General features: G+C 40.9%; 1 protein-coding gene and 1 long non-coding RNA gene across 2 annotated transcripts; both read left to right on the top strand.

Moving 5' to 3' along the window:
- The first annotated feature begins 42,426 nt into the window (after positions 1-42,426).
- LOC135989561 (uncharacterized) lies at positions 42,427-53,312 on the top strand. The gene is made up of 3 exons (XR_010606323.1): positions 42,427-42,644; positions 51,231-51,395; positions 52,302-53,312. It is a non-coding gene; the product is annotated as an uncharacterized LOC135989561 (long non-coding RNA).
- A 1,845-nt stretch (positions 53,313-55,157) lies between these two features.
- On the top strand, positions 55,158-143,832 carry HSD17B12 (hydroxysteroid 17-beta dehydrogenase 12). The gene is given in 12 exon segments (XM_065636952.1): positions 55,158-55,425; positions 55,428-55,601; positions 87,234-87,280; positions 91,650-91,725; positions 108,730-108,840; positions 112,299-112,363; positions 113,354-113,398; positions 124,088-124,122; positions 129,620-129,701; positions 134,610-134,675; positions 141,640-141,789; positions 142,003-143,832. Coding segments are annotated over 12 exon segments (1,224 nt in total). The 3' UTR covers positions 142,108-143,832.
- Positions 143,833-144,179: the final 347 nt, after the last annotated feature.

The following is a 144,179-nucleotide window of genomic DNA, read 5'->3' as shown; positions in this document are numbered from 1 at the left end:
CAAGACAGTTCCTATTTGTCTTCTTTCAATATGCCCTCCCTTTTATTTTTTATTTTTAGTTTCCTATTTTCTCCTTATTTCTGTTTCATTGTTCCTCCTTCTCCTTTGTCCCGACTCAGGCATCATGGACTGCCTTTCTGTTTTCCTTGCATTGTGTCTCCCAGATTTTCACCCACCTCTCTGGATCCCTGTCCCTGGAAAAGGCCCTCACCTGATTCTTCTGCTATACTGCTCCTCCCGCCTTGTTCCCTGTGATGCACAAGATGAGTTCTCCTGGTGAACACAGGAGGCAAAAATGGTGAGGCGGGGCAGAAGGCAGGGGAGTGAGCCTGGGTCTGAGCAGCCTGTTTAGCAGATGTGATCGCTAGCTGGGTTGGCAACTGTCTTCTGACAGTTGAACGAACACAAAGTTCATCAGGGAGCAGAGCAAGCAGACGTCAGGGCCTGTCAATGTAAGTGTGAGAAATCTCCCCCTCAGCTGCTAAGGTTGGTGTTAAGGTTCCTCACCTTAATTGCTTCGTAGGTAAATGAGAGTGGTGAGTGTTGCTGTGCCTGTTGCACAGGGCTGACGTGGACTTTGCAGGCAGCGTGGCTAGATTAGAAATGGATTACCCATCTGCAGTACGTTGCAGACGACGATGGAAATTGCCAGGCATAGAGGGGAGCATGTGCTCCCTGCTTTATATTATAAGTTGAGGCAAGCAAGGGTGGGAAGGAAGAAGCTACTACACAAAACCAGGATTTGTTAACATGTATTCCACATTTTTATAGAGTTTGTAAATAATTGTGTGTGTTTGTGTGTTCGAATGCATGCATTTTTGTCACACAGTTGTAGCAAAAGGCCAACCTAACTGAACCAAACAAGAAAACTAGGAACAAGAAAAAAAATCCCAACATTACGATACTGGTTTGTACGCTGAACTGTTCTAGTCCATATACTGGCAGGTCACCCGCACCTTTGTCTCTAGGCTATATTAAGAGTTTGAAGTACTTGGGTATATTGTAACATAAAATAACAGGGTGCTAAGTGACTAAGCTGAAACATTTCGTAGCTCTGCTTTAGCAGGCTTGCAGTGTAAGGGATGTTAGGTTGAAGTGTGGCCCTAAAAGTCATCTTGAAGGACCTGTGGCAATGACTTCTTAAAGCCCCTTTTTTTTTTTTAATGTATGTTTTTGAGAAGGAACAGAAAAAACAATTATCTTTTGGTTTTAAATTAAATTAAAAGACTTTATGTCTAATGTCAAAAAGCCAAATGCAACTGATTTGTGTTAGTACCTAACAGCAACGAGGTAAAATGTTTAGGATAGGAAGATATATAATTGATTTTTTTTTTTTTTTTTTTACATGCCAAACTGAATGAAATACAAAAATAAAGAGCCTATAAAATGGGAAATCAGCATTGCCCTTTCCCCCCTTTTTTTTTACTTTCTCCAAGTGTTTTCTGATTTTGCTCTTTGAAATAAAATTAGTATCAGAAATCATGACATTTTTTGCATAATAATTTTGAATTTATGGAACAGTTTTAGCTTATAACAATTATACAAGGTGCATTTTTTACTACTTTAGTTTGCTTACCTGATATTTGTGAATATACAAGTCTCTGTATGTATGTGCAGACTATTTTATGGGTGCATGGATGGATGCGTATGTGCACATGTGAACATACCTGTAAATACATGTGCATGCAGATCCGTAGTAGAAATAAAAAAGGCAAAATGTGATCCTTTTCTTGATATGTATAAGTTTTACAAAAATTTAAAGATAGTTTACTGATTCACAGGTTTTACTTTACATTAAGAAAATTATGGTTCATTTCATAAATATTTACTAACTTTTTTAAGGCTTATTGAGTATTAATTATGCTGAAGTACAGGGCAGACTATTTTATTATATCACAGTTTATGGAGTCAAGGACATTTTTTAAAAAAAACCCTGTTTATTAACCTATGATTGCTTCTATTTCTGCAACTTCCATTCAGTTTTTAAACCCCAATTTTAACTACGTAGTCAGGAAAATTTTTTGCGGCAGTCCGTATTCCCCATCAGTCTGTTGTTATCCAAAGCTTTGTTTGTTATTTGCAAACCCAGCAGCTATTTCTTGAGGAAAGTAACTACATTGTGATCCAGCAAGGGCTTTCCTCTTCCAAGCAGCCTCTAACAGGCCTTAGCCTGACCACAACAGGGCTCCTCACAGCAGTAAGCGCTGCTCAGAGAAGCAGATGCTTGCAGGGAAAGGCCTTTTGTCTTGCACTCCTGCATCTGAGATTTTTTCCCTTCCTTTTCACAATGGGTAAAAATACCTTGATCGTATTGAAAATCAAGCTCTTGCTGAATTTTGCTTTACTTTTAGTTGTCCAGTCCCAGAAGTGGGATGAAGACCTCACAGCCTGCCCTGAAGGATCCTGGTTTCTGTGAATTTCTATTTGTTGTTATTCTGAACAGTTTCTATAGGATGTAGTTCTGGCACCGTGTGACTGATTCTGTGTTCATATGCTTAGTAAACCCAATAGCAATAGATATTCTGGCTTTATTAATTCACTGTCCCATGCTACATCTACTCCAGGACAGTGGGACTATTCGAAGCCTGAGAGGAATATTTGGTTTTCCAGGTGCTCCCTGCTTTGGTTGTCAAAAGATGAGTGGGGGTATTTTTTTTTTCAATGCTAACAATTATTGCCTGGCAACTGAATTAAAACCTTCCAAACTTGTATCACACAAACCATTGGTACCTTATTAGCTTGCTTGCTTGTTTCCTTCTCTGATTATTCATAGTCAAACTAGGCCTTTCTCAATTTAAAAATATATGTATAATGCAGCTATAAAACTGAGAATGGAGATCCCGCAGTTTAGCACTTAGTAAACAGATTGTGACCAAGTACTTCCATGACAATAGGTATACAGATTCCCAAATGAACATGAGTGCTGAAACCCTTGTAACCTGCTATACTATATCTTTTTGCATAAGACCTTAACTTACTCTTCTGTATGGTTCATGAGATTATGGAGTCAGGTCTGTTCCTACAGGGAGGCCATTAACAAAACTCCTTTAGACTTGTATACAAAAAGTACTGGTTCAAGAGTAATAATTTTTTTATTCTGAAGTTATTTGACCTCTTCTTTGGAGGCATATTCATCCCTTTGATTTATTTTGTTCAGATGATATATGTTTATATACAGTAGAAACATGACGATTTAGCTATTTTATTTGCCACCCAAATTTAAGCAGATATTACATTCATGAAGAGCAGTCTTAGAAAACAGTCAGGAAAATCAGATGAGATTGAAATGGAAGAAAACATTGTTCTGTATAAAATAACATTAATTGCATTTCATCTGTATTTTTTCTTTTTGGATTAATTTGCATGTTCTGATCTACAAAAAACCACAGTCCATCCATGTCCCCCCCAACCAAACAGGTTACACCTATTAAACACTACTGAACTCACTGGAACGACATAAGCATGCCCTCCTCGGATTCTCCACACTCCATATGTGAAATTTTAGCTAATAGTGTCACAATTAAATAATGGTCATTGCTTTTCACTCGTATTAAACTAAATTAGTCTCTTGATTCATTCCTGTTAAAGGAATTTCTTGTACAAATTTGAAGTAGTATAGTAGGACGTTTGATGTGGGGGACTATATATATGTGCACATATGTAGGCATATGTGCATTGAAAAGCAGGAAAAGTACAGTAAATGAAAATAATACATAGAATCAAATGCATCTTTCCTCAGTTCATTTATTTATAAGGCATTTGGGTAGGTTAATAGAATTTTAAGTTGTTCATGGAACTGCAGTATAGTTCTCCTATATAGCGAAACAGTTACGCTGGATAGGGATTTCATAAATTTTTTGCTGTTCAGTAGTTGTCTTGAAAAGGTGTTTGGACGTAGTTGTCTATAAGGTACATCCTGCTCACGTAGTTTAACCGAATCTGATCGAAACCCCACTGAAATGAAGGGCTAATTTTTCACTGAATAGAAATTGTATCAGTCCCTTCAGTAGCCTTGTTTATTTGAGGGAAACAGCTGTCATGATTTCTGTGTGTATGTGTGCACATGTAGCCATGTATATTTTATTCATCTGTCTGTCCATATACAAAACCAATATGTTTTATGTAGTTTTTACTGTGGCTTTGTGCATATATTAGGTAGACACATGTGCATGAGGTTGTACATGAGGAGAATTGTGTGTCAGTGGTCTCCTCTTTATGTACAAGTATATATTTTTTTATATCTAGGAGAACAGGCATCATCTAGACTTCAATGGGAAAAACAGCAGATTAATTTTTGCTGCTTTTTTCCATTTTAATTTGTCCTTGAAGGTCAAAATTATTTTGGTGATCATTTCATGTCACAATTTTTATTTGGAAACAGACTGTAATGTCTCTGGCACAGGGACTGAGAAGTCATGAACACGTATCTGAAGTATTGAACACAGCAAAGGAATTTTTTTTTTTTACCCTGTAGTGATAAAGCAACTGTGGGCCAAATCCTGCTTACTGTATTATACAAATTCTCCTAACGAAGTCCACTTAATTAATTACAGAGCTAAAAACACTGGTTGCTTTCCTAGGTGGACTTTTGTGTCTGTATCACAGACATTGCATCAAATAGTTGTTCCTTGATTTAAAATGGTTTTCTTTATTGCCTTGCCTTTTCTTGCCACTAGACTAACCTCAGACAAGCCAGTTTGAAATTTTAAGACTTTTTTTTTTTGTACCTTTATGGATAGTCCCCAAACGTATACAGCACTTATTTCTATATCAGCTTTAAGAATAAGTGTACATAGACTCTAACAGTTATGAGATATTACTTTCTGGTATCCAAAAGGTAGCTGCAGTTATGTCTAATGGAGTTTCAGGAAAAGATGTCAAGGAAGAAACCAGCCAACTTGTTCCCTGTCATTTCTAGCAGCCCTGAACAGTTTGGAATTTGAATGCCAGAAATTCAGTGGAGCAAATGGAATGTATCAGATCTAAGGGATTTTCTGAAAGGTGCAGCTCGTGCTGGTGGAGCAGGATGAAATGTTCCTGTTTGGTCATCCAGGCGTTAGCCTCGGGTGAAACCCACCTGTGCAGCCAGTCCCTCACCCTTGTGGGCCAGCAGATGTGTGAGGCTGCGGCAGCGTGTCCCAGGGGTGGGTGGCCGGATTGGGGACAGGTCCACTGCTCGGTGCACAAGCCCTGCGGTAGCTGCGGCACCAGGTTGTGCTCTGCGGGTCTGCCCGCTGCCCTGCCACAACGTCAGCTTGGCCTCTTAGAGCATCTGGGGCAAAATAAAAATGGAGTAGAATTGGGCCTGACCTTTAGTCTCACATAGTTTTTAACTTTAGTGGTATTTAGTCTTGTAAACCGGTAGGTGTGTAACGTGTGTGAAGTCCCTTGGAGCTGTGGTGGCCGATACCAGCCAGCGGAGCCAGCAACCTGCCCCAGTGCCTGCGGTGCCAAGGCTCGAGCTACTCCCTGGATTGACGAGGAGCAAAAATGAAGCAAACTGAATGCCAAAAATGTAAGAAAGAAACTTAAACATCAAAAAGATACCAAAAATACTTGGGGGCTCTTTTTGAATTTAGTTCTGGATGCATGATGAATGCAGACTTGGCTTCTTATTTTTAGGAATATTTGTAATAGCTTTGGTTTATTTATTCTAAAGTTAGGCTGTGTTGTAATGGAGACCTCAAGGCTGTTTTAAAGTAGTTGCTTAAGAAGCACATTTGCCTAGTAGAAGTAAGCCTTAATGAAAGTTTTACTTTGTATGCACTTATTCATGGGTCCAGTATGTAAATGAATGTTTTGTAGGAGGGGGGAAAAAAAAAGAAAGATAATTGTGTCTATTAGGCATGATACAGATTCCAAGCCCGTATGTGTAAAGGCCAAATGCTGCTAACTTTCCATACATTATTTACTCTAGTCTTGTTTCCAGTAAATGAAAATATCTTTCTGAGTGGCCAGAGCAGAAACTGGCATTAAAAATTAGCCATGAGTGTTATTCCTTTGTAACCTTTGGAAAAAAAAAAAAATCCAAATTTATAATGAATCAGAGAACAAAAAAAAAAAAAAGAAAATTTTACTCTGTCGTTCTTGTTATAGCTAGTTGGGGGTTATTGATGTAAAGTGCATAATGACTGCTACAGGTAATAAACTAATTGCATGGTTAGATAACAGTCAAATCCATATTGCTCTGTCCCATGAATGCAGTCCTATTGCACGTAAGCAGGATCTAGCCCACTGGCTTCATAAGGGCAATTCAGATGCATAAAGTAAGCAGGTTTTGGCTCAGTCATATGCAAACAAAAGTCTTCTGCACGTTTACAACCAACAAAGCAGGTTTAGGATGATCTTTTTTTAATGTGAATGTAACCCAAAGTAGGAAGGAAAAATAATTCCATTGAGGTAGTAGTGGAAGCGAAATGTTAAACAAGCTTGGATCAAAAAAAAAATGTCAGAGCAGCATACTGCCATTTTATCACTCTGTCTTCTGTTCATATAAATGTTATTAAATAAATATGAACAGTAAGAATAAGTGTTAATCCTTCTTTCGTATTTACTCCATAATGACAGTCATATTTTCCTTCCTTTTTTTTTTTTAATTTTGACATTGAAAATACAGAAGTTTTTTGTTGTTGAGAACAAAGGCTGGAGATTGTTTTTTTTTTCTCCATTTAAACTACTGATTAACAATTTATTTACTTGTCACTAATTGTTGACCATTCCAGTCACTGCTTTTTATTTGATATGTTACTTGATTTTTCTTTCTGGGCAATATATGAAGCAGGTTTTAATTTCTGTATTATTCTAATCCTCTGTTTCTACGTATATTACTAATATTTTCCTTAGAAATGCCTTGTCTCAAATGAGAATTTCCTCTCTGCAACTTTACATTTATATTTGAAAACACTAAATACTCTATCTTGAAATTTTCTTATTTTGAGTAGTCACTGTTTGGGATAGTCTTTTGTGCAAGCTTGGGAATTCGGGTTTGAGGCTATGAACACTTCTGTACGTATGAGTAAGTCTAATTTTGTGAGTAGTCTAAGCCAGCAGGGCTCCTCAAACAAGTACGTGTTTGTAGGTTTGGGACCTGCAGGTATTTGGATGGAGGAAAAGACAGGGAAGGGCTACAGATACTCAGTTTTACTTTTAATTATGTATGCCTGCTGGGATCATCAAGAAATATGACAGTAGAATTCATGAAATTGGCTGGATTGTTTGGGACATGTAACACGTAAATGAAACTATTTGCTTAATTTGGTGCCATAAGATAAAGTTAACTCAAATAGCTGATATCTTAATCAAATCTAATAATTATGATTGTTGAAACCTTTGGTCCTGATTTAGTTAAATTTACAGGTAACATTCTGATACCTAGAAATCCTCCCATTCAATGATACCTCTTTGAAAAATTTGCAAAAACCAGGAATCAGTTTCTAGAATTGGGGCAGGGGGGTGGTGTCAAAAGCCTTATTAAAGATGTTATTAGATTAACAGCTTCTTATTTTATATATATATATGTCGTTGCTGTGTTTTTTCACTAAGAATTTTGCTTTGGTTACTTAGGCTTTTTTCCCCCTTCACCCCATCCCTTCCAAACTGCAGCTACAAATTAAAAACCAGCTAAGAAAAAGCTACATGCCTGGTTCTTGATACTGCTCCTACCGAATTTAATGGGATCAGTTTTAGAGATGAGGGGCATGGTGTAAAAGCAGAAGGACAGAGGTGCGTAAAAAAAGTATTTCACAACTCGGAGAATATTTACAACATGGTCAGAAGCTTGTGCAATGAGAGAAAAGGGATCTGAGAACATAGTCAATGGTAAATTAGGAGGTCAGAAAAATCAATGTTTTAGAAACCATGTTTGCAAGTGCAACAAATGTATCTATCTGAGAAATGGCAATTAAGTTTTTAAAGAATATTGTTTTTACAGTAGTGAAAATTAAGGAAAACCATGAGGGTCAAATTCTGCCCTTAGATATGTCCATATATTGCCTGTTGACATTGAGAGGGAAGATTTTAACATTTCACATCTGACTTGGAACCAAAACAAAAAGACTATTTTCAGATGATTCTGGAGTGACTTCCAGATCAGAGGATCCCAAATTGATCTGCCAATGTATAGAAATACGATTTTATCTGGCAGGGATAGTGGACTCTTTGTGGTCAAACACCATAGCCATTCAACTGTACACAGCAATGACAAATGGCAATTTTGGCTTTTACAGGAAAGAGGGAATTTGCTCATATGTAGAACTTCATACTGCAGATGACTGTCTCTGCTGAAAGGAGTGACAGCAATACTGGCCATTGTTCCCTCTTCCCTCTGCTTCGTAATGGCTTGGCTTCTCGGTCCTGTAAATGACCAGCCCAAATGGATTGCTAGGGCCTGTGATTTGAATAGAGCATTAATAAGCAGGACTCCCAGGTCCTCCTCCAGGCTCCACCAGCTTTTCAGTATAACCCTGGACAGACATCTGTTTTTCAAACGGTATGTAGTATTTACATGAAACAAGTTTTAGCAAAATGGAGGCTTCAACAAGCAGACACAGTTTTGGGTAGACTGATCCAAGGTAGCCGGTTACTGAATTGTGGAGATTGGCATACACAAGTTTATTCTACTTTGTTCACTTCTCTTATGAGTGTAGCTTGATGATTGTATCTGAATGGCCTGGTTGCTGATAATTTCTGAAGGTTCCTGTCTGGAATGGTCATTTGCTACCTCTCTGTTGTTAAAAATTAGAAGAAAGAAGGCAGCCTGCTCTTTCAGGAGGCTGTGTACAAAGATAGGTAGAAAGGTTTTGGTGGGTCTTCCCCAAAACACATGGACCAGAAATTAACTGTCCTTTTTTTTTTTTTTTATCTGGCAGACGTCAGCAATGTCAACACCTAGTTTTTCTCAGCTGTCTTTAGAGGATGCAGCTAAACTGCCTATGATGCTTCTTGGCCCTTTGTTGAAGAAGGTGGTCATCAAATCTTTGATTCCCATTTGTCTGGCAAAACATTTTATTTATGTGGCTATTGACATCTACAACAGTCTTTAAAAAAGATCTGAATTAACAATTCCGGTCTCCTTGCTGTCAGTCAGGATCAGCTTCATGAAGACCAGCAATGGGGATGTCCCTGTTAACTTTCACCAGGAAAAATAGGGGAAGGAACATTGCCTGAGTGTCTTACACACTGTAGCACCACAACTGACACAGCTGATTTCCTAGGGTTGTTTCATGCTTTGCTGCCAGTTTTGATGGATGTATCTCATGCAGTTGGGCCATTCATAACTGCCCTGTCCTGAGTGGATTTTCCAGTGCCTAATAAGGCACGTGCTCGCAGTGCAGCCGCTCCCTCCAACCTGGGAAACATAGAGGTCTCTGTAGTCTTGGTGGTCACCTGCTTCCACAAAACTTGTAGGAACTTAATTATCATTGAGACCTGTATCTGAGTGGTAGGTCTGACTGCAAACTAGCAATGTATTCAACAGTTAATGAACACCCTGATGGGCACTTTCTGTCTGTCTTTTACACGCACACGTACGCACACGTACACATGCACACACATAGCATGATCACAAGCCTTGTTGCCATAGGAAACCAGGCTAAAAACAAGCAAGGTCAGAAGGCATGAGCTCATTGTTTTTGCTTTCCGGCTCCTTTTTAAAACTGCTAGTGCAGGCTTTTTTATTTATTAGATCAGATGTGTTCTTGGATGCTAGGTAATGGAAATCATACTTGGTGCATGCCAGGCTCTGTTCTGCATGACACTGTGTTGTCCGTTGTGGAGTTTGTCTGGTTGCCATCTTTGTCAGGCCTTAGCTCATTGCCTAGTCATTCTCTACTTGATTCAGTAGTCATAAGTCGTGCTTTGGCTTGCACGTTTCCTTCCTGACCCGCTGCTTATTTTGAGAATATCTCCCATAATGACTTTGATCTCACTGCAGGGTCTTGCCCACCTTGAAAAAAGTAGCAGCATCACAGGAGCAAGGGATATTCTCGAATGGGTTTCAGTGGGCTGTGGTGTTTACACAAAAGTCCAAAGCAGGGTCACCAGTGGTTATGTATTAGGGAAATGTCTAGTCTGGTTACAACTAACTCAAGCAATATCATCTTTGCTTTAGCATAAATATGTATAGTGCATTATGGCTAAACCTTTATAATACAGAGGTGCTTATGCTGCCTAGCATTTGTGGGTGTGAGCCACATTCCTCCTGTGACCAAACTGATGGGCAGCCACCCCTCCAAACTGATGTCTTGGTGACAGGTGGAGAAGCAGTCTCTGCTGTCAGTCTGAGCAGCTGTTCTAAGTGCCACCAGCTGGCAAACCCTCCTTTTCCTCACTGCACACCGTGTTTTCTACCTTTGAGAGTGTTGTTGGTTGCAGAACTAACCCTGGGCAGCAGATCAAATGGATACCAGAGGTCCCTTATCTGCAGACAATGCTTACTTTTCTGATCTTTTATATGTAGGTGGGTACTTTTAACTTCTTGCAAGGGTGGGGTGACTGTCACCAAAGGAATGTAAGGTGAAAACAGAGGCATGGAGCTGCAGAATTTGAAGAACTTCTCTCTATAGGGGACATGGAAGCCATACTTTTGGTAGCTGTTCATGTATAACCCTTCTTTCTTTGCCTACCCCAGTACAGCAGCAGAAATATCTGCTCGTTAGACCAATGTGGACATTTAGACCAGATCCACTTGTGGACACTTATTTGCCTTTTCAGCATGAATTGTTTCATTCTTTTCCACCCTCCTCTTCTAGCAGATACAATTACAAGGTGCAAACTATAAGGAGTGGAATTTAATCTGTGTATGGATGTGTAAAACAGTTTAATTAGTGATAAAACACAGTACATATCTCACTACCTCAGGTTAGCATTAAGTTAAGGTGCCTACAAATAGACACAGTTATTTGGACATATACATATCATGTAAGAATAAATCCAACTTCTTGTTTTCCTTATGACTGTTTTAGAATTTCAGAAGCTGTAGACCTACTTGGTTATGACTGCCTGTCCATGTGGCCATGGTAGACTTGTTCTCTGCTTGTGATTTTCCACACTTTTATCCGTACTTGCTCTTATAGAAGTTCTGTTCTTTGGGTAAAATCGGAGAAATTTCATCCTTGGAAAATATTTCCTCTTGTCCTGTCTGGATGGCCTTTCACTTCTGTGGATGGGAATTATATCTTAACTGTACATATTGTTTATTAGTGATTCCTTTGCCTTCTAACTCCCTACTTGCATTGGCTGGCCTTTTGACCTAGTGACAGTTAGTAAATCTCAGTAGCACATAGGTCACCCAGATCCTATCTGCATTTCTACCTTTTCTCTCCCTGCATTTGTCAGTGCTACAGAGACAGAGTACCCGGAGTCACTCAGCAGTGGCCTCGATCCACCTCAGTTTTGTTGGGCCTTCTGGGGACAAAAGCTCTTCTCGGCAGCAAGGGAAGTGTGGGGAGTGGGAAGTGTGCTAGAGTAATGGTGGGAAATTGTAAAACTTGGAGCACTTCTGGCCACCTGCGAGGGCATGAAAAACCTGTTTTCTGAAACTCTCCTTTTACCACCCTGTCCCCAGCTTCCCTAGAACCATACCACTGTCTTTACTGGTCGTGCACGTGTGGTTTGGGCTGTTTCTGGTGCCAAGCCATTAAACAGTTGTAGTCTGGGAGCTGTGCTGATGTTCTGGTTCATGTTATTGTATCAGCAGAGAAAGGAACAACTAGAATGCAGTTGTTTTCAAGAGCCGTTTAGGAGATTAAAGTTGCCACAGAGTGTGCACCTGTCTTCCTGTATGTCTCAAGTCCTAGGCATGTAGCTTTAAAATCCTTAAAGAAAAGGGCAGGTCACTAAGAGATACCTCAGAGCTGGCACCATGTATTTTGAAGACTCCCATCACTGTCTGTGCCCATGCTAGTAAATTAAACATATCCTGGACCATTCTCTGGCCTTGAGGTCAACTGGCACAAAAGAGCCAGTATCCATACGATTAAGCTTTCTTGAACTCCAGGACAGGACGACCCTATGCAAAATTCCTGTTGAGAGCAGTCCCTGGCTCGTGGTAATTCCCAGCTCACACCCAGGAGCCATTTGAGAAAGTGCTGCTTGGGCCCTGCTGCAGCCAGGCCAAGGGCTCTCTAGAAGCTGGAGCAGAGGTGCCAGCGGTGGCGTCCCTGGCACCATTTAAGTTTCAGAGGAGGTGCAGCCAGCTGGCTTGCGGGTGACTGAGCCTTTGCCACAGCAACAGGATGGAAGGGTTGATCATTTTCAAAGGGCTGCAATTCCTTCTCATTGCCGATCCCTTTGTCTTCTCCCTCAAACCTGAGATTTTATTCTGATTAATGCTGGAATGGCTGACTATTTTCAGCTGTTTAATAGTTTGCTGTTGTGATTGTATTTGATTGTGTTTGAATTTCTATCTCCCCAAGGATAGGGAAAGGGATTCTATAAATATTATTTGATTTAATTATTAAATGTCAGCTTCTTTTGTAATGTAGTAGCGGGGTGAGGATGTGCACTGGGAGAATGACTGGTAGGGACAGAGAGGCATTTCTGGTTTTATTCCTGTGCCACCTTCACCATAGTCCCTATGCTGCTATTGCCAGAAACTAATGCCACTGCAAAGGACATTGTCTATTATAAAAACCTTTGCTAAAGTCCCAAGATATCGAAGGCAGATAATAAATCACTTAATACCTTCTGAGGCATTTTTTTGTAACTCATAGTTTGCTGCCATGATCCATAGAAACCCCATAGTACGGATCCTGCTGAAAGGCTGCACTTGGTCAACACGTTTTTCTTCATTTGGTCATTCACATTCTTTTGATCCCTTGTAGCTTCTTCAGCAGAAGAAGATCATTATTATTTTGTGTCAGTATAATCTTACAAGGCACATCTTTCCAAAATGTCCTCTGTAGCCTGATGTAAGCCCTAGTTGAATTTGGCCAGGCCTGTCAATAGAACTTCTGCACACTGAGTCAGACCATTTGTCGGCAGTGGTCTAGGAGGCGTACTGTTAGCCAGGGAGAAGTGATTTCCTTTTGCTGATTGTTTGGTTAACTGAGAAGACTTTACATTTCTTGTTAATAATCTTTTACAAATCTACAGGTAAAAACATAAATTAAAATATTTTGATCAGATGCTGATATGTCTTGGGTCAAATTCACGGTAGTCTGGTAAGATTGTGCTTACATTCTCAAACCGATGTATCTATTCCTAGAGCTGTATTGGATAAGTAAATAAAACGTCTTTGGCATTTTTGCTGTTCTGGGGCATTCCATTAGACTGATAGTTGGGTGAAATATTCTCTGGGCCAAATGCTGTTTGCTTAACTCATGGCAGCTAGTCTTATTTCGAGGAGTTAGGAAGGCTTTTGTTGTTGGGAAACTCTTCAGAAAACGGCACTATATTTTTACTGAGGATTGTCCACTAATGTAGTTGCCACTGTATGCTTAAATCAATGGGAAACCTGTGGGGAAGTCAGAAGATATGACACTGACTTTGCAACAGTTTAGCATTTATAAGGAAGACCTTGGAGAGGGAGCATGCACAGGGCTGATGGAACCAACGTCCAATACACTTCAAATGGCATTAAGTAATATCTGGCTATTTCTTACCCTGTGATGTATATTTGGACTTTCTGTGGCTAGGAGAAGTCATGCATATACAGTGCTGGAATTATTGTGTTCTAAATGAAGAATTTTAGAGTAGTTTTAACAAATGTTCCATTCATCTGTAAAATCTGGGAATGTATTCTGTCAATGGAGGTTAGTACATAAAGACTGATGACTGTTGAAAAAAAATTGTGAACTTTTGTTTGAATATAACTATTTGTTTTGATGGTAATTGAGGCAATTCCTTCACTTTCCACAAACATTCATTAGAGTGATATTCTGTAGAAAAACTGTCACATGCAATGATGCATTTCTGTATCCATGTGAATGCCTGAACTGGAAGTCTGTGTGCAGCTCTTAGGGAAGTCTTTGATGGGTTGTAAATTTACCAACTAAGGGTAAAAAAATGATGTCAGGTGATTTGGGTGACCAACAATCCCTTATAAATACTAATCTATGAGTGGTGAATTCCTAAAATAAACAAAACAGTCATTTTAGTGAATAGCTTGTGAGCAGTCTCATAGGCAGAAATATGTTGGCAGTTACTCATTCGATAATTTGTGAAAAATATGTCTGCTCATTGACATTTTGGAAAAAAAAAAAAGATAAATCTCATAAATGCATTGTGGGAAATATCTTGCCAGCTAACAACACAAAAAACCATGATTCCACTTAGAAATATTTAACCTTCTGAACTTCCGATCTTCCTTATCGTAAGAGGTGTGTCCAGGTGTACAGACCCCACCAGTTCCTGAACAGCAGAAATGTAACCCCAGAGTTGTGACACAATTTGAAAAAAACCCTAACCTATGTGAGTGGCTTGGTCTCAGTCTGAAATTTGCACCTGGCTGGTTTTCTTAAACAAAATTTCAAATTCTTGTACTTGGACATATAAAAAAATGGGTTGCAATTTGAGCTTTGAAACAAAATTCCCTTCTAAAGGCTGTTATGTCTGTGCATTAGGGATCCTAGTATGTATCTGAAAAAGCAGTTATTGGCAGTTATTAATTTAAACACCTCTGCTGACTACATCAGGTGTGGAAGTAGATCCAGAAGCGTTTATAGCTCATGATCTGTGGTCTGCTGCAGCTAAAACAGATCTGAAGGCCCATTCCTGCATCATTCCCTTCTTGTGGGCCATCGAGAATATCAGTTCTCCTATGCTGCTCCTCTGTGATGTGCTTTGGAGGTTCAAAGGTGGTTGATTTTCTGTGGCCCCTTCTTCCTTTTATGTCTTTGCTGAAACTCCCAGCAAGGAAGGTCATTTTCAAGGGTATATTTTTGTGACATGGACATGGGACATGAATTGAGACTGACAGATTCATTTCATGCAGGGTATGTTAATATTTCTCACAACTTGTAGTCCGTATGTGCCTGCACTGATTTTAGATTGGTAGCTTAGCTGGCATAGCTACGCTCAATTTTTTTTTTTTTTTTTCAAGGTTATTTGTACCATTTCAGCCCCAGGTCAGTAGTGACTGGATAACAGATCCCATCATGTATAGACATGGAGCCTTTCATACCTTTCTTTTCTGTTTTTTGAATATAGTTTGCTGACACAGTTGTTTATGTTTTACGTTTTTGTAATTAAAATCCAGTTCCTAAAGCACTCACATTACTAAAATAATTTCATACTGTACTAAAATTTCTTCTGGTTCTCAAGTATGCAATGACTACCATAACACAGTAAACCAATATTCCTCCATTGTGATTTGATGGTACATCAGCATTAAAATAACTTTGTATTGTCTGCCCATCTATCAAAATATTCCAAAAGCAATTTATGATGTTAACAAATTTTCTTTTTATATTTTATACAGTTAAAAAGTACGGAGAATTTTGAAACCCTTCGCATTCAAGGCCCGTTAAATGAAAATACAACAAAAACCACATTCCGCAATAGGTACCTCACAAGTAATTTGTTTGTCTGTCAGTTGCATCTGTTGTGCCATGGAAATAATAGTTAAAAGGGGAAAATGAATTAAGTTGCTTCTAATTTTAGATTTTGTTTAGAAATAAAACTGAAGATGGGTAGAGATATCTCATTGAACTTTTTCCTGAAATACACAGTGTTTTTGATTATGTTTTTAGATTTCAGCTTTCCTCTGAATGATTTGCTATCTAAAACCAAAACAGGGCTTTCCTAGTACACAGTAATTAAAAAATGAAAGCTAACAAGTACTAGAAAACGAATCTTGTTCAGTGTAGGTTGGCGACCTGTACTGCAATGCGGAACGCAGATGACGGTCTGAAAGTCAGAGAGACTGAAAAGAGTGACCAAATTTATTGCAAAATGTTTACTGAAATTGCTAAGGAGTCTGTGTTTTGAGGCAGCCATGTGCCTTTAAGCCTGTAATGATTCAACTTCTTTTTCTTAAGCATTCAGTGATGAGACTGAATTAAGCCTTCCTGGCAACTCTGGTAACATTGATGTCGCTGGCCTAGAATACCCAACTTTCTGTCCCAGCCTTTCCCCTGTACCGCATGCATTAGTGCACCCAGCCCTGTTATCAAGTGTCCACCTTGTTCTGGCCCCATTCTTCTCTCAGTCAAAGGGAATTACAGTATAGGTTTTTGTGAGCACAGGGGCTGGCCCTCTTTCTCAGGATTTCTTTTCCTGAAGAAAACAATAACCTTGCACAATGCCTGATTGGTTTGGGGGGGTTGTTTATGGTAACTACTTGAGTTCAATGGTGTTTTTCTATTTTCTCTTATTGTTGCTAATTTGAATTTATTTTAAAAAGGGGAATTAAATTACCCAGACAGGAAGATGTTGATGCAAATTTCCTAACTGCTAAGATAATAAGATTGAAATTAGGAGCATGTACATATCTTCAAGAAGCATCCAAAATACATAACTACAATTTAGGGACCTTAGAAAGATTTCGGTTTTAACAGAAATGTGATTCCTTGACTTGCTTAGTTCAAGTCTGTTTTTTAAATGCCGTGGCCAAGACTGAATAGCTCTTTGCTTCCTCAGTGATTCAGCAGGATTGTGTTGAACCCTTCTTGAGAACAACATCCTGCAACAGACTTCTCCCCATTTTCTCCAGGTGATCTCAAAGACTCCCTAAACCAGGCACTGCGAGACCTATGCTTTACAGTCCGTTCCATCATATGTCGTCTTTATAATCTTACCTGGAAACTTTGTGGGAGAGTTCAAACAGCAAAACTTATGCTATGAAAGAGTTGTTACATGTATCACCACACACGCAAATGTGTGCAATTACTTTGCAGCTCAAGAAGCCAAAAGCCAATCTTTGAGTTGAGTACTTTTTAACCAATCGGATGCTAAAGAAATATAGCATTTCTATTATTTATTTGTCCTTTTGTGTACAGCTCACAGGGCATACTCAACCCAAATGATCTCACAGTGCTTTAGAAATGACATATGTACAGGAATTCCTTCCACACTGAAATGCCCAGGCTTAGAGGGTGGGCTGCAGCCAAGAAAATAATCAGCTTATAGCACACTGCATAATGTGTGTGAACTGCACAATGTGTGTAAGGATAATTCTGGCCAAGGGCATATCAGACAGCACATCTCACCAGTGCATTCTGCTGGAAAAGACTGATGTTTAAAAGCCATATTAAAAATAAAGAAAAAACCAACAACATTGTTCACTGATAGTCAATATGATGCATTAAGATTTTCATTACATATATGTACATATATTTTAATATACATAGACACAACCGAAGTGTTGATTTGTCATTGGCATCCCTAAAACTTGTTTGTTTTCACAACTAATTTCCTTTAAGCGCCAGGTTTTTATAACTGATGACAGAGGGAACTAGAAGAAACTTGACTTCCACATTTGAGAGGACAGTATACATCTATATTAACTAATGACACTGACTTATGGCTCAAAATATCAGCCCATACACGGACTGTCTAGTGTAAACTGTGAGCTAGACAGTGAAATGTGTGTGTGCATTTATTTTTGAAACACTACAGCATCTACTGCCTGGTTTTTGTCACTTATACAGTGCTGCCAGCTTGGGGATCCCCAAACATTTCAGAAGATTGAGGAATAATCCCATTTAAATGAAAAAAAGAAGGAAGAAAAACCTCCAACAAAAACCTAAAGCTTCTTTTTTCCCCATTTAATGAGTGAGAGATCATCAGTTACATGATGTGGCTTTAACAGTAACAACTGGTGAGCCATGAGTTAATACCTACTGACAAAACCGAGTGCTGTAGCTACACCTGGCACGATCTTTCTCTGGCTGGGCTTGTCGTTTGGATTGCTTTTGGGGTAGAGGCAGATAGTTGTTGTTGAATCCAGCCATACCACAGTGGGACTAAATGTGGTTGTCCCACAGCACCCATGGCAGTTTTAGTGTTGGCTAGTAATTACAAGAAGGACAGCAATGCTCATAACCACTCCAGTGGTACCAGAGTCTTCTATTGCAAAGTCTTTTCATAGGAGACCTTCAATAACTGCTCCAGTGTCTCAGGGAGAAAAATACACTGACTGCTACTGTGACCTTCCTACCAGTGTGAGGAGAAAGAGCATTGTTAACCTTCATATTCACCGTAATACTTGTCTTCTAGATAATTTAACGTAGCTGCTCTAAGGTGCTTCCCTTGCTTTCTCTTCTTTTGTTCTCCCGATCTCCACACTGACTCCCAGGATGACTTTCTTCTCAAAATGATTACTACACAAACTCTCAGTTCATTTTAGTATTCAGGTACCGTCTTTTTCTGCAGATTCCTCAGGACAGATTTCTTCTGCAGTCCCTTTCAGAGGACATCTACTAGTGAAATGTCAATGATAACAGGTTGAAAAGGATGATAAATTAAAATGGTAAGGAATATGTGGAACCAAACAGGAACCACTGTCTGTCTTCTGCAGAAACCCGTTGTGTTACTCGAGCATCCCCACTCTGTTTGTCCTTTTTCTGCATGCTCCCTAAGGTGTGTTTTGGATTAGTCTAATTTAGAACATTAGATTCTCAGCAAAATATATTTTATATTTTTGCCTGTACTGGGATATGTGTGTGTATGGCACCATATCATTAACAGCAGGAAAAGTATCAGCACAGTTCCTTTAGATCAGATTTGTATGTACTAACCAAGGGATTCATTATTTCTGTTCCTCCATGCTTTGATCTTCAAGTCAGACCATTCATGACAAGGCTGCAGGTAGAAAGCCATACTTTGGAATAAAACTTGAAGAAGTAAAGTGGAGGTAAAAGATCTTTATAATGTAATCCAAGCAGCTATTATTTCATATAATAGCTGATATTTTTTCTTCTCTCATCCCACTTACTGCTGAAAGATACAAGCAGCTCATAAAGAGAAAGAGTTTGATGGGGAAAAATGGCTGAATTTTTTTTCCTGAAAAATAGGGCCTGTATGTAAGTTGTGGTATGTACACACGAAAGTGTACCTGCATTTATTGTGATAGGTGTCTTTGAAACATTATGTGTACACAGTCTCTCTATGCAAGAAAAAAAAAAGATGGTTCAAGCTCAAAGAAAATTCCAGACTGATTTAGGCAGGCAGACAGACAGTAATATGAGAAAGTGTACACAAGATGCAAATGCCTACAAAATGTGTATGCTGTCCAATTGTAACCATGCATGTGTTCTTTCCATGTGTGTCTGCGCATGTGCACTTAGCTTTTTTAATATTTGTATGTGTTTGCCACATTACGTATTTTTGTATTTATTTTTCTATGTGTCTGTCTGGACATACATACAATCAATTTTAAAGGTTCTTCCAAGTCAGTATGAAGCATAAATATATCCGTTTAGCTGTATCTGTCAATGCTGTAATGAAAGGATGTGCATACTTGAGTTCATAATACATGTACTAGTCAGGACTTATGCTCGTCCATAATATTCGTATGTACACGATCATGTAGACATGGTTAACCTGGATATGCCTGATTTGGAGAGCCAGTGTATCTCTGTGCTATAGTGTGTGTGCAAGGAAAGTGTGTTTGTGCTAGTTTGCAGATATTTAACATATTCTTAGTGTACAGAAGGGTGACCACTGAACGCTTATGAAAACATCAGGGTCAGTAATAATTGCTAATGTTAAAGATATTTTAATTTATCAAGTCAATAATGTCCGTATTCTTGCACAAAACTGACTCTTATTTTCTCTCATCCACCACACACAAACAATCAGAATTACAACTGTGAGAGAAGTGGCCTTTGTTTTTTAAGGGAATGCAGAAGATGACCAAGATTGGTTTTGATGATAGTGGGGTTTTGGGTGGGTGTTTTTGGTTTGTTTTTTTTTTTTAGTTTTTGCCTCATGCTTAGAAATACAAATCTTTAGATTTCTGATTAGAGCTTTGGAAATAGCATCCCTAGTAATTTTTTTTACAGGCTATTTGTAGCTGTCTGGTGAGCCAAACTGAGTATCCATCAGTTTTTCTGTCTAGTTAATTTGTTAAGTGAAGATCCTGAAGATCTTCTTGGGAGCATTTTGTACAGTTTGTAGTTTGGAATTTTTTTTTTATAGTAACAGAAAAAAAAAAAAATGTATTTCAGTCTCTAGGTCTCTAGCACCTTAAATAAAGACCTGATTTTTCACTGCTTCATCTAATAGTTCAGCCTCATGCAAAGTGAGTGCAAAACAGGTGTAGATGCTTTGTTTTGCACTTTTCTTATCTGAGTCTTGAACCATGATTCCCTAATATGACACAGAGTCCCAGCATGGTGGAACAGGTCCACTTTGCTTATGCAGAACTGAGTATCCAAGGGGCAAGACAGCAGAAAATTAGGGCATAGGGGCCTATCCTAACTCCCCTGAAGCACATGGGAGCTGGATTAAGCCTAAATCTCTAATTACATAGGGGTAATAGTCTGTCAGAGCTCCCACTGAAGCATAAGAGAGTTGGATCAAGTCCAAGACTCTAATTGCATTTTTCCTTGCCATTTTTGTTCATATATTTTGTTTACTCTGGCTCGTCATTACATTATTTTGTAATTATGATGATGGGATTAGTGGCCATTAAATATCTGATTTCTGAATGGTATGACTTGTTCCCAGTCACTGCTGTCATTGATGTATGTCGGAAAGGTTTGTATGTTCTGGTGGGTATGGCAAGAGATAGATGAATTCTTCTAATGATGGAAATTGTTCAAGGCTTATACATTTCCTACCAGCACTTCAAAGAGTCATACTACTTTTCTGTGTACTGAAAACAGTATAGCACAAGGCCACACCAGGATTTTTTCCTTCCCTTTTTTTCATTCTAGTGTTCATACCAATACCTTTGAATTTCTACTGTGAGGACTGTTTTTTCTAAGTAATTTGATAAGAACAGAGCATTACTGACTATGTGATAGACAGCTATTTTTTGGAGAAAGTTTCTGTGACACCTGTTGTTTTGGAGCACCCCAATACATTTGTTCAGTTTGTTCGATAGCAGATTTTGTCCTGCTCTTCTGAGATTAACTCTGCAGTATTATCAACATGTTATCTACAGTACAGACGTTGGAGGGTTTTTCCCATCTGGAATCACATCCCCAAACATCACAGTTCTGGAGTGAGAGTTCCAACACATACCAGGCAAGAAGCGTGCTCACTCCTCCAGCGGTGCACTGACTGCGCCGTCCTGGCAGTGTTAGAATGACGGGGCCGTACAGAGCCCCTGGTACGCGATGGGAATTCTCACTGACGACAGCAGAAACTGCATGCATCGATCTAGGCAGGACTCCAGGTAGATGACATCAGCGTGGCTTGGAAAACATCAAAGTAGGAAATATATGCTGGAGCAAGGGGCATTTCTGCAGTCATTTGTCACAACATGATTCTACTTAGTTGCCCGTTGATAATGTCCTGGGACAGATGGGCACTGCTTTATTTTGGAGATTTTATTGATTTGTCCTAATTTGTACTTCCAATTCGTGACCCTAAAATATAAGCTCAACATTAGGGAAGGGCTTTACTGAACAAAGGTGTAGAGTTCTGAACAGCTTTTGTACATGAGCAGTGGAAACAGGTAAGCGAATTAGCTATGGCCTTTGACTAATTAATGAAAGGGGTTATGTCGGAAGGTTGTCCAAAATAGGAGGGCTTTACTTACCAACATAGGAGATCCCATCCACTGTAAATTCCACTGTATGTATCTGGGGAGTTGCGGAGATAATTACACTGTGAAGGACGTGGTGAATCATTGGTATATCCATTTCTGGGACAGAAAGACTTCGACTAATTTGGAGGTGGTGTTTGTTTGGGGTTTTTTTCCCAATTAATATATTTTTTGGCTACAGCAGAGGTAAAGAAACTTTGAACCAAATAGTAGAAGACATGTCTGTCAATTAAACTATCCAGGAGATGTATTGGTAAGCGACCTTCAGTTACAGAGATATAAAGTCTAAGTAACCTCAGTCACTTCACTGGAGTCACTCAAGACTTAAACTGACAGAAAAGAGGAAGGGATGTCTTCCTCATTGCATCCCTTTCATCCCCGTTAGAATAACACAGCCTCAACATGTATCTCCTTACTGCAGCAGAAAATAGGGTTTTCTTTCAAACCAAACAGTATTATGGTGTTTAGCTCATTTGACATAGTCTCTGTCAAAGAACATTTTTTCTTTTTGAACTTAGAAGCCTGGTTTGCAATGTTTCCAATATGTGCATTAAAATCCATAGGGCCACATCACATTGTAGTCCTAGCATGCCATTGTTAATATAAAGAGGGACATTTGCTTAAGAACAAACAGGGTGAAATAGTTCATGATGGACAACAAAATATTTAAAGATAGATCCGTCTAGCTTAAAACTGATTTGTTTCTTACATTCCTAATGAAGATTACTTTAAAATGTTGACATGATTTTTAAAAAATAGTGTCACAAAGCCATTTTAGCACTTGGTGCTTGCTGCCCTGGGCTGCATAGAGCCTGGGCAGTGGAGGAGGCAGAGCAGTGAGCTGCCCCGTCCAGTTTCACCATTCGACAGGACCGAAGCGCACTGACAAACTTCTACTACAGGCTGTGAAATGCAAGTGAACTTGTAACAATTGCTCTCTTTAGCAGTTCAGTGTGCAACTGGTAACAAAGGTAAGGAAGCTGTTCAAAACATATACCTTCACTAAAACACCTTAACATTGCTTTTGGAAGAAAGCACTAGAAAAATACCTGTCAAATCCATTTTAAAAGACAGGTTCTGTTTTGCCATGAGAGAGAAAACCAGGTGGGAAACTAGATGGGGAGGCAGTTTTGTCAGTGGGAACTGACAGAAAGGTTAGCAGGTCTTCTCTGTTTAATGACAAGGTTACCCCTCTCTGCCCCAGTTACCGACAGATGCAAAGGGTGATACACCTCCAAACAGTGAAATTAGTGGAGTTTTGGGTGGCTTCAGAGAGGCTGGCTCTGGCAGAATTCTGATAGAAAGGGGAAAAGTGCAGGTTCTGTAACACAACTTTTGTAAATAAATATCTAAATTATGTGTAATTTGGCAGCTAAGCATTTCCTTAAACAGTAACATCAAGATGCAGGCTAAACAGTAAATAATATGAATAAATTGTGTTAGTAAAAAACTTTTCTTTCCTAACATAAAAAAGGAGAAAAATATTGTACATGCAAAATGTTTTCTGCTTTTTTGAAGGATATGAAGAAAACTCTTTGAGCTAAGTTTAAGAAAAATATTTCTGAATGTAGTAAAGGTAAAAAAAAATACTGTACAAGATTTTGCATACATCTCTGGTTCATTCTAACCAGGAAAAACACTGCTTCTTGTACAGAGTGCAGACAGCAGGCACTCTGCAGGGTTGGACCGGGGCTCTGTGTAAGGTGGCAGGTTGGCCTTCAGCACAGAGGATGATGCCACAGAGTTAGGGGGTAACTTTTTAAACAGGTTGTTACCCACATTTCAGCCCCCAAGATCTGAAAATCAAGTTACGTCTTGCTGCCTCTCGTAATGTTTGTTGCAGATCTCTGTGCTCCTGTGGTAAGAGGTCACGATGCTTTACCAGGCAGACTGAAGTCCTCTGTATCTCATACGGGTAGTTTGGCAGCGTTAGGGTGATACAAGTGCGTGCAATGGACCTGAATCCTTACTGGCACACGTGAGAGCAACTACAAAAATCATTGCAGCTGCAGATGTTCCCATCAGTTACTTTGACTTTAGTTTGTCAGCAGAATGTGGATGGAGATCTTTACTCTTAAATTGTTTGGAAGTTTTCTGCCACGGATCAGTGCCGTGTTCCACATAACTTTAGTTTGTAATAGATTGCATTTGTACGTAGGGACTGAATGCATGTGCTAGGGATGAGCAGTTTTTTGTAGTCACTTTGCTGCAGGTTTATGGCATGTGTCTTCCAGAAAAGAGTTAACAGTCCTGGGGGCTGATCACAGCGCAGTTGCTGCCCTCAGTGGACTTCAGCAGATCAGACCCCAAGAGGCTTTTGTGATCACATCCCAAGAGGATGTTGCAGAAGTGATGCACTGGGGGTTCAGTTGTGTTTTTTAAAAACTAGTTAGTAACTGTTGGCTTTAGGGGGAAAAGTGTGTTAAAAAGGATATTTGCTGCTTAATGCAGAATGTTTTAAATTTTCCGAAGATAGTTTTTACTCCCCTTTTATGGTGTGGTCCTCTGGGTTAGGCTGCTTTCATGGTAGGCTGGGGATGCAAAAGCACAGCAAAGCCGACATACCTGAGAATATGCTCTCAGTGGGAGAGCTCCACGAAAGAGCCATAACACGGGCAACAGACCAAACTTTGACAGTTAGATTCCAGTTAAGTTATAGACCTTTTAAAAACTAAAATCTGGGATTAATTTGTTTGGTTAACCCTTTGGAAGTGGGGACTTCTTTTAAAAGGGAGGGTAGTTTGTCCAGGGAAGCACTAATGCATCATGATCTACCGTGAAAGAGCTAATAAAGGGTAAAATTGGCAACTCCATGGGTCATAATGCCCGTGGAGCAGGTACTCATTTAAAGCAGAATAACTATTTTCATACCTTGTAATAGTTACATTCCATGTATAAAGCACCTTTTCTAGTTTAAATAATTGTCTTTATTAATGATCAATAGGCTTAGAACTTAAACTCGCTTTATTTGCAATTACAGAAATATTCAAAATCACCTGAATAGCACTAATTTCTATTTATTAGTAATGCATTTCTTTATTTTTTAGAAGTTAAAAATAGGACAACTTAGGAATTACATTTTAAATAAGTTTCACATCTAGTTTAAATAAAAGTTTGTTATGCATATAGACTGAAATTTTAGATGTCCTGTTTTAATTTAGTGAGACGGTTTTTGGCTCAAAGAAGGGTAATTCTGAACGGAAATGTTATCAAAGCTTTATTTTGGGCAACAGCTTTACAAAATTACACAAGGTGTAGTCTGCTATGCCTTGTGTACTTTCAAACTCTTTCTCTGCTGAAAGTGCTCCCGATTTCCTCGGATCAGGCCCATAACTGTCTTTGTCACCTCAAATGGAGCCATCAGGGTGTCTCTCCATAACAAAAACCTTGTTAACCCTTCCCTGCCCAGCACCTTCTCAAAGACTTGCTTTAATTCCAGAAATTCAAAGAACTAGAAGTGGAAAGTTTTGCTCCTTGGTTTGGTTAGTCTTTACCAGACAATCCTGATTTAACTCCTTTTTTTTTTTTGAGAAAGAAGAGTTTTCACCAATTCTACTTTTCCCCTCCTGATTCAATACTTTCCATATTTGCTGGGGAAATTTCTTGCCATTTTGCTTCTTTTTTGGGGGGGAGAGAGGAAGCCTGTGGCTTACCAGCATATAGACCAGAGGCATCAGGGTCACAGGTAACTTAGATGGAATGATTAATTTTTCTCAGCTATATACTAGCAAGAGCGTGCACCACGCAGGCCTGATCCTGACTAAGCTTCTGTGCCTCCCGTTGCCTTCGCTGTTTGACACCGGCAGGTTTGTGGATTGGAAGCCGACTTTCAGCCCCGCTTTGGGTCCTGAGCCTGCAGGGGACCTGAGTGTGGGGACCAGGCAGGGCTGGGGGTTCACAAGTGTCCTGCCCTGTCCCCGCACCATCCGCTCCTCCTTGCCTTCAGAGTCATTGTCACACTAGGCTAAACTGCACTGCTTACTGAAGGAGTTTATAAATCCTGGGGGCATAATCTAAACAATGATTTCCAAAATTATTTTGTCCTGCTAAAATAGCTTCTATAAACATCAGAACTAAAGATGCTTCCTGCTCTTTCCTTAAAAAGTAAGGAATCTCTGCTGGCTATTTGGAGGCTAAATCCTACAACCTCGAGTGAATATTCATGCATATTCATGAAAATAATCTCAATGAACTCAATAGGAACATTGCTGTGGATCAGGATTATTCCTGGGAGTGCAGGTTAGCATCATACGGCCCCGGTAGAGCATCCAGTTGCTAATGTTGCAGTGCTTCCTCTCATAGTACCTGGCTTTTAGAGCTAAGTTTTGGAAGCAGTAAATCAAAAGTTAAAGCTTTTAACCGCGTGTCTCCAAATGCAGTATACATCAAACAACATTAAGTATTTCAAATGAATTGTAAAACAAGTAATCAAAAAAGGCCTTTAGCTGTAGCTTTGTCTGGATTTCTTTTCTCGGACATTTGGGGTCTGTTATAATCAGTTCTACAAAAATTAAAATCTCCAGGACAAGCAGCTTGACTCTTTAACTAAATAAACAAAATGTTGCAAAGTGCTAGAGATTTTGAAGGAAATAAATTGATGATTGGATTTGTAACAATAATTTGCAAATTTAACTGGGAAAACAGCTTTTTCTTCCAGATGAGGGAGAACCAGAAGTAGCCAGAACATTCAGAAAAGGTAACTATATAAGCTTTCAAAGCTGCTTTGATAACATACTGTCTACCACAAACATTATTTTCACATAATCATAAAAAAACATATTTTCAATATTAAGAGAAATTTCATACAGGTCTTTTGACCTCCATAGTTAACTTAGGCAAAATACCTACTGTCTTTAAATGTACTGCCTGAAATTACTTTTGTCTGCTGAAAAAAATAGAAGGGTTTACAATTTATATAGTCTTTGTTTTATATATTACATATCATGAAAGATTGACGTACAGAGGCAGGTTCTCTTAATTGTCTAGAATTCAGACTGGAAGGAAATGAAAAATTAGAATAAATTAAAATTTAGGGAAATACTGTAGGACTACAGCCATCAGCCAGATAATTTCCGTGAGCAGCTTTTTTTTTAAGCAAATATTTATACTAAATGGCATCCAGTTGAAAAATCATTTTCAGGGAAGATATTTTCTTATATTATATTCTGGGAAGTTAGACTCATAATAGCCAAAGTGCTACGCAGTATGCAGCTAAATATAAAACAAAGTAAGCTCAGTTATCTAATATAGATATAAATACAAGTATTTGTGAAATCTATTTGGAGCAAGGGTGGGGTGTTTTGTACCTTAATATACAGAGGAAAAAAATGAAGTGGGAATATTGTATACTTTAGCCAAAATATCAGTTCAATATTTTTTCCTTTTGCTGGATTTATTTTCTAACAGTAATAAAAAATATTTAAATTATCAAATATGTCCAAAAAATAAGCATACCTAATTGTTACCAAATTTATCTGGTAAAATTTAGGAGACAATTCGATTTTAAATTCCTGAGGACTGATCCTGCTCTCTGGAAATCAGTGGTAGAATTCCATTTGGCTTCAAAGGGAGCTGAATTTCTTGTCAGCTTTTTAAATGTGTTTTATTAATTCTTCAGTTTTTTGCTAAAGCATAAAACTTCACTGTTTCTTTAAAATCAAAATAATAATAAAAAATTAGATTAAAATCTAAGCAAACAGGAGTAGCAAATACTGTAAAAAATGCTTTTAGGTGGTTGCTATTATTAGCCTATCAGCTGATAATTTGATTAAAAGTAGGTTTTCAGTGGTTTGTAGGACTTAGATGTTTAACATTCCCCATTTAAGTCATATAGGATCTGAAACAAATAAAGCCCTGCACTTGTAGAATAAAGGCAGAAATATGTTTTGGCAATTAGAACAATCAGATCTAGCTGTTGAATCTAAAACTTAGTTATTTAAGTATTGGCATTTTAATGTTAGCAGTACAAAATAAAGCAGAGAGACCTTTTCATCAAGAAAGAACTTCTTTTCATAAAATATAGAAATTTTGTCTTTCAGACATTTAAAAAAAAATTTGGTTTTGTGAGTTTAAATTCATAGTTTAGTAAATACATTGTTTAAATAGCAGGCAGAGACAACCTTCAAAGAGGGGTAATTGGTAGTATTAAAACTTACAGTTTGTACAAAGAGAAAATACTTTGATAAGGGCAAACAATAAAAAGAAGTCAGTTTGGGGTTCAGTACTATCCTGTGGATTACAGACTAAAATATTAGAATCAATTTATTTCTATTAAAAAGTTATGCTTTTTCCTCTTTTGCAAAAATTGCCATTGACTTTTTCTACAGGGAAGAAAAAAAACCCCTCGATCATAATTCACAAATTCTTCTTCTCCTGAAGATTTTTTTTTTTTTTACTTTGAAATTACTAATAGGAAATTATTTGAACAGTTTTTTAAAGTTCATTTACGTAAGAAGCTTTTTGAAAGTTATAATATTATCTTACTTAGAACTGACTGCAGCTAGAATACAGCCCTTTTAAAAACTGAATACTATACATAATAATAAAAAAATGTGGATGTAGATACAGTTACAATTATTAGGAACATTAATTTGCATTTTTGAATCTTAGTGGGGGCTCGTTCTTTCTTAAAGCTTTTAAGCAGTTAGCAATGAAAATAAATTGAGATTTAAAAAATCTGTTTCAAATCTTCCTTAAAAACTTTAAAAATGTTTCTAAGCCTTTAAACGTGGTTTGATATACTTTTGCCTATTATGTATAGGTTATTTATAAATCTTCTTACGATAAAAGATTTCTATTTATAGATAGTTCATATCTCATTAAACCGACTGAGCAGACAGGGTTACATCATACTTGTTTGTAAGTTTAACTGAGACTTATTTAATAGAACAATGAGCTATATAAATAGTCTACATGAAGTTTTATCCAAATAAAAGTATTTGTAATAATTAATATACGTCAACAGTCTCATAATGATTATGTGTCTGGAAGCTCTCTTTTCAGTTTCTACTTAATATTCTTGGAGTTTTTTCCTTTTATGGCTTCCAGAATAATAAACATGATATTCCTGTTATTTTTGAAATTTATAATAAAGAATAAATACTCATTTTGTTTTGATATTGAAAGAAATTACTGACAGAAGGAGATATACAGCAATTTTGCACAAGTAACTTTAGGCAATTGAAGTCCTTGAAGTAAGGAAAGGAATTTAAAGGAACAAAAGCAAACAAAAAAACCCCCCATATTAAAATAAAAATGTTTTTAAATGTCTGCTGCAATTTTTTAAGAGGGGAAGACAGTTTTCTCACTTTGGTAATGTGTTCAAATTCAAAGAATGCCATTAAAACTCATAATGAGAGTTCTACCACAGAGCTTAGCTTTTCAGAAGACTGGTCAGCTCCTTAAATTTAATTGAAACTACATTAAAAAAAATGATGTTTTCATGTATTAAGTAAATGTAAATGTTTACCTTGGAAAAGAATAACTGCATATATCTGATCGATGGAGACATGAACATCACAAAAGTGATTTTTCCAAGGAAAATAATTATTTTCACATAACTTTTAAATCAATGGGCATCTGGTTTTGGTCATATTGATGCTATAATCAGTACAATAAGCTAGATTTTACAAATTAAATAGAAGGTAGGTACAGTATGATCTGAAGTGGGAACAAGCTCAGAGCCAGATCAATGTAGTGGCAGCACATAAATATAAATGTTAGGAACAAAGTCCAACTTCTTTGACTACAGTTTCCACTGAAACACTACCTTCAATTTGAGTTTGCTAATTGTATGTGCTTCAGTTAAATCATGTGCTTTTAAAAGATGTATTAATAAGCTTAAATATGATTAAGTTATTAAGTATTTCATTCATTTGAAAGTGAGCTATGTGAGCCATAGTGTAAGCCCAATATGGACAGCAGAATTGATGTGTTAGTAATATGCTTCATTCTTTATTTATTAATGAGCAGTTTTAGAGGTGAATTGTAAATTCTCCAGAACAAATTCACAAACGCATACTTCTATAGCTTATTTTTTTTTTTAAATGTTTTGTTCTCCTGTCGCACAAATTATGTGTTCTTGCTCCCCAGAAATAATGCCAAAGTTGCTAAAAGGGTCAAATATATTGCCAGTTTAAGTCCCAAAAAAAGTTTTCCAAAATTTCAATATTTCACATTAAAATAAGGGAGATGTGGAAGATTATTTAATGTAATCCATTAATTTAAAAATTCCCAGTGATGAAGATTCAGCTATAGATTATTATTATTACAGTAAACCATTATTATGTAATTTGATATTAATTTCTTCTGTAGGACACCATAAATATAAGACGAAGTCTTGCAGTCAAAAGTCCTACTGATGATCGCATAAGATTAGGCAAGGCAGATACTGCAGGATTTGTAATGCAATATCCTCATTTGTGGCTGTAATCTTATAACCAGAGGAATATTTGTATTAGGGGTTCAGATTTTAATACTTTTTTCTACTACAGCTATCTAGATTTGTAGTCTATTTACTAATACTAGTACTTTTGCCACAGTTTTCATTGTTAATGTGTTTCAAACAAAGAAGTCCCAATTGCTTGGTCTCTGGTCTAAAAATCCATCCTGTCAGGATGAGAATTAATTAATATAGCTTTCAATAAGTTTTCCCTTTTTCTTCCTGGTTAATTTGGGAGAGGGGAAAAATAGGACTCAGATTAGTATAGTTTCCCAACTCACATAAAATCCTGTGTTTCCGTAACACAGATCCGTGGGGTAATAATGACATGCTGCTACAAATATGCATTTTTTAACCTAAAATAGACCATTAAATAAATTTATTTCACTGAAAAAAAAAATCCATTTAATTGGCCGCAGCGTTTATCAGAGGTTGCAAATTGTGGTTTTAGTTATTAACTCTTAGTTTTAATGGTCATTATACTTACGGTATAGAATGTTATTTAAGCAACCAAGCCTCATGCTTTTAAGATTTAAAGCAACTATTAAAATCATCTTCACCATTGTTTTGTTATAATAATGCAGCAAATTGTATTTCATGATGTAGGGATATAAGATGAGGTGGCACTATGTGCACAAGGACATCTAATGGGAACTGAAAGGAAAGCAGTCAGAATACAAGGATATCTGGATTTAAGTGCGTTAACGCCAAACTTCTTTGTAAACCGCTGAACTGAAGATATAAAATTTAAATTCATCTAAAATCATAGGTGTGCAGATGAGAAATTATATGGACTGTCTGCTGCACATAAATACAGCCAACAGCTTGTCAGTGGCCCTGGGGCTGATGCAGCAGCAGTGACTTCTGTGGGGCAGCCCGACGGAGCGTGGACGTGGGGTTTGGAGCTGGGACGGACTGGAGGTCCGGACCGAGCTGGGGACGGGCCGGTCACCCTCAGCGCCGCCGCCTCTGCCATGGGCACCCGGCCACGTCCTGGAGGCCTGACTGCATTTGCTCGGTCCTCCAGAAATTTTGGGTAAAAATCATTTGGCTACATTCTAGTGCACTGTGCAGTTGGTTTTAATCGGGTTGTATTTAGCAGAGTAATTCTATGTATGGGATTATATATTTACGGGTTGGACTTTGTGGTTAGTCTGTCTGCTTGCTTAAATGAAACTGAAGCTTTAGGAATAGAGAGCTACTATTTTTTGCCCCCCCCAATATTGTTATGTAGAACGAACTCCATATAAAATAGGTGATATGTCACCTGGCTGCTGGTGCATTTATTCCTTACCCATGTGAGATGGAAAGTAACATGAAGCTAGAAGGTATTAATGGCTGACTTAAACTGTTTAACAACTGGTAAAAAGCAGGTGGATGCTGACATGTTCACTTGCCATCTGTGGGGGCTCCACATGTGCCTCATTTTCCAAATTTAATTAAAATTAAGAATTTTTCCTGTATATGAAGGTCATTCTCTGGAATTCCAGAGTCCACTAGTTGCACACAGATGGGCAATGCTAGTGCAGGATGGGTCATATTCTTCAACCGCATGGTATGTAAGTGGTATATACACTCTGAACGTTCAGAAGGCGAAAAAAAATCTTTGCTAGATTGTGTCAGTTAACAGTATTCTCCCTGTGTTTAGTTTATTTGAGAAGAGTGACAGAGTGAAGTTTGAATTAATCTGCTTGAACCTTCTCTTTTGTTTGACTTCATACTCCGGCAGCTAGCTGGGTCCCTTTGCAAAACACAGTAAGACCAGCTTCAGTACCATTATTGTGAGAGATACAAAACCTGAGCAGAAATACCTTACCTTAACCTATGTGAAGTGGCCACTTCATACTGCTTTGATCAGGACTAAGTACTTGGGTTCACAACCACTGTTTACAGACATACCTGTAATTAATTGACAATGTGTGGATAAATTTCAGGCCCCAATTTTTTTCTTCGGCGTCCTTGACCGATTCCTGATTATTTTAACTATGTTTGGGCAGCTGGAGAAGACTAGGTTGCTGTCAGCCATGACTGAAAGTCCTGCGGTATTTAGACAAATAATGTAAACCTTTTTATGAAATGTTCAACCATTAATGTTGAGGGGCTGCAAAATCATATAGGACAGTAAGAATTGTCCATGGGAAGGACTGACAGAGCCTCATTTTTCATTCTTATCTGTAGGCTCGTTAGTGTAATAGAGCTCGTTTATAGAGCTTTTTTTTTTTGGTGGGAAAAGACTGAAATCACGCCCAGAATATTTCTGAAACCAGAACACTTAATTTTATTTTCATGGAAGCCTACTGTTTTTTGTTTCATTCCATTTAAATTGTTATGTCGTGCTCAGCACTGCACTATTGGAAAGCCCCTCACTTGTTCAGTGCTAACAAGTGTGCTTTGCTATTTGCGAATGGCAAGACTTGGTGTCCAGGAAAGGGATGGCTGTACCATATGTCCAAGTTTAGGTGGACACAGGTTGGTTTACAACCCATGAATATGCATTCTTGAGGACTAGATAGAGTGTGTTTTCAAATGGTCATCCTGAGGATAAAAATCGATGTGCTGGTCATCCTCTGTTAGTCTGGCTTCTGACCTTCATTATGATGCAAAGCAAAAATTTCTAGCAACCTTTTTTGACCAGGAGATGTTATTTATTATGCTAGCTTGTTAAGAAAGCAGGAGAAATAAGGGGTATTTTATCTTTTGCAAGCAGTTTAATTTAATATGGTGAGTAGAATATATGCCATTTGCCTAGGTGCCCTGGAATGTCAAATAACATGTAGAAATAAGTAAAATATACCATTATCAGATTGGTTGTAGGAGAAATGGCATCCCATCTTCCCCAGGCTACAGTTGGGGAAGGACCTTGAGAGCGTACAAAACTGGTGTAAGCACAAAAAAATAGAAGGGCTGTTTGGCAATAAGTTGTTTTCATAGCTGAAGCCCTTCAAAAAGGCAGAGGGAAACGGAGCAAGCTCATCAGCTGTCTTCTTACGAGCCAAAATAAATGACAGGTGCCAAGGTCACGATACATTTTGAGACAGTCAAAGTCTGCAGGATTTTTAGACATGCTGAGCACTTCTTCCAGCTGAGACGAGTGGTGTGTAGTTCCTTCCCATTCTCCACTAATAACTCATTGAGAAGGACTAATGCTTTTGGACTATGAGGATCATGTCCTGCTTTTTAATTGTAGAAGGATACTGAATATATGGCAAAGAGGTAGCCACTAAAGGAAATGCTGTTAATTGATCAAGTCTGATAAATCTTTATCAGTCAGCCCATCACTAGGAAAAGTTTTGTGTTTCTTTATTTTAATCTCATAGGGATCAAGTGCTCGGTACCTGTGCTGCGGTTCCTTTTCCCGTTAGCAGGCAGTATATGTATTTCCTTTTTTGCCATCTACTATATGCAGTGTCATTGCGTTCATTAGGGTGGTATTTATCAAACTTTCTGAATCTGTGACTTCCTTTTCGATTCACCTCTCTCCTTGTCATTGTCTTAAATTCTTCCTTTTTTCAACAATAGGGACTAAGATTCTGTAATTGCTGCCTGAAAACTTTCTCACTTCTTCAGGGCGACTGGACTTGCTGCCAGAAAGCCAAGGTAGTCAACAGCCTGGTGGCTACCCTGGTTACTTGCAGGAACTTCTCAGTCCCCTGCTGTCAAAAACTGAGCTACTGCTGACACACTTTGGTTTTTCTAACACTGTGATTATCATTATGTCCTTTTGCAACCCATAGTTTGAGAAACGCTTCTTTAGCAGAGGTGAATGTCCCGTCTAGTGATGAATTCCCTACCAGCACTGTTTTAGAAAGTGACAGAAACCAGGGTTGTTGAACCTGGATGCAGTGAAGGTCTGTTGATGTTGACAAAGGACCTACAAAATTCCGTGATAGTCCATATGATCATGTGAGTTACAGCCATCTTTCTCTCAAATTATTCTTGGTAAGGGATATGGGCAATAGAAAGAGGGTTCGGTCTTGGTATATTTGTTTTAAAATTAAGGAAAAAATGGAAGTTGTTTTCTTCTTATGTTGTGTGTATATTGTTTTAGGTCGCTTCATCAGATGGTCTTTAGTTACAAGTTGGAAAAGATTGTACTGGAAATCTACAGGGTTGCATTACATTGGTTGTTTAAAATAGGGCCAGATGACATATCTAATACCTGTGTTGTCATATTGACTGTATCTCTGTCAACCCTATTGGGCAAACAGTGAGATGCTGTTGGCTCACAGGCACGAGTGGGGGGTCCTTAAGGTGACTGGGATGCTTTCCGTGGATCCCAGCAGCTGGCCGGGCTATTGCACTGCTCATCTTGGTCTCTCCTGTGTGAATGCCCCATTGAGCTAGAACCAGGGCACTGCTTAACAGATCAGGAAAAAGTAAAGACAGCAAAAGTCGGGTGAATTTGAGACTGAAGTAAAGTGAAAAGGAGGTGAAAAGTCAGCGATCCCAGGCTGTACTCTCTACACCTATCACAGACGCTCGTTGACCTGTTCACATCTCTGTTCCTCTGTTTAACCTACCTCTCATGACAGTTACCCTCCACTACAATTATTATTAATAATATGACTATTAATAGCACCAGGGGTTATGCCCGATGCCTTCCAAAACAAATACATTAATGAGTATTTGTTAATAGTTGCTCCGCTCCTTGTTCGCAGCTGGGTAAAGGAGAGAGGAGCAGGCTGGCCCTGCAATAACCTCTTGTACTGCAGCAGGACCTGGCAGGAGGGGGCTGCAGGCCATTGGGAACCCCAAGTGGGGACTGCAGAGCCCTTTAGGACTGCTGGTGTGGCTCGGCAAGGCACCTCCATGGGAGTTCCCTTCTTTGCACTTGGGGAATTAGTATAACATTGTCTTTGAAAGGACACCAGCCCTCTTTCCGTTGTCTTTCCCAGGGAACTGCCTTCTGCCCCTATGCCACACTCATTTCAAAGGGTTTAGTCAAGATAATACTTGCTGCGAGGCCTTAATATCCTTAAAATCGGAAGACAAAAGATAAGTAGTAATCTCACAGCTAAAATTATCTGGTTAGTGTAAGTAACACAAAAATGTATAGTAAATATTCATATAAAAGCCAGGTAAAATACAGGGCAGAATATTTCAGAAAGAAGGAACTTCTACAAGTGCATCAAGAGCAGGTAACATTTAAGAGTACGACTAAGTTACAAAACACATCCTTTAAAGTAACCATTTTGAAACAGGCCATTGTATTTGCCTGTAATTATTTATCTCACTTGATACACCAATATTAATTGATGGATATTTACTGATATCACAAGTGTCCACTTAAGTTAAGCTTCATCATATCTTAAAGAAATTGATACAATTCAGGGTCTTTGCCCTAAAAGCTAATGCGGTGAAAACTAGCAGTAGCAAAGTCTTTCTCCCAGGACACTTTATCACTGGGAGAGATGCAGCCCCGGGTGAAAGGCTGATGCAACACCCGTGCGATAGCTAACTCCCACCAAAACACCATATCAACAGCTCCGTTGCAAATTAGGAAATTGGGGACGAACAAGGCTTAGATGTTGCATTTAGGAAAGAGTGAATTCGGGCATTTATGAGGACTGTGGCTACACTGGGACATACAGGTAGCGTGTTGTGAGTCTGCAGAAGTTGGTGTTGTGATCATGCTTTGTGGTAGACAGTGTTCGCTGTGACCCGGGCGATTGTAGCGGTCTGTCTTTGTATGGCACTGAAGCACGGCAAGGCACGGTTGGCCTAGGCAAGTGAATGACCCCACTGAACTCAGGGAGTGTGTTTATACACTTAAATTAAGTGTGTGTAAGTCTCGTGCATAATTGGCCTTGGAAACACAGATGTCTTCTGGGGAAGGGGGAGGAGAGGTGGAGGTGGAGAAAGAAGGCAGAGGGAAATTCTTTGAGAGACCGGTTACTCCTGTGTAGTGGCACTCGGGAAAAGAGAGGATGGGAACACGTGCTACATGGTGCTGTGGAAGCTGCTCGTGTCTAGATGTGTGGCGCGATAAGTCAAATATATTGTACCACAGTCTACTCGGGTAGAAAAGTGTATGTCTGTGAAGCAGATGGGTACGTGATCACAATGCAATTCCCCATTTTTTATTCACATTTCATATGGTGAAATAAAGCAGTAGGGTAAATAAAACTGAGATATAAGTATTCTCACAGGAGTTGCATATGTAGGTTTTTAAGATTTAACTTTTGGCATGTGAATAGGACAATAATTTCTGTAAACAGCTAGTGACAGTGTTCGTATGTGCTTGTGGGACACACAATTTCTAGGAAAGAAGTTGAAAAAGTGAATGTTGCTATAAACCCTTAAGTCTTTCCATTAAGTCTCAATGTCTCAGAAACCCTTATGTCTACAAAGACACAAATTGCAGTGCTTTTGTAGCTAGAGGAAGATTTCATTGTATGAATATGTGCCTACCCGCACATGCATGTGAGTTCATGGCTGCATTTTGGACTCTGTGCCACAGGGAGGGGAAAGTAATAGAGAAAGGAACATGCAGGTTTTGAAAATATAAGCCTTTTTTTTTTTTTTTTCCTGCTGTTGAGAGTTCTAGTTTCTGAAAGCATTGTGGTTTATCCTGGAAAAAATGAAGTTTACACAAGTATATGCTTTGGAAACTTTGATTAAACAAGGTCTTGGTGCAAGACAGAAACAGTTCTGTATCGGCTGGAGTGTTTCATAGAGCTGGCGCTTGGCAGGAGGAGGAGAAATACTTATTTGCAGTTGGTAACAGGGAGATACAGGGTTTCCCCCCCACGCAAGCCAAAGTGGATAGATGCCCTCTAATTTCCTATGGGCTGTGCCAAGAAGGGTATTTATCACTGATTTAAAAGCATACAGAAAAATAAATGCAAGAGCTGTTTTTTCCCTTGAGTTTGCACAGAAAAAATAATTCAAGGCAAGCACTGTATGTTATAAGCAATATATTGGTCTGCATATGGCATTTCTTTTGTTGTAGATTACTAACCCAGAGGCCTGATCCTGCTGTCAGTGAAGTTAATGGCATGTTTCCTATTGATTTCAGGGAAAGGAGCAGACCACAACCTAATATGAGACAGGTGAAAGCTGCTCCTTTAGAAGGATGCTGCCCATTACGTTGAGGCCCTCAAATTATTTTTTCTAAGTGTCCTGGGAAAGGGAAGGCCATGAATTGTTCATATGATAAGTGTAATGAGGATTGTTTAAAAATGTAAATGTCTTTAACATTGCTGAACCGAAAATATAAAAGATTCTGCCAGTGCATGAAAGTGAAACTGGCTGAGAACAAAAGTGAAACCAACAGGCGACTTTCACTCCCCAGGCTGAGTGAAATACAGAAAAGTAAATCCTAAACAGGTGATGCTGGACAGTAAAATTGAATTTTTAAATTCTCTTTACTTTTATTACTGTAGAAAAGTGTTGCTAGTGATCTAGCTAAAGATTTCCCCTAAGATAAGTGTTTCCTTTTGACGGTATCTCTTAAAAAAGTCAGAATCAGTTAAAAATGCCTGGTTTTTTTCTTTACGATGTTAAGGGGCATCTCTACAGGTTACCCCCTTTTCCTTTTTCATGCGTTGCTTTAGAGGCTTGCAAGTCATTTACACTTAGTGTGCTGAGAGGAGCATGTACTAGAGCAGGACAGGGCTCACCTGGCTTTGCAAAGTATGGGTGACTGTAATCAGCAAGTTCCTAGAGAAGGAAAAAAAAAGTATCTCTAAAAATATATGAAAATGACAGTAGAATGTGTTTAATCTGTAAAACACATAAAAGTGAGAGACAGTGTGGCAAATGGGAGAGAGAGACATTCAGTTCTTCCTGCCCGGTCTAATAGGATCAGCAGGAGACAAAAGTACAGAAAAGTGGGCAAAGACCAAACAAAGCAACAGCAGAGGGTAAAAAAAAAGTGTAGGGTGCCATGGAGAAAGAGAGTGAATGGAGGAAAGAAATGGTTTAGATAAGTTAACATTGTGCAAAATGCTTCCTTGGTTCACATTTGTCAATGTCTAGGAAATTGGGTGGAAAAATAGATGTGTGGCAACAGTCTGCTAGGACCTAAGCAGTATGAGGAGGGTAAAATATGTGGAGGGAGAAGGGTAAAAGATGGAAGAAAAGATTTCAACACAGGCAGATTTTTTTTTTTTTTTTTTTTAAAAAAAGGCAGTTTAGTCATAAATACTACACCCAACAGTGCTGAGGCTTTCTGACCATGACTTACATTGATAATGCTTATTAAATGACAAACTGAAACAAGGGCTTTTCTGGAAATCTAGTACACTGTAAATTTGTACTTATTATCTTAACTTTTTTTTTTCCTCTCACATTTGTTTGAAAAAGCATAGAGGGAAAAAGGGCATAAAAATGGTGTACAGACAGTGATTTTAACTGGTAGTTTCCTTACAGGTGAGGGGAGGAGACAAAAGTGTCAAAACTACAGGCCTGTATAAATTCTGCAGCATCACAAATAAGTAGAAAATAACACAAATCACAGAAAAAGGAGTAAAGCAAACACCATATATATCTGAGAAGGTATTCAGCTTTTACAACAGGAGAAGGAAAAGTTGCCGTGGGAAGGAGTATCTCAGGACTCTGTCCCTCATGTAAATGGCTTTAAAAAAATTAACTTCAATATATGTAAAATATTTTTTTTTATTTTTTTAAAATAAGATCATGCCAATTGCAGATTTAAATGTTGTGAATGAGATGGAGCATGCAGCAGTATACAGGCCTCTAAGAAACAAAAACCAGGTCTGGAGAATCTGGTACTTCAATTGGCCGTGTATGGAGCTATTTTTTGACATGTGTACCTGACTTATCAAAAACAATTTTGAAAGCCCTAATTAGAATGAAATAGGAATTTTAAAAATGCTTTTCAGACCAAGAGATACAAATCCTTGTGAGGGCCGGATAATTTGAATGTACAGAAATGGGTTTAAGCATATAATAATTTTAACGTATTTTCTCTTATGTTATAGGGAGCGTGGCACAGCCCCTGTTCTGGACAGGACAGCCGTCCAAGGGAAGCGAGCATCACTCCTCAGGTAACGTGCTGTTACTGACAGCTTTCGAGACAGAGAGAAAATAGGTTTTCTGTTTGGATTAAATAATACCTGACCTTTTGGCCTTTTCTCTTTTGGAGTTTATTGACATTTCAGACAAACCCAAATATTTTTGTTTTATTTTGAGAGAGGTGAGAAGGCAAAGTGTTGTGAGGGAGGGAAGTTAATGCCAAGTCCTTCTGAAGGCCGGTTGGTTGCAGGAGAACAGCAGTGCCGATGGTTGTATACTGGATTTTCCCATTAAAAGATGCAAATGATAGGATATTATAGAAGGATAGATGTATTTGTGAGCTGTGGTGCGTGTTTCAGTTCAACTTATATTAGAATAGCAAATAAATTGGAAGTGGATGCTGTAATCTGTGGTTGGTCAAAGACAGGGCTAAAAAGTATAGTTCTTTCTAATTGTACGTGGCTTTATTTTGTTGACAAACATATTTGTTGTGGTAGCAATTAAAAATAGTCTGTTTTGATTAAGTTGAAGGAACGATACTTGTTTTCAAAGCATGCTGGTTAATTAAGCAAGAGTCAGTAAATGGCATAAGGCTATAGATAGGATGCTTTTTGAGCAAATGCAATTCCTTGAGGTCAAATTAGTCAATAAGTACAATTTTCTGATGTGGAAAGAGGCTATATTTCTGATATTTTATACTTCATGTAAGCTTATTATACACCAATAGAGAGAGGAGCTGTGTTAAAGTGTTGGGCTTGCTATTATATTACGGTACATCACTTGTTCTTTCTGTTTTGAATTGTTGATTCAACTCTGATAATTTAGACAAGAGAGAAATGTAAATTCTATTTACCAAATGGGTTGTTTGTAACATTTAAAAAAGAGATTAAAAATGTTTAGAAGTCTCTAAAATCTAGAATGTTGTTCTGTAGCTTTTTAAAAGGCAAAATTCTAAATAATAATATTTCCACTGGCAAAATAATATACAATATCTAAAACCAGCATAAACTGCTGTTAGAAGAGCTTTGAAATAAACAATATGTGAAGATAGGTACGCAGGATTTTGCAGGTTTTTTTCTTCCCCTAGTCTCCCTCCTTTTTGGCAAGGAAAACTGAAAGATTTCTTTTAAAAATAAAAGGAATAAACAAATACAATTAGAATGAAACATTAGGCTTGCTATTTGGTGAAATTTGTTTTCTTAGAAGTATTTAGGTTTTTAAATCTAAGTGCTGTGAAATAGTTCAGATCTCAAAGTTTGTGGGGAGAAAATGTTTCAGCATCTTTGTTCATAGCTGAGGAATCTATTTTAGAAGTCTATTTTCCCTGTTTGCAAAATACATTTTTATTAGATCTATGTATTTGGGTTAAGACTTACTTAAAATTACTTAATTAGGTTATACTGAAATTCTAAGAGATTTAAAAAGAAGGATTATGGTAATATGACAAAACATAACACTATTTTCATTGAAATTCTTAAATAAAGCCCTTTTAACATGCCAATTTTTAAAATCTATAAATTTGGGGTGTTAAAATAGTACAAAATTTAAAAAGGCCAAACTCATAATGGAATATATAATCCTGTACGAGTAAGCAGGGATTTTGTAGGTACATCTGGAACATGAGAGGAGGTCATTTACACCTTCAGTTTGTTTTTGAGCATTTCTCTTGTGGTATTGTCCTTTTTAAGTCTTCATTATCTATATGTAAAATACTTACAAAATCTTTGTGGTTGATTTGTAAAGAGAAAATGTAGAGAAAGAGGTAACAGTGTAGGTGCGCTAAGCTAGATGGCAATTGATTGTGTTTTCCCAGGAAATTTTGAAAAATATACCAAAGTAAAAATTGCTACAGTGAGGAATAAATTCAAAATAATTTTATTTGTGCCATTTGGAATAGCGTGGCTGTGAATTGTCTTTAAAAACCTCCTGTAAGTGTCTGAAAAACAGTACAACATAAAAAAGGCTTCCAATTGTGTTTTCTCTAGATAAAGCTATTGGCTTGTAGGCTGATTTAGGGGACAAGGTATTAAAAAATAAACTTTAAAAAAAGAGCTATATGTGTGCGTTTCTTATAGATACTTTTTTTTTTTTAAAAAAAAGAGAAACGTGTGTTTCTTTTCCTCTGTGTTGTTTATGGTCTGAAATAAATTTGTGGTGATTTATTTTTTAAAAATAAGCATTTGCAAGAAAAATCTGGCAGTAGGTTTGTTTTACTTGTCTTTTAATTTCAGAGAAATAGCAGAATGTTTCTGGATATTTGCATTTGTTTCAGGGGTTGGAGCATAAGCCAGATTTCTGTGTAGTCTGTCAAGCAGTTACACGTCTGAGCATGCTACAGTTTGTAGCACTACAAATTAGAGCCATTTGACTTGTATTTGCTGCACAAGGCTTTCATAAAAAATATTGCAAATAAAATAGACATATAGGGGAGAAGCTCTGTGTGCTTTCAAGGGCGTCTCGGGGTGCAGATACCAAGCTGTGGAGGGGGCTCGGGTGGGACCCGGTGAATTTTAGTTTGAGATGCTGCTTCTGCATGACTTGGGCTGTCTGCCCCCGACCCTCTCTTACTTTAAAAATGGATTCTGACTCTCTGGGTTATTTTTTAGTTTGCAGCGGGGTTAGTTGTATGCACATCATTTGCTACCTATTTTGAGAGAGGAGCTGAGAAAGTGCTGTGTTAGTCACACGTACCCTGAGAACCTACATGAACAGTATATGGGAGGGAGGACAAAACATGATAACGTGACTGAGTTTTCACATTATTTTCACTGCCGGATAACCCAGCATTTCCTGGTAACTTTGTCCCGAAGTTTTCTGGGAGTTGTAAGGCCATTTTTGAGTTAATTTACTTATTACAATTTGTCTTTTGAGACTTTTTTTTTTTTTTAAGAAAACAGACAAACAAAATAAAACCAACCCACAGTTGGAAAAAAGATGTTTCTTTCACCTGCTTTTTATTAGCTGGCGGGGAGCGGGCAATGAATACCACCGCGGCCAGTGACACACAGCAGTAGTTGGGACCAGACACGACGCTGCAGGAGCGCAGAAACCTGCCACAGCACCGGCGGGCCGGGCCCGGGCCGGGCGCTCGGAGCGAGCACCGCCGCCGGGCCGGGCCGGGCCGGGGCCGAAGGGCTGCCCTCCCTCCGCGGGCCGCGGCGGACCGGGCCGGGGCCCGGGGCGGCCTGGCGGCGCAGGGCCCACCGCGAGGAAGCGGGGGCGAAGGGCGGGGGGGCCGGCGGCTGCGGAGGCGCCTCGGCGCCGCAGAGGGTTAACGGCGGCGGGGCCGGGCAGGCTGGGAGTTGTAGGCGCCGCGGCATGCCGGGAGCTGTCGTAAACGCCGCCGCGGCGCCCGTCCGGCATGGCGGGCCGCCTCTCTCTCCAGGCGGGAGCGCGGCCCGGCCGGCCGCCCCTGGCCCGCCTGTTCTCAGCTGCCGTGCCGGGGCGGCCCGTGTCCGCCGGGCCTGGCCGGTGCAGCTGGAGGAGCGCTGGCTTTATCCCCGCTCCGTGAGGACCAGCCCCGCGGCGCCGGCGCGGCCCAGCCAGGACACCCGCCTCAGGCGCCGGCAGGTCAGTGCCGGGTTGTCCCTCTCCCCCAGAGCCGGCCAGGCCGGGTGTCTCCGGCTCGCCCTGGCCTGCGCTGGTGCCGGCGGAGGCGCTGGCCCGCCGTGCCCGCTGGGGAGCGGGTGAGGACCGGGCGGCTGGGCCCCCTCGGTCACCGGCCCGCGAGTGAGCTCCCCGCGGCCGGACGCGGCTGCCGCTCGGGGTGGTGCGGGCGCGGGATCAGGCCGAAAGCCGGCCCGGGGCGCTCGCCAGCGGGCTCGCCCAAAGGCTCTTCCTCCCGAGGAGGGACTTTGCTTTTGTTCAGCTGCAAACGCGGGTCGTCTGCACAGCTCCGGCTCGGAGCTCTGCGTCCCCGGGGCCGCACCTGCGGCTGCTCGGGGCCCGGCCCAGGCGCTGCCTCGTGGGCTCCGCGTGCGCCCCGTTTGGCTTCCGCTTTCTGGCGAGCTCTGCATCAAAACCAGGAGCCGGGCGTTCCCCTGGTCTCCTCCGGGAGCCAGCGCGCTCGGGTAGCGGACACTTGCAAGTGGCAGGAGAGGTCTCAGCTTTTATCTACAAGGTGTGTTGTGTTTGGTGGCTTTTTTGTTTTTTTTCCTTTTTTTTTTTTTTTTTTTTTTTGGTAGTGTGAAAAGGAAGAATTAAGATGCATGAAGCTGCTGGCATATGTTGAAGTTACGGAGGGACAAACCCACGAAGCTAACAGGAGTTAGTAGTCTACTTGATAGGAAGGTGTCTTCTCTGAGGACAAAGCGGAAAGGGAAGAAAAAGAGAGGAAAAATATCACGTTAATTTAATTTATGCTAATAGTGGGCCCAAAGTGCAAAATCAGCTTCTTGTTAAACATTCTGAATGGCTTAAAGCAGTTTGTTAATTAGCTGGAGATACATTCTTTTATAAATTAGTCAGTGTGAAGTAAATTGGGTAGATTTTGTTTGTTTATCCTCCTTAACTTTGGAAGGCAAATGTTGAAAGATAGTGGTGCCATGCATCAGTAGTTAACTGCATATAGAGCTGAGAATGCTTAATCATCTCATGGGAATGGAATGGGAAAGGTTCTCGTTAGGTGTTTTCTTTTTCTTGGTAATAGCAATCCTCTTGAAATGCAGAAGAAACCATAATTTATTAGTTAACTAATAAATGAAGGTATGGAAAGAAAGTAACACTGTTGATATGAAACAAGAAAAGGAAATATGCCATAATAAGTTTGTTTTCTGTTGCACACGTTACAGTTTGGTGAGGAGGTATATGAGGAGCTCTACAAACACTTGTGTATTTGTGTCAGAAGGCAAATCAGATTTTTCCGAATGATCATTACCTGAAATACAGTCCTTAAAGTATATGCAGGTAGGTATAATACTCAGTAGAAAGGTGGCAAAGAAATGAAAAAAAAATGAAGGAAGGTGTTGTTCTAGTACTTAATAAATTATTGGGGTAGACACAAAAAAGAGATAAGTGTCCAAGTGTCTGCTTTGTAACCCCTGGTGATTTGGACTTGCAGAGTTAAACTGCCGAAGATGACGTGAGATACAAAATCAGCAAGTCCAGAATAAAATAAAATACAGACCTTCAAGACAAGGAAAATGCATATAATCCATTGTAATGTGTTTTTAAACTTACTAGTGTATGGGCCACTCTGTTCCCATCTGAGAAGATCCATTCGTTTTCCAGTTTTTCAATGGGACTTTAATTTTACTGGATTCTATTTTCTTATTTCAGTGGCAATGGGAGTGCATTAGCACAATAAATACAATATATCCCCTTTCCAAAATGTACGGTCTAACTTTAAATAACATATAAGTAGTGAAAACTACATGTGAAGGGTGCCAAATAGTTGAGGGTACCAAATGGAAGGACAAGACTTGTAATACAGATGATCTAATCTAATAACCATAATACACTTAGCTGTAGAGCAGTTTTTGAAGGGCAAACTAAAAGACAGAAAAATGAAAAGTGGGGTGAAATGCAGTGTAGTTTTAGCAGTGCCAGATTACCTTGTTATCTTATGCTAGGATTTTCTACACCTGGGTAATACACTAAATCTAATATGTTTCATTGTCAGGAAAGAATTTGTAATTGTACCATGTGAGAAAACTATGTAAAATGGAGAAAATTTGGATTAATTACCTTGTGAGGTCACTTGGGAATGCACTGATAGATAATAGGTGGAAAGAGAATGTACCAATGGAAAGGAGGCTGCAAACTGAATTTTTCAAAGACTATATTTTAAATTATTTGATTTTTTTTTGCCAGTGACACTAGTGAAAAAGAACTGTGGTGATGAAATCTTACGACCCAAAACTGGTGGACTGTATCAATAGAAAGGAGGATTGAAATATCTGTGTACCAACAAGATGAATCAAAACTCAGGTTAATAGAATTAAATGAGAGTTAGGGATGCAAATAGGAGCTAATCACAATTTATTCTAGAAGAGCTCATAACTTCAGTGACGAATTGGTAGTCTGTGTAGTACTCAGCAGCAGAATGATAGCATACTGCTATGTGACGTGGCTGAGAAAATAATGAAAAAAAAGATGGTGTCCTATTAGGGAAGGGATTTCCATTATGTACAGAAAACATTGGTATCAAAGCATACGGTGTTAGTGAGACCTTGTCTGTAGCCCAACTGTCACCCATGTTCAGATAAATGGATTCAAGCAGATAGAACAGATGCAGAAAAAAAACCACATGCATGTTCAGGGGAATAGAAAGACTGTGTATGGAAAGACACAAAAGTGACAATTACACAGTTTTCATATAGGGAAGGGAAATAATTGTGTAAGGTTGAGATTAGTGCAAACAAACAAAATGAATGCATATAAAGGGGATAATGGACACAGTGTGCTGGAAATTACCGGAAAAGTTCTAACTATCAGACCATCAGTATTCTGGCGTGGTTTCAAATGAGAAAGAAGTTTAAGTTTGGTTATATTTGCTATCAGCTGCTGATCACCTGCACACTCTGAATTGTGCTGGCGGAAGAGAAGCGATGTTCTGCGCCTCACTGGCTTTAACACTGGGAGCAGACAAACTGCACGGTTTGGCCACTGTGGCTGAAGGTGTCCTCACACAGTGCGGCCTGACTTCTTGTCCGTGCATGGGCTAGTCGTAGAAGTCTTCGTGGAACAGTTTTTAGGAAAGTTTTTTCAGTGAAAAACCCAACATCATTTAGGGCAAGACAACGTTGCCTTCTGAAATGTGTGTATAATCAGCTCCCTTGGGATGTTAACTGAGACCTTGTATCTGTTTTCTGCCTTTTAGTCTATATAGTTTTTACATATAGCACTGAAGAATTAACAGAAGAACCTTAAAATTGAAGAACATTGCTTTCCAGCAAGGTTACCATACTCTAGGCAGACATTTTAGGTTTTAATTGGCATTTTTGCTATTTGGGAAATTTCCACAAAATGGGGAGACGAACAATCATTGCTCAGCCATCTGTTTTAATTTTATTTTTCAGTCCACAGCTGTCACATGTTATTCGAAGAGAAGGAGTTTGGGGCTAACTTCCCATTCAGTGGTCAATAGAAAATTAAGTGATGGAATCAATCTAACCATCAATATATGCATTAAGTGCTACCAGTGGTACTTTTGCTAGTTGCTGAAGCAGAAGAGTAAATGGATTATAAGGATTAAACTTCCTTCATCCTCCTAGAGGTGAACAAGTCATGTGAAAATGGAAGGCTCATTTGGTAGGACACGGTATGAAAGACTTGGAAGACAAAAAAAAGAAATATATATTATCTCTAAATGGTTTCTTGCACTTTTTTTTCTATAATAGATGGTAGGATGTGAGCTGCAGACAGAATCTTGAAGCTTACAGGGCAGAAATGTGACCATAAAGTGATTCTGAGTATGGAATGAAACACACTTGATCATTATTTAACTTGGATTCCTGAAAAATATTTTTCTCTTCCATCGTAAGTCTGATTCCATAAAAATAGCAGATGCTCTCTCATGTTCTTTTCTTGACCTTTTTGAATTGGAAGTAAGTCGCTGAAGTGGTGGGCATACAGTGTTAATACTACAGCAAAGGAAAATTTTCTGACCTGATTTGCCCATGTCATCCGACAAGGTTTTTGGCTGCAAAAAGAGGGACTTCCACTAGTGTCACCAGTTTTTCATTCTCTTGTGCTGTATTACACCTCTTGAAATACTACTGATAGAGGAGCAAAGTTATGGGAGTGAGAAGCATTCACATGGTAAGGTTGATAACTACATCTGCATGATTCAATAACAAAAGCAAACCAGCTAATATTTTAATATTACACAAAAATAAGATATTAGCGCTGTTATTAAGAGTAAGACTAATCCATTCTTTTGCTGCTTTTATATAAACTAGTTTGGGAGGAATGCGTACATGTGTGTACCCACACACATATGTATATGGACACATACACCTACACTGCTGCGTATGCTGGCTGATGAGTAAAAATAGCAGAGGATCAATATATGAAAGTACTGGGAACTTACACACTGAAAAAAATCAAAATATACCAGAGCTTGGTTTGGTAGCAGTAGACTGGGGAAGGGATGGTTCACTGCAGCTGCATTTTTTGGGTTGATTCTTTTTTAATTGTTGTTGTTTGTTTGTTTTTAATTATTATTTGTAGGAATGCTTTGGAGCCAGGTCATCACTGCTGTAAATCTTGATATTGTCTTTGATGTCTCCAGAAGGATAGTGATTTACGTAGACCCCCTGCATAGATGGCCTTCTGGGTGGGGACATTATTATAGTGTCTTTTGTCTTACATCATTTACTTCCTCTGGTTCCCAGAAAGAAAAAACAGTCAAACGAGAGGTACAAAAGCTGTTGGCTATTTGTAGCATCTGCTGTCTTTATGGAATCAGACTTACGATGGAAGAGAAACAGCTTTTGTACCAACTGTGCGACTACTTTAGAGGTACTGAGCTTTTTTTTTTTTCCTATGGAAGGAGCTTATAAGCTGTTGGGTTTTGTTGTTATAGCTGCATCTATAGGAATAGAAATAGCAAGTGGAGAAACTGAAATTTTTGCATTCCCCTGTTCTCTCTCCAACTTGGGAAAAGATGGGTATGAGATAAGTGTGCGTGTTGGAAGAACTGTTCCTGTTCGGGCAGGGAGAGGGCAGTGCCACGTTGCCGAAGCTGATGATTAGGGCAACCAGGGATCCAAATCCTTGTTGTAATGGGGAGCAGTATACAGTCCTGGGAATGACTGAATCTCCCAGGGTGTTTTTAAAATGCCATGTTTAATGGTTAAAACTTCAATGGCAAAACTCTTCAAGAAGTCTGGAAGCTGGGTGTTATTTAAAGAATTACGGAGAATTTGAAGAAAAAAATATGGAAGTATAATTGGGTATTAAAGATAGGAAACTGAGATTTTTTTTTTTTTTCTCTCAACTTCTGTCCCTGGTAGAGTCCTAGTTGAAATCTCTCACATTTTCTCACGTGCTGATACATCATACTTAATGGGCATTTTTCTAAGCATAATTCATGTTTGTGAAACACTGGGAGTGGCCCAGACAAAGTCTTCTAGAAGTACCAGATTATGGCATGGGCACCAGAAGTCTCTGGCAAGTGGATCTTTGAGGAGACACACGCAGAAGATCTTTTTAAAAAGAATGTGATGGCAAAGCTAGCCCACGGGGATATGGAAGAGGTGAAGTAGTTACGTGGAAGAGAGGGAATGTTGCGTGATTCCTGTCTCGTGGATATGAACCAGCTTGTGCTAGGCGGGCTCCCTCAGGGACAATAGATGCATTGGAGGGGGTGGAGGGAGGGCTATAGACACAATCTCACATTCAATATACTCCACAAAAGGATGCAATGAAAGAGAGCTGAGTGTATATAATACAGTGCAGTGGATGAACAATAGGTTATAGATGAGGAGACAAAGGTTTATTATCAAATGTAGTCCATCATGCGCGTCTGAAAGTGAATACATCATGCAAGGTGACACTGAGCGTTGGCAGTGGCATGAGGGACACACATTCCTGAACTTTGTTCATTTTATCTGGACAAGCATCTGTATTGCTTAGCTACAGTTACAAAACTAGGTAGCAGAGACATCAAGGATGAAGCAATGAGAACACAGAATTTTGTTTCTACAGATGATATTTTCAGCTCAAAATCAATACATTTCAGTGGGCTGTAGGATTGAAGAAGGTTAATCTTCTGTTGCCATGGCCCATGTTGTGTCTCTCCATTAAACACATGCTGCACTTGAATTGGTGGCATGCACAACTATTAGAATTTTTTTTGAGAAGTACTTGATTTCCAGCATTGCTCGTGATTAACCCCCTCCCACCTTTACATGCATGTCCTACTCAAGCCTTTCCTTGGTTTGCACGATGAGAGGATCTGGAGCTCCCCATTGTAATAACTTCTTAGAACTCTACATGGGGAATGGCAACAAAAAGAGGAATTTTGAGTTTTTACAAGAGACTCACCTGTTAATCTGTAGTAGGTAAAAGTGAAAAATCCCTGTATGAAATAATAGAAGTTTGTAGTGCCATTTGCATTGTTTCCTGTTCTTAAGGAGAAATGATTGGACCTTCTCATGAAGAGCAGTGTGCATCTGTGTGGCGTGTTAAATTTAACACTCTGTGAACTCAACTAGTTAATATGCCAACTACTGTATTGCTTTAGGTTCTACTTAGCTTCCATTGCCACATTTGCCTGGAATCATTTGTAGTTGAGAAATGTGGGACTTTAATCCCTGAAACAGGCAGGACAGGTTGCAGATGCCCAAGGTTTATTCAAGAAACAAGGACTGGATAGCTGTTACACAGTGTAGTGTGGTAATCTAAAGTGCCTGGATGACTCCTTTCAAAGCTAAGACTTGTGTTGCAAAGCTGACTTGTATTGGCAGGTGCCTGTCCTCATAGAAACTGCAGTCAGAAATGTGCAATTGCTGGATTAGAGACACGGAAATCAAAATTTGTATTTGCTTGCTTATTTATTATTGCACTTAATGGTACCAGTTCCATCCCTTTCTCTCAACCTGCTGCTGTCTGGCTCACTTGCACCTGTAAGCTCTGCAGAGCAGGGACGAGCAGCTCTTTTGTGGTTACTGAGTGCCTGGGTGAGTTGGGTGCCCCTTCATGAGTGCTGAGGTGCCTTGTGTTAGGCCCACAGGAGTCCTGGAAGGGCTGAGAGCCAGCGAGCTGTTGAGGCACAGGTCTAAAACATAGACCCCAAAAGCCTGCTTGCTTGGGAGCACACCAGGAGTGAGGAGGGTTACATAAATACCTGCTTCCAGACGTGACGAAAGACACACACTTAAGATTTATGTGTGGGATGGAGCTGGCAATGTCTCCCCCAGCCCCTCCAGACCTGCTGGCTTCCCCTCCCATCGTTGCAGCTGATGGAAAACCAGTTATTCTGCGTACTGTGCAACAGCTTCAACCAAGAGCACCTCGCCCAGCATGTATCTGTGCCGTGCTTTTAAGACACTTTGCTAGTGCAAGGCCTGTCAGGCAGAGGAGGGAAATCTGAGTTCCTGGGTCAGTGCTAAATAGTGTGTAGGCTCGGAGAGGTACCAACACCCCTGCAAGGGGATGGAGTAGTTGCCTAAGAAAAGGCTGAGGATTGGGAATTCCACATGAAGTATCTTGCCTCACCCCAGCATGAGGATCCACTGCTGTTTGAGGTGTCTTGAGAGATTTATTGGCATGTCGAACTGGTTCCTGTAGAGTTCTTCACTTAGCAGGATGGACGGTGTAGATCCCATTCTTCTTTTTGCCTTCAGTGTACACTGAGGCAGGATGTCTTAATTTGGGGCTGTGGATTTAGGCAAAAGACACACTGTGGTGCTCAGCACTGCAACAGCCAGACCCTTTATTGCATTTGGCCTCACTGCAATAAGTGTGAGTAATGTGGTAAGAGAGGCATGAGAGCAGAATGACTGTACAGGAGGGAGAGCTGCACTTGACTCGCAAGAATGAAAAACATATTTGTAAAAGGATTAAATTAGCACTGGGTACAAGAATGCCATTTAATGAAACAAATGACTACACCTCTTCCCAGTGGCAGGAAAAAGTGTGACACATCACAGATAACCAGCAGTCCCCCATCCTGTTCTCAGGGTTGCTGCGGAGCAGACAGCACTGCCGGCTGAGCTGGCCAGGCTGGCGTGAGGAGTGGATCCCAGCGCTGAGGCCCCCGGCCATGCCTTGCTGTACACACAGTGAGTGGCTGCCTGTGGTTCCTGGCTGTGGAGCTCGGAGGGAGAGGAGGTGTCTTTTTCAGGTAGTGGGAGAGCAGGGCAGGAGGGAAGATGTACACCTGAGACGTGAGAATGTGGTCTCGCTGAGATGTGTGATTGCTTGTGAGGTACTTGTGGCAGCAAAATCATGGAAAAATTTAATAATAAAAAATGAATCACTCTTCTTATTGGATGCTCTTTTACCCTGTATTTGTAGTATTTTATTTCTCCTTTCTGCTATATTTTTGCCTTCTTTATGTCTCATTTTGATATCTTCCTCTCTGTAGTTCTATGTCCTTATTGTTTGTTCATTTTTATTTACTGTTGCTTTTTTTACTCAAGCATGTCTTCACTCCTTTAGCTTTTCTGAATACTTTCCCTTTTGTCTCTCTTGTGATCTGCCATACAGTTTGGCCACCTTCCATGCGATGGAGCAATGTAGCTGGGTTGCGGGTTGACTTAAGATTGCATCACCACCCTGAAGCAGATTGCACCTGCAGTCGTCTGGAACTGACTACATGCCCGAACTGATAAAAGATGCTGTGGGAATGTGGATCTCTGGGACCTTGGCAAGGTATCCACATGTACATGTCCCTGCATGTTGATGTGTACGTTCAAAATGTCTGTCAGTCCCATCAGCTCAGCCGACTGGGTGCTCCTTTAGGCTTTGTAGCAGCTTATGGGAAATGGGAACAGACCTGCAAAGCTCATGGGAAGACCAGGATTAACCCTAAAAAGGAGGATAAGTCTGTTGCCCAGCAATGTGTGATGACCATAAGCAAGAGATCCAAAACCCCTCACTTGACCTTTGTATAATTCTTTCCCTTCCAGTGAGCCCCTTTCCCTCCCTGTGACTCATCATCTTCTAAATGTAGACTGTAAGCTTCTCAGAGGACTGCCTTTCTCTCTGAACAGAGGAGCATAAAAAATAGCAACACCATTGAATAACCAGTATTATTTTTTAACACAAAAAACTTGAGGACTGCCTTGCTGTATCTGTGCTTCTCTGTCAAGGGATTTATCAGAACAGCAGAGCAGGTTCTGTCCTGACCTATAACAAGAAGGTTGTTCAGACAAGAGGTCTCAGGAGCAGCACAGCTGCAGTACTGTGGGCAGTGGATGTGATTGTAAAAGATAGGTTGGCTCTGACAAAGGCCAACGAATCTTCATAGCACCCACGTACTTCCTTCCTTATTTCTGACCCGTTTGTAACCAGCAGCTTCCTTGTGGTAACTGCAGTGTGGGTTACATGGACATCCAGTCAGAAGTTGTCTGCTCCCTTCAGCAGTTGCCCAACACCCGTCTCCTTTCCTCCGGTCTCTGCTGTGTGTCCAGCTGCCCAGCACACTTCTGTTTTCGATACCTGGTGATCCTGGTGATCATACTGTTACCTTCTGTCCCTCATTGCAGCTCTTGTTTTGTCTTTGACATGTAGCAGATATCTTACTAGAGCCAAACTGGTTCTTTTTTCGCTTTTCAGATGCTTTTGTCATATCCCATCTCTCTATTGCCTGGTCCTCTGGAAGATGAAAGAGTGAGAATCAGTGGTGTGTTGTTATCCTGCAAACAGCGCAAGAAGTGCTTTGAGGGCCAATGGAAGAAATAGTGCGTTGTGGCCACAGCAAGCACGTGCTTTTTCTAACTATGTAGAGTTGCACTATGATCCCAAGGAGGAGTGATGCTTGAACCTCCCTCTGATTACCTGTGTGCTTTTCTTTTACTGTAACAGCATTGTTTCTTTCCAACACACACATCTTCATGCAAAAATGCCAAGATTCTCCATGCAGATTAAAGTATGTTTACAAATTAAGGAACAGCTGGTATGGAACAAAAGGAAAATTAAATTATCCCAGCAGTTTTGCACTTCCCTGTAATAAAGTCCTATCTGTGGCAGGTGTTGTGCAAGATACACACTCCATGAGGCCTATGAGATTTTTCCTTATGTGAAGACTTCAGGAACTAGCCCTAGGAAATCACGCTGTTAGGTGGCTCTTTTGGGAAGAAGCAGAAAGAAAACCTGGTGAGAGCTTGGTCCTCTGTGTGTCACCTTTCACAATTGAGTGACTGACAAACAAAAGGAAAAAAAGGTGAGCTAAATCACCATGAGAATGGGTGCCTCCTGTTGTGGAATAGAATGAAATCCAGTTATATGCTCCCTCCCATTATATCTGATACAACTGCTGTATCATAAAGATTAACATCTAAAAATCAACTGTAAACCTGTAGGTCTGCCAATAAGACGACTTGACAAATTTTTCATTGCAAAGTGTATGATAGTTTCATGCCTTTAATGGGCATCACCACAGTGTGTTGTTGAATGCGAGTTTGAATCCCACTATGAATTTGTTTTGCACAGTACATTATGAACAGAAACCTTTGATTTCTATTAATTATGTATCTTTGAGTGAAAAGCTATTGTGTGTGTATATATATTTAATAACAGGAAATGTGACATTTATTTTTCTTAAAGTAATAAACCAGATAAACCTATGAAAGCACTTTTTCATTTAATTTGCTTGGTCTTTTTTTACCTTAGTGTAAATGAAAGATCATTAAGCACAGTCTCGTGTATCTTGGGACACACAGCTCATTGCATCAGGTAGTTGATGTCATACAAAAATGTCTTGTTTCTAAATAAGAGCTTTGAGGTTACAGTCGTCTTTGTAACTGCGTCCACATGGTGCCATAATCTGATTGGGACCTCCAAGTGCAACACTTGGGGCACTAGTCACCTGTTGCATTGAGAGTAGTGCCTAATACAAGATCTTTCCAAACTCTGCAAAACATAATCCCTGAGCTGAGGAGCTCGCGCCCTATGAACAAGCAGCAGGCAAAGGTTATGGAACGTGGAGTGGGACTGGGAGCGAGACATTGTAGATGGCTTGTAAATCTATTCAGTTTACAGTAAGCGGGATCTGCAAAAGGAAGCTGGATCTGAAGTGTGCCGAGATCTGGCAGGTGATGTCCTGGAGGCTGCAGCCAGCATCAATGTGGCATGTGGGAAGTAAGGTAGAGAAGGGGATGAGGGGAGCTGGCAAACTGCCGCAGCCTGGCAGCAGCACTTTCACAGAGGGAAGGAGAGCATGGAAAACTGGAGGTTCCTGAAAACCGGCTGGTGGCAAAATGACATGTAGGGAGTATGAGTGCCACCAGATTGGCTCTCCAGCTGCTGATACAGCCACTGAGTGAGTGAGCGAAGAGCAACCCAGCAGCACTGGATGAGGAGGATCAACTGTGACTGTTCTGGTTTCAGCTCTCCCAGGTGTCAGAGCAGCACAGAAAGGAGATGAATTCTGAAGCAGAGTGGTGCTTTGGTAGAGCTTGGAGATCTGCAGCAGTAGGGGCTGGAATTAGGTATGACCTGTTTTCCAAGGAAGGGGAGAAAGGAAAGCCAACATATGAAACTACCCTTCATGCTACCTGTTGTAAACAACTTCAATGGGTCTGGGTCTCCAAAAGCCTAATCTAAAGATCATTTCTTGCTGCTTGCAATGAGGTTGTTGTCAAATCATATAAAAGGCTTGCTTTCTAGAAAAAATACTTTGACACCAGGAGTTACAGAAGTCCACCTTTAAAAACAGCAGGCCCCTTCACCTGCCCTGCTGCTGGACTGTTCTGGCGTTTTGTTTGACACACACGTTGCACCAAGTCACTTGATTTTCCATCTTCCTCAGCCACTCCTGTCCTTTTAGCCCATTCAGGCAGGACACCTCAACCACGGGCTATTTCAGGGCTTCAGCCTCCCACAGCCCCCTGTGTCCCATCTCCCCACTGCCCCCAGGCTGGTGTCTGTGAGAAAGGAGGAGAAACCCCAGGCCTGTACGTGGGCTGTGGGCTGCATGGCCCCAGCAGGTGGTGGAGATGGAGCAGAAGACAGCAGAGCTTTGGGCTCTTCTCTGCCACCATGGGAAGAGCCACCAAGGCGGGGGGTGATTTCGGGAGTGTTTCCTACACTCCTCCATGTCCAGGACTTCCCAACCCATCGCGCGTGGGGCCGTGGGGACCAGGCCTTGGCTAAGGGGCTGGGGAAGGGCAGTGGGGAGGGAAGGGCACGTCCAGGCACGGCGGCTCGGGGCCAGACGCCTCAGCCTCGGCATGAGCGCTCCTGCGGCCCCCCAGCCCCCCGTGCCGATCGCAGCGCGGGGGCGCCCCGTGGGGGAGGGGAACCGTAGGACGCACTCGGGTGTGGGGCGGAGCCTGGGCATTTTATGAATGGGCTCATATGACGTCATTGGGGCGGGAAGAGAGGCTCCGTCTTTCACCAATCCTGCGAGACATCCGGGAGGCACGGCCAATCGAAGCACGGCTGCCGGGTGACGGCCATCCTCGTCGACCAATGGCCGTAAGAGCGCCGTGCCGACCACGTGGGGCGCAGGCCGCAAGTAGTACGGGGGCGTGCGGCCGCTGGCTCCTTGCCCCCTCCTTTCCGGCGCGGCAGGAGCGTGGCAGGGCCGCGCGGCCCGGGGGCGGGCGGGGCCGGCCGCGTTGCCGGGTTACCCGGTGGCTGAGCGGCCCCTCAGCCAATCGAGACCGAGCGGGGGCGGGCGCCGTGACGGCTGCGGGTCGGCGGTGGCCGGGAGGGCTCAGTTCGGCCGCGGCCGCCTCCGCAGCATGGTGGCTCCCGCAGCGCTCCCGGCCGCCGGCCTCCTCTACTGGGTGGGCGCGCTGGGCGCCCTCTACGCGGCGGCGCTGGCCTCCTACCGCCTGCTGGCCGGCTTCCGCGTCTGGGTGCTGGGCAGCGGCGCCGCCGCCGTGGGACCGGCGCTAGGCGCCTGGGCAGGTGAGTGCGCGTCTCGGCCGGCCGCGCCGCCCCCGCGCCGGCTGCTCTCACCCTCCGGGGCCGGGACAGGCACCCGCGGGGCAGCGCGACGGCGGCCTCGGGCCGGCGGGAGCGGGGCGGGGTGCGCTTCTCGTGGGGAGAGCGGGCGGCGGGCTGGCCCTCGGGGGAGCCGCGGTGGCCCGGCGGAGCGGCTCGGGGCGGCACCTCGCGGCCGGGCTTGCGGCAGGCGGGTCCCCGGGCGGGCCGGCCTGGGGCAGCGGCTGAGCGGCCGGCGGGTGCTGCCGCTGCTCCGGCCGCGTCCCCGCGGAGCCGGGCTCAGGCTCGCCGCGAAAGTTGCGGGGCCGGAGGTCGCCGGTGAGAGCGCGTCCTGACGGAAGCGCCGTTCGCTGGGACTTGGGGGCGGGCACGGCGCGCTTGAACTTCGGCTCGGGCCGCATGGCCTGGCCTGGGGCCCGCGCGGCGCGGAGCGGTGCTGCCCGAGGCGCCGTCCCGCTGCCGGCTCCCGCTCCCAGTGCGGCTGCTCGGCGCGCCCGCCCCCTCCGCGCCGGCCTCGCACCTCATCGCTGACGTCACGGCAGCCCCGTCCCCGCCGCCCCCGGAGCAGCGGGCGCTTCCCTCCGCACGCGCCGAGCCCTCGCGCCGGCCGCGGAGCGGACCCGCGGTCTCGGTCGGCAGCGCCTCTGCGAGCCGCTGCGCGGCCGAACGGCGTCCGCCGGCCGCGGGGGGCGAACGGGCGCTCTCAGAAGCGCTTACGAATCGAGTGGCGCTGCGAAAGTTGTGCCACCCCCGCCCCCCCTGCACATCGTCCCCTCTCGAGCCCTGGGACGTGGCTGCCTGCAGCTGAGGACCCTTCAGGAAAGGGCTGCAGCACGAGCATGTCCCTGGTGAGAGGTGACAGGAGCGGTGGCCACCGCATTGAGCTGGCAACCCAGAAGTGCAGGAGCGCTGTGGGACTGCAGAGAGGATGTTGCAGGGGACTATCAGGGCTATATTGAGCTAACTTACTTCAGTTCTCTGACTCCTAGTCATGGGAACTGTGCTGAGGAAGGACCATTCCTTCCCTCTTATGCTGACACTGCTGCAGTGGCTCTTAAGTAATGGTGAGGAATTAGAAAGGGCTTCTCTGCCAGTGCAACAGCTCAGGCCGAGGCAGTTTTCAAATTCATTCCTGCCAAAGACAGCGAGAAGGGAAAGTCCTGCATCTGGTTGGGAATTGTTAAGGTGAAATTGATAAAAATAAGTGCAAACTGTAAAGCTGTGAGTTTGAGATGAGAGACACTAAAAAAGGTATTTCTTTCCCTCAAGGGGAGTAGGAAGACATCAAGTGCTTAGACTCTGCAGCTGCTTCTAGGAGGCAGACCTGTAGGTACAGCAGCCCCACAACAACTTGATAGTTTGCAGGGCTGATGAACGTGGTTCCCCATAACTTCTGCAACAGCCAACACAGAACTCCTATGTGATGACATGGTCAGGTGATTAAACTTCTGCTTGTGTGAGACACCGGTAAACTAGCAATGCTACCGGCTGTGTTCATAATCCCAGAGCTTGGACAAGTTATAGCACTGCATACTACCAGCTAGAGAAATGGCATGCCTGTTAAGGAGATGGTTAGCACGGGAGACCCAAAGCCTCCTTGGCTTTGTAATGTTGGTTTCGAGTATGTTACTGCATTATCAGTTACCTGCTGACCTGTGTTACATCACAGAAGTCTTGGTGGCCACTTTAGCTTGTCCTGCATGGTTTCAAACTTGCAGTGTTCGAGCCAAATGCCATCTTATCAGCTGGAATCACAATCTGTAGACAATAAATCTTTCCTCAGTCACATCCTTAAACATCCCATGAATGGAGAACTGTGATGCAAATGTCCTTTGTTATTGTTCTGTACAAGCACAGGCAGCAGCAGACCATTGTATATGACCAATGGCTGCTCACAAGAATTATTCTTTCTCTTTGCCATGATCAAACTCTTCAAGCCATAGAGCAAGAGGAGTGTTGGCAGTACAGCTAAATTCCTTGTGTTTGTTACTCCTGCTCTGAAGTGGGAGCACTGCTGCAATGTCAAGGAGGATGGAGAAATAGGATGATGGTGCCCAGTAGCACCTGATAGCTTGGACCTGAGCTGTCACTGTAGAAAGGCATGTGGCCATCATGATGTAGCTGTTTCATGTCCTCCGGGTGCTGCTGCTTTACTGGGCCAGCTGCTGTAGGCTCCAGCTGAAATGAGGAGAGGTTTTCCCAGTCTGAATAAACACTGGTGTACTGTGCCCTGAAGTGCATTGTGGTACCAGCAATAGGCTGGGGAGGCTGTTTTCTCTCCTCCTGGAAAGGAGGATGAAGGCACAGCTGCCAATATATGGGGTCACCTTGAGAATTAGCAAATTATGAAGGCATACTGTGGGAAGAAGTGCATTTCCTTCTCTCCTGGTCTTTTAAAAAACAATGGGTTTGATGCTAATTAGGTGCTATGATTACTGTGACAATGCATTCTTTATACTGCACAACTAGAAAGCAACTTTACAAAAACCAGAAAACCCTTACAAGCCCTTTTATGAGGCCTCCTTACTGCCCTGTAACTCTGCATGTCTGAAATTGAGTTGCACATTCTTTCCTTGTTTTCTTAGTGGGTTTTTGGTTGCATATATGCAATTGCTTCTGTCTATGCTCTAGTTTGCTGCTACTTCGAAGGAGGGAATGTGAGGAGGAGGACCTATGTAAGCTGATAATGTTCTCTGAGAAAATTAGGTTTGTAGTACTTTAAATAGCAGCTGTTATGACAAAAAGTTGATTTTCTACTGTCATGCTTATGGGTGAAGATCTGTATGCAGCTTTTCTGTTTTTCTCTCCCTGTAACTCACATCTGGCTTGATTTTGGCTACTGGACAGTGATGGAGGCTGGGTGGGTGTTGTCTCAATGTGGGGTTTCTGGGTGTATCTTGAGAGAGAACACAGTGAAAACTCCTGGGTGGAGTGCTCTGTACCTTTAATGTGCCTCATGAATTGGTAACAGAAGATAACAGATCCCTTCCTTGGATAACAGTTTAGCTGAATAAACCACAGGCTTGACAGAATCGAGAGTGCCAAGGAGTCGTTCTGAATCGCTAAGAGTACAGCCTTCTTGACAGGCAGATCTGTTGGCAGTGCTGGTAACTGTGATCTATAATGGTATTTCCTTCGGTTGGATGAGAGTGTCCTGTTCTCCCGTTGCTGGCGGTGGCATGCAGCCACCTTGCTTCTCTGCCATTGACAGTTGGGGGTATTCTGGAGTATGGAGTGTCTGGAGCAGGGAACCGTCTGCTGCTGTTGTAGCTCCTGTTTGGAGAGTTGCCATGTCTCCTATTTAGGAAGGTGCCTTTTTTTTTCTGGAAAAGATGAGATCGTTTTTCTGCCCCTTCTCTTTAGTAACTTGGTGAAAGGAAGTCAAAACGCTATGGTAATTCAGACTGGGAAGGACCTCAGGAGGCCTCTATCTAGTCCAACCACCTGCTCAGAACCGGATCAGCTGTGAGATCAGACCAGTTGGGTATGTGCACACGATCAACTCTGTGTATTCAAAATATGCCAGCACCACAAGTTGGAGTGATCTGATGCTCTAAAACTTCTAATATCTTGGTACTTTTTTCTTTCTTTTTTCCTGGCTCAAAGTTGCGAATATTTTAATGAGCAGTGTTTCTTTTTCCAGTTTACTGTAACTGAAGTGATCTGTTAACTAGAAACAAAGTTTATTTTGGCTGTGTAATTGGTTATATGACACTCAAAGAAAAGTCCTGTTTTCTTTCAAGCCTCACAGTGGCTTAAGAATGTGTCTACTTCTTCCCACAGTGCCTTTAATGCAAGCATGGTTGAATAATCGCATATCTAGTGATTGCAAAATATCTGATAGTGATGATGCTTTCTCATGTGGTGAATACAGCTGTACAGTTGTACTGGGGCCAACAAATGTTTGTGAAGCTGAGCTTGTCTTAATTAAGCTGCTTGGAGTTTGTTCACTAACATGCAAAAATGACTAAATGTGGGCAATTCGCTCTAGATTTCTCAAAAAAGAATCTGTAAGAGGTCATTAATCAGGATGGTGCTCTGAACTGCCTTTAACTTTCTGTAATTTGGTTTTAGACAAAAGCCCCTTATTCAGTCTTAAACTGTTCTTTTCCTGTGTAAATGCTTAACAATGAGTTCTTTAATCAGCAGCAAAGCTGGTTGAATGCTCTCTGCCTGTTCTTGTTGACTTATTTTACTTAACACGGGCTACATTTGACTATGCATAGTCCAGCATTTAAAAATAGCGAATTGCATACCAGGCCCACTATGGGAGGCATGAAAAATATATGTAACTGTGCTTCCTAGAAATAGCGTCTTATAAAACAGACCCTGATCCTTATGAAGTTCTTGGGACAACCTTAAGTTGGATGATAAATGATTTTAATGACAATTTAAGAACTCCACACAAAGGACATTTGCTTTAGTGATGACCAGGTGGTAACTTGTTGATAACCTTGAGCAGCTTTCACAAGCCATGTCATTTTTCAAGCTACTTAGCATCAAGTGAAATAGTTGTTACCTGAAAGCTTTTTTTGTTTTCTGCAAATGAGTTTTGATACCCGTTACACAAATGAGTGCAATCTTGCTTTGCAGGTGTTTGGCAATGTGCAATTATAGTTGACAGACCATGTCACAAATCACTGCTGCAGATTAAAACAGTCAACCTAGTGCAGTGTGTGGTGAGGGTATAGTTAGTGGGGAAACAAAGGGAGTGTCAGCCTCTCTTAGCACTGCTCTCGCTGCAAGGTGTGCGAGGAGAGGCTCTGCAACTCCCCACTTTCCCTGCACATGAGTACTTGCCTGGTGTGTGAGGAGCTTTGGGGAGAGGTTTTAGTTATCTCGTCCTAAAGCAGAATCACTTGTTCAGGCATTTGCTGACTTCAGTACTTCAGATTCATGACAAGAGTTTTCTGGTCTTGCGCTGCATTTTGGGCACTACACAGACACTTCTACCCTTGTATGAAATAAAACATGGCACTTGTCAACCCCAAAAGTAATGTTAAGAACATGCAAAAAAAATGTCAACTTGCTGATAAGTCTTGACCATGACAGCTCAAGTTAAACTTGCAGCCTGAACTTGGAGTATGTATTTTCTTGTATGGCTATTTGCCAAGTGCTTCCGAAGGGTTACTGCACTGAAATGTGGCTCTGGGAACAATCTAGTGCAAGTGCCCTAATCCTTTCTGAACTTCTCACGAATGCTGCGCTCCTGCATGTGTGGCTTTTTCTTTTTGCGTTTACCATGTGACATTTCCAAATGTCCATCCTAAATTTTCTCTGGTTTAAAAAAAAAAAAAGAGCTGTCTTCCTTTAGTCATCGATCCTACTCATAGCTTGCAATTTAGAAAGCTTCTGTCAGTGTCTTCCCCAGCCTGCTTTTTGCTGGACTAAGCAAGCGCTGCTTTGCCAGAGCAACCCAGTAGTGGTGGGATCTCTGACCTGTTGCTCTGGGCTCTGCAGCTCGCAGTGTGTGGTACTTCAGTGGCCTGCAACTCCCCTTGAGACCATGCAGCTCTTAGTAAGTTCGGCAGGTCCTCTAGTATTTTTTATGTAGGCTACTGCAACTAACTTATCCTAAAAATCAGTTTTGCTTCTTGGACAGTATAAAGGAATGAACCACACTCTACTCTGTTTTCTAAAATTTTGCTGTCTTTCTGCTTCTCGATTGCTGCTTTTAGGCGTTTTCTTTTGCATGTGATGCTACTGACTGTTTAAAATGTCTGCTTAGTAGGGTTGCTTGTCACTAGTTGCGTTCAGTGCTACTCTTCCGCTCTCTGGTGAGAAGAGGAAAGAGAGAGCAAATGCATAGAGCGCTGAAGTCCAGAGTCCCAGTGCTTCATTTCTGGCTTGTGTCAGCAGCTGTTGAGACTAAATGTGTCCATGTAGGCATCACCGACCTCAGCATCAACCAAGCTCATAATCTCCAGCTCTAGAGTTTGATTTGGTGGGAAAACTTTTGCTCTGTGTAGGGGTGTGTGTGTGTGTGGTTCTTTTTTTAAGATGCTTTTCATTTTCCAAGTGAAATCCTGAGTGAAAGTGTTCAGTAACGCAGAACTAAGGTCACTGGGGAACTTGAATCAGAATATGAATAGGCTTTGCCATGTTTATCTGCAGGAACAGAGATGGATGTGCAGGACAGTTAAATGCTGTAGTATGTTCTCTCCACCTCCAAAAAAAAAAAAATGCTGACTGTGAGTGGAGGACAGACGCTGTTTGCATGAAGGTGAAAGGAATACCCATCTCTGATAAACAGCCTGAGAGGGAAACTCTTTTAAATTTATTAACCCCAGAGGGATGAATGGCTGTGTTATTTTAAGTTAGCTTGTTCTCTCAACCTTATGTCTATTTTAAAGTAGGAATACTTGTAATGGAAATAACTTACTTAAACCCATGGAATTTATGCAAGGAAGTAATCTAGAGTACTATCTCGCTTCAGTTTCTTTATATTGCTTTTTTGGCCAGTGTACTTCCCTCCTTTTTGGGAAGCTTACCTGTGAAGCGGCCTGGTGAAAGCAAGCAAGACTGTGTGTAGGAGTGAGGAGCATGGAAGTGTTTCCAGAAGAAAATGCCAACTGGAACTGTGCTGGGTGTTAGAGGTGGTTGGGTAAATGCACTCCCGCGTCAGGAAGATGTGAGCTAGCAGGAGATCCTGAGAGTGTGAGGGCAGAGCTGGGAGCAGGGTTTGGGAAAACTGCAGCAGTTTACCTGGGAATTAATTTTTGGTAGGTGGATGAAATGTTGTTCTTGGTTTTATGAATATTTTAATTCCTAATTCATAGGGTTGAAAAGACCATCCTTGCCACATAAGGGATGAGAGTAAGAAAATAGCATTCCTAATTATTCTAACAAATGCCAAATGTGATTCTTTAGGCTTGTATCTGAACACAAATGTGGGATAAACAGCGTAGCTAGTGGGTAAAGCATCTCATTGTGTTGGCTTGCATAGTTTAATCACTTTCTGATTAGATTAAGGGTTGCTGCTTGTAACTTGAGATGACTTCTGTTGCTCACTTATTGATAAGCTTCAGGGAATCTGGGTTCCGAGAGTAAAGCAAAATACTTTTCATACTGAGTACATTAGTGCCTTAAAATGCTAGAATTAGGGCTACTTGACTTCTTTCACTGTAGTACATTTAATTGCACAGAAGGGTTCTGCCTAAAATCTGCTGTATTTTGACTCCTGATATTTAACCTTAATATAGCATTTTTTTCCTGGATCTGTGTAACTTCCCAGATTCCTGGAGTTGAAGTCTAGAGCAGTACGCCATCACCCACTGGGTGAGTCATTAGCAGAGCTGAAATTCTGAGCCACAATCTAAGCTTCTCCAGTTAACACTGGAAAAGAGCTATATGCAAAATTTCCTACTGAGCTTCTGATTTATTCCCCTGCCCTCAGCAACAGATGGTGACACCTAAAATCCTGGGGTTTAGCTGTAGTTTTTGAAAGAAACCTCTTGTGTAGCAGTTCTTAAAGCTGAAGATGAGATGTCCAGAAGCAGAGCCTTGGGGCAAACAGTGCCCGTCCCTTGGTTTCTTGTACTACTTTTTCCATTTGTATGTCACCCTCCCTGCTTCTTTCCTTCCACAAGTTCTCTTGTACTTCTCTCATGACTTAGTTGTTTGTCCCAAAGAAGGTGGGAGACAGCTGTGTGGCTCAGGTTGGGGCATGGTCTGTATACATGCAGAACCTACTGTCTAGTTGACTGTACAGGATTTGGCTGCAGTTTATTTTATTTTTTTTTCCTACCTCCTTCCTATTTTCTCCTCTTTAAGTAATGGTGAGCCACAGCGTTCCAGGAGGGTGTGTTACATCAGTCATGCCAGTGGGACAGCTGCACTCCCACGTCTTGGGGAGCTCTATACTTAGTGTACAAGGAAGAGCAGGGTTGAGGAACTCAGGTCTAGGGATGTACATCACAAAGATTTTCTAGAGGATTTTCATGTATATTAGAGGACCGCCACTGAAGTAGAAAGGGAGAAGAGCTTTAATGAGAGAAGGGGAATGTGAGGTGTGGGGTAAGTTCAGTGAAGCAAAGGCTATTGTTGTTGAGGGGAAGAACCTGTTGTGCAGAGTCTGGTCTCCTTCCAAAGTCTCTGGTCCTTACTGTTAGATGCAAAGGTTTGGGATGTGTGCAAGGTGTAGGCATGGAAAGCAGAAGGCAGAGAACTATTTACAGTGTGACTGCTGCTACCTAGCCAACACTTGCTTATGCTTGCACTCTGCTTTTCCACACTCTGCTTCACCACTAGATCCTTGTTCCAGCAAGTCCCAGTTTCACATTCCTCATCTGTGACCAGCCAATTTGTTCCTATAAACCTCTTCCCTTGTATCTCTTCTGAAGCTTCTGGTTGACCTGCTTCCCATGGGCTTTGGCCTCTCTGCTTCCTTCCTCAGGATTCTTATCCTGTCAGCAAAGGCATTTAATCTATAAACTCGTTATTCCCTAATACTTTTCACAAATATTTTTTTTTCCTGAAGAGTTGTGTATGCCCAGTACTCCTGGTGTCTGAGTCCTATCTGCCACAGGAGCTTTACATCTCTAGAGTGCGATTGAGTAGAAGTGATTCAGCACAGCTCATGAGTTGGACCTTTAACAGGCGGGAGAAGTTGCAACCAAGAGAAAGATCAGGCAGTAAAGAATGGCTGCATTGCTGGAAGAAGCTGCTACCTTGTCAGTAGTTGAACAAAGGATTACAGTTAGGGTTTCTTGGTGTTTATTTCTGCCCTCAGATGTGCTGCATGTCCAACCCAGTGTTTATCTGGTGTGGCAGAAGAGGATGCGTGCTCTGATCAGCTTACAGTTGTGCTTCAAGGCAAGTTACCTGTCCTAATACAAACTCTTTACCTCTGTCTCTGTGCCAGTAGTCCCAATTCTGTCTTCAGATCTATGTCAAAACCTTCAGTGCTCCACAGCTTTGTATTTGTTCCTAGATTCACCATCTAAGATCCTACATTTGCTCGACTGGTTCTTCACCTTTGGTATTTTTTGTCAACTCTAGTCATAGCCTGGAGGTTCACTCCAGTTTCCAGGGCCTTGTTCATGTTTCTTTGCATTGGAATCAGTTTACTGTCTCTCTCATGCAATGTCAGTTTATAAATGAGATATCATCGGTCACAAGAAGACTGAATATGTGGTTTTGCATCGTGGCTTTCTGATCTAATTGTTTGGTGGGGGGAGAGAAAAAGGTAGATGGAGAGCTCTTCTACTTTTTTCCTCCTTGTGCTGGCACTGGTGTTAGTTTTGTTCTACAATGATCTAGTTAGGAAGTCTACCCTGCAGAAAACTGGTCGCTTTTGGCTATTTATGCTCCCTAGGCTGCTTTGCTATGAGTTAAATTGGTTCCAGTGCTGGTGCAATGGAAGGGAAATTTGGCAGTATAATGAAACTATGTGTTGCGGTTACAGTGAAGCCCAGTGGTCAGCTTGAGTTGCTCCAAGACCAGGCTGCTGCCAAAAGAATTGCTTCTGCTCTCGTCACTGGCTGTGAGCTCTCACTGCTTCCCTTATGTCACCTCTAGTTGATGCAGGGTGGTGGTGTGAGTGAGGTCTGCTCGCTAGCACGGCTGACAAGTCACTCTACGAGAAAGACCAGCTGTGGATTTAGCTGGATCAGCTTGATGATTTGCCTGAAAAGCAATTGGTGAACAGATGCTGGGGAAGCAGGTAGGAATGAATGGTTGGGTGATACCCTGCAGCTATGCTGGCTTAAACTGAGCCTAAAACTGCAGGAGGAACCTGTTGTCCCTTCTGTTGCTTGGCCCCACCTTGATGGGCTATTCCAGAGTCTTGTTTTGCTTGGTTCAATGTGGGTGGCATGTGTGCAGTCCTCTTGTGGTATGTTGAAAAGGCTGGGTTGTGAGTTGCAGAGTACAGTTTTGGAGATCCTCGCTAACAAGTTCTCAAGCTCCTTTCCTTTTCAAAGACTGGGACTTGTATTGATTTGATAGTTACGGAATTAATTTTAAGAAAACCTTAAGCCACTCCTTACACAGTAGTTTTAGTACTCCGTTCTTTCTGTGGGGACCTATCCCTAGGGACAGACCAGTTGTATTTGGCTATATTTAAAACTCTAATTCTAGGAACAAAAATCTTGATGTTTTACAGTGTTTGAAAATGTGAGGGGTGTGGGAAATCTGTTCATCTGGAAGTAATTTTGACTAAACTCTCTTAACTTGCAAAGAAATAGGTGGATTTTCAAGCTCACAGCTATACAGAATTGTGGTAGGATCTCATCCCAGCTGGATTCCTCACTTCTAGACTGTTGCTGGTTGCAGTTAAAATCGAAGTGTATAAGTTCTGATATGTAACATTGCCTTGCCAGCATATGAAAGAATGCATTTGTTCAGGTAAATGTTAGTATGACATACTAGTGTAGACTAGCTTGTTTCAGTCACTGTAAGCTTTGGATTGAAACCATGTCTCTTATAAATTAACGTAGCATTTATCTCCTTGCAGCTTTGCACCCCCACTCCCAAACTTCCAGCACAAATTCTGTACAGGTAGAGGAAGTAGATCTGAGTAAGAATATATTTTATAAGTGCATATTGTTTTAAAATAGTATTTTCTGTAGAAGTTGATTTATTCTCATTTTTAAAGCCTTTTGGGGGAATTAGTAGTATGGTGTGCATCTAAGCAAGGGATGCTAGTCATAACTTCTAATGCTCAGTCCTGTCCTGCATATAGTCTTACTAGCGGTGAACTTTCTGTGGTCTGAAGTTTTGCCCTTATTCTTAAATCTTGGAGCAGTAATGTGGGTGGTGTTCGTATGTTTTGGTTTTTTCCTCTCCAGCTGTCTTGGTAACTTCGCAAGCTACTTCCACAATGGCAATTTTTAGTATGAATGATGTTCCTAAATTCAGTAGGGCATTAACAGGTGGGGTGGGCTGCTCTGCCTCTTAACAGTGACCTGGCCAGACTGTGCTGTGCCCCAGGGTGCTGACATTTCTGTACGTGTCCTGTTGCTTTTGGAACAGCACTATTTTGGTGAAGTGGCATTGGCTGTCTGTCCATGCCATAGGAAAGATTTGTGGGACCTGCAGGATAGCAGCAGAAAGCAGAATTGCTCAAACAGTTCCTGTAGAGAGTGGGGAAGCTTTGTGCTGTTTTGGAGAGGTTGGGGGGAGTGGGGAATAAAACTGCATTGGCAAGCTGGTTCTGGCCAGCAAACTAAAGGTACCACAGTATGTATATGCTGAGGTGGTACGAGCAACCTCCTTTGCCTTTCCTAGTGTCTGACTTCTAAAGGAACATTTTCTCTTGGACCAGAAGCAGAAGTCCAGTGGCAGAGCCTGAGTCCCACTCAGAGAGGAATGAGAGGAGCACTGCTGGAAACCTTTTATGTTGTCTGTTCCTCTAGGGAAGCTGTAAACCTTTATAAGTCAAAAAGTCCTCAAAGTTGGGATAGGAGAGCTGCTAGGATGAGATGTCAAAAAGTGGGGAGAACAGCAAATAGAAGTGATGGGACACAGGAGGTTCACATAGTCAAACAGGGAGCTGGAAGGGTGCAACCTATTGTAGGTCCTGCTTTCCACAGCATCTGGGCAGTTGGTGGATGCTGTTCTCCCTTTATAGCATTACATCTCTGGACAAAGGGTGTTGCATGAAATTCTTCTGAGCTTCCTTTTTCCTGAGCTGTGGTGGGTCAGCTTGCTTGAAATGAGCTGAAGAGTCCTGTCACCACTTACTTGAGTGGAGTACTTCCTAAATGAAAATGGCATTGGGGAGATTGCAGTGAAGACCTTGGAAGGAAGTTGTGGTGGAGCTTGATGGGGGTGTGCTGCATTCTTGGTGTAAGTCTCCACCTTGGCAGGAACAGGGCATGATGAATGGTGCCATGTCTGTGCCAGTGCTCTCTCGAGCTAAGGCTCAGTGGGACCTGAAATTCATGTGGGGGCCATTCCCTCTGCCAGCCGTATGTGCCCTGCTGCCTTGGCTACAGGACAGGCAGCACGTAGGGCTGTTGGCATCACATTAAGGGCAAAGGCTCTGCTGAAACTTCTGCAACATCCGACTGAGGGGACTTGGGGGGCAGGCTGGTAGTGAGTGGTGTAGGAAATGCTCTCTGCTGCCTCCTGCTGCAGCTGAGCGTGGTGTGGGCTTGGCTATGAAGAAAGTGCTGGTAGCCCAGGCCGGTCCCGCTGGAAGCCAGGCTCTGTGGAAGTGCCAGCTTTTTGCCTGGAGTGCGGCTCCACCGCCTCGATAATGTGCATTTTTAGTGTCAGTACTGATCAAATTGTGTGCTGTGACATGGATACACTGGGATGAAGGTGTAAGGATAAAAGGTGCTCCTCACACCTGTTGAACCCTGGGCCTTGTGTGAGACTTGCAGGCTGAGGTGCTGCCGCCCTGCAGCAGCCCGTGCCCCTCCTGGCGGGGCCGCGCCGCCGCGCACGCCTGCTGCCCAGGACAGCGCCGTGCCCACGGGCTGGGGCAGGGCACCACGCGTGGGCGCGGGCTCGCAGTGTCTGTGTGTCTGTCTGGGTGTCTGTGTGCGTTCGCTTCCCGCACGTCGCGGCGCCGCAGCGCCCCCTGCTGGCTCCGCCCGGCGGCCGCTGCGGGTGTTGGCGCCGTCGGTCAGAGCCGGTGCCGCCGCCCCGCCGCACCTCTCGGCCGGAGCCGGCTCCGCTCCCCGCCGGCTCCGGTGGGCGGCGGGGGAAGTCCGCCCCGCTCCCGGGGGATCTGCTCCCCGCCGCAGGGGAAGGCCGCTCCTGCCCCCGCGAAGGGTTAACGCCGCCTCACCTCAGCCGCCCCGGCAGGGCGGGAGGAGGAGTGCCGTCACTGCGGCGGCTCCCGCGCCCGTTACCTAACCGGGTGACATAACGCTCTACCTCCGCTCCGCTTATGAAACGCCCGGGGCCAGCGCTGGGGCAGGTTCACAGACACTGCAGGGAGGAGGTGGGGCCCTTTGGAGTCCGGCGAGGGTGCGACTGCCTTCCCCGTCCCGGGTTCCCGTTATTCCCGAGGTGCGGCATGCCCTCGCTCTCGGCCCAGCCGCCCCCAGGGCTGCGGGTGCCCCGTCCGTGAGCCGGGCGGAGGGGCAGCTCTCCTCCCGGAGCTCCGTTAGCGGCGGGCAGCGGCCGTGCGGGTTGTGGATCGGAAGGGGCGCCGCTCACCTGCCGCATCTCGGCAGCCCGGGCCGTGCCTGGATGTGACCGGGCCGGGGAGGGGGGTCTGCAGCCGCCCCGCGTGACGGGGACACTGGCAGGTCCACGCGGGGCCGGGGGCCACCGAGCGCAGCCTGTGCCAGCCCAGGCAGTGCCCGCAGGCGCTTCCTCTGCCTCCCTGCTCTGCGGGGAGACGAAAGGGCATCGCATCAATTGCAGCTGCAGCATTCACAGAGGCTTCATGTGAGCCTCGTTTCCATAGGAAAATCTGGGGAGTTTTCCACCGGGGAAAATACTGCAAGTTTTCAAGGGCTCGGAGTGAAATATAGAAGGCATCAGTGGTTGTTTCCTTTTTTAGAAATGAGAAGGGAAAGGCAGTGTTGCCTTAGGTTTTCCTTCAATCTTTAACGTGAGCACCTATTGCAAAACAGTGCTGATACAAATAAAACAGCCAAGGATTTTTAAATTGCTTCAACATAAGAGTCTCCCTAATGCTTGATGGTAATTTATTGAGGGCATTTCTCATGAGACAACTGTAACCTTCCAATTTGATTAACTTGGGCGTGTTAACATCATTCATCCCTCCTCCCCCCCCCAGGTTAGAAATACCTCAATTAAAGCAAATGTAATTAAGAATTTCAGATGGAAGGGACCTCTGTGGAACAGTAATTACCAAATAGTCTCCTTTTAGCTAAAGAGATATATGTATTTTAGGACCAAAAAATACATAATACTCTTTGGATTTGATCGGTTTTTAGCTCCGCATCGTTGTCTTTCAGCTCTAAGTGACCCCCTTTTTATGAATGGTAGGTTTTGCTCGATTGAAGAGACTAGTGTGTTCTCTGTTCTTTCTTAAAGTCTGTGGGCTAGAGGGTGCTGCTGAGCACTTGAGTAATCTTCCCGACAATGCAGAGAAGAAAGACTTTTTCAAAAGGTGTGGTTTGAGCTTGCTTAAGTTCCTGTTCGAGAACTGCCATGCACAAAAGCAAGATAATCAGATGACTTCTAATTTAAACAAAATCGCGCTTGTGTATTGGTTTCTAGTGCATAGGCTAGAATGTAAAATGTGGACTTTAAACAAAATATTGCAGAGTACCTCACACTTGTAGGCATGGTATCTTTTGAAGATAAGCTTAATGGCTTTTCAGCAACTTTAGATTTTGTCCTTTTTTTTTTTTTGTATGCACCATGTATTTGAATAGATTGCACCTCATCATAATTAGGTAACTTCCAAAGGCTCTAGAAATTTAAATAATTCTTGCACTACTTTTCTATGTTTTTAAGATTTGCCTTTATAAAATCTCGGCAGCTGAATAGAGACTTGCTAGCTACGTCAGCTTTTATCCGTGCTTGTCTTTGCATCTTTTTAACAGCACATTATCTACTAAATATACTCCGAAAGCCATCTTTGTCTCTGACAGCGCACGAGAAGCTATTTCCAGTATGACTGAGAAGGGCTCTGCTTTTAGCAGAAATAATGGTCTTATTTAGAGTGAGAGGTTATAAAAGGTTTAGAGCCATTCCTAGCATAGCATAACGTGTTCACCAGCTTCTCGTGGGTCTTGGCGTGCACGCAATCATGCTTTAACCTGCGAGAGGGAACACCCTGAGGGGTGCTTTCTTCTTTCCCCAGAAGTGCTCCTTTAGCAGTTGGTTTGAGCAGGATTGCACAGATACTTCATTTCAAACTAGCAATGGGGGAGGGGGGAAGAGTCATATTTGTTGTTGTTTCATGTCTTTGGTAGCAACAGGCATCTTAAATGGTCTAGTCCACCGTTTTTATACTTGAGAACTGAAGATTTGGGTGATGTGAAATTTTGGATCTTTCCATTCTGTGGGAATAGAAGCATAACCTTTTACTAGAAGATACAACATCATCTCTAAACAAAAAAATATCACTTCTTACTTAATGTATACTATTTTAAGAAGCCATCTAGGCTAATCAGTGTTCTAAACCTTTTGGTTTTATTACCTAATTTAAGTGCTGGAGACTTTCACCTGTAGTGCTCACATTAGTTCCAGTCCACATTTATCCTAGACAAACAGCACACAGATGTAATAAGGGCATGATAGAATGACCCGCTCACTTAAAATTGTGAACATTCTGCAGCCTCATGTGAGGAGTGGTGGGCTGGGTGAAGGGAAACAGCTCTTTCAGGCTCTTGTGACACCAGTGAATGTTTCTCACCTCTATGTCTAACACGACACATCTTGCATTGCTGCTGTGCTCTTTCTTTGTCTCAGTAAAACCACCAGGAGCTGGCTATGGGAACTGGCCTGGCCTCCTGGCTTGTCATCACTCCTGTGGTGCAGGGACGAGGCAGACATACACTTGTACTCCCGCTTCCTGCTGCATACATGTTAAAGAACCTGAGCTTGCTTTCTGCAGTTGTCATCCTCCTGCCACCTTCACAAGGCACTGTAAAATTCCGTGTGATGCTCTTTGTACTGCGGTTTTGAGGCTTCAGGTGTGGAAGTCTCTGTGCTTCAACTTCTCTATTTTTAAGCAGGTTACGTGGTTTGGGCATGAGTCTTGTTACCACTTCAACTGTTCTGCAGAATCCTTATTTTCATACCTCTGTGTCCCTAGAGCAAATACTAACTTCTCAGTGTACAGCTTGTTTTAATGTTGCTTCTAGCCAAAATGAATAAAATATCACTGGGTGTCTTCCTGTCTCAGTTTCTGTTCCACTTTTGAGCAGTCAGGATCTCGAAGAGTTTAATTCCCTGTTCTGTATATAGCTTCTGAATGAAATCTCTGTCTTACTGCTTTGCAGCTGGATTCCTTTTTTTCCCCAGATAGCCTGTAGATGTTACAAATTCTATGTATTCTGGCTTCCCCACAGCTGTGGTGGAGTGGGAGAAAGTAAATATATTGTGTGGGTGATTGAGAGGCAGAACTTGCCTGCCCCAAACAAGTGGTAAAGAGTCATCAAGCTTTTCTACTTCTTTCTTGCACGGTACATGACATGATGAGAACTCATGAAGAAGGGAAGATCTTGGAAATATCCTAGAACAAAGTGAATGCTTTTGCTGTGCTTCGATCCATCTTTACACCTCTCTCCTGACCTGTTACACACTGTAGGAGCTGAGGTGTAAAACTTGAAACAGATCTTAATGCTAACTGCAGGCTGTGCAAACTGGCCTGTGAAGTAAGATGTGAATTGACTCGTACTCAAGTTGGTTTTTGTTTTATGGCTGCTTAAAAATAAATCTAAGGCTGGAACATAATCAGGATGTTAATGTGGAGTTTAAATAGCTTATGAGAGTGAAGGTTTGGAAATGCAAAACTCAAGCCAAATGCGAGTTGTGCATACATGATACACGCAGGGGAATTCTTCCTGAGCCCGAAACGCTGGCTATGACTGATAATTGAATGGTCTGAAATAGGTGGTAAGAGCTGCTATATATACCCTGCATGTGTTAAGCAGGGGAATTGAACTCTGCCCAGCAGTGGATTTGGCTCATGGATTTATTAATATATTGTGTCCATGACCACACATTCAAAACAGTAAGTCTATTTTTTTCTTTGTGGCCCTTGCATGTCTTTTCCCCCCATAAGCTCCTGGAGATCAGAAGTCAAACAAAAATAGTTCCTTTGGTAGTTCTGACTTCAGGGGTACCTCTGTTATTTTTGGGGAGAGAAGTAGGTGGAATTTGAATTTATAAGGGGTCAGTGGAAAACTTAACAGTAAGCTTGAATTTGTTATATGAAGGTCCACATGGCTATTGCAAAAGCTAAAGAGCCCACAGATCCAAAGGGCTGAAAAATCCCTATTTTAAAAAGGATTTTTAAAAGCCCTAGCATCTCTGGAACTCTTCTAATTTTTAGAATTTTTAGCTGTTGAAACAGTCACATAGCAGAAATGTGTCTTAGCAGTTGTCAGTTATATACAATGACTTTTTAAAAGATCTCCAACAATGGAAATAGCTTTGAGGAGGATTAGATGTTATATTGGTTTTGTGGGCTTTTCAAAGTCTTTGCAGAAATTCAACAAGGAAACCAAGCTGCTTGATATTCCAGTGGAAAATCAAGAGGTCAGAAAATCCCTATACAGTGTTGTGTAACTTTCATATACAGTGCAGGGCAGTTGTATTTACTGATGGATGTATACATATACTTTTTCGCTTCATGTGTAAAATCTGACTCCTTCTTGGAAGATACAACATTAAAAAGGGTGATTTCTGTGGGTAATGTGCTGGTGTGGGGAATGGGAAGGTGACAATGCAGCAGGGTTGTTAGGTATCTTGTAACATGTTTTAATATGGCTTGGGTTCTTAAATGAAAGGTTCTGGGAGAGCCCTTGCAGCTATTGCATCACTTGCCAAAAATAGCATCTTTACTGCATGAGGCAGCCTGTCTGCAGTGTGGATAGGCTTGAGGAATTAATGCTTCTTGTGAATGTTCAGTCATTTTTGCTTCTCAGCTAAGCAGATTTTTAGTCTAAATTTTAGAGGCAAAATAAAGTAAAAGGTTTTATTTTCTGTCTCTGGGGGTGAGGTGAGTTTGAAAATAGCAGCGTCCACAGTTTTGTCTGCAGCATGGTTCTAAAAATACATTTTGAAGCTTACCGAAGTTGTAATTTAAAGACACTGATAAATATATTCTTATATTGTAATTGTCTAGGGAAGGAAAGAAAAAAATTGCTTTGTGCAGCATGAGGTAGTCTGCTATTCTCATCAATCACTTAATGTAGGAGTTTTTTTTTTTTAATTGCAGTTATACAATACAAGCAAAGTATAATGCTAATCTAAATTCTTATTAACAAAAAAACCCACTCCCCAAAACAGCCCCTCACCCCCAGCCCAAATCCTATCCCTTGAAAACAGAAGGTATGTTCTAGAGGGTTTTTTTTTTCCCCTTCTCTTATTCTGAAATCTTAGTCAAGATGTACCAGCAAGGGAGTGTGTTTGTATTCCAGTGGTGTTGCTGAACCAGACAGGTCTGCAGCACAGCGTTTTATTTTTAGACTCTAGGTTGCCATTTTTATCCTGTAAAAAATATTCATCAGTGTCTGGGTGACAGGCCATCAGTTTTTATAAATGTGTCAGACCACGTTTTTTCTACCTCTTTCTCTCTCTCTCCCTTTCCCCTTTTATGTCCTGCTGTATACATTTCTTTTTTGGGGTAAAGGGATAGGGGGAACAAGGGTGCAGATTTCAATTCATGCATTTGATTTTTTTCAATTCACAGATCTTTAGCGTCACACGGTTCATTCATCTTCTGTAGTTGGCCGCTTACGCAGCTTTGCTTATTGTCTGCCATGGGTGAACTGTTGTGGTGCATCGGGCTGGGTGCACAGGAAGAGGCCGAATGGCTTTGCTGCCAGGCTGCTGCCTCAGCTGCCCCCAAATTCCCTGATGTGGCAGTGCTATTAAGAAATAGTTTCATATATGGTTTCTGGGTACTTGTCAAGTATAAAATTGCTTCCTGGAGAAGCTATTGAAGATCTCCTTGCAATGATTTATATAGGTCAGCTGACTTCTAAAAATAGAAATGGGGAGATCTCTTCTGGTCTGGGATATGAGAAGTGGCTAGTGCATGGCACTAAGGGCTCCAAGCAACGTGGTTCTAGGATGTTCAGGCAGTAACTCTCACTAAGCGTGAATCTGCAGCACAAATTTCTCTTCATGGCAGGAGAGCCACGTATTACAGTTGCTTTCTAGGGCGCTGGACTTCTGAACCTCCATGGTGCAGCGGCCCTGAGGCTTTCAAGAAGAGTTGCTCCTTGAGTCCTTCAAGAGCCATCTAGGTTGGCAAGGAGCTCAGTGTGGACTGCTGTCACCAGCGCCATTGGTGCTGCTGCTGGCCCCTTCCTGTTTCCCCTGGACCCAAACATGGGGATCTTGCTGTAGCCCTGATAGGAGCTTGCTTTTGAGTGACTCTTAGCTGCTTTTACTGGTGTTGGGGAAGAGTTCTTGCTTGTGGGAGGTGGCAGCCAGGAGCAGCTTGCTGCTTGAGCTGAGTTGGCTCACAGCCCATGGGGGACCTGCCCAGAGGGTGACGGGTTGCATGACAGTCTAGCTGCATACTTAGGTTTTGCCCAAATGATGGGAGATCTTGCATCTCAAATGCTAAAAGAGGACTGAGAGAAACAGGTGAAAATGGTGCAAATAGTCTATCAGCAGTTGGAGGTCTGAGTCAACTCCATCCTGCTTAGTTTTGATTTATTTTAAAACTTGTAAAGTCTTGGGAGCACTAGTACCCAAGTTGACTGGTTGGGTTAGGGACAAACTTAAGTGTTGTGATAAGTAATGGTAAGTATTCACAAATATAAGAGCAATAAGATAGCTGGTTACTGATACTTCTTGGGTTAGAAGTGGAGATTCAGTAAGCTTAGGCTATATATACACACGTGTTAAGCCTTCTTTAAGGGGTAAAAATGGATTGGATTTTTATCTGATTTGGAGAGGCACTATAGACTGAGACCTGCCCAAGGAGGGTTTACAGGTACAATTGTGCACCTTTTGTGTATGGCATTACAGTATACTGAACATGTGGTGTGACTTAACTAGTAACCTCCCTAAGTGTGTGTAATTAAAAAGTAGCTTATCAAAGATACACTTTATCGGTCATATTTCTGCTGCACCAGGTAATGTAACACTATGTCTTTCTTAGGGTTAAAACTTATTTTTCGTTCTACACAGATAGGTAGCTGTCCAGATTTTTCACATTTCTTCCTGAAAGTGGCATTTCATTTTTGCATGTGAGGGTTTGTAAACCCTAGGAAAGTGGCCATGTGGGAAAAAAAGTACAGCAGTAGAGGTGGTATTCCAGAAAATATTAAGTAACCTGTGTATTTCAGTATTTTGATCTGTTTTAACTTATGGTGAGTTTGAAACCACATTATAAATAAAAGGTTAAGGATTGGAGGCTGGACCTAAAATGGTTTACTGTTGTGAATGATAATGATGTCCAGGTTGGAGAACTGTTACAGGAGAAGGCAGGTAAGACAGAAATGTGCTAGTGACTGCATGAAGCAAGCACAGGCCCGGTGTGGCTTGTCTGACCCAGGGAGAGAAGCCTTGTCCATATGTGATGCTGCTCCAGTGCAGCCTCACTTGTGCTTTCAGCAGGAAGGTGCAATGGTGGCCAAGTTCATCCGTGCAGATCTAGGTTAGCTAATAAGCCCTGTTTTGTCCAAAAAAAAAAAAAAAAAGCTGAGGAGCGCAGTGCAGGTATGTTCTAACATAGCCAGCCTGCACCTAGCTGCGGAATTGGTACCCATTTGGTACCAAGCAGGGTGAGCCCAGCCTGGGTCCCACCTGGAGCTGTGTTGGCTCTCCACTTTCCTTCCCAGGGGCTGTGCTGCAGGGAGCTTTGTCACTCGCATGCAGTGCTGGGTGAATGTGTGAACCCAAGGTGTTCCTCTGCTCTCCAGGAGTCTGAAAGGCTCCATATGGAGGCACCCAGTGATTCTATGGGAGGTGGCTTGGGTCTGGATGGGCTTATGAGCTGAAAACTGACAGGCTACGTTAGGTGAGAATATACTTGTGAGATCATCTGTAGCTCTCTCTTCTCAGAGACTGTCTACCTGTCTTTCCCAGATAATGTTTTATCTTGGGTACACTGATCCTTGTTGCAGACTTAGATACTGCACGTTATCTTTGGCACAAGACAGGGTGCTGATGAGGGTGATGAAGAAATGTCTGAGCAGTTCTGTGTCTTGGGGTTCAAACAAAACATCAGTTTTCGTAGTCTTCCCATGCTTCCCAGTTTGTCTACTTTTGGTGCATTATTGATGCACTGAAATTTGACTCTAACTTGCATTCAGAATGAAGATTTTAATGCAGGAGACAGGGAAGGAGTGTTATTTTTCTAATAGATGGAATATATTTAAAACACTTTGGTATTTTAAATGTATTCAATTGTAAAATTAATTCGCTGTCTGCAAACATGTAGTCCAAAGAGATTCTGATAAAGGCTCTCATCAAGGGTTGGCTGAATGTCTATAATCTTATAAATTTTGCTATATCCCTTAGATTTACCTGTTTAATAAATATAAAAAATAACTTGAAAATCCACAACTGCCAATTTAGAGGACAGAGAGAAAGTAAGGGAAAGTAATCAACATAATTGCTTACCACAATCAGGAGATGGTGGAGAAACAACCAAATCCTAAACTAGCAGATCAGTTCCAAAAGAACAGAAGGAGATGCTACTGTCCCATGCAGGATGTAGTTCAGCTGTGTAGCTTCCTGTTACAGGCTGTGATAGATGCTAAAGGTTTACATGGATTTAAAAAAATACTGTAAAAGATCTTAGTAGCTTTTTCTCCTGTGAAGTTGTCCAAAAATCACCAGCTGTAGTCCACCAAATTGTGGAACTGCAAACTGGCAACAGGAAGAGTATCCTGGAGAGGTATCACGATGTGCTTTGGCTTCTTAAATTCTTCCTTCAGTACCTACTACTGACCACTGCCAGAGACCAAGTCTTGGGTTAGTTGGATCTCTATTCTGAATGGAGAGGTCTATTCTTGTGACAAAACTGTTATACTATGAGAGAGCTTGTCTACACTGCTTTCTTCCCTTGCTTCCAATGTAGATAGTTGGGTATGTGCAAATGGAGGGAACAGGTAAATGATGGCAGGATGTATTTATTAAGTTACATGGTTTGGTTTTTTGTTTGGTTTTGTGGCTTTTTTTCCTAATGACCTGATGCATTGATGTGTGCCATGCCTCTACTTAATGATACATTATGCTTGAAATGTACCCAAACCTTCATTGAAAGATTTCTTCAAGACTTTGTTTTGTATAATTCTAAATAGTTCAGATCCTAGTCGTGAAGTTGTGAAAGATCAACCAGTGTTTCAAAGGTGTAGAGAACAGGTTGTATTTAGCACTGCATTCTCGGATCTCTTGGCATGTACAGCAAAAAAATAGGAATTTCATGCCCACAATCTGATCTTAAAAAGCTGTTAGAAGGTGCTGTTGTTTCTTTTCATGCCCCAAGTGCTCTTGGAGGCTGGTGTCCTCACTCTGAATATGGAGACGTTGGAGTAAGATGATTTGAGTTATTGGCAGCACAATAAGGGGTTCCAGAAGGAATCCCTTCCCAGATCAGGTCCTCTTCATGAACCAGAGTCTTTGTTCTGTTAGGATTACTGTGTATTTGTTTGTCATCATTTGTCTCTCATATCTCTAGATGCAACCAGTCTCATGAAGCAGAGACATTCTGAAAGTCAAATTGTGTGTTGAGATGGGAAGGGGAAAAAAGGACAATTGCTCTGATGCCCTCTGACAACCTGAGGAAGCCCTACAAGCATGTGATTAATAGAATGTATCAAACCCAATCAACAAATTACAGTCAGGCTTATTTTGTTTCCCATTTTCCTTCTGATCCATTAATGGATAGTATCGTACAGATTCTTGTTGCAAGTTTGTAGTTCTGTTTCCAGAGTTACATCTATCTTGTCTTGCACTGCTGTCTTGCATCTCAAAGTTCCTCTCACAGGTCAGATTCCTTATGCTTACTCTGCTCTTCAGAGTCAGAAACTTTTTTTTTTTTTCCTTTGTTATATACTAATTTCCAGTATTAATTGTGACCAACTTATATTTTCTTCCCAGTTGTTAACCTGAGATTTTTCCTTTTCTGGTGGTTGCACTACATGATCCTATGAAGAGCAAATGAAACCTTTTAAAACTCATCTCGCAGAACAAGTAACTCTTCATTTTAGCAGCCTTTTTTTTTTTATTCCCAGCTGTTCCCATTAAATTAATGTATTATTGCTTTCTCTTACTATGGGAAGGACCTCAGTGGATGCAGTCTGGTTATGTAAGTTGTCTTTATAGCTGCATCAGAATGGCAGTTTATAGTCCATTTTATATTCAGCCACTGCACTCCAGGTACCTTTCTTCCATTGCTTAGAATGGTTGACTCAGCTCTAAGAAAGTTAGTCTCAAGTGCACGTTTTGACATCTGGTACTGCCATGTCACCATGTAATATCTGGCAATATTATGTTTTTATTACTGTGGTCTAGAAAACCATCTAATTGTTTGAAGTGTTGCACTGTAATCCTTTTCAGTAGCCAGATTTTGTGAAGTTTGTAGAGCATTCCCCTCTTTGCCTGGTGATCACTAGTAACAGTGTTGGACAGGATTTGTGCGGAGATCAGTCCCTGAGGAGTGTAACTAGTAATTTGTTTTTACCCTGATAAAGCTCCTTTTTTTTTTTTTTTATTTTCTTGGTCTGAACTGTTGTAGACACCTCCTTAGGTAGCTCCTGACTATATTCTAAGATTCTTATGTTCAGTCCCAGTCACTTTCGTAGTCATAGTTTCTTATGGTCGTCATATAAAATATGTATCATAGGCCTAGAGCATCACTCTTGTCTAAACCGATCACACTTTTACAAAGTTTTTGTTTAAAAATTGATCTAACACTGCATTTTATCCCAACCTCCACTTTTTTTTCTATGCTCGTGATTATTCTGAGACCTTGCATAGCTTTGACTTGAAATTAATATGCCCATAGTTTGACAAGATCACTTGTTATCCTCTTCTGTTTGCAGGTGGTGTTTTTTTGTTGCCGTGTCGCTGACTTGAATTTATTTTCTGCCTGTTACAAATGTATAGCGAAAGAGGGGAAAAAAAGATCTGATTTCTTCTAGTGACTTCTTATGTAGAGCTGCCTGTCAGCTTTGCAGATTCCAAACCCAGAGGCCCTCCTACTGGTTGCTAAGTTCCCTCTCAGGAAAGCAACTTATCTATGCGTGTTTCCAGTGGCAAGCACACTAAAAGCCTTCACGTGGTGCCAGTCCTGACCTGTCTAATCTTCAAAATTTTCTTGTTGCATTCACCCTCTCCTAGAGGCAGGAAGAACCAGAAATGGTAATTCGAATGACCTCCATGCATGTGCTTTCTTGGCCTGGCTGTGCTTGCAGTGACAGCATCTGTCACGTTTTTCACAATGACAGTTTGGTTTTGCTAAATATTAATACTATGCAGTAACTCCTGTGGTTGTATCTTACTGAGCACAAGGCAGCTATGGCTTTTGCATATGCTTAACTTAGAGGGACTTAAGAGATGATCTGAACAACTTCCTCAGTATTGCAGAAGTTCAGGGCACTCTTGGGTTCACCTGACGTTTTCTGGTTCAGAAGCCTTGAAAGCAGCGAAGTTCTTAAATTTGTAACAGGGTGGAGTGGGGCTTCTGAATGCAGGACACAGGTAGCCAAAGTTTCCCCTCTCTTCCCAGGCTCCCATATCCACAATGCAGCAGCCCGTGACTAACAGGAGAAGATGACCCCATGGCAAAGATTTGAGTGTGAGTGGGTAAAAAAGGCCAGCCTGGAACTGGAACAGCTTGCATAGAGGCAATTTGAACTGATATTGCATAGAGGCAATTTGAACTGATATTGCATAGAGGCAATTTGAACTGATATTGCATAGAGGCAATTTGAACTGATATTGCATAAGCATTGCCTGTGACTTTCATGAACTCTTCTGTGTGGTTTTCTTGTTGGGTTTTCTAGATTGCTTTTAGCTTTCAAGTCCAAAGAAATCTTGAGTGTGCTGCCCAAAACCATTCCTTGCTCCAGTTCTGGATGAAATGGGAACTTGTGCTTTGGTATTTATAGAATACTTTTCTACCCACAATCCTAGCTCCTAGACACAAGCTGTTACCAAGTAAGTGTTCGGTTCTGGGAACTGAACCTTTTTCTGTGGCCTGTCTTTTCAAAGCCTGATCATTAGGTGTTAGCTCCTTCGTGCAGAAAAAAAAACCCAAACCAATGAATTTCTAGGATTTTTGGCTTGGGTACAGATGATCCTTCCGATGAGGCTTCCTATTTCAGGAAGTTAAATTGATAATACAAGTGAAGTTTGTCTTATTTTTGCACTGAGTTTTCTGTTTTTATTCAATAAAAATGCAGGGAGTTGCTGCTGTCTTATTAACTTGCAGCCTGCATGCTTATCTTCTTTGTTCTTTGTTAAATATGAGCTGGCATGTGTTAGACTGCGTTAGCGTTCACTCTTTGGGACTTCAGTGGTTTCTAAATTTGGCATTGCTAAGCCGGTGCCCTGTTTGCTTGAATCAATTGGGGCTGCTATTTTTAGCAACAAAAGGGAATTGAAATAGCAATTTTCTTTCCATGTAATAGATCCCCAAGAGGAATACTGATGCAAGCTCTCTGTCATCCCAAATTCTCCCCCTCCCCAAAAGCACTCAGACAAAAGGCAGCTGTCACGGTTTGCGGCTGTATTAATCTTTAATCAATCGAGTGTTTTCTGCATTCAGGTGTTTGGGGAAAAGAAGGGTCATGATGAGGATCTGCCTAGAATAACTAAGCACTCGTGCATGGTCTGTGCAGTCAGAATTTGTGGGCAACGGCAGGGATAGACAGAGCAGCTAAAAATAGTATTTGCTTCCAGTGTTTCTCCAGTCTATTTTCGATGCTTGAATTTGATAAGGTTGATTGGGCGCTTACTAAAAATAGCCATTTCTAGCAAGCTGAGGACAAAAAGTAGAGTATTTTTAACCAGCACAGGCTAAAGTATTTTTGTTGGCTGAAGATAATCTAGAAGCTTGGTATTGGTCAAATGCCAGTGATTTATATAAATCTGTAATAAATGAAGCACTGCTTGATGCCAAACAGGCATAGTCTTTTTTTTCTCCTGGCCAGCTTTTGTTTTCCCCAGGAGCTGTCATATTCTTAATATAGCCTTTGTGTTTCGTAGCAGAAGAATCTCGAGTCTTCAGTTATTTATGTGTTGTACTTTAAACCTCTGCTAATGTTGGCTGTGCTGTGAAGTTTCTCTCAACTGTATTGCTTTAATAAGGCACGCTAGGTTCCTAGTTTTTTCTTTACATCGACAACTGCTACAGCTGGGTGCTGTACTGTGACAGACCCTCACTCGGATCTGGATTCTGTCTTGCAGGACAGGGATGGTTCTTCTGTGTGAATGGAGAATGTAGCTGAGAGAATAACTCTGCAGTGGCCATTTTGACAACAAATTTAAATACCTCTCGGGATCAAAAATGTAGCTAAGCTGCCCTCCTTGAGATCTGTTTGTTAGCATAATTTTTTGGCAGGAAGAGTATAGGTGTTCCCAAACTGCTGGACCCACATCTTTCTAGGGCAAATAACGTTGTTAGTGGCTTGGGTCTCCCTAGATAATGATGTGCATGAGTGCATCTGCAGTACTTTGAAAGATCGCCTGAAAACTCACACTCTTCTTAATGACAGTGGGGAAAATGGCCGAACTGAAATGATTTTTTTAGTTTGAAGAGGCTAGTAGAGAACACGCATAATGGTTGTTAGCTTCATTGTGCGCGTGGTCAAAGCAGTGCAAGGAGTATGCCTGGTGCTGTTCGCTAGTGGCAACATGGATAAAAGTATTCCATGCTTTATCTCCATTAGGTATCTCAAAAGCTTATTTTGCTGTGGAAAACTTGTGTCTGTATCTGAAGGCAGACTTGATCTCTTTAAGCTTTGTCTCCACTGTAGTCTAACCTTGAATTGGGGAGTCACGAATCTATAATCTTGTTTCAGCGTGATTGCTCTGCAGAACTGCAGTAGAATTTTCTATGCTTGCTGTTGCTTCCTCTCCCTGTGTCAGTGCTGGTCCTTGCTCCTGTTGTGAGATGAGATGATTTCTACATGCCTGCCTCATGCTTTACTGCACCATTCTTTGCTTTTGTTTTAAGATGTCCTGGCTGCATAAGAAGCAGATAAGTGTTCTTTCTGGGTCTCGAATATTCCTTCACAAAACACGCTGCTGTGGTCTGCTGGTTGCTGCTTTTGCCTGGCTGTAGAACAGTAGTCTCTCTTTTAACAGCAGGTAATGTTTATCCAGTGTTCCTCTTAGGAGGTGGGGATGTTTTCTAGGTGACCTCTTATTTGGGAAGGCAACGGCTGTTACTTCTTACAAGAAGAAAGAACACGCAAGTTCCCCGCACCACTGGTGATACCTTATCCTATGTATGTTTAGCCATGATAGGCTGTGGGATTTCTGAAGGATGCAGATGCTATTGGAAGCATTTGTATATTCGCCCCTCTAAGCCTTGTGGAGAAGAACCAACATTTTTAGCCCCTGAAGTCATGTACCAGTGGGTGTGTTAGTCTTCTAGACTAAAACCACTTGCTAGTTACCATAGGCTTGATCTGTGGCTTTTTTAATAACAGGAAAGATCTTCCCTTCTAGTGCAAGACCACACATTTCACTGACTGCTGAGTTCATTTAACTTTGCCCTGTGTTGTCAAGGGTTGCTCTGAGCTTGATACTAGGCAGGAAATGATGCTGGTGCTTATGGAGTGCATCATATACGTTGTGTATGTGACAAAAGCTGTGAAACACACCGTGTGAAACATTAGGAGGCAAAGTGACTAGGTGGTATTAAGGTTTAGAGAATCAGTGAGTTGCATCTGAATAACTAGTCCAGTATCACAGAATCACAGAATGTTAGGGATTGGAAGGGACCTCGAAAGATCATCTAGTCCAATCCCCCTGCCAGGGCAGGAACACCTAGGTGAGGTTACACAGGAAGGCGTCCAGGTGGGTTTTGAATGTCTCCAGAGAAGGAGAATCCACAACCTCCCTGGGCAGCCTGTTCCAGTGTTCCGTCACCCTCACTGAGAAGAAGTTTCTTCTCACATTTAAGTGGAACCTCTTGTGTTCCAGCTTGAACTCATTACCCCTTGTCTTACTGTTGGTTGTCACCGAGAAGAGCCTGGCTCCATCCTCGTGACACCCACCCTTTATATATTTATAAACATTGATGAGGTCACCCCTCAGTCTCCTCTTCTCCAAGCTAAAGAGACCCAGCTCCCTCAGCCTTTCCTCATAAGGGAGATGCTCCACTCCCTTCAGCATCTTTGTGGCCCTGCGCTGGACCCTCTCCAGCAGTTCCCTGTCCTTCTTGAACTGAGGGGCCCAGAACTGGACACAATATTCCAGATGAGGTCTCACCAGGGCAGAGTAGAGGGGAAGGAGAACCTCTCTGGACCTACTAACCACCCCCCTTCTAATACACCCCAGGATGCCATTGGCCTTCTTGGCCACAAGGGCACAGTGCTGGCTCATGGTCATCCTGCTGTCCACCAGGACCCCCAGGTCCCTTTCCCCTGCACTGCTCTCTAATAGGTCATTCCCCAACCTGTACTGGAACCTGGGGTTGTTCCTGCCCAGATGCAAGACTCTACATTTCCCCTTGTTATATTTAATTAAATTTTTCCCCGCCCAACTCTCTAGCCTGTCCAGATCTTGCTGGATGGCAGCACAGCCCTCTGGCGTGTTAACCACTCCTCCCAGCTTGGTGTCATCAGCAAACTTGCTGATAGTACACTCAATTCCCTCATCCAAGTCATTGATGAATATATTGAACAGTATTGGTCCCAGAACTGACCCTTGAGGCACTCCACTAGATACATGCCTCCAACCAGACTCTGCCCCATTGATCACAACTCTCTGGCTTCTCTCCTTCAGCCAGTTTGCAGTCCACCTCACTACCCGATCATCCAGTCCACACTTCCTCAGTTTTGCCGTGAGGATGCTGTGGGAGACGGTGTCAAATGCTTTGCTGAAGTCAAGGTAGACCACATCCACTGCCCTGCCATCGTCAATCCACCTTGTTACGTCTTCATAAAAGGCTATGAGGTTGGCCAAACACGACTTCCCCTTGGTGAAGCCATGTTGACTGTCCCTGATGACCCTCTTATCCTTGATATGTCTTAAGATGGCACCAAGGATAAGGTGTTCCATCACTTTCCCAGTAGTAGGGGCTATGATGTGTTCCCCTGTAATTAAATTGAGGAAATCACTGTAAGAGGCCAAAAATGCATGAGGAAACTCAAAGCAGGAGTTGAAGTGTTTTCTTTATTTTCGTCACTTCCCATGCCATATAGGCAGCAAAATTCTGGCACAGTCTTTAGGGTAAAGGTGCTATACTGCCCTAAGGTGGAGATTTTGGTGACTTGTGGAAATAATTGCATGATGTGTTAAGGATAATACTGTAATTAAAAATTTAACTGCAGATCTGAGTTCTTGTGCAGATGATGCGTCTATACAATGGCAGTTGAAAGATCTCCAGCCTACGTATGGCATAACCTCCTCCAGCAGTGTGAACAAATGATACCACATACTGCTTGCTTTGTTTGGAGACCTTGGCACTACATTGGAAGTTTCTCTTTGCACGATTACACTTCAGTAAGGCTGCTTCCAAAGCATTGGTGGGTTCAAAGTCACTTATTTTTATGTGGTGTACACTAGTAGCTAGTGTGAATGGTGATTTAAAATGTTTTACCAGATTTCCCACTTCTCGTTTGCTATTTTGGACAGTATGGGGTAAGTTGGAAGGAACAAATAAGATTGTTCGTGCACAACTGAAATGAAAGCTGCGACTAGAGGATGAAACCCATGCATACGTCTGTAACCCATTATAATAATGATTATAACAATCTTACCCAGTCAAGAAAGTGTCATTACACGGGAGAGCAAGTAGTGTTCCTTTTAGTGTGCTGGACTCATTAGGGCCAGGCTGTGTGGACTGTGGTTCAGAACAGGAGTCTTTGGGAAGGTTTTTCATAACTGAGGAAACATGTTTTGCTCTTGCACATGTTGGCTCCGTACTTATAGATATGCTATTTTCAAAAAAGCCTGTCTTGAGGTGGGAGTCTTTTCAGGATGCAGTCTAATTATTTGTGGAATAACTTGTGTCCAGAGTTGCTGAACTCTGGTTAGTGGTAACTTCCTGGGGTAGAACATCTCCAACCCAATCTGAGTGCATGTAATTGGTTTACTAAGACTCTATTTTCAGCGTACGTCATGTTACTGAACACCTTTCCTTATTTTTCTTCTCCCTTTCTTCTACAGCCCCAAAAGTCAGGGAAAGATAGATGTTGATGTATTTGCCTAAAATCAGCCAGTCCTTCAATACAGCTTCAGCTCGAAGTTTCATTTGGTGGGCTCACACACAAGCTGCCTGGGCACTCTTCTTGTTTCTCTTCTGGAGACGGCAGATGGCTGAAGTGGGAAGCTACTACAGTTAGTCTGACTACTGAGTAAATGTGTATAATCACACTTACGAGCCGGTACAGCTTTCCTGTACAGACAATAACTTATTCCTACCCTACTTGCTTTGCCTTCTTTAAGGCTGCCAACTGCTGTCAGTTTAACTTTTTTTGGAAGGCAGGCTGTAGAAGAAACAATTTAAAAGCTTAACCCACACTTTGAGTTATTTAACTTCAGCACATCAGGGTGATAGTTAAAATTTAGTTAAACTGGCGCAGCTTCTGTATGTAGCTGGGGTAGTTAAAACTGCAACACTTGGCTCTGGAGTGCAAACTAGAGATGAATGTGAACAATATGAAAAATATAAGTGCGTTGCTAATGCGAAAGTCTTACCAAAGCCTCTTTTCATAGTTCTCCCCTTCCCTGTAGCATATACACTTTAGGTGGTCCAAAACATGGAGGAAGATAAGGTAGTTGAGTCTTGACTCTTGTGATGTTGGTCCAGTCAGTTGCCTTTACCCCATCTCATTTGCAACATACCTCTCAGGCAGGTATCTGTCTGGGCAGCCTTCCTGACCTGACAAACTGCTGGCTAGCATCCCAAAAATGGGAGTAACTGCAGCTCCCTGGCTGAACTGCGTGCTACTGGTCGGGAGCAGGACAGATCTGTGTCAGTGCAAATTTCCTGCCTCTGGTGCTGACCTCTGCTGCCTCTGTACCAGTGGAGCCATTGATGGGAAATCAATTTCCTTAGAATGGTTCAGAGCTGAGCCAGGTGCCTTCTCTTGAAGGGCTTTAGGAAGAAAAGTGTGGCCTGTAAAAAGTGTTTTCTAGGCTGTACATTGGAAAGCAGCCCTTTTTACTGTGGCTGCTCTTCAAGGTGGTGTGAGAGCATGGAACATGAGACAAAATTATCCTTCTCAAAGTGGAGCCACCAATAGAATGATGGTATCAGTGCCTTCGTGTGAGAAGAGGGTTCCCTTATTGTGAAGAAAGTCACCCATGGGTAAAAAAGTTTAAGTGTAGAAGCCCAGCTTGCAGCTGATGGCTGCATCGGTCACTCTTGCTGCTGGTAAGCACAATGGTCACAGGGATCTGAAATCTATTGGAGAGTCACTAATAGAGACCTGTTGTCTATATCCTAAAATGTTTGTTCTATTGGATGCTTACAGGCTTTAAGATACTTTTTTGTTTATTAAAAAAAAAAACTTGTTTAGTAGTAATAACTAAGTCATTAAATGACTTAGAAATCTCTCTTAGTCTGCAAAGCTTCTGAAGAAGCATAGTGAGCCAGGGGGCTGGCATGAGAGGGCTGCTGAATGTGATTCTTAAAATAACTCTTAGACTCAACTCCTTTTCTTCTCCTTTCTTACATAGGAAACTTGCACTAAAATATTTCCATAAGAGAGTTAATAAGTTGTACACCTATTCCAGAAACTTTGTGTCTCTTGGCTGGAATGAGTACTTTAATGGCCTGTTAATGAACACCCATTGCATTTATTCCTGTGAAGCAACTAATGTGTATCTGTCTGTCTTTTTCAGTGGTCACAGGAGCTACTGATGGGATTGGAAAAGCCTATGCAGAAGAGGTAAGAATTCTTATCACTTTGAAGTCTATCTTGATCCTTGGCAAGATGTCATGCTGTTTCAGCTCTGTCAAGCAGCAGGTCGTATCTCCTCACCTTATCTGAATACAGATATCTGTGGAGAGAGAGGTCTCTTGCCTAGCCTCCCTCAGGTGACCAGCCAAAACTTGTATCCTTTTTCTTAGTTTCCTTTATTTGTGAATTCTATTCTCATCCCTTACCTTGTCCTTCAATTTTTTAACTTTTTTAGTTGTTACAAGTATTTTAGCTTCCTCAATCCTTGGTGTTTCCTATTGATACTTCCAGGCACCGATTAAATGGTGTTTCTAGCTGCCTGCAGTATGTTCCAGTTATGCCCTATAATTCATGAAGTCTCTGAAGCTGGGTTTTACCTCTCTCTTATATATACTTCTGCTCTCAATGGATATGTGGGCTCCAAATATGGTGCTAGAAGGTATTGCTTAAGACAAAGTGCCTGTTGGTATGGAGCAATCTGGCCTATAAGCCCAGAGAACATAATGACAAAGCTGACTACAAAAATTTATAGCAAAACCAGCTTTCAACTCCAGCATCACTACCAAATTGAGCCTATCTGTACTTATTTTTGTGTTCTCTGAAGCACTAGCATGACTTTGTGAGAAATTCCCTTTTTCTGGAACTTTTTGTTCTGCAGAGCAGATGGGGAAAGTGGCTGTTCATCCTTTCAGGTAGCCCTTGCCCTTCAGATCTCCCTAACATCCCTGTATGCCATGTCACAGGCACCTCTAGCCTACAAATGATTTTCTGCACTGCAGAAAGTAGCACCTTTTCCTGCTGGGTTAAGACAGGAGGAGTCGGCTGCAAAGGGAATTAAGCCTGTTGCCAGCAGTGCCTGATTCTGGCTTAGAGCTGACAGCTCATACAGGCCAAATATCCCAGTTATACGGCACTGAAGCAAATGATGCAACACTTAAACTTAACTGTCTAAGGCGAGTGGAAGGAGGTCATTGTGCCCAGGGCATCGCACTGTCAGAAGGGAGTCCTCTGGTGTGGGAGACACCTTCTGAACATCATGAGAGATGAGTTTCAGTTTCAGGCTCTGTATGTTAGGTTCTTGGGTGAGTGAGTGAAACTACCACTTGGTTTATGTTCTGCTTGTGTCTTTAAGAACCAAGCTGCCTACAAACATTTGATCACAAGTATGAAATCCTGCTGGAAAACACTTGACTGTCTCAGCTTCTCTGCTGTAGATGTTGTAGGCACAGACCACCCCAAAAGCATCCCAAAGGGTACAAATATTCATTCTTAGGCTATAGAATAAAACACATTTCTATTTTTAAAATGTTACTGTTATTTATAAATAAATATTTAAACCCTTTGACAGTTTACATGGATGAAAAATACTTTATAAAGTGTGAATGTGTTGCAAAGTGTAGAATACCTGAAAATACTTCCCAGTCTTTCAATTAACTATAGAGATGTCTTCATAAGACTTCCAGCAGAGGCCTGTCTGTCTTCTAGAAATTCCCATCAGGTTGCTATAAATGCCACTGGCATACAACTGCTTGGGCACTGATGGCTGTGATTATAAACATGCAGATTACTTCCTTCTCCTTGGAGGAGTTTGAGAAATATAATGGTGTGTTGAGAATTGCCTCTCTGAAAGTTTGACATCACCAGGAAGTGATGAAAGAATGTTATGTGTTTGTGGATTCTCTGGTTAGGCCCTGCTCTGTTGGTTACTTTACTACTTTTCCAAGCAAAGATCTGTTTTTACACTTTTCACTCTTGCAATATTAAGATCTTTATTCATTGCTCAGCACTGATATACTTTTCATCACTAGACCACCCCTTCATGAAAGGCAGTGCCACAGTAAGTGTAAGTTTTCTTCTCTGGGTAATGCTTGCCCAGTCTTTCATTTCAAAGCAGCACACTTTTTTTTTTTTTTAAGGATATGGTCGGGGTTGCTATTTATTGTCTCAATCTTGCTGTCTGCTATTCACTTGTGCAAATCATGAATTAAATTTCATCTCAGATATATTTGTTGCTAGTGATAAACTAGAGGTTGTGATCCTGTTGCATACTCTGCTATGCACAACTGCTTAGTATTGCTTTTTGTAGATCCTCTTGCTATATCTATTCTAATAAGAGCTTTAACTCTGCTTCGGTGGTCTGTCAATGACCTTCCTTTCCTTTGCTACCAAAGTGGAGAATGTGGTAGTCAGTAACATGGGATTTAAGGAAATAAGATGCCTACATCTGCCAACTCTGTTAGAATGGTGACTCTTGCTTGCATCAATCTTTAGGCTACGAGAGCATCTTCCCAGTATTTTCTAGTCTGGGTGAGTTTTTGTGATTAGTTTTAAGGTCTTCTCATTCAACCTTTTCGTGACCCTACGGACACTGGCCAAAGATCCAAGTATAATGGCAGGTTATCTACAAAGCAACTGGGTCTTGCTTGTTCCTTATATAAAAACATAATTAGTTACTAGTACCTCAGAGGATCATTATTGCTCTTTGGACTATTGTGTTTCTTTTCAGCCCACCAGACCTATACCAGTGAATTGAGAGTGCTCAGCAGAAACTGATCTAGTTTCGTCAGACTGACTGAACTTGCTGTTGAGCACTGTATCTTTCCCAAATTTGATTACTTCTCTGAAGTTATATTCATTGCTACTTACAGACTCTTTCCTTGTCCATTTTATGTGCTCTGTACTCAGAATTCCTCTTGCAAATGGGTCTCCATTTCCAGATTTTGGATGCACTTCTCTGAGTGCATTCTTTTAGTGTCAATATAGCAGCAGGTTCTCTCAAGCTCACTCTTGTGGTGGAAGTTCCCTAAACATGCTGAGGTTTCACTAACTGGTTTTGTTGGCATGGCTTGGCTTCCTCGGCTTTTGAGACAAGTACAGCTGGATACTTTTCCATAAGGCTCAGGCACCTGCTTAAGCAATCTGGCAGCCCAGAGGTTACGACTGCTGAAAGAATGCAAACTGTGTGTCAACAGAGGAGCTTATACCCATGAGGAACATCTCTCGGGCTTTTTCGCACCATGGGACCAGAACCATTTCAGACTCTTGAGCAAATTACTGTCAGCTTGTCCTCGGTGTCACAGGCTGAGATACTTTTAGGTGAAGTATTTGTCTTCACTGCCTTGATCCTCTGGAATAAGGATGCTATGTTATTCCTTTCTCCTCCCTGCCCTCCAAGCCTACTGCTTGGCTTTATTAAAAGTTTATTGCAGTGAGCCAGGTGCTTATCTGGAGGTGGATGTGTTCATCCCTTTTGGACAATTGTCTTTACAACATTAGATAATTTCCTTGAGCATAAAACATAAGTTACCCATATGCCTAAACTTGGCTGAAGTTTGTTAGCAGTTCCTAGTGTGAGTGGCTTTGGTTTCATCACACATCACTCTAAGCTGATAAGAGACCGAGTATGACATTTCTGCTTAGAGATCACACCTGCAAACGAAGTATGGAGTTTGAATTTCATCATACTTCTCTGAAAGCTTTCTTGGTTTGTGCACTTCTAGAAAGACAGATGATATTAAGTCACTTTAGGTTGTGGCTCTACTGTGCTGGTTTTTTTTGGGTTTTTTTGTTGTTGTTGTTGTGTGGTTTTTTGGTGGTTTTTTTTTTTTTTTTTAGTTTTCCTTTAAGACCCATTCTCATCTGCTTCCTAAGGCAGTGAAGGAGTTTTACTGGAGCAATGAGAACTTACCTGGTTTTTATATGTAGGTGTTCAGTGTCTGAAGGGCAGTGACACTATGAACTATGGATATATTATTTTAACTTTTCACTGGGACATTGGTTGTTTTCATTGCAAAGTAATTCAGATATGTAGCTGTCTTTGTGCAGACACTTCTAAATGGAATTGTTAGATCATATTACAAACCTGCAGTGGTAGGTCTGACTTGATGATCAGGATATGCTCTGGCTACAGCTGAAGTTACACAACTTCCCTAAAAGAACTACTGGAGTAAATTAACTATGATTAGTACAAAGTAAGAGTGGAGCCTGACTAGAGGCAGCAAGTTTTGAGTGCTGGGGTAATTTTGCGACATGGTTGTCCAAGTGACCATGGATAACTTAACTTGGGAAGTTAAACTTAATTATGAGTGATAACTTCTTTGCTCTTTGCACCCTGTATTGGATGACTGAGAAGACGATAAATTTGTTGTGAAGGGAATCAAGTAAGAAGTAATATGGAAGTATTTGTCCTGGTTTACCCCTTCATGTCTCTATTTAAAGTTGTGTGGTTTGTGTTTGTTTCTTCAAACTTGCTGTTCATACATTGTTGCGATGTTTGACTAATTATGCAGTTCCATTACTCAGGATACTACCTTGAAAGTGATTTATGATTGTTTTTATGTCTCCCGTTTTGTTGCAGTTAGCAAGACGTGGAATGAAGGTGGCTCTAATCAGTAGGTCAAAAGAAAAACTGGACCAGGTTGCAAGTGAAATAAGTGAGTTGAAAACTTCTTCCCTAAACTTCACAAGCATGCTTATAAATAAATGCAATTGAACATGAATTTCATACATGATAGTATATACAGCTTTAATTTTGAAAAAGGTTTGCTCTTGTGCACAGTACAAATTTTACAAATATAAGTGGTAAAGGCCTTGCAGATTGATTTTACAGGTGTTCATGTTTAATTTCTGGGAACAATAGAGCTTAATTCTGGAATAAGTACTTCTGAAACTTAGTCTTCCAAAAGAACAGCTTACCAGGTCAGACCAAAATACCGCCTATCCCCGTAGTAGCTGTCTAAAATGGTAGTAGGGAGAAAAACATGTAGCCATTACTTCATCGGAATATTCCCTCAGTTTGAAGCAAGTTTGATTTCATCAGCTTCAGACATAAGGGTGGTTTCTTTGTAACTCAAAGTTGTTGAAAACATGTTCTTTATGCTGCTGGCTATATTAACAAGTGCACAAATTTACTGTGGGTAGCTTTTCCCTCCTCCTCCTTTTTTTGTTTAGATAAACTACTGTCAAGGTTTAATTGCGAGGTGACAAACCGTGGCAGATGCTCTGTTATCCTCTCACTCACCCTCCCTGCATAGGAAAGATGATAGGAAGGAAGGAAGGAAGACGTAGACTTGCAAGGTTGGAAAAGTTTTAAAATGATTTACTAATGCTACTAATAAATAGAGAAAATGATACAAAAATATATAAAACCAATCTGGAATGTCCTGGGGTAGAGTTGAGGGAGCTGGGAGCTGGTGCGGCTCCAGCAGCTGCAGTGCAGGCACCCCGAAGTCCTGGGCGGGACTTCACAGCAAACAGGAACTGGATTCAGGGATGCAGGGTCTCAGGCCATGGATCACAGGCATGGGTGGCAGGGTCCTCTTCAGAGGCTAGCCATGGTCGAAGAGAGCGAGACCCTTGTGATCTCCCTCTTTTATAGGGTGTATGACGTGTATGGGATGGACTACTCAGTTGGTCGGCTTTAGTCAGCTGTTCTGTCTGCCCTTCCTTGCAAATATGCCCCTCTCGCGACAGGATGTGTGAAATCTTATCAGTCTTCTTGGTTGTTATAGCAATAAATCTAAACATGGGGCTTCTCCTGCTTTCCATTGGTTGCTCTTATCAGTCTGGAGCACAGTGTCCAAGAAAACATGTAGCTAAATTCAGAAGAATGCAGTTACTTGGAAGAACTTAGCTGAAGGGAAAATTCACTGAAAGAGTACTGGTCTTGTTTTTAGCAAAACCAGGACAACTACTCAAAGATCAGATTAGAGAGCAGTAAGCTTTTTTGGGGTGATGAGTGTGCATTGTCGTAGGAATTTAGGGAATCAGTTAATGTGTTTAAGAACCTGTATGAGGGATTTTTTCTTCAGTAAGCATGTAATAAATGACTGTAATGCAAAAATAAGAGGGCAACTTAAGTATTCCAATCACAAAGGTAAAATGGATATTTATATGGGGTCAGTTAGGAGAAAGGCTTCTCAAGTCTCATGCTGACAAATGATTTTCCAATTGGGGCAAAGTGTAACCCTAACACACAAGAATTTTTCTTGGAATCTATATCTCTTTTATTAAGGCAGATGTAATGCAAGATTATTAGTTCATGCAGAGTATGTTGAGATAACGTAAGGAATGTAGCCTAGTGTGTAGAAGTTTTTTGATAAGCTCAAGTGGGAGTTGTGTACTATAAAGCAAGTTTTTCAGCACAGTGACATTAAGAAACCTTTAAGGTTATGCTTCTGTCTTACCCTCCCTTGTGTTGCTTAGACTTTCCTAAAATGATTTGTGTACATAATGCAGATAAATATAAGAGCTACCCTCTTCCAGAAGTCATAAATGTATTATTTGGGCTTTGTTTGTTAAAACTTCTAATAAATTTGTTAGTGGCACTTTACTGTAAAGCAAAATCTGCAAGTCAAGCCTCAACAAACTGTCCTATACTAAGGTGTAAGGGACTGCTTAGCGAATGTAAGGATGACTAAAAGATTCAAGGACTTCAACTTGCTTAATGGTAAATGTGTTACTATTTTACTGAAAGATAGAGGACATACAATGTCGATGTAAATGCCGCTGTCTCTGATTTTTAGTGTTCAATGTAAGATGGCATATGAAACTGTTTTCTAGACAGAAGAACCTTTCTATGTTTATGTTTAAGTGGTAGAGAGCATTCCTTAGAGCAAAGATGGCATCAAGTCCTGTCTTCTGCTGATTCGGAAGTAATTAGTGGTGTTCATTAGTATCCTGCTGTCCTAGTTTTGTTAAAAACAAGTTTCTCTTTTAGTGAATTTCCCTGTCAGCTAAAGCCTTCTAAATAACTGCAGTTTTCCTGAAAGCTAGATACGTTTTGGTAGACATAGCAATGGAATGCAAGGTCATTGATAACGATGTATCTCCCAAGATGTGCAAGCAGGAGGTGAACTGAAACCGACCAACTAAGTATTCCATCCCATTCACGTGATACTTCATATAAAAGTGGAAGATCACGAGGATCTTGTCCCTTTTCCTTATGGCCGACATTGGGAGAGGACCTTGCGAGTTGCCCCTGCGAACTGAGGCCCAGTGACAGACTGAATCCAGTTCCGATTGGCTGCGGAGTCCAGTCCAGGACTTTGGGTGCCGGCCCTACATCTGCAGGAGCAATTGCCCGGACTTTCAAGATTGGTTTTGTATATTTTTTTATTATTTTCTCTATTTTTATTAGTAGCACTAGTAAAACATTTTTAATTTTTCCAACTCTCTTCTGTCTGTCCTTCTTTCCCTCCCAATCACCTGTCCTTAGTGGGAAGAGGGGAGAGGGAGGGGCTGAAGGGGAAAGGGGGGGAGAGGGGGCTAACAATATATCTGCCACGGTTTTATTGTCGCCCCGGAATCAGACCCTGACACCTGCATGTAAGGATGTTTCTGCAGTGTCTGGATGTACCTGTGATACCCTAGTCAGTATAGTCACAGTATAAATTAAACAGTATAGCTGTCACTGCTCGGACAGCCTGCGTGAGTACTGGAGCTTACTGCAGATACATGGGTTGCAACGAGGTGGTCTTTTTGCTGGTTCACTGCAGTAGCTGCATGGTAGTTTGCTGCATATGTGGGTGTACGCAGTCACGTTTCTTACTGTGCTGTATAAAGTTATCTCGTTAAGTAGAAGTGTAACTGATAGAAGTATCTACAAATAACTTGTTCTGGAATCATACACTTAAGCATGAAGCGACAAGCTTCCTGAAAGTGGTCATAGCCCTTTCTGTACCAGTCTGGAAATCTCTTCCTCCTTGGGAATTAAGCATGATGCTGACAAGACAGATAAATCTTCTGCTTTGAGCTTTCAGCACTTACATGATAGCTGCTGTGGGAGTTTTTCAGGTTAAAAAAAATAGGTACATGTACCTACATAGAGCAGCCTGTAATACATAATTACTGTTAGGCCTCACCCAAACATTTTTTCTGCTTTCTTTCCTAAACCATTCTGAAATGAGATGACTCATATTGGGTTTTCAGAACATTGCTTTTGACAACACTGAGCTACTGAAATATATACCTTGTTCACTGTGGCATATGCTGAAGGATTAGGATAGTCTGCATAATCAAGCAGGCCTGAGTTGCACTTTAAGATCCTGCAAGATTTTAGCTGGACAGAATTTTCTTGTATTCAGGCTTATGTGGTCTTTGCAGTCTGTTCAGATGTTGTATATAATGTGAGTGACTTTTTAGAGCTAAGGCTGTAACTACTCGAGTGTTTCCCTTGCAGGTTCTCAAGGTAGCTTTACATTTCTTTATGGTGGTCCTGCAATTGTTCTTCAAATACACGTGAGCTTGCTCATCTTGAGTAATGACCCTTAATTATTTTAAGGAAGAATGGCTGTTTGACTACTTCCAGTTCTTTGAACCGTGTGAGCTGTGCATGTTTTCTGTTCCTTTCTAATTTCCACTGGTCAGAGTCCTGCTCATCCTAGTGAACGGATGGTTGCCCTCTGCAAATAATGAGAGGGGGTTTGGGGATCAGGTATGTCCAGACTATTCAGAAGAATCTTTTCTTGTGCTCTAGGGATATGCTTACATTAGGAGTAATATCTACGTACAAAATGCAAGTTGCATAACAGCTGTCATAAGGGAGGTACTGATAGGTCTTTCTGAATGTTAAATGCCAACTGACCCAGATCTGATATTTTTTGTGTGTGTGCATGTGTACATTAAACCAGCTGTACTAATGTTACAAGACAGCCAGATATTCTGAACTTGCGGCTCAATTTGAGCAATGAAAATTAATGGATTAATTACAAGTAGTTAAAGACTTTGGAAGACTTTCCAGCTTGTCTTCAAGCATGTTGTAAAGCTGAATTTGTGGAAAAATTAGGTGCTGTAGGATTTGCTGCAAAAGGAAATTCTGCTTTATGTTCCCTAAGAAACAGGTCGTAGGCCACAGACTGAAGAAGAAAATTTTGTTTTTCCTCTTCAGTGATCATGACACCTTTGCATGGAATTGCATAGGTTTTATGAAACACATTTGATCTCTTAATCAGGTTTTCATACACAAACACTGACTAGTGGGGTCACTATACGAAATCCTTGGTCTAGTTTTGTTCCTACTACATCAGTGTACCAGCACCTTTTAAAAAAAGTGTCTGTTCTATTCCATTGTTAAATACCTTCAAGGGTTCAGGAAGGCTCAGAAAGAAAATTTTTCTGTGAATGGAAACAATCCTTTGGACACCATGTATTGTGACTGTTCCCTGATTTGCCGTATTTAATAATTAATATGGTCCAAGATATCTCATGTGCTTTGTATCATCAGTTGGTTCAAAATTTGCAAGTAGAAAAGCTTGAGTTGTTGCACTGTTGGTGATAGGTGTGTTCTGAGCAGACTTAAGAACTTTGCTGTAGAAACTCGTTTCCTAGGGCTGTAGTATGAAGAATGTAGTGAAAACCAGTCAAGCAGGGAAAACACTTTAAAGAGAGCTTGCCTGTAGGGAAGTTTTCAAAACAAGAATTTGGTATTGTTGTACATTATTAGCTGGTGGCTTCACAGGACAGGTAGTGGAGTCATGCATGAGCTGTGGGAGGCAAGAAAAAATAGTTGTAGCTAAGTAGTGTTCCTACTTGCAAGGGTAAGTACCCACTTACTTGTAGAAAAGCGCATATAAATGCAACATGGGAGACTCAGTTTGTCATGAGTTACTGTATAAATTCCCATTTGCTGCTTTCAAGTTGGTGGAGGTTAGTGTTACATCCAGGCAATAATATTAGCTCCTAAGGAATTGTTTGGACTGAAAAAATATTTTTTTCCCCAACATATTCTTACAAATGATGACTTAACTGAAATACATTGATTTTAAGCCTTTCATACTGTTGAAGAACTAGTGTCCAAAACTTTAATTTGATTCTGCTATATCTGTCTGTAAGAACATACGGATTTTGCAATTAAAATCTAAGTAGCTGTCTATTTACTCCCAATAAGTTTCCTGAGCTCAGTGTGTAGTGTTCCTGAAGTTGCTTGGTCATGGTAGTTTCATCTGGATCTACTCTCTATCCATAAGATTTCAGGTACATTGTCAACTGGTAGCTATCACGTTTAGACTTGAGGTCTGTCGTGTTCTCACTACTCTGCCATGATTTGTCAGTACAGGAAACACATGGGATGTGGTGTCAAAACCAGAAATGTTCCTTCTCCATTTCCTGGGCAGGTGGGTTTTACAGGTTACTTCTCCTTTCTTGGTAACAAGATAGTGGGGAGCATTCTGAAGCAGACTTGACGCTGAGCACTGCGCTCGTGCCTCAGCTGTTACTATGACCTACTGCTGCAAATGGCTAGTGCTCCTCTTGGCAAATCTGTCCCCTGCAGATGCTCAGCCACAACTGTCTTGGGGCACTTTGCCCCTTAATATCTGCCCTGTCATTTGCAATTCCTCTCCTGCCCCTTGTTGCATCTTGGAGTTGGCAGGTAGGAATATTTGCATTTAATAGAGGAGGCTGAAATCCAGACAAACTCTGTGAGGAAGGGGACATCATCTTCTTACTTTTCTTGCACAGAAATGACAAGGTTCTCTTTCCTCAGCTTAACTTGAAGACTAACTGAATCCGGCAGTTATTTTGACCTTTCGAGATTTGTTTCAAGGTAAATTAATGCGTTTGGAGCCTTCCATCATCTGAGCCAGGTTCAGCTTGACATACTTGAAATCCCCCTATATGTCTTGGATTGACAAAATGGCTTCAAATATTGTAGGCTTGTTTTGATGCACTGAAGTCACCTTTCACATAAAGTTGTAGCGTAAGGATCTTTGATTCAAAATGAGCTCTTGGTTTTCATCTCTGAAGAAGGTTTCCCCTTGAATGAAGTGAAGTAAGGTTTTGCCTTGAATGGTCTCAGACACTTACTAAAGGAGCAGTTGTCAGACACAGTAGAGAGTTGACAGAGGAGTCAAGCCAAATTAATTTTTATTAATTTGTCAATAATGAATGTCAATAATAAATGAAAAAATGAACCCTGAATACAATCAACAGATCATGTAAAAGACAGAGCCAATTGGGAAGGGAGCCTTTTTAAAAAGTTTTTTTTTTTAAAGAAGCATCCTGCTTCTGTGGTTTGAGGTTTTTTTTCCCCCCTTGGTCCCTCTTTTTTATCATATTCTCTTGCATTTTCTCAGTGAAGTTTTGCCGGGATTAATTTGAAGAAACCGAGCAGAATGCTTAGAGGGAAACACTTGACAGATGTCCCATAAGCTGCAGGATGCAGTCCCGGGACTGCGTCACCCTTTAGGAGAATTTTGAGGCAGCAACAAGGTAGGATAAGCCACAAGTAGAATGTTCTGCAGGTGACTAGTGACATTCTTGCAAAAGGACTTTGTTTACGTATCAGCCATCAGCTATGGAATAACAAACCATGTTGTCATAGTTGCTTTTAAGGATGAAAACCAGTTTAAGAAAGTTGAGCAGTCAGTGTCATGGGTTACACATAGGAGTAAGTGATCTGTCAAGGTCTAGCAAATGGTGCTTTTTCACACTGGGCAAGACTGAGTTAGCCTCTTCCAGAAAGAAGGATTGAAAGTGTGCTTGCCATGAACCTCACTGCCAGAGTGCTTCTGTGTAGTATTTGTTGTGTTGATAGCTTGTAAACCCATAAAGTCCAGGAGAAGAAATGTGTAAAGGTTATTTATATGTGAACTAAGTGCTTTGGGTTTACTTTTCTGAATATAAACTACAGCAGAAGTAGCCACCTTAGATACTCTGTGTATTGTGGCTATAGGTTCAGGGCTAACTCTGGGACTTAATGGTGTCCTGAGTCTGTTTTTACACACTAGGTAATCGGATCCATTTGGCAAATGACTGACTTGATACTTTTGAAACCTGGACCGAAGAACCAGGAATCCCTGCAAGCATCCAGGGTCATTGTGGCCTCTGCCTGGCAGTAGCTGGGTGGGGGAATAGGTCGCCTTTTCTAAAAAGCACAGAAACTCGATGCCTGTCTCTGCTAACAACGTATTTGTAACATAGGCTTTTGTGGATGCCTAGAACAAGAGCTCGTGTTCTAGTATTTGGGCCATTAAACAGCTTTTGTTGACACAAAAGCTGCAGTATATTGCTTATCACTTTCAGTGTAAAATAAACTGAAAATTACCTGGAAAGTTAGTATTGGCTTGGTTTCACTGAGTGAAAGTCTGTTTTGCAAATCTGGTTTAAAGCAATTGGTGGCAGCTCTATTGAAGATAGACTTAAATTTAGTACTTTTAAAAAGCTCTACAGGGAATGATGTTTCTCTGGCACAAGGAAAGGACTGGATGGTGCAGTCCTCCTTCAACTTCCTTCTGTGAATGTATATTTTAGTCTTTTGTCGAATTTTTTTTTTTTTTTTTTTTTAAAGCAGGTTGAGTTCTTTTACACGGAGTTCTTTTTATCTGTCAAAACTGTAAAAATCCCTGATAGACTTCTCTGCTGAAGAAATGGTGATAATCGCTTTTATTTTTTTTTTCAGGAATATGTTGTGGTGAGGAAAATAATTAATGCTAGTTAGTAGCTCTTCATGGAGAAACTCAGTTCACCTGTTTCACAACAAATCTTTAGAAAAAAAAATCCATGAATACAAAAAAACATTTAGAGAATCCTGAAAACTGTGCTTTTAAGTGTCTGTCTTTTGACTACAATAAACACTTTCCTGTGGATGCTGAATACAGGTGAAACTATCAGGGACACACACACACACAAATGCTGAATTAGCCTAGAAGCTTGTTTCACTTTTTAAATTAGTTTTAATTCATGTAGAGTGACTGACTTAAATGTCATGAAATTGACTTGAGAGTAAGGGGATTTTTTTCATTAATCCACACTATGATAACTTTCAGTCTCTGTAAGTGACTCTTAAATTCTTCTTAAGTAATTCTCCAGGTCATTTTGGGATTCACTCTATTGAACTTAAATTAAAAAAAAAGAAGTGTTTCTTTAAATCTTTACTGTTCTAATAATTACAGAGATGGTGAATTTAGACTTTATTTGCAAAAAATGATGAAAAATTCATGTTTACATGTATATACATATGTGTACACGTTGTCACAGGCAATAGTAATGACATTAAGGAAAACTAAATGTTACAGGAAGTATTGGAAATAGTCCATATGACCTTCCTAAAACGAGTTAGTAAACTAAAAATAGCTTTCTTTATGCTGTCTTTTAAAAAAAGTACCACCAATGAATATTTTAAAAAGTCTTGGGGTATGTGTGGCTGTTGAAAATAGCACTAGAGAAGGAGGAGAGAAGGGAGTTTTGAGATGCTGCCTGCCACACTGTGCTAACCTTCCTACAACTCACCTTGTGCTTACCTCTGAAACAGCTTGAGCTTGTATCCTAACAAACTCTTGGTGCAGCTTCAGCCACAGTGGATATTTTGAGGTAGCGATGAAGCAAACCGAAGCTGTTCTCAGTGGGAAGGACTCCTGACGCACATGAGGACAGTCAGCCGTGCGGTGTCTGGTGCCTCTCGTGCCTGCCCGAACTGGAGTGAGGGGTGTGTGGGGAGCACCTGAGCTGTGCTGGCCTTGCTGCCTGAAAGAACGTCCTTTGGAAACATGGCGATGACTGTGCAGCCCCCCTGGCTGTCAGCTGCCGCCGCCGCTTTTACAGGCTGCTTGGTTTTGTGGTTTTAGTTAGCTTTGTAATTAGGACTAGCTTGATTTAGGAAAGCTTACAGTGTTGAGCATAATCTTTGGGTAAATGGGCATATTGATTGATCCTGTGTGTTGCTAAGAATTTTTTTTCTGACTTGGTAAGTGTATCTTAGAAGCTGTAATATATTTTGACATAATGGGAGTCAGGAGCAAATGGAGGGATGTATTAATAAAGCACGTTTTCTTCCTGTGTTTTGTAGTAACAGTACTGCATATACACATAAAAAACTTAAATGCCCTCTGTAGCTCAAGGGTTGGTGGACTTTGTCTTAGAGATCCATCTTCTGCTGTGTTGTCTTTGAAAGCTGAGAAGTGAGGAACTGACTTATGTATGTGTATATTGAAACTTAAAGCTGTTTAACAGAATCGTAACCTTTTAAATAAGGTTTGGCAGTTTTTATCCATTCTCTATGTGATTAGATTTTTTAAAACGTTCCTATTTTTAAGGAAGCTGTATGTATGAAATAATGTGTGCAACTAGTGCAGTGTATGTAAGGAACTCCCTGGAAATGTTGCACATGTAGTTGAATGAAAGGAATCTGAACCTATTTGTTAGTGCTTGACAAAACACGCATACACACATACTTTTAAAAATGTGTTGAAACACAGCAAGTTCTGCTAAATTATAGATGGGCATCTTATTGTGCTATGCAGAAACTGATACAGTATAGCATTCCTACCTGGAGACTTATTTTGCAAACCAGGTGCAAACAGCTTTCTTTTAGCTACAACTTCAACTTTCGTTATTGCTTAGGTTACCACTACTCTGCTTTGGAGTTTTTTATAAAAGTCTGTAACTTGTAATTATAAAAATCCTACTGTATCTGTTGCTGCATATCTGCTCCCCTTCTGAGCACTCGTGTTCTCTTGCATGGGATCTCTGCTGTGCAGCATCCCTCTTGGATTAGGGTTCAGCACTGACCCTCCCTTCTCTTCTGTGCTGCTTTCCAGGCCCTGGTCTCTCTTGTTTCCACTTTCGCAGATATGAGAAGCATGATCTGTCATTTGGGACAAGGACTGATACAGCTACACAAATGGAAAATCAAGTCCCTTTGGAAAGGCTAGCCTTTTAGGTATTGAGTTTGTCTATGGACTTGGTAATTGGAACAAATGAAATGCATGTGACAAAGGAGTCCAGATGTTTTGCTCTAGATACCCTTTTCTCTATCTGTTACCTGTGCTACTGGGACCTGATTCCTGAAGAATATTGCAGGTTTTCCAGGGTTTCTGCTCTTTTTGCCTGTGAGTATCCACATGCTCCTCTGTTAATTCTGTATTTCACTGTGGCTGATGTGGACAGGGTGGGGAGGAGATTTCTATATCATTATACATGTTGTTCTCAATATCTTGGACTTCATTGAGTAACTTAAAACTGTAATTAACAACTCATTCCTTGCGTTCTCAAGTCCCTATAAAATGATCAGAAAAAGCTAGCTCTTGTTATATCCAGCTGATTTTAACATCTATAAGGTGGATAATATCAGTGAGTAATAACAATCTGCTCTCACCCATCTGAAAGTGTTTGATTCTTCTGGAGAACAGCTTGCATCCATACATGACAGTGTGCCACTTCTGCGAACTCTGAAAGTCCCAAATTTGATACATTCCCAAAATGGGTGCCCCACCTTAAAAAAAACCCCAAATACTTTGTAGAGCTGTTTGCAGCTACTCTGTAGCTTTAAATTCTTCATCTCTGCCCTGTATCAATACAGTACAAAAAAGCGGGAGCTTTTAGTGTTTTACTTTCATCTCTCAGCTTCTTACCCTTTACTGAAAGGTTACAAACTCTTTCTGGAGGCTGGGTACTGGTTTAAGGTGAGTTTTGCCACTGCAGTGATACTGGAAAGATGACATCTTCATTTGTGGATGTAGTTGAATCTTATTACTTAAACATTTTTTCCCCTTCTGTATGATGAAGAATGAAGAGCTATTTTTCTGCTTGCTTCGCTTGCATCTATGGCCATTCTGAAGCTAAAGACCAAGTGAAATGTCTTCTGTTTTTACAAGCAGTTGTGTTATACTATGTCACTGTGATCGGCAATATTTATAAGAGACTTTGAATGTAAAGCAATAAGATACTTTAGTTCTAGCAAGAGGTTTTTAATGTACTTTCTCTGAGCTTGAAATAACTGTTCCCAGCACCTGCTTACAATGTGGGCCTTGTATCCTGAACCTCTCTGCAAAGTTGACTGGATTTGTTGCAACACAGTGCAAATTCAAGCTGCTGTAGCCAACTGCTTTGAAACAGGTGGTGCGAGTACTAATGTTATTTTATTAGGGATGGTGATCTTCCAGTGTTTGTGTTTCCCAGTGAGACCTTGTACCACAGACCCCTTTAACACTGATACTGCTCTGTTGGGTAAACTGAGCTGCTTCTCCTGACCACCAGGCTGGTGTCTGTTTGCTTTTGCATTTAAGTACACAAGGTTACTCCTCTGGGGGAACCTTCTTTCAAGCCCAGTTTATCTGTGTCTGAAAACTTCACTTCCTTAGCATTTTCTTAGAGTGTCAACCAAGATTTCAGTTTAGGGAGGGCTGCTGCTTTGAATTATTTGCAAGCTTCAATTTTTGTTTTTTGTAACATGCCTACCTGTTTAGGATGTAGCTCATTGTAATTTCTAACTTTCTACTTTTTTTTTTTTAATTCCAGTGTGATTTTTTTTTTTCCTGGTATTCTAGGTAATGTGGTGTTATTTTGCACCTGAATCTTTTTAGTAGCAAAGGTGTGCTCTAGTTTGCCTGATCATTTAGATTAGTGTTTTCCTTGCGTAGCAAGACACTGGATACATTTTCTGTAAGTCAGATATCTCCCTGGCCTTTGGACTTAGTTAAGCTTTTGCTTTCCCTAGTGAGGTTGTAACTAACTGTCTTACAGATGAGAAATCAGTTAAGTGTGTCTCTCAGGGTGGTGCTGGTGTGTTTTCCACCACTGAGTTGTTCTTTCTCTACTTTTCAGTCTTTGGTTCTCTGCTGCCTTAGTTGTGCCTGCTCTGTAGCTGCCTGCTTGCTGAAGTGTGTGGTTTCCAGCTTTACCAGTCTGTCTTCCTTGAGTGTCAGTCCCCTCCTCTCCCCTCTGCCCCCTGTTGTCCCTCCCCTCCACCTTAGTGCTGCAGCATCTTTCACTTATGATCTTGCCAGCTGCACACTACCTTCATTGGCATCTGGAGGTACTGTTCCCATTCTGAGGTAGAACTGGGCGTCCCTCTGGGCTTAATCTGTTCTTTAGCAGCCTTCATTCTTGCATTCGTAATTAAACACTAATGTCACATCTGTGTGAAAGTAGATGTTCTTTTCCTATGAACTATTGATGGCTTAAATAATGTATGAATGCATGCATATAAGTTTAATAAAAATCCTGAACTTCACGATTTAGTTTCTGATTTTAAGATGTCAAACTGAGTCTCTGAAAGTTTGTTTGCAAGAACTTCCATGAACAGTAGATAACATCTGTATAAAAATACAAAACAAGTTTAGGAAGACTACTGAGATCCAGACACATAATATGATGCATCGTTTCTTTTCCAAGTGTGAACGTATTTAAAAGTTCATCATAGTCGAGACTCTTTAGAAGGAAGATGAAGGATAGATACGACTTTTGGTTTTGCTGTCTCTGTTCCACCTTCCTTGTGCTTGTGAAATTCAATACTATAAGATTTGTAAAAGCTGAAAGGGCCAGGTTCAAATTCTGAAAAATCTAGAAGATGCATAGGAGAAGTCTGACATGCATAGGAAACTGAAAAGATGGAATGAAAGCAAGTAAGTGTTAACATCTGTGTGTCTTCTGGCTTGGAATTGAGAAGTAATGAAAGTTACCTGTTCAGTGTTAGCAACCAAATGTCAGTGCAGTATCAACCAATGCATAGTGACAGGAATAGGAAAGAAAAGAATATTGTTATGAGATATGACCAAAGAAGAGGAGATGGCAGCTCAAAACCCTAATATCAGATGGAGCAGTCAGAATGGATCCAGACACACTGATTTGAAATTTGGTCAGTGCTGCTCTTGGTGGGTTCAAAAGAAAAACGTGGCAGCAGGGAGGTGTGGTGTGGGTGCTGAAAATGTGTAAGGGTTTCTAGTGACTGGGCAAACAGCTGTAGAAGTGGCTGAAGGCCATCAGGGTAGACATACCCAGCTCAGGAAGTTTCTGAGCAACAAACTGTTGGAGCTTGGGGTAATAAATTGAGGAAACATTACTATGTACTTTCCTTATTCTTCATAGCATTCTCTTATTTATCTGCTACAGAATACTAATATTTGCATAGATGGACCTCTGGACAGACTTTGACTGTTTAAATGTCTTTATGCTTATTTTGAATAGTGGCACTTTAACCAAGTTTGAAAGACTATTCGGAGTCCTCTTCTGAGGATACCCAAGGCAGTGTGTTCTTCAAGAGATTATCTGTAAAAGTGCTTGTATTTCTGATGGGGTGTGCGTGTAAAGAACATGGTTAAATAGCCATCTTGTTTCCAGACCATTTCATCCTTTGTTGTGCAGGAATGCACAGAATGGGAACATGCGTCAGGAGATCAGTTCTTCTTTACCAACTGTGCAAAAAGTGGCACTTTTTTCAGTTGTATGATGTTCCCCTTCTAATGTGTATATTTTACACTTCCTTTATTTGCATGACAACTGTTTTTCTCTAGGTATTGGTCTGGGACATGCCTATGCCTCTGCAGTCTGTGTTCTTGGATTGCTATCTGAATCTTTGAAAGAATTCTTTTCGGTATCTTCTGCAAAAGTTTTCTTTGCTTTTTTTTTGTTGTATGACATTTGTACCATCCTGCTCTATCACCATTATGACTATTAGTTTGTTCAGCCTTTCCACTGCTGTGAAGATATTTTGTCAAGGCTTTGTTTGTTGTCAATAACTTATTTTTTCAAATGATGGTGTGGTTGCAGAAGATTGTCTGCTTTTACTAGATTACTAGGGTAGAGCTGTACATAGTTGATCTCTTGCTAAATTACCAGAAGTCTTGGCTACAGTCATACAGGCCCAGTAAATTAACTTGACATGTGCAAGTTTAGGTTAAAACTTATTTGTAGGGTCAATACTCATCTCACCTGAGAATTTTAGTAAATGAGATGACTAAAACACTGGTGTATCCGAGTTGAAAAATGTGAAGGAGGTTGTCTGAACTTTCCCATCCTTGAGACCTTATGTGTAGGTGCTGACTGTTGCACAACTATTGATAACATGGTGGTGTAATAACCAGTCCCCACATCTATGGATAACGTGGTGGTGTAATATTCAGTCTCCCACAAAGAAACATTTGAAGTACCGGTTCCAAAGACAAAACATCAGATTCACTTGCCAATATATTATCAGGAATGCTGGATGCACTGGCAGGTAATATCAGCTCTTTCAGATTCCTCTAGTTGCTGACTGCAAAAACTGGTTTGATACCCTTCTTTTGCTCTGTGTGGCTCCCGATTACCTCATGGTCTTCAAGGTGAAAGCTTCTTTAAGGAGTTTCAGGTTGTCTCTTCTTAGCAAGAGGCCAGTCACTGCTAGATATCCTGGATTAGGACATAGCATGCTTGCTACTTTCTCTGTTGCACTATGTCTCAGTCGTCTTTTGACAGATAGAACAAGGAGGTGCGCTACTTTGTTTCTAGCCAATCTGTTTGAGAACATCTTAATCTTTCTTAAAATCAAGGAAATTCCCCTTTCTGTTGTTCATAGAGGGCAGAGCACACCTGTTCTCCTCTGTACCTTGTGCTCTGTCTACTAGGATGAGCTTATGCAGAAGTGACTTAATGCTATTTGCATTGTCATTTGACATGGAACAATTTTATCAGGGTGTATCTACCAGTCTTTTCTCCATAGTGGATCATCCCACCTGTCACAGGTTCTGGGGCAGCACAGGATATGCACAAGTTATGGGATATCTGAACACTGGCGGATGGGGAGGGAGGGCTTGGTCAGCCGCTGGCACCTGCCAGGGCGTCTCGCTTGTTTGCAGTGGGCAGCTGCCCGAAGACAGTGTCCTCTGGCCATGCCGCTAGGCCATCTTCTACTTTGCGTGTTGTTATACACTGTACTACCCACCTGCAGTGCACAAAGGGTGCTGTGTGGTTTTGTAGGTGTATTGCTTAACTGCCTTAAATGTAACAGCCCTTTGCCAACTTTCTAAAGGCTCAAAGCAATCGTCTTACATGAACAGTGGTGTAAGGGTTTATTTTTTTGCTATTTATAGTATTAGATCTTCAGTATGGGTTGCGTTGTTTTTTTCCTCCTTGCCGTACCCTCTTGGTATCCCTGTAGTTATTTCAAAAAGCTTTAAAGATAGATCAGCAACAATCCTAATGAAGAGTCCAGTATAGAAGGGCCAGTACAATTGACCAAATTTGTGAGGATTGTATTTGGGTCCTTCAAACAGCTCTCATTTTGTGAGGGATCGGAGTGGCAGTGAAGACAACTGCAGATCCCATAAACCAGTTACAAACGGCACGTGTGCAGAACTGTGCGACTTGGGCTTTGCCCGCCCAGTCCACTTGCACACATTAGATGTGCCTGTAAGAACTCAAACATGTATGCTAAATATTAGAACAGCTGTGTTCAAAAATAGACTGTTTCTATACCACACCCCTCCCCCCCCCAATGTTGAACTAGATTTTCTTCTGACGTGATCACAAGCCTGCTGCTGCAGTAGGGGCTTAATGCTATTTGCGTCGTCGTTTGACATAGCAACATCTCTCGGGGGATTTTTAAACAATGCAGCTGTTCAGGAGAAATGAAGAGGTTGAGGGTGGGGAGAGGGAAAAGGAGGAGAAATAATTTCATCTGCCATGAAGGCTGTTGCTGGGGGGAGGGGAGGCAGCCAGCAAACCAGTGAGTTCAGCGGATTCATGATTCTGCATGAATGGACGGCAGGATCATGGGAGTCGCGGCTTTCCCTTGAATGGGAAGGAGCATCATGGGAATCTGGCTGCTTCTAATCTTTTTGTGAATGATTCTTTTCCTTTAACATGGCACTGCTTTTATGAATGGCTCTGGGGGCAAAGTGCTGCAAAATCCTTCTCAGGCTGTATACAGGTTCCTCAAGGGATGTTGGGGTGGGAGTCAGGTGCGGCAAAACACAGATGTGGCAATGTTAAGCTACTGTTCTGCTCTTTTGAACTCTGAGAGGACATTGTACTGATTTGAATTCAATGTAATTAATTCAGCTTGAGGGAAGCAGAACTACTTTTTATATTAAGTATTTTTAATACTTACTTTCTTTTTCTCTTTCAAAATGTAGCTGGCTACATGTGTTTTTCCTGTTCTGTTAAGAGTGGAGGTGACAGCATGTCAGAATGGTTTTGGAATTGTTAAACTTGAAGTTCTGTTCTTGTTCACCCATGTGTTCCTTTTTTGATTTATGTTCAAAATACTAAATATTCAAAAAGTTTTATGGCACCAGAAGGGAGAATGGAAATGGAGTGCAGTAAAATAAAGAATCGTTTTGCTTGGTCCGAAGAAGCTAATTTATCATTTGGTTTAAGTTGGGGAAAAAAGTGTTCTTCTCAACTTGTACTTGAACATGGTTTTCATGCGTTTTCAGATTTCTGCTTTTTTTTTTTTTATTTTGTGCAAACCCATTCAAAATCTTTCTTGCCATCTTCATTGTCCCTTACAAACAAAATGCTGAATCATTTGAGAATTTATCTTCTCACCAGAAGCAGCTTAATGTTGCAAACTTCTTGTACAGGTTTTGTTAAAATTCAAGGATTCCTATTACAGACATGAAAATGTTAATGTGTAATATTAGCGCCTTAACATAACGTTTTATAAAACCATAATAACTGATGTATTCTTAATATCTGGATGGTAATTCAACTATTTCAAACTTAAACTTTTAAACTTTTTCTAGAGGAGAAGTACAAAGTGGAAACAAAAGTAATTGTGGCAGACTTTGGAGAGAGAGAAGATATTTACAGTGGAATCAAAGCGGGATTGGAAGGCCTGGAAATTGGTGTTTTAGGTTTGTATCTGATCTTCTGAAATCTTTCATAGTGGTGTTTTGTCTTGACATGCTTACTAACTTTTTCACATATTGAAGTTTATTGAAACCAATAAACAAAAGCTAATATTTGCCTGACTAAAACTGTGTTGCTGCATACTCAATATGTGTGGGGTTTTTTTTTCTTTTTAGCTCCCTGTTGGTATACTACATGAGGTAGCGCTTGCACGTGTGCCTGGCTTCCAAGAACTGTGATGCTTACTGAATGTTTTTGATGTGTTGTTCTGTGACTGATAAAAGCTCTGTATCTTACAACTGCATGCACAGTGACTTGACCAAATGCCATCTTACAACCTAAACAAGCTCCGGATACTTAGATTCAGCTTAGCAGTAGAGTCCTGTGGGGGGAAAAAATGTTAACTTTTAATTACGTAGCTGTTAAAATTTAATCATTACAATATAGCATCAAGTAACTGGCTCCTACTTCAAAAGTCTTAAGTGCGTTCTGGTCATGTTGGTAAGCTGTGGTTCTTCTGCTGGTAGCAACACAATATGCCCGAGTATGATTTGTGATATTGCAGGAGTGTAGGTGGTGTGGTAGTCCCTGAAAAGACAAGATGATCCTTCCAGATACTCCATCAAATGTAGAACTGACATGATTTCAAAAAGGTATTTATCACGAAGAGTTTAAATATAACAGTTTACGCTAATCTTTTCTGAACAGTAGGGTAAAGGCAGTTTCTTATCAGTGTTCTGGTTCTTTCCTTAGAAGCACATATACTTGTGCATATGCTGTATTTTTATGGTTACTCAATATGGGGATGAGAACCTATGGTAGTTAAACACAAGACTTCACATTCTTATGAAGTCACATGGCTCAGACTTCTACTGGTCTATGTCATCTGATAAAGTACTTCTCACTAGAAAGTTCATTTTACTAACCTGAGGTGCACTAGTTGGAGCTAGAACTGTGGTTTAGTGTTTTGTGTGGGGTTTTTTTTTAAAAAAAGCATATTTCAAAATAAATTTGTTATATACATGATGATATAGTATAGGAGCTTTGTTGCCAATAGTTGAATCTTGTACAATGTCTGAAAATAATGCCCAAGAAAGTAGTGTCTATAAAAACTCAATTAAAAAAAATATTAAAAGATAAAGCCCAGAATGTTCATTAATACTTCTGATGGGTTTGAGTATATGCAGCTCATGACATCCAGTACTTAATTGCTATAAAAACCCAAATCCATTGGAGTAACTGCAACTGTCAACAGTGTGTTTTGTATGAAGAGTAGTTCTGACAAAGCTGTGGATGCCTTGTTTCTTAAGGAAATTAGTTCCAAGGAAATTTTGAAGATTAAACTTAATGTTTGTTCTAATCTGTCTCATCAAAATCAATTCAGGGAATGCAAGACTTGCAAGCTGCCTGTCTTGTAGTGATTGTTGCAGAATGGTGTATCACTTGTATGTCTTAAAACACTAGCAAACCTTTTATTGTGTGAGGTACATATCCACAGTGGAAGGGATTTTATTATTTCTTAAACTGTGTAAGGTTATGGTGATGCATGAAATAATTAAAATCTGACTCTTAATCATTGTGCTCAAAGTGGACATGAAAGCAGTGAATGTGTCTCAGATTTTATGTAAGCTTATTACAAGAAAACAAGCCTGTTCCTCAAACAGAGCCTGGTTCGTGCTTTTATTTGCATGAGCACTTTGACTAAAAACATGGTAAAAATAGCAATGAGATGTTCTGGAGTTGTGTATTCTCTAGCGGAGTTCCTTTGCTTTTTTTCTTGCAGGTATTGCCAGCCCAGGTTTACAGACATCTCTCTTCTCACTAATCACTAGCAGTTTTAGTAGATCTCGTGCTTAAGTTCATCAGATTACTTGATATGTAGATTTTTTCTTTTCTCCAGATATAGCTGTGTTTGTAGAAACCATTTGCCAATGTAATTTTTCAACACAAATGATGGCTTCTCCAGAAAGACTGTATCTTAATTTTTTATGGCAATTAATTTCATGCTTTAGTGCCTTATATTTGAAATTCTGTAGCATTTGTTGCAATCTGGAATGTAGCTCTTATTGACCTGCATTTTTCATGTTTGTGTGAGAGAAAACATGAGTTTAAATGAGAATAGCTGTAAGGGAAGAGGTCTCAGGTTCCAGTGTACTTTCTTCTTTCAGGTCTCATCTGAAACAGTGGGTATGAGAAGCGTTGGTAGCACAGCATAGTTGTCAGTGATCAATGCTGATCATCTTTTAACCTTATACTTAGAGACACAGGAGTCTCCACGTATACTGCTCAAGATCGAGCTTCTGATTATATAGCTTGCACAGAATATAACTGAAGTACTTACAGATCGAAATCCTTGTAAACTTATTTGGAAGCTGCTTCTCACCCACATAAGAAGGCTAAAAGAGTTTGCATAATGTTTTGCTGTGTGTTCAAAACAGCGTCTGTCAGTGACTTTGAACATGTGCTAGCTACAGCAATATGTTAAACAAGCAGAGGTGGGAAATCTTTATTTTGCTGTGGTTCTCAAAAGGAGTCTGAGCTGGACTGGATCTTACCATGTTGTTATTGAGATTTCTGTAGGCAAAATATGCCTGTACGAACTGAAATTTTTTAAAATGTTCTGTTCCAAACTGCAGCAAAGTAAAACATGATAGCTGGAAGTGGAAGGGTACATATCTGGGACCCAGTCTGCAGTAAGAGGTGGGAATTTTGTGACTGTCTCTGTAGCATGAATCATGTAAATATTCTAAATTTGGAGAGAATAACCAAGGTTAGTCCCAAAACCCTGCCACAGTTCACAGCCAAAATCCTTCTCAGAGAGATGGACTGAAAACCAGTTTATTTTAGGATGAAAAAATCCTAAAAAATCTGGCTCTCTGGAAGATTTAACCTTCTTCATTTTAAAACTTTACTCTCTAAATATAGCGAACATCTGCTGGGAATCTGCCAACTCCCCATTCTCCCCAATCCCTCTGTTCTCCAACCTGAAATCTAAAAGTTAAAAATTTGAAATGCACCACATGACTAACGAACTAAGGCTTTCCGTAAATACACTAAGATCTGGTCTGAAAGACGTGTCATTCGAGGGAATCTCGGAATTTTTGTGCACTTTACCAGAATCTCTCCCACATGGAGCCCGGGCTCCGGCTGCCACCTTCCGGTGGCACCTGCGGTGGCACCCGGGGCCCCGCGGCCGCTGCAGCGGGAACCGGGCCGAGAGGGGTTGTGATGCGTGTCCCGCATTAAGTTTCCTTAATACCCTGTCAGGCACCGAGAGCTTTTCTTTGGCCTGAAACCCCATTTCCACAGCCTTGAGGAACTCCGTGATGCAGTGATGGTGTTCATTAGAATGTTTTAAATGCAAACTTTTCAAGAGGATTGCTTGAAAATTGTCACTTACCAGAGCATGACAAATCAAATGTCATGCAAGCAATCTAACTAAACCTTAACCCTTTTGTTTCAGTCAACAACGTGGGAATTTCATATGTTTATCCTGAATATTTTCTTGATGTGCCGGACCTGGATAAAGTAAGTGCTTTTGTGGTACCTTCTGGTGTTCTCATTTTTAGCACTAAATACTTAATGGATATGGCAAAAGTACTTAGGTTCGGTTAAGGTACTCGCATAATGAGGTTTTCTGATTAGAATTAAGGGTTCAAAAAGCTAGAAGAGAGATATATATATATATATATATATATATATATATATATATATATATAAACCCAACATAACACAGTCCTGATGATGGCAGTCTCTTTTTTGTGTTATTTTTTTACTTCATGCTGTTCCCTGCTATTTCATTTTGTATTTCTATTTCAGACAAATGCTGTGGGGTCAGTATCTGAATTTCACTCCTGTCTGCATATTCCATAACACTGTATGAAACTTAAACATGACTGGTTTAGACAGTTTATAATGTGGGGGCAATCTTGGTTGTGTTGGGTACATTGAAAACTCTGATTCTGGACAATTTCAGCGGTGCATGATTTTGTTTCCAAAACCCCTGTAGCTCACTGTATCCACTGTGGGTTTGTGCGTTCTGCTTAAGTATTGATGGATGTATCTGGTTATTTGTTCACTTTCAAATAAGGTTCATAATAGTTAGCAAAAAAATCCCCCCCCCTTTTTTTTTACCCCATGACCTTTAAGTCACTAAAACACTGTTATGAAGTGGTTAAGAGCAAAATACAGACACTAATTTATGAACATGTCTAAAATATCAGAATTTACAGAAGTTCATAAGTATTGCAAATAGTGCTAGGAAATATAGTGTCGATGTGACACATCTGTGCTGTTATTTATTGGTGTGACTCCCTAATCAGAGATACAACTTGACTGACAGCCGTTCACAGACTTTGCTTTGAAAGTCTGTCACTGTTCCTGGTACTTAAGCAGGAAGGCAAGGAGTACAGGTGGATGTGTAAATGTAAGGTTTCATTTATCCTGGCACTTAAACCCCAAGGGTGTGTAAATATTGATCGAATAACTTACAACAAACCCCAAAACTTTTTCTTGCAGGTAGTTGACAAAATGATCAACATTAACATCATGGCTGTTTGTAAGGTAAGTGCTGTCTTATCAACACTTGTTCTTGATGTCTTAATTCAAACCAGTAAACAATTAAAATTCAGTTGTTTGGAGCAATTACTTTCACCTGTTGAACCACCAGTTCATTTTTCATCTTAGAGTAACCCAGAGGTTCTGATTGTCATATCAGATTGTTCTGATTGGTGTGTGAAATAGCTGATAAGTCTCTTTGCAACAAATTCTATTTAGTAGAGCCAGATAGGTACATGAAACAACACTTAATGCTGCTTCATGCTGGTTGTTCTAGTCCTAATGTAAATCATTTCTTCATCTCCCCTCATGTGTGTTTCTTGGGATGGGCATTCCTTATCTTTGTACACCTAAGGATTTGTATACTGTTGTGAGAAGGCACTTAAATATTTTCTGTGAAATACATGAGCGAGAAGGAAAACAAAGTTCACAGAAGTGTGCATTAACTTTTGAAGTAGTGAGCTTACCTTTTTAATATTTAAGCTGAATTTTTTTATCGGGACGAAATCAACCTGACTTCAGGCTAAAATATATGGCTGTTTCCTTGTTTATTAACATGAGGCCCACTCAAAAATCAGATTTTCATCCTAGTGTTTCAAAGCTTAAAAGGGGCAGAGGGAATAGCAGCTGCTTACATGACATAGGGAGTCAGTGTATTATCAGTGAGCGCTGAAGAAACTCCTTGTGATTATTCACTGCTAAACATTAACTTTCTCTTCCTATGCATAACACTACTTGCATCTCCATTAGCTGAGAGTTAACTTTTTTGCCGCAAAGCTAAAATATTAGGTGTTTCAAAGCTGGCTTGAAAGATTTGACATTCTTGTAGCTGTTCTGATTGGATTAAGTACTAAATTCATCTAGTATGGTACTCTCAGTGTCTAAACTGTAGGTGTTTTGTTTCCATGTGGGGAGGCACGAGACCTCTTGAAATGATGCTTCTGTAAGGTTTTCACACCTTAATAGAACACAGGCAAACAGTGAAAATGCAACCCTTGAATGACTAAATGGGGTTGTTAATGTCAGCTTGCTGCTGCTAACTCACTTCTGCATGATTTATTTGACATCTTAAACCTATTTGTTGCAGAGTTAGAAATGCTGCAACAGTGAGTCTTCAGAAACTTTTCATCTTGAAAATGACTGCTAGCCTGATAAGTACAGATTTTTAGTTGACCGAGAAGGATTGTGGTCCATGGTGTCTTGTTGCACTCCTGCAAGGTTTTCATCAGAGAATTCAATTATTAATGGGCACCTTTTAAAGTTTCTCTTATGGAAGCCATTTAGCAGACTTTTTTAATGTTAACACAGCTACACCAGGTGTAAATGTGAAGTGTTGTTGTGCGTAGACCCCTTAGCTAGAGATCAGTGTCATCAGAAGAATGCCTCTGCTAAGGTGTGACATCTGTGCTGTGCCAGCAGAGGGAGTGCACTATTCAGTGATTAAAGAATTTGGGGTGTCAGGCTTCCTGGAAGCATTTTGCTAGACTCTAAAAGTTACAAATGAACTACTTTTATAGGCATTTCTGAAGATGGTAGCCTAGAATAATTGTTGAGGTCTGCTTTACTGGGTATGTACCTAAAATTCCAGAGATGCAGCCAGATTATATTGGTTTCCAGAGTAAACTAGTGCTATTTTGTAGCTTGAGTCTTTGTGTTTGTGATCGGGGTGTTCAACTATTTAATGAAATTATTGTACAGGTTCTTGTAAAATTTGCATTGTCAACCAAATATCTACTTGCTGTATTTTAAGTGTTTTTCCTTATGTTTGAAAACTTTTTTTCTTGACCGTGAGCAGCTTCTGCTACTGCATATAATCAGTTTGAGCATAAGCTTCCAGGCTTGAAAATGTTTCATCCTGCGTGAGCCTGTTGTGTAATTAAGCAGTAGGCATGCCAGATGCTTACTGTTTTGGGGAGAGGAACACATTAGAGATATGTACCATCTGTAAGTAATTTTTTCAGGCGAACCCGTGGAACTGGGGAATCATGGTAGGAAAAACAATTTTGGGAAAGCCTGTGTGTCCTTTCACTTAGATTTTTTGGGACGTAATCCTGTGAACATGTAGTTTGGTGTTTCAGGCTGATTTCATGTCTTACCCATGGGTATAAGTGTGTTTAAAAAAATAATTATCCCTTCTTGCCTGACTAAAAACATGAAGTTTGGGATGGAAGAGGATGCTGGGTTCTTCAGCAAGGAGATGAAGACCTGCTGAAGAGGTAAAGGTACAGGAGAGGCAAAACAGGTTTTGCTGGTATCCATTCAGGGTCTACTCAAGAGTATCTTCAGATCCTCATCAAAAGTGTTGCAGAAATGGTCTAGTGTTATATTCTGGAACTTTACTACCTGCTTCCTTGCCTTTGGGACCAAACTTCCTCAGCGCTTAACGGGTAACAATATCTCCGATCTTCTAAGTAACCTGTACTGTGTGCTGTCAGCAACACCTCTCCTGGACACCATAATGTTTCTGGTATGCATGTCAAATACCTCTGCTTCTGGCTGGAACATTCCTTAGGCTTGGAGTGGGAAAGTGAAGCTATTCAGCACAGTTTGATTCTGCAGAAATACTAAGGTCTGCTTTGTTGCCACAAGTGAAAGCTTGTTTGAAGGATAATGCTCATCTCTTACCTCTTGACCCATTGTTTTCTTTGTTGGGCAGCTCATTGATTTCCTAGGGGAAATGCATCAAGCAGGAGGGGATACAATGAGAGAGAAGACCCCCATCTTCACCTCCCAGGATAAATTATCAGCTTAGTTGGTTCTGCTGTTTCATACTTTTCCCAAACTATTAGAGAATCTAATACTATGAAATTTCCCCTAATATTTGAGAACTTGTTCCCATTAGAGCTTTTAAACGTGTTTCTTTCCAAAATCTTGTTTGATGCTGTCCTTAGAGCACTGATGGATTAGGTCTCCCATGAACCCCACAGTGTTGCAGTTTTGGGGCTGGATTAGCTTGGTGTGAAGTGGTGTGATTACTGTGATCTGCCTTCAAAGCACCCTGTATACCACCAAAGACAAGCTATGTAAAAATACATAAAACACATTGGAAATCTCACATCTTATACCGGTTAAAAACCCCAATCGAACACCGCCTTGCCCCTTCTGACCGCAGTAGGTTCTTTTTAAGCTCCTCAGGAAATACCACATTTTTATGGTCGTGTGTAGTGCAGGAGTTAGTCTGTTCTTCATTTAATATACAAAACAAGAAGTGCCTAGGGTCTTGATGATGCCATAAACAGAATGAAGAATTTTTGTTTGTGGTATTTTCTCAGGAAAGCTTGAGACTTGATGCAGCCTAATGCAAGGGTTGAGTTGACAGATAAATGAGGAAGACGACAGGATAGTATGTGAAGTTTCATGGTTCCTGTCATAATTGCATCTCAAGCTTCTGGGGGGATTTAAAAAGCAGAACTTTAATGATTGTTGATGGTAGTTCAGGTAACATGGGTTTGTATTATAATTTTTGATGTCTCATCAAATTTTGCGACACAAACTAAACCTGTTTCTGACATCGAAAAAAATATCAGGTTAAAAGTCCTGGGGCTTCTCACTAACCAGCCAGTGTTGAAGAGCCAAAATTATAGTTGTGCTGTGTAGTTGTCATCTATGGCTTCTTTGTATCAACTGCATCTTTTTGTGTCAATTCACCTTTGTATACTACAGCCTTTATTTTAACCTGGAAAAACAGTTAAACTTGATTTGGCTGTTGGATTAATGTATTGAAAGCCAAGGATGCCAGACTTGCTGTCCAGTGGGAAAAAAGGGCAGATAACGAGCATAAAGAATAGCTTCCCATGCTTCAGGGAGCCCTTCTTTCTCCTTTGGGAAGCAAGAGATACTTAGTATGTGAGGAACAGCAAGTAAGTTATTTCTGTTTGCAGCATCACAATATGCTAATTGCATTGGGAGTGAGGCATAAACTTGTGTTCTCTTGAAAAATGAGAGATTAAATAGTTGAGGGAGTGCTGGCTTAGTGGTTGGTTAAGCAAGGCACTGAATTGGTTTGCAAGGTATTATGTTGTGGGGGAATGTAAATTTTAGGCTTGCAGGCCATGTTTCTGTTGGAAATAGGTGTTGACAGAGGAAGGGAGGAGTAAATTACACACATGTATGTGGCTTGGTGTCTGTGCCAGTCTTCACCTTGATCACCTTATTTGTGTTTTATACTGTGTGTCAAATACAAAGGGATAATAGGCCTTCAAGATGGAGGATTTTTATCATCACTGTATTTGAGAAACTTATAATTTGCTTAAGACTTCAAAATACATAAATACTCTGTGTTGAATGGAGAGATCTGGTGTCAGCTGCCCTCTTAATGGAAGAGGAATGAGAGGTGAGTTACACTAGCTTGTGAATCCCAAGCAGGACAAGGGAACAACTCTATCTACGAAGTCTGAAACTGGGTGTTTAGGGAAAAACAACAACAAAAAACCCACACATGCACAAAACGAAACCAAGTAAACCCACCAAAAAATCCTACAGAAAACCAACCAAAAAAAAAAGAAAGAAACCCACAAAAAACCCCCCACAAACAAACAGAAAAACACCAACCAACCAAAAAAACCACACACACACACACACAAAACCCAAACCAAACCAACACCCCACTAACCCCCAAACAAAAAAAATCACAACCACCTGCAACTGATATAAAATTGAAAAGGGGAGAGAAGTTAGTGTATTTGAGACAGAGGGCAATATTATTTTGTGGGCCTGTACATAGATAGAAGGAAAGTCTGGGGAGTAATAATCCTGAAAGACAGCAGGAAATGCCATATGTCTCTCCCATGAGTGTTCAGATGGACTAGTGCAGCCTAACACCATGTCTGCAAAGGTACCTTACCAGAAATCGGATGATAGTTGCTTGTGCTCTGCTAGAATCTTATGTGAATTTCTGTGCTTGCTGTGTATTGGAGAGGATCACAGTAAGTGGAACTTAGTTCTGAGGGGAGTGGCAATCCTGCCTTGTGAGAAGAAATCACTCTGCGTGTGTGTTCTAATCTAGTCAAGAGGTTTCTTTACATTTATATTCAAAGTCATAATCAAATGAGGGATGATGATTTAGCCAAGTACATAATAAAAGTTTATAGCAGAGAGGGACAGTTGCCAACACTTGGAAAAGGAGCAAGTGTTCTGTGAAGGTGGTCATGAGTATCATTCAGATGGTCCAGAGGGAGAAATTAAATGCTGCAGTTTCCCACCTTGCTGACTTTGAACCTGAGAGCATGATACACAGGCAGCTGGAACAAGGGAAATGTAGCTGTGATAAACACTCTTCAGCAATAGTCAGGGAAGCACTTGGGATTCTTCTACAAAGTACAAGTAACTTGAGGAAGCTTAGGAAATCCTGGAGTTCTGTGGCTTTTTGTAGATTTGGGGTTGAGACAGATACATACTCCACATCTTGAAAAGTTCAGCCTTATTGAGTAGTCTTTTTCCTATGTAAAGGGCAGGGGTGGGAAGATGCTTATTTTGAGAGCTTTCTCTTGTAAACTGGATTCCAAAATTTGTGGCTCTAAATAGGGAAAACGTTTTCTCGTAGAACTATTGATCAAAGGAAGGTCACTGACAATGAACAAAGCTTGCAGCATGTTATGTTTGTAGTTTCCTTTGTATGTCCTGTTCCCCTTTATGGTTACTGACCTTACTACGCCGGTTACTGTGGTGAATTGACATCAGGCTTACTTGCCAGTTTTTACAAACATAAATCATTCTTGTTCAGCTTGGGGTATGAGCTGCATTAAGAATTTTTTTCAAAAGGGACACATTTACAAACTTAATAGTAGATGCTGACAGTACGTTTCATAATCAATTTTAACTACCAGTGTATATGGACAGTCCTTGTTTTTTTCAGTGTAAGGAATGTGGAGGAGTGTTGCATGGACATGGTGTCAGTTAACTATTTGTGAAACACATAGTGCATTTGTCAACTTGTGTGGATCCTCTGCCCAGGCACTATGAACTATCTTAGGGGAGCAATGATGTTTGTACATGAGCGGGTGCACCACAGAGAATTGCTGATCATTAAAAAGTTTTGCTGCTTTGAGCTATTATAATTTCACCCCAGATCTGTGAATGAGATCTGAAGGAAGCTATTTAGCTGCATAACAAAGCAGAAAACTTGTCCAAGTTCTCTAGCTTCATCCTTTGTACTTGCATAGGCTTAATTACAGATCATTACAGAATCACAGAATGTTAGGGATTGGAAGGGACCTCGAAAGATCATCTAGTCCAATCCCCCTGCCGGAGCAGGAACACCTAGGTGAGGTTACACAGGAAGGCGTCCAGGTGGGTTTTGAATGTCTCCAGAGAAGGAGAATCCACAACCTCCCTGGGCAGCCTGTTCCAGTGTTCCGTCACCCTCACTGAGAAGAAGTTTCTTCTCAAATTTAAATGGAATCTCCTGTGTTCCAGTTTATACCTATTATACCTTTTGGAAGTGGAAAGAGTGACTTATAGTCCTAACATCTTACCATAGAATGATTTGTCTCTAAATATACAACTGTGGTTGTAGATTTCTGATTTCGTATAACAATTGTGTGGCCTATAAGATGTGAAGGAAGACTTTGAATATTTACCTCAGCATTTCCTACTGTATTTTAGCAGTCTGAGTGAATATCACTTGAAAGGTATTCAAAACTTTAGCAATTATTCTTCTTTCCCTAAGCTCTGCTCTTGAGTTATTGCTTGATTGGAGCGAGAAAAGACTACAACTCAGTCATCACTAAGAATGGGAGATTTTTTTTTTTTCTGGGAAAAAACCCAAAACACTGGGAATACATGGTTGTAACTTATAACTATTTGTTAGTCCTCTAATAGGATCTTTTAAGAGTATCACCTGTTTAAGAACATAAATTTATCCATATGGCTGTGCATTTTAAGTCTGCTAGTAGGAATTTCTGCTGCTTTAGGCTTACAGTAGTGGTCTTTTTTTCCAAAATTAGAGCATAGAAGACAGGTCTGGTGAGGAAGAGTGGACAATACAACCAGTGCTTGCCAGACATGTAATAAATGCAGTTGCAGATAAATGGATGTCAAGAAATGACAGCTGCCTGTAAAAGATTAATGAAATGGTCTGTAATGAATCTCTGCCTTAAGTTAACCATTTGCTGTGAGTGTCGTGAAACTTAGGAGCTGGAGGGTTAGGTGTGAAAGAAGTTGATTGAAAAAAATAATGCAGCCCCCCAAACTAAAGGAACTATACTCCAAACTCTATAGTGTATACATGAAATCATTGAAAAACAAACAAGCAAAAAACCTCAAACAAGTGCTTCATGTTTGTGTGCTAAACACAACTTTTTGCCAGACCTTATAAAATATAAAAGATCAACAACTTCTCAGATAGAGGGAACTGTCCTGAGCAAATTTCTCAGGTGCACACACATGCAAGTTCTCACTCTGCTCTAATGCAAACTTAAAGAAAGAAAAAGGTTTGCTTTGTTTGAGCTGGCAGTTTTCACATAGCCTGTTGTCTGGCCACTTGGCTGAAATTACCTGAGCCTTCCGAGTCTTGGGAACATTCCTGTGTTCAACTGCAGCACTGGTATTTCTGTAGAAAGTAGTATTTATTCAGAAAAACAGTTATGTGAAGGAAGCCTAAGTGAGTTTAGTAACCACCAACTGAAGGCACTTTCTTTGGGTAGTTCCCAACCTCTCAGTTTCCTGCCGCTTTCTTCTTCCTTTATTAGATCACCTTCAGAGAAAGAAACACTGCCATAGAGTTCTCCGGCATCCTACATGCTAATTCCCATAGACTCAGTCTTCCAATGCTTTGGCATTTATGAAATACACTCCATTACAGAACTGGCTATCTCTAAATGAGACCTAGCTAAAATTCAGCTTCTTTATCTGGGAGGTATTTATTCAATCCTAGGTCTTTGTTGAACGGACTGTTTCATAATGGCATGTCTAAGATTATAGCTGTAGAAGACAAGAATGTTAATGAGTTTGGCTATTTTGGATAAAGATCATGCAAGCACATATGGACACTTATTAGTGGCAAAACTACATTTCTGCTGTAGATTTGCTTTGAATTAGTGCTGAGAATGTGGCTGCAGAATGCTCTGCCAGCATTTTTCCAATAGTGCTCCCGCACTGCTGGAACAGTCTGAGCATGGACTTGGCTGGATGAGGTGACACTGACTCAGAGAGATACCTTCTGTTATTTTATTCCATGAAAAAGTGTTGTGTGGTTTTTTTTTTTTCCTATATGTAAAGATACTGACTATTCATATATATCTTCACATATTGCAAGATGTAAAAATACAGATAGGAAAAAGTTTTGCCCTATTTCACAGATTTTAAAGAATTCCTTCAAAATACTATTTTTAATCGAAACAAATGGAAGTGATGTTGAGTATGAAAATCCGTTTTGCCCTCAGTGTTTTTCTGGGGAGGGGAATTGATTGCCTGTCTAGCTGAACTTCAGAAACAGACTATTTAAGACAGCTAGTGGCAAGAAACTTCTTGAGTTCTACCTGACTTGTGTACCTGTTGTTATATCTCATGTCTCAATGGCTTCATAGTTTTTCAATTTATATAAGTCAAACAATTATTGTGTCATGTTTTTCTGTGCTCTCATTTGGGTATCGGTAGTAACCAGCAGGTTCGTGATATGCTGTTAGAGCTGCTTGGTGGGCTGTGATTTGGATTTAGACCACGAATGCATTTGTGTGGATTTATCACAAAGTTTCAAGCGTGGGGTCCCCTCTGCATTACAATGGGAGATCCTGTACTGGTGTTTCAGGCCATTTATGGGTTGCCTGAGGTAAGGCAATTTCAGTCCACATCCACGTGTCAATCTATGGAGATGATACACAGCATTACACTGCCCTGGGAGGCAAGAAACAGCATGCTGCTTTTTACCAGGGGGGCTGTGGGAGAGGTCATAAAACTTGCACCGGTTAAGAGATCTGCCAATCTTGAACTAGTCTTAAAATGAGCCCAAATCGTTCTTTATCCTTTAACATTAAAATAAATAGTTGTTTCCACATCTCTTTTGAAGCATTAGTGTATGAAGAAGCTCATGTATACTTAGACTTAATGTTAGAGGGCTTTCTGAAGTTGCATCAGATCTGTTTAGCTTGGTGATGTTTACCAACTCTGAATACTTAGTTTGACCAGTGCTGAGAGTTAAATATGTGAATAGCCGATATAATGAAAGTAAGGTCTGTTCAACTCCTGCATGTACTGTCCCTTATTGAAGCTGTCATGCAAGCATGTCTGATGGCAGAATCTATTCCAAGTGAAAAATGCCAATAAAATACAAAACACAGCCCTTCTCTACCATTTTCTTTGTGTGCCAACTGAAATTTTGGGGGGCTTTTTCGTGATTTTTTTTTTTTTTTTTTTTTTTTCCTCCTTCATGGCAAGGTAAATTTTATAATTTAAAAATAAAAAAAACCAAACTCCAAACCTAGAATCAGTCATATGTAAGGGCTAATGCAGTGGTGACAGCAATATGAATAGCTTGCTACAATAAGATTTGTTTCTTTGTTTTGCGCTCCTGTTTATGCTGACTTCTTTTTGTGTGTTTTTCTTCCCATAGTACTCAAATATTTCATGTTTTAAGCTATCAAGGTAATTTGGTATCAGTGGTGGTACCATTACATTTGCTGCTGTTAGTATTTTATTACCCGCTTCTCACTGTGTTCTCAAGAACTTTGTTGGAGCACCTTTTAAAGATTTGAAAAGCGGTAACAATTTATATTTCTTGTCTGATCTGTCTTTGGTGTCAGTGACATGACATCTATCAACAGGCTTAGTTGTGGGCAGGGTAGTGTTTGGCACAAGCTGGACTTTGATGTTATTTCTTAAAGGCAGAAATTTTGGATTTAAATCGTATTTTAGGATGTTAGTAATTAATACTAGGAAAATTAACTATTTCGCACTACTTAAAAATTCATCAAAGTTTGGATTGCTTGATTTGTGTCCCTTGTCAGAGCTGCTCTGTCTGCAACTGTGAAGCTTATTTTAGGATTACTGCTCTGGAGAATCCTTCAACCAGGTAGTAAATAGATTGCTCAGAGTCATAACAAAGGCAGAAGCTTCCAGTGCAGTGAGGAGGTTTACAAAGCTACTTTCCTTGTGGGGGTGAAGGTTCTTCAGTCTGAAAACATCTGTGTCATCAGCAAAAAATGTTTTGGGGTCTTAAGTGTTTTCTGTAGGTAACATAGTGTAGGAAACTTATCTTCACTGGTTCTGTCCAGTGCTCTTGCTGCTCCACAATTTATTTTTAACTTAAAATCAGCAGCTCAGTAAGCCTCGCTGAAATGCGTTGGATGTTATCTTGAGTCTGAGCATAGGTGGTAAATTTAGTCAGTCTTGTGGAAGACAGATGCTTTTTGTGGGTAGATAAAAATCATACACCTACCGTAGTACTCTTGTGTTTTAATGTTCTTCAGAGGCCATGGATACTGCAAAGCAGTGAAGACATTTTTTTTTATTTACTCTTTTTGTACTTAAGCTACTAGCTGGATGGGTTCACCAGATTCAGTGCACACACTACTTGACTGAGCCAAGTTATCCAGGTAGAATAAAAATAAACTGCCTACGCAAAGTATGGTCTCTGCTTCCCTGAGCCTTGGTTGGGGTGGAGGGGGCGGCAGCTGGTTCTGGGAGGAAGGGAGGCTTCCCTCGGTCTCTGGCTGTCTGGTGTCTGCGTTCTCAGCCATCACGAATGTTTTCTTTTTGCAGATGACACGATTGGTGCTGCCCGGCATGCTGGAAAGGTGAGTCACACTAACACTATCCAGACAAAGTCATCATTATTTATAGGGGAGAATCCTTTCTTGAAAAATTCATTACTGTGACTAATCAGCCTAGTCTCCATGTTTTAATGGCAGAGTAATGCCGGGTGAGTCACACTGATGGTGCATGAATCATCAGACGGTGGAAGCCTTTTCCACTCGATTCCCTTTTTATTTTTCCTCTCCTTTCTCCACTGTTGTGGTGATTCCTTTTAGAACAGAATTAAAAAGCCTGTCTGACTCATCAGCACTAACTCAACAACCTGCTATTCTGAGGGGGTGGTTACAGTTCCTGGGAATAACCTTCTTAAGGCTATTTCTCTAAGTCACTGTAAGTAAAATGGATGCAAAGAATATGTTCTCATTATACAGTAGGAGGTATATTGAGGAAAGTCTGTGATCATTTGGAAAAGTAGAACTGGAGACCAGCTCTTTAGAATAAGAGTTCATGCACACCACTGTCACTGCAGAAGATGTGTACTGACTTTCTAGCGAGCTCCCAGGTGAAACCAGAAGGTGCACAGCTTTCCTCTAGTCCCTCCAGGCTGTTTTCTAGCTGATGTTGACTTGCCAGACTGTTCACTGTCTCTGTGGTACTAAGTCCGGCTTGCTGGGGGTTGCCTTAGGTCTGGTCTGAGCTATGCTTGCAATACTGAGGAAGGCGGTGTAGAATCATGCGTGTCAGTCATCAGTGGTATTGCCTCTGGACAAACACTGTAGGGGGAGCATATATACAGAGCAAACCTCCAAATCTGACAAAGATTGGGGGGGGGGGGGGGCGGGGAGAAAACAACAAACCAACCAGCAAACCAACCAAACACAACAACAACAAAAACCCGGTACTTCTTGCACCATCCCACTGTCTAAGAGTCTTCGTTGCAGATCAGGATTCAGTTACTGAAGAGTTGCACAGATGCAGAGCAAATGTTTTGCGTCTAAACCAAAGTTTTTTTGTAGGTACAAAATATCAGAGCTGGTGACCAGTATGGATGTCAGCATCTAGCACATCAGGGTGATGGCAAGCTTAGATTTTTAGTTAAACAACCAGGATATAGGGACTTTATTTCATGTAAAGAAACTTGAATTAGAAGACTCATAGCTCTGGGTGTAATATCTCCCAATAAAGCTAGAGAATTAAGATTATAGTACATTGGTGGTAGCTACTCAGGATTTTTAAGTCAAAAGTTAGCCCTTGTCTGTGTACTGTTATTGATAGATAAACGGGCCTGCCTTTCGTGAAACCACCGCCCTTTGAAGATACCAACATGACCTAGGCCATTCTGCTTTCCAAGGATTTAGTGTTGTTTTGTTATCAATGTTTGGAGCTTTGAAGCTCTGACAATTTTTTGCCTCAGTTTCTTCTTTGTCTAAAGAGATGTTGTAGTTACCCATTTGGCAGAGTTGATCTTTTCAGCTACTTAGGACTGAATGATGTATATTCTACTTACAGAAAAACATACACAGGATATTCTATTATGTATTAACCTGGATAAGATGATTTGACTGAAAGGCAGCGAACTGGGATCCTGCTGACTTCTGGTTCAGACTACCCTTGAGCACGCTATGTCATGTTTCTTCTCATTTTTCCTAACTACATGATAACCTTGAATCTCAAGGATAAATATTAAAGAAGCAGCTTGGAAAGAAAAGGTTAATAGTGGTTATTAAAAAAAAAAAAAGTACACATCTGGAACTTTTTCCTGTGTGTGAGCAGCCACCTTGAACGACTGCTCCATTTGAATCAAGCCTTCGTTTCTGTCCCAGGGAAAAATATTTGAAAAAGCTTCCATTTTCTGTTTTGGTTTTATGAAGTCAGTTGGGTTTGCAGTGCACAGCAGCAGTGTTTGCAGCTGCCGGCTCCTGCATAGTCATAGCTCACAGGCCATTAACACCACTAAGAGGCTGTAACCACAGGAGGACATGTGCGTCCAGCAGATCCAAGAGCAGGAACTTGACTGCTCTTTGGGCCAACCATAGATTTCTAACATGGGACCCTAGGTTAGGAAAAAGGGCTCCAGGCTCTAAGAATAAAACTAGGCTAGGAGTCACATTGTTAATTCCTCACTTGTTCAAGGAGGATAGCGTGCTGAGTAGATAGATGTGACGTATTGTGCTATAGCATCTTGCAGCTATAGTGCATACTTTTACATATGTGAGTGCTGGGTTTATGGCAATACATTATAAGACAAGTACAGAAATAGAGCAGACTTTACATGCCTTGCATCCAGGTCTGTAAGAAGAAAACACAACTGCATCTTGGTGTGTTTGGTTTTTTATTTATAATAAACATAGCAGTGTTAGGTGAATGCCACTTCTGGTAATGGCGTTTAGATTCTCTGCTGTGGCTCTTCTCCTGTGCTCTGAACACTTAAAGTGACAATTTATAATCTGTGGCTTCCTATTATACTTAAACGAGCAGTTCCTCTGTAAATTTTCAGGCTACTGTCTAAGGTGGGCGACTTGAAAAACTGAAAATTGAGGCTTGATGTCTTTGGGAACAAAAAACCACCACCACCACCCAAATCAGTTGACTGTTTTTTAGAGAAATCTCAAACTACGGTATTTATTGCCAGGGAAGTAGCAAGTGCACAATTACATTACAGAGGAAGCTTGCTCTTTCCACTTGGCGTGCAGCTGGAGCAGGCGCTGGTTGCCACAGCAACAGGGAGATGGCTAAATATAGCTTCCCTGGCGCTGGACCGCTTAAGGTAGAATGATGGGGAGGTGTGAGGGTGTGGGCCTGGTTCTCTTCATTTTGACCAACTTTTTTTTTTTTTAAAATTTTTTTATTAAGTGCACAGTTGATTTGGATGGAGCCAAAATTTCTTTTCGCTGCAGTGATACTCAATGTAGTTCTTCAGATCCCTCCCTAAAAACATTTCTTCTGCAATTCCTCTAAGCAGCAAAATTGTAATTGGAGTAATTGGAAGTGTTCATCCTACATGTGCGCTTCTCAGTTTCCTTTTATCCGGAGGTTTTAAGTTACGAACTTTCAAGACTAGGATTGTTTTCTTTATAAAGACAAAATACAAACCACAAAACCCACAGTGACGTTGACTGCTTCAAAGAGACCAATACATGGAGCTTCTGCAAGGGGCTGCTATTAATTTGTTGTGTTTCCAAGAGGGTTTTCTTCACTAGGTCAGACCACTAATTCACTGCACCAAGATGGTGGTTGCTACTGCTGGAAAGTTGCAGTCTAGCCAAATGCTGTGAGACCTGTGCTTTACAGCCTGAATGCCAACCTTTATTCTAGAGCTAGTTTGTTTTACAAGCATGAGACTCATCTTTATCCACATAAATGCTTACCTCTTTTTGAATCCTGTTAAGCTCTTGTCCTCAATTAAGTTTTATGGCAAGTATTCCTGTAGTCTGAATATGGGAAGAGCACTTCTTTTATCGGATCTAAATTTCAGTCTTTCATTTAAATAAATGTCATCCTTCCTTTGTCTTCTGAGAGGATAAATCAAGATCTTGATCTTTGTCATTTATTAGCCTGTATATTCTTATCATGGCTTCTCTTAATAGTTTCTTAAATAGCTAAATTGAACCAATCTTTTTACCTCATCAGTGTATCAGGGTTATTTTTTTCTTCTTTTTCCTTTTCTTAAATCATCAGGTTCTTAATATTTCTGCCCTATATTTAGAGGGATAAAAGTGTTCCATAGACTGTAATACAAGATTTCAGTGGTGGTTGATCTGTCCCTGCTATTCCCACTGTCCTGTTTGTTGTCTGGTTTTGGTGACTGCTGCACAAAAGAGAACTCCTTGTGAACTTGGTTCAGGTTTTTCAGTGATTGGATGGTTGGTTTAAAGTCCTGCAAAGTTTGGGATTAATTCAAGTTATTTTCTTTAGTATGCAGTGTTGATTTTGTTAATATTGATTTTTTTTTTTTTTAATTTGCCATTCTGTAGTCTATTCACATAGCAGTCTGAGCTCTTTTAAAAGTTCCTTATACTATTCTCCAATCTGGTAATCTCTTAAAAACTGCACAAATGCTCATTTCACTGCTAATCCCTCTTTGAGCTCATGAATAAATATCACAAGCATCACCTGTCTTGATATGAAAAACTTCTGGCATCCACTATTAACCTTTTGTTGTCATGAAAATTCATGATTAATTTGTGGTCTTATTTTCTCCATGCTACATATTTTGATCCACGTTGCTAGTTTACTGTACCAACCAAGCCTTCTGGATAACTCCTGAAAAATACAATGAACTTTGGTAAAGGAAGGTGTTCGAAATCCTGAATGACCGAAATGATTCTCTTCTGTCACGTCAGCCATCTCATTTCTAGAGATGAATCAATCACAGATTTAATGCACACTTGTATCACGGCAGAAGTCATGTCGGTTTGAATCTATTGTCATGAAAGAGATATATTGTTTTAATTTTTAATGGTCACTTAAACTCAACTGTTTGTTTTTAAGATGGTTGCTTAGATCATTGTGGCAGCAATGGCATAGATATACCTAGATGAACAAATATGGTGAGAAACTCATCTGTGAATGCGCAAGGAGTTGAGCTGCGCGGTGCCTGCCCGTGTGTTCTCACTCTGCACTAAATGTGGCATACTTAGTAAGTTCAGGTAAACTGGCTTGAATTTAGTACAGGGTAGGAAGAAGCAGAGATGCATCTTTCACTGTGTCGGACTGTCTGGTAGCACCTTCTAACCAGGTACTTGCCCTAATTTCCCTGAAGCTTTTAAAACTAATTCTTCTTTCTACCTAGCACTAAATAACATGTCTATTTTTATAGGTAAAACTAGTCTCAGAAATAGATATGCTCAAAATCAATCAGTTGGGTTGGGAAGCTCAGGAGTCTTACTTTCCGTCCTACCTGCACATGCTTTAGAAGAGCATGGCAGAACAGGTGGTAGCTAATTTCAGGCTGGTACCCTTACCAAAATACTATTGTGGAATACTTTCAGTGTTACTATAGTACAGCTGTAAAACAACTCTTATTTTTTGTAGTCATCCACTGAATTCTTCCATACTATATTAAAACACTCCTGTTTTGAGCAGTAGATTCAGATACTACTTATCCTGAAGATTCATAATGAAGTAACATTTAGAACATGAAAGGGATTATCAAAGTGTAAACTATGAAACAAACTTGTTTTGTCATTTCTGCCACCCTAGCCTGAGATTTAGAAGTTGCATTTTGGACTTGTGCCAGTTTCACTCAATTGGTTTGGCATAGTTCAGCCCAGTGTGTGTGTATATATCTATGTATGGACCTTGATTCTCCTGCTGTATTGACCTTGGAGTTGTTCCTGATCTATACCAGCTGTTCGAATACTTACATTGTGCTTAGTCACGTCAGTAAATGTCAATTTTGGATTTGATTGGGGTTTTTAAACAGATCTTAATCTCAGTTGCATCCTAAAGGTTTTCTTTAGGCTTGCATTAATTTTCTGGAGAGAGATGAGAGATGTTTCCTTTATTTCATGATAATGTATCTTCGCTGCCTTTCAGATCAAAAGGGGTAATCCTGAATATCTCCTCAGCTGCTGGGATGTATCCAACTCCACTGCTGACTCTTTACTCCGCAACCAAGGTAAGTGTTCTTTTCCACACTGAAATCAAGTGTCAAACACAAGCCAACACTACAGGAATAAATGTTTTGGTGTCCATCTAGTGGTGCTTTCATGAACTTACTGTACTGAGTTTCTAACCAAAATTTTTCCAATAGTAGAAGCTGGTAGGTCGAGAGAAGGATGAGTGCAAGGGTTTACTGGCACAGAAATTCCTGTTTTATATATTTCATCATGCATTCTACTAGTGTTCCAAGCAAACTTAGTGTGAGATTGAGAAAGGGCATTGACTAAGTTTAACAAACTTTCTTATTTTGACTTTAAAACTTTTCCCCCCCTAATCTTACAGAAAATGTATATCTTCAATATATATGTATATATATTTAAGTAGGACTCCTCCAGTGCTTGCTCGAAGCAAACATTTGTCCTCCTTTTTTATTAGTTGTCTTAAGTTTATCATTTCAGGTAAGAGAAAGGATAGAGCTCTAGGGCCTTGCCATTACCAAATAGTCAACTTCCCTTGATCTGCTGACTGTACATCCTGCTAAAGTAGCCCAGTATGTCATTTAATGTTCTTGCAGTGAGTGGATTATTGGCTTATATTCTCCCTGGCAGCCACATTAAATTCCAGGTTCTCTGCAGAAGGGCTGCTACTTGACCAAAATTAAAGTATGGTGTTATCCCACTCTATATGTGGAATTTTGCACTTCATTCTATACCAGTCGAGAAATCTCATGATGTTTAACAATCAAAATTTATCAAGGTCTGTCTGGACTGAAGCTCTGTCTTGTCAGCTGTTCCATCTAATGCTGTCATCTGCAGATTTGCTGAGGGTGTGCTCTGTGTCATCATCTAGGCTGCTGATAGGAGGTACTGAAGAATATGGGCCTCAATATTGATCTGTAGGGTTCTCTGCTGGCTATCAGCCAGATGTCAAGCTATTAATCATGGCCCTTTGAGCCTGGTGGTCCAGCCCATTTTCTGTCTGGCCGGAAGTTTGTCCTCTCAGCAAATATCTGCCTGACTTCTGGTGAGAATGCTGTAGATGATGGTGTCAAAAGCTTTACTGAGGTGAAAATATCTATACACACACACAAGTATTACAAATATTAAAAATGTGTTTCCCTCATCTGCAAAGCTAGTCCACTCCATTGTAAAAAGCAATTTACTTAGTCAAACGTGATTTGCCATGGGTAAATCCGTATTGATTGTTTCTGATGTGTCGTCTTGTCCTTTATGTGCTTGGAAATGAATTCCAAGAGGAGGGCTCCATGATCTTTCCACAAACTCAGTTAAAGCCAATGGAATCATTCTTGCCTTTTCAAGGAGGGATATGTTAGCATTCTTCCAGTTGTCAAAGACCTCCCCCAGTTTCCATAGTTTTTCATACATCTTAGACAGCAGACTTGTATACATACAAACTAGTTCTTTCAGCACTCTGGAGTAAATGCATGATGCTTCCATGAATTTGAATACATCCAGCTTTTCTGAGTAGCCCCTAAATTGTTGCTGCCTCAGCCTATCCCTTTCTTTAAACAAAGATAGTGCATGCAGAGGCATGTGAGCAGGCTTTGGCCGTGCGAAGGCAAGAGAAGTGTTGAATAGCTTAACCTTTTTCTGTCCTTTAGGTTGTCTCCTTCATTCATCATCAGAGCTCCATTTCTCTGAAAGGCCTCTTCAAACTAGTTACCTATAGAAGCCTTCACTGCTACCCTTAATCTCCTTTGCTAGTCTTTTCCTAGCTTGGATTTTATGTTACCTAATAATGTTTTATGCTTCTCTTTTGTTACTTCTCCTTGTTTCTGTCTCTCATACGCTCAATTTTAGTTCATCAAGAAGTTCCCCACTTAAGCAAACACTCTTTTTACTGAAATTTCCATTCTTCTTCCCCAATAGGCTGGTTTATTTTACCAGTTCATAAGTTACTACTCTAGATCCAAATTTAATTTTAAATTTATCTGCTCTGTTTTTTCTTTGTGTCACTGGGACAGTTTTGTCTTTCTGCAGCTGGTCTTATTGTTTCAGGTGTTTGGTTTTTTGGGTTTTTTTTTCCCCCAAAGATAGGGACTTCTAATATGTTCTCCTAAAAGATCTCTAGTTAACACTGCAAAGACAATATGGGTACACAGTACAGAACTGAAGTATATGTGGTAAAACTAAAGGCAAGAAACATTGACACTGGTATTAAAGCTGTATGGCACTATAGCTTTTTCAGGTGCACCTGATAATTACCTCAAATAGTTCAAGGATTTCAGTGTCTAAGCAGAATCTTGGCATGATGAAGAAACCTTCTGTAGTGTCATTCATGTCAGAACAGACCTATGTTTCCTCTAGACTCTCAGTAATGTCTTCATATTTCCAGAAAGGAACAGATGCATTCTATTTTATTTGTGCTAAAGGAGGGAATATGTAAGTTGAGAAATCATGAAAGCCTGAATTAATTGTAGCTGATAAAATTTGCTCTTGAAATAGCTGTTTCCTGAGAGTGTGGTTCTTTGTTTTAATATGAAAGGTCACTTTTGTTGTGGTAGTACCTTCAGCTTTACGGAAAGAATTTACCTTCTGATTTTAGTGACAATATGCCTTACACTGATTTGGTTAGTCTTTTTTCAATGAGAATCTCAAATATTTCCTCCCCTTCCCCTAAGAAACTCAGTTCCAGGTTAAGTAATTTGCCTATTCTTAGCACTGCTCATCTTCTACCACAGCAAGATTAGTAAGCATGAAAGTGACTCCCCTAATGTAGCTATAGAAAGCCTGTATCTGCAATTTCTAGGGTTTTTTCCTCATCTGTATAGAGGGAGTTTAAAGCATAGTATCCTTCAGGTCTAAGTCAATGGCTTTGGCTAATTAACAGGAACAGACAGAGTCTCTTTAACCTTGCTGTGGAGAATTCCCATTTTACAATGAAACACGACACTTTTAAAGTAATCATCATCCTATTTTTGATAGGCTTACCTATCTACCTGCACGAATAGTAATGAGAAGTGAAATATGTTCGGTTTTGTGGATTTTTTTGGTTTTGTTCCCCCCCTTCCCCGCCACATCTTTAGTAGTTGGGTTTGTTACTGAATATCCAAGGAGAAGTTTTCTTAATGCAATGTTTGTCTGTTTATTCAGGGGCTGCTTAATTAGATTACGTTCTTAAGACTGTTTTAAGTTAGAGGCTGCTGGGAGGCTAGAGCATCTGGAGATATAAAACACACCGTAAATTCTTCAAGAATTAAAACTCAAGTTTATTTAGATACTGGAAGCTGCTTTTCCTCCTAATGTAAAATGAACATTCACCTTATTGCAAGCCCTTCGTGACCAGTAGAGGTGACAGTCTCTTTATACTGTCTCTCCCTATTTGAGGCAGTATCTGATTTCAGGACTCTGCCACTTAGAAATAGTTAGAAATTTGAATGATCAAAGCCCGTTGATTAAGACAATATAGTTATTTAAATTTATTTTCAATAGCTTATTGACCTATTTTGTTCAGTTATCACACAAATGTCTGGCAACTGTATTCAGGGACTGCACCAAACTATTTGCATGTCTATGCAAGTGCCTTATTGTCACAAGAGCATAACCAGCCCACTTGCATCATTGCTGCTATGCCTGATTTTCAGAGACTTGTTGAATGCTGGGTTTCATTAAGAACTTATACTTGGAGGAAAAGGAGAAGGAAAGAACAGTTGGACAGAAGATAAGCTTTTTTGGTTTAATGAGCCTCCTTCTAGCTTGTACATGCAACTTGAAGAATAAAAGGACCTATTGCTACACAGCAAAATCTAGTTTCCTTTCAGATCTTGTGTGTGCTCAGAAAAGCGTCTACAGAAACAGCCCAGTAGCATGGGAGTATTTCTTTTGCTTCTTGTATAGACTGAGTTCAGTAGGATGACCTTAATACGAAAAACACTGGGGATGGCAAACTTTAAGCACTGGTTTCAGTTAATCCAGTGGTAACATGGTCAGCAAAGGAAGACTGTAAAGGAAGTGGAATACTAGAGTTTTGCTGTTTGTTTTGAAACTGGTCTGAAGCAATTCCTTCTTAAATATGTGAATTAATTTATTTAGTATTTGTTTTAGCTTCAAGCATGGATAAGATATTTTAGTTCCTTCAGTTGAAGGTATTCCATTCATCCTACTTGGCTATATTGTTTCACTAAAACAAGAAACCATAGCAGAACCTGGTATTTTGTCACACTGGGCTGCAGGAGGGAAGAGTGGAAAGGTGCTTAAGAAAAACTCCAGGAGGGGCATCTATGCTGGTTTGAACTGCTGAGTTGCGTTGGGCTGTGAGGACAATACTTTCTCAGCATGGTTATGGATGTGGTTGTATCAGATGTCAGGGTGTCTTGAAGGCAGGTACTACCATGCACCTTTTAAGCCTTTTCACTTTTTCTTTAAACTTTTAGTCTTGTAATTTCTAAAACTTCCAGAAGTTTGAAAGAGAATCTGTGGAGCTGGACATCAGGACTAGGAAGAAGTATCACCATAGGGTGGCATTTCTTAGAAGTGTAAAGGCAGAAGGTGAAATATTTAAACACTTTTAAAAACCCTGCACAAGAGAAACCTACTGAAATCATGCTTTAAAAAAAAAAAAAGTCTCTGGAGATGGTGTAAGTAGTGAATAATGTGAACATACAAAGTCTTATTTTCCTTTTCTAACTAGGTTTTATGTAACAAATCTAGTTCCTTTTCCTTCTAAATTAAAAAGGGGTTTTATTTGTTTAGATTGAGCCTCACTGCTGTAAAAATGCTTCGTAAGCATAGGGTTTCTATTCAGGTGGCATTGCTCTAATATGCAAAGTTTATCTGAAAACCTAAGGTTTTTCACTTTGAAAACAGGAACTATAAGTAGTAAATCAAATATGCTTACAAGAACCTGCAAACTGTAGTTTCCATTTTAATGTGTAGCATTCTGCATGTTTCCCTTTTCTTTCGAGGCTTTTGTGGATTACTTCTCCCGAGGCCTCCACGCAGAGTACAAGAGCAAGGGCATCATTGTGCAGGTGAGTAGTTTGTTTCATGTGAGCGTGGTTACCACAGCAACATTGGTATCTTGGTAACAAAAAGGAATCAGCATATTCTCTTATTCATTAATATGTGACACAGATTAAGGTAAGGATTTAATTTCATCCCATTAGCAGCTTTCTTAAATTACTCTGAAACAATGTGTCTTGAAGCAACAAACATGGGTGGTGATGGTTTTATTGAGGTGGGGGGGGGTTTGTGTGTTTGGCTTTTTTTTTTTAAGCTGATGGTGGTAATTGAACCTTTAAGTATAAAATACATCATAAAACTGTATGCAGCTCTGTAGAATACATCTTTATACAACTTAATCTACTGGAATGCACTTTTGGAGTGCATTTGTACAGAGATTCAATGGGTAACTGCTCAAAAGACTCGGACAGTAGCAGTCCGTTCCTGCCGTGTCAGTGAATCAACTGCTAGGAAAAGCATAGTAGCAAGAACAAACAAAAGCCTCAAAGACTCTTTGTATGTAATAGACCGATTTAACTTTCTTTAGTACTAGGCTTCTGTGTTACTAATAAGTCTTTCTTTTTTCCCTTCACTTTTTACCTTCCGTGATTTTAATTATTTTTGGGGCATAAAAAGAAACCAAGCCAGTCTCACACAGCTTTATGGGATTTTGCTTTAATGTAACTTCTCACGTACTCTTAGTGTTTGCTTCCAAAATGCAGCTGGAATTTCCAGCTTTGGTCACAAACACTGAGGTTTTTCATTACTTATTACACCTGTTGCTCTCCAGAGCAAGTCAGTTTGATGAAGGCAGTATAAGATCTTACCTGTACTGTGAAGACAGCGGTGTATCTTTTTAAAATTCAGTTGGAGATCTTCTTAAAAAGAGGACTAGCCTATGTCCATGCCTGTGATTCCCCTATTCTGTACCATAGTTCTCAAAACCATCTGAACTCTGAAGGCCCTATGAAGAGTAAGGCACAAAGTTATCTACCTTATTTGTGTAATCATTAAGTATGAGAGCACAGCTTTTGTTACTGGCTAAAACCATAGGGAAGTTATCACCTTAAGACTATGTTACCTTTTTGACTTTCTAGATTTCTTTTTTTCCCTTTAAGCATACATAGCAAAACAAAAACTTGTCACCAGGAAATGTCCTGCAGTTTAGTATCCAGATGTTTAGGCCCAGATGTTCAATATAATGTCCTGTCTCAGTTCCTGAGGGAGGATTGCATTAAGAAAACAGACAATTGCTGGGTGAGCTATTCCCATGCAGTCACTGACCCTTTAATGCGAACCTCATTTAAGCCTTATACTAATCATCTTAAGGGATGCTGTTTATTTTGGGGTCTGTTGGCAGCGGAGAAGCTAGCAAAGGTGGTCCCTGAAAGCCTTCTAACTACTGTTGTTATAGACCTTCTCAAGGACAGACCAGGTGCCATTAATGTTGGTAATAGATTGTAATTTGCTGCAGAACTCCCAAAGTTTGACTTCTCCTCAGCATGCCTGGTGCTGTGCCCTGGCACCTGGGGTGTACGTGCGGATAGACCAATGTGCAGCAATGAGGATGCACAAAGAGGCAGCACTCTGAACAGGTGTGTGTTCAGCATACAGGGTGGTTTGTGTGTGCTCTCAGTTCTTCAAGTGGATTAAGCTGGAGCAACTTTTAGTGGTTTATGTCTCCTTGTTACTTTCTCATCTCACAGAGCTTTCCAAACCTTTCCTTGGCTTCAGACCCAAACTATCCAGCTATAGGTCAATTTTTACCATACTGGAAGCTCCTTACAGCTTTCTTTTCACTTTTACTCTTCTCCTCAGTCTGCTTCAAGTTGTATTACTTGCAGATTTAGCTTCATTATCAGACAGCAGTTCTTCTGATCCATTTCATCCACATGCAATGGGACCCTCCTTTAATCTGTGGTCACAGTCTCCAAATGAGACCAAAGGAACTGGTAGAGTATGTCTCTTTCCTGCGTTGATAATACAAAGTCTTCTGGTAGGATTTCTTTCCTGCTCAAGCCTACCTGTGAACTGGGAGGCATGGGCTCCTTCACCATACAGCTTCACTGGTAGTGGAGGTGGGTGTGGTGATTTTTTTTTTTTTTTTTTGGTGTGTGTTGTGGTATTGATATCTAAGCTCTTTCCCTGTTTTCTGGTGTTTTCTCAGGCAAAGCTGCTGACAGTTACCTCAGCGTAAAAGTATTTAGGAGATGGATGCTTGCAAAAGAAAGAATCGTTATATATCTGACATTTTGTTCCTATGTGCATTTGTAACCAGGCATTCTCCTCCTCCCCAAATTTTGCTTAAATACTAGTTTGTTGGTTTGAGAGGAAAATGAAGAAGGAGCAGGTACTGCTTGCTTATGTCTATGGAGTACCTATTGAAACTGAAAAGGTAAATAGCCTAGTAACTCGTGCTTGGCTAAAGGCATTAAACACAATATGAATGTAGATAGTATGGGAAAGATTTTATAGCTTCTGGATATGAAAAAGCTAGAAGAAAAGTTTTCAATGCCTTACATTTTTAACACTTTAAACAAATGAAGAATTGCGTCTGGCTTTCTGTATTAACAACTGTGTTTTCTTGTACAAAACTTAACAGGTTGTGGTAAACTGTCTTTTTGTAACTCCTGCATTGGCCAAGGGTGCTGAATTCCTGACAGTGCTGCTTTTTTGCCCCTGAATGTAAAGAGTAAATTGTCATTCTGAGTTATGTGGGCCTGATGACCGATAGCTGTCACAGCTTCAATTTGTTATGCTAATTTTATTGCAGTCCATGTCCTTGTCGTCTTGTTCCAGCCGAAGTCACTATAAACCACTAATGAATATTACAAGTACATTCCTATGAAGACTAGCTGACATATCTTCTTCAAGCTCTCTGGAAGACCTCATCTCCTTTAGATTCTTTGAAGTTGATCTCTCTGACCCTCAGAAATATAGCGCTTTTAATTCCTGACCTGCACTTCCAGTTGAGATCACCATTTAAAACAGTTAACTTTTACCACGCCAATACCTGCAGAGTACCTCTGCCTGAAAAGCAGAAACACCGTACAGGTGATGTTTTACCAATTTTGGAAGTTCAACTAAGGTAGATCGATTTTACTCAAATGCATTGCCTTCTCTGTGGAACCTTAGTTTTGACAGTATGTAGTGCTTTTATTGCAATGCAGGCATCTTTAGATTAAAAATATATTCTTTCTGACTGACAGTTCTGCTTAATTTTACAGAAGCAGCACAGTAATAGCATAGGTTAAAATTCTGCATGTGTTAACATGGAGAGAAAGAGGCAAAATAAAGGAATGCTGAAGACAAGGAGGACTTCTCAAGACTTTTTTTTGAAAAATTTCTCTCTGAAAGGCTTCTGCAGACTCTTATGAAACCTTTGGTCTTTGAGTATGTTGAAAAATATTATTATACTTGGTTCTTTTCCCCTTTCTTTTACTCTTTTTTTTTTTAAACTTCAGTCAGTATTAGCATTTTCCCCTCCATACGTCATTCCTATCCATAGGAAAAGTGGAATAGTGAAAACTTCCACTACCTGTTTTCTTCTACCATATCCACTATATAAAATATCAGATCACAGAATCATGGCAGTGTGTGTTTGAAGGGATCTCTAGCAAGTTTTCTAGTCTCCTCCTGCTCTCCTAGCATTAGCTGTGGGATTGCGGCTAATACAAGCTCACAGGCTAGTTGTGGCTTTATCCAGCCAGACTTTGAAAACCTTCAAGGGCAGGGGTGACCTCACACACAGAATCACAGAATGTTAGGGACTGGAAGGGACATTGAAAGATATCTAATCCAATCCCATGCTGGAGCAGGAACACCTAGATGAGGTTACACAGGAAGGTGTCCAGGTGGGTTTGAATGTCTCCAGAGAAGGAGACTCCACAACCTCCCTGGGCAGCCTGTTCCAGTGCTCTGGCACCCTCACTAAGAAGTTTCTTCTCATATTTAAGTTGCACTGTTCTCCTAGCAAATGGCTTTTTCCTTAGTGTCCAGTCTGAAAGCTCACAGCCAAAATTGGTGGGTTTGCCTCTTGTTATTTTGTCTGGCACTACCAAGAAGAGTTTGGCTCTCATCTTCATAACTGCCCTTGAAATAACTACAGGCAGGTATGGGATCGCCACCAGCCTCCTTTTCACCACACTAAACAAGCCCATCTCTCTATCCAGGTATTCACAAAAGTGTGATTTCACCAGACTAACGGCATTGCCTTCCTCCACAGACTTTAGCTTTGCTCTTTAGTGTTCTGTACTGGTCAGCTTTGGTTGCTGCAATTATTCCATTTCCCCTTTATGTGCCCACCCTCCTTTTCCACACAGAGAAGTAGCAGGAGACTTCTTTGGAAACACTCTGAGAGTTCAGGTCTTTTTATAAAAGTAAGGTAAAATAGGCCATAAAATTGTGTAAATGAACTATTCTGACTTTTGGGGGCTTATTTTCATTTGAGTGTAGCATAATTGGTAGTTCTTGCATTCATAAAATATTCAAGACCCCAGTTCTGAGTACTGGCCAGTTTTAGTAAGCATGAGAGCTGTTAAGCACTAGCAAATGTTTTAAGATAGAGATATTGTATTGACATAAGCTACTTTTAAGGCACGTTTTGAAACTGGAGAGCAGGCGAAGCTCGCTCTGGATAAAGACAAGGAATTTTCTGTACAGTTCCTTGCCCCAGGTGGTGTGTGTTTATACCTGCCTGAATACAAAATGCCGAAAGGCTTTAGGCAGCAAAAAACTTTTAATGTCATGCTAGTTGTAGATACGGTTCATGAATGTCAGATCTTTGTGGGGAGGAAGAAAGGAAGAAAACTAATTTAATGGATTCAACAGGTTTCTTCATAGCTGTTAAAATGTGGCACAGTTAATGGGAAGATGGTAAATCTTTCTGAAACTAAATACCTGTCTCTTTGTTTTCTAGAGGGCATTTGGGAGGAAAAAAATGCTGGAGTGTAATCCATACTTCTGTGTGCCTTGAAGTCTGTGGATAGATAGCTAACCAGTAGTGCTCCTGTATGCTTGCTTTTTTCAAGTATCCTCACACAAAATTGTTTTCCCCTTCATGCTATCCAGTGGCCTAACTGGGTACTGCAGTTCACTTATGAAGTCTGTTTTGAGCAGAGGGAGACAGAAAATAAATCTTAACCATAACCATCATGCTAGGCTGTGTGAAGATGTTGCAGATATAATTTGGTCATGAATAAGAAGCTTAGAATTGTTTTTTACCACCAAACTAGAGATTGAGTTTAGAAGTGTAATTTGTAAAATGGATGAGGTTCACATTCTGGAGCTGAAACTATAGGTACCTATGATGTTATGGTAACAGAATGAGTAGTTTTCTTATCCAAGCATTTGTAGCTTTTGGCAACTTTAAAGGCAATGGTAACCGCTTACGGTTCTGAAATTCAAGTCTCCATTTGAAAGTGGACTCATGCAGTGTATTTTTGAAAGTCCTATTTATAGAGAGAAGTGCACAATTTTAATGTTCTAAGGTGAAGAAATGAGCAGACATACCAATACTTTGTGGTGGTCCAATTCCTGTTGAAATGTGCACCGCCATGGCATGGATAGATAGTCAATGAGAGTTCAGGTGATCCTTTACCCCAGGCTGTGCTTCTGAGAGCATGACAGTAAAGCTAATGTTTCTGAGGTCAAGCATGTGTGGCCATTGTTCTTTAAGAGGCTAACAAGGGGAAGCAGGTTTCCAAACTGTAACTTGCCGGAATATACTGAGTTTTGAAATGGCATTCTCATTTAGAGATCTATTAGTGTAGCGTGACTGGACACACTTCTCGGCTATCTGTTGTAAAGGTACATGGATCATAGCGCTCGCTACTGTGATGGGCAGTGGTGACTGCGTGTGTTGAATCACTAGTGTAACTACAGACAAACTGTCAGTGTTTTAGGAGATCCTTTTCAAAGTGGTACGCTTCCAACCTTTCAAAGCTTGTGAGATCTGTTATGTCAATATCTGATTGAGTGGTTACAGACTAGGACTTTTTTGGTTACTTTTTTTTTTTTTAAGAGGTCTAGATTGAGGACAAGCTGAAAGCAATGCCAAAGCCATCACTATGGGGAAAGAGGTTTGCTTCCTTCTGTGCAACTATACCTGCATTTCCCTTTCCTTCTCCAGTAGCATGAGCTGGAGATAGGTGGAATGTGGTTTTGGATCCCCCAGGTCTATCTTGCCCCACCACAGGTATGCCTTTGTGGTCCCCCTGACAGTGTCCCCCTGTCAGCCGCACACTCATGCTGCTTCCTCCTGCTTTTCCATTATGTCAGGGCCAGGTAGTTCTGAGACCCACCATCACTTTTTCTGTTTCTTCCAAGCATTGCTATAAAAGCCCATTAACTCTGCTCCAATTTTTGATTCTTCCTTCTGTCCTTGAGGTCTTCTACTCTGGTACTGACGCCTCCCCCTTCCTGCAAGCCCTCCTGTGGAGTTAGAAGCTCAGTGTTCCAAGGCTCCTGACATTCCCTTTCCTTCTTCCTCCTGCCTCCATGTTTTTCTCTGTACAGGTGCCAAACTGAGGAGCTGTTACTCAAGTATATAAAACTCCCTGTCTTGCATCCTGCGCCTCCTTCCCAAGCAAGCATTGCGAGTTTACTACAGAGAAGCAATACTGCAGTATTATCTGTTAAACAGCTGGAATGAAGTTTTGCACTCACAAATTTTAAGAAAGGCTTTTTGGCCATAGGCTTGCAGGGTTAGTTTTTCTAGGGCCCCAACTGGGGATGCTGACTGTCAACAGACCACTGAACCATCTATCCTTCACATTCCAAATGTGGCCCACAAGATATCTGATTAAAAATGTTTTTGATACTGTGCATTGTGATTTTTTTTTTTTGAATAACCAGAATGGCAAAGAAGACTAGCTTAAGCTAGAATTCAGTAAACAGGTTACCTCATATCCAACGATTTTAGTTCCTTGATCGATGTGTAAGTTAATCTTTCATTAAGCATTCTCTGCTTAACATGATCTTTCCTGTGTGCAGAGTGTTCTACCATATTACGTGGCAACAAAAATGTCCAAAATCCGCAAGCCGACCTTTGATAAGCCCAGTCCCGAAACGTATGTCAGAGCTGCGCTGGGCACGGTTGGCCTGCAGTCCCAGACCAACGGGTGCCTACCCCATGCGCTCATGGTAAGTTGCATTGGAAAATGTAAGGATCTGGAATGTCCTTTATATGTGTTTATCAGGGAAGAAGAGTAAAGAATAATTTTGAATATTAAATATTCTTTAACTTGTAATCATAATTTAGTAATGTTTGTGTGTGCTGCTAACTGTTATGTTTCACTATTTCACTTAGTACGGGCTATAAAAAGCTGAGACTTCCTTTTTTTTTTTTTTTTTTAGGGATGGATCTTCTCTTTTCTACCTACACCTACTGTCATTAATTTCCTCATGAAAACAAACAAAGGAATACGGGCTCGTTATTTGAAAAAAATGAAGGAGAAGTAAATTGGAGGCAACTTGACCTTGGAAGCCTGGGACTCCTGCAGGTTTCATACCCATGCTGCAGCATCAAGTAGACCTAATGTGTTAAACATCTTCAATTGTAGGTGTACTTCCTAACAAGCAAAACGGTCTTGTTTTGAGGATACAGGTGAAACAAGACTGACTTCTAATATTGATTTTAAAACAGGCTTTATTTGTTTATAGATACTATGAAGGGGGAAGTGCTTTGGACTAAAACTGCACCATGCTTTAAGAAATATTTACATGAACTTGATCACACATGCTGCTGTTGAGGAACAGCTTGGTTATATAGCATCCATCACATCTACGTACTGTGTGCGGGTGACGGCCAGAAACACAGTAGTTCTCACGTATTTCCTGGACGGGGGGGAGGAGTGGGAAGGAAGCAGATTTGTTTAAAAAGGTGACCCAGCATTATTGACAGAGTATAACTTTTTCCCAGCTCAGGTTTTGGGTACTTGCAAGGATTCTGCCTTGTCAGCCAGCTTGTGAGTGTTCCCCTGCTTACACAGTCCAGTGTGATTCTTGCTTATGAACTTGAGGGAAATGGGCCAAAAGCCAGAAGGAGTGTAATTGCTCATCTATAAATATATACATAAAATAACATTGCAAAAGGTATTTAAATTCTTGGTTCCTGAATATGGATTCTAACTTTTCAGTAATATGTAATCTTTATGATTTTTAATAATATTTTTAAAAGTTCAGTGCCTACTCTTTGTAATAGATGGTGATAACACAATGTAGATAAATGTCACAAGTTACGTGTTACATGCTGGTTGCTGTGTAAAAGATTATGGGTGCTTTAAATGCAGAGCTTGAAACGAGTTACTGTCCTTGTCAGCAATGATTCCTTTAGTCTGTCTTTTTGGTGAGGCCTTTCGAAATGTGAATCCTAAATATTTGAGACGGCTTTAAAAATTAGAACCAGTAAACTTCTTTAAATGTAGAACACTTTTAAATTCAACTGTGTTTAAATTAACTGATTTATTTCATGGTTCTGTTCCAAAACTGAGTGCTCTGGTGAGGCTTGAGTTGCCTGACTCCAGGAGAAAGGGATCAGAGTAAATGAGAAGTATGCACTTGTTGTATTTACCTACTGTCTAAATAAAGATTTTGGTCTCTGACATTCCTTTTTATAACCATAAAATGCACTGAAATTTGCGAGGCAAATCAAATTGCAAACAGCTACCAGTGTTTTCTGTGGTGATTTCCTGTGGTTGAAGAGTGGAGGTTGTTTTCTGTCCTTGAGAGAATAATTTCAAGCTCTGATTTTGAAGTAAAACATGTTGTGCTGAGACATGATTTGGGGCTAACATTTCTGTACAGTGAAAAAACCTGAATACCGATGCAATGGTGCTGATCAAATCTGAGACACAGATTCTATGCCATAGTTTTCTTAATTTTTTTGGAACGGGGTGGCGAAGTCAGTGGTATTAGTTCTGTAAGAGCACATGACTTGGTTTGCTCTGGATCTGATGTGGAAGCATTGGACTAAACAATCTGTATGTTTGACTTTGTAAAACAAATAAAATGGAATTTACTCTGAATCTTTAATGTGGGGGTTTTTTTCCCTTGAAATGTTTGCCCGTATATTCAAATGCCCGACTATCCTTTCTCATAAGAAATAATGCAGTGAAAATGACTATACTGTTACATGCCAAAACCAAAGCTTTTATTAATCTGTCTTCCTGGCTGTGATGTTTTACAGTGCTGATATTTTAAAATCACTGGAATACAAAATAAACTATTAGTTAAGCTATTAATAAGAAATAGTTGTTTACAAATAATGATTTTCTAAGTGTTGAAGGTGTTTGGAAAGCTGTGTCTGAGGGAGCACCAGGTTTGCGTCCTCTCGCTCCTCCGCATTTCTCAAACTGCAGCAGGGAATCACTTTTTTTTTTTTTTTTTCTCACCTAAATTGCCTTGACTCTTTCGAATGTCTGCTCACCTCAGCGACTGAGATACCGTGTATCAAAAACCTTCGCGGGTACTTTGCACTACCCTGGGGGTGCGATGTAACACGGGAGGAGCTCCTGCAGTGCTGGCGCTGTCTC

The sequence above is a fragment of the Caloenas nicobarica genome, chromosome 5 (genome assembly GCF_036013445.1).
Source record: "Caloenas nicobarica isolate bCalNic1 chromosome 5, bCalNic1.hap1, whole genome shotgun sequence".
Classification (NCBI taxonomy): domain Eukaryota; kingdom Metazoa; phylum Chordata; class Aves; order Columbiformes; family Columbidae; genus Caloenas; species Caloenas nicobarica.
This window is presented reverse-complemented; position numbering and strand designations above follow the sequence as displayed.